The sequence below is a fragment of the Eumetopias jubatus genome, unplaced genomic scaffold (assembly GCF_037043125.1).
Source record: "Eumetopias jubatus isolate StellerSeaLion01/CBP00866 unplaced genomic scaffold, mEumJub1_p1.0 scaffold_12, whole genome shotgun sequence".
In the NCBI taxonomy this organism is placed as follows: Eukaryota; Metazoa; Chordata; class Mammalia; order Carnivora; family Otariidae; genus Eumetopias; species Eumetopias jubatus.
In genome coordinates this window covers 2,708,108-2,837,003 of record NW_028274818.1, presented here as the reverse complement: position 1 = coordinate 2,837,003, position 128,896 = coordinate 2,708,108, and the positions used below count along the sequence as shown (strand labels likewise).

General features: G+C 48.8%; 3 protein-coding genes across 7 annotated transcripts; all 3 read left to right on the top strand.

Annotated features, from left to right (window-relative positions):
• The first annotated feature begins 14,994 nt into the window (after nucleotides 1-14,994).
• On the top strand, nucleotides 14,995-37,056 carry FCRL4 (Fc receptor like 4). Its single transcript, XM_088016831.1, has 12 exons — nucleotides 14,995-15,067; nucleotides 16,862-16,882; nucleotides 19,580-19,834; nucleotides 20,903-21,160; nucleotides 21,460-21,744; nucleotides 22,750-23,037; nucleotides 28,735-28,848; nucleotides 29,920-29,947; nucleotides 30,968-31,065; nucleotides 31,293-31,361; nucleotides 35,522-35,553; nucleotides 35,653-37,056. Exons 1-12 carry the CDS (start codon nucleotides 15,037-15,039, stop codon nucleotides 35,767-35,769), a joined length of 1,596 nt encoding a protein of 531 aa, XP_087872957.1. The 5' UTR covers nucleotides 14,995-15,036; the 3' UTR covers nucleotides 35,770-37,056.
• Nucleotides 37,057-51,628: 14,572 nt separating this feature from the next.
• FCRL5 (Fc receptor like 5) lies at nucleotides 51,629-85,175 on the top strand. The gene is made up of 14 exons (XM_028090197.2): nucleotides 51,629-51,783; nucleotides 62,333-62,353; nucleotides 63,577-63,831; nucleotides 66,101-66,364; nucleotides 66,642-66,929; nucleotides 68,282-68,560; nucleotides 70,993-71,271; nucleotides 76,389-76,667; nucleotides 79,394-79,672; nucleotides 80,106-80,222; nucleotides 80,826-80,853; nucleotides 81,773-81,855; nucleotides 82,020-82,088; nucleotides 83,927-85,175. The coding sequence occupies exons 1-14, from the start codon at nucleotides 51,753-51,755 to the stop codon at nucleotides 84,082-84,084; spliced, it is 2,430 nt and encodes an 809-aa protein (XP_027945998.1). The 5' UTR covers nucleotides 51,629-51,752; the 3' UTR covers nucleotides 84,085-85,175.
• A 25,591-nt stretch (nucleotides 85,176-110,766) lies between these two features.
• On the top strand, nucleotides 110,767-122,222 carry LOC114198703 (SLAM family member 9-like). Of its 5 annotated transcripts, none has more exons than XM_028090315.2 (8): nucleotides 110,767-111,011; nucleotides 112,273-112,402; nucleotides 112,762-112,875; nucleotides 117,061-117,453; nucleotides 119,019-119,315; nucleotides 120,848-120,988; nucleotides 121,187-121,278; nucleotides 121,546-122,222. In XM_028090315.2, exons 3-8 carry the CDS (start codon nucleotides 112,803-112,805, stop codon nucleotides 121,636-121,638), a joined length of 1,089 nt encoding a protein of 362 aa, XP_027946116.1. In that variant the 5' UTR covers nucleotides 110,767-111,011; nucleotides 112,273-112,402; nucleotides 112,762-112,802; the 3' UTR covers nucleotides 121,639-122,222. The 5 variants fall into 5 exon arrangements, with proteins under 5 accessions (XP_027946116.1, XP_027946115.1, XP_027946118.1 ...); XM_028090314.2 differs by having other exon boundaries at nucleotides 112,246-112,402; XM_028090317.2 differs by lacking the exons at nucleotides 110,767-111,011; nucleotides 112,273-112,402; nucleotides 112,762-112,875 and adding exons at nucleotides 115,191-115,326; nucleotides 116,132-116,257.
• Nucleotides 122,223-128,896: the final 6,674 nt, after the last annotated feature.

The window sequence follows — 128,896 nt, the reverse complement described above, 5'->3', positions numbered from 1 at the left end:
CTCAGGACCCCTCTGTTCTCTGCTCCACAGTGAAGAGAGGGCAGCCTCGGCCGAGCAGCCCAGGCATGGAGGGAGCCCCAGAGGCAGCTACAGTAAATGAAGAATGTCCTGCAGGTGTGTCTTGATCTTGACACAATCATCAGGGTCTTCAGGTGCCAACCACGATGCCTGTGTGCATCCCTCCCTGGAGTCCTCAGCCACTGCTTCCAAGAAAAGGAGAAATATTCACAGGGAGCTGGCAGGATGGCCAGTGGCTCAGAAGTGCCCCATGAGGATGCTGGAGAAGGTTCTGAGACTGTCCAGTCCCTGACCTGCTCATTACCCAGACCCAGACACTCAGGGACCAGGGCTTGCGTGGCCAAGCTGCCCTCCCAGTTCTTTCCATCCCGTCGCTCATGGCTACCCCTCCAGCACCCTGAGGTGAAGCCAGCCCCGCCCCAGCCGGAACATCCAGGGCACAGAGGGGGCACAGGCCGAGGGGCCCCGGGTGAGTAGGAGCTGCCCACAAGCCCCTGAGGGCCAGCCGTGCAGAGTCCACTCCCGCACGCGGTGAGCAGGGGCCCGGGCCAGGCCACAGTTGGCATAGCAGAGCCCCTGAGGGACATGTTGCCACGGTCCTTGGGTTTGGTGGTGACAGAGGGCCTCAACCGGGTAAGCAGTGGGAAGAGACGTGGACTCCGCCACTCGGGGCAAAACCGGCGTTCCTGTCAGGAATGATGAGTCACTGAGCCAGAATGAGACTCGGCAACAGCTCTTCGCTTTGGTCACAGGAAAACCAAACCCTGAGCTTTCAGCCACTTGAACGCATGGGCAGGACCTTCCGGTATGATTTAAATCTTGACATTTGAATCTTGATTGTCATACATAGTTCCATCATCCACCTCATGAGACCCATGTAAATGAATAAACTAAACATAAGAACGTAGTGTCAATAGTTCTGGTTGCAGTGAGAAAACCAGTTGTGAAAGCAGACTCTTGCAACACCCCCCTGCACCGATGGCCGACTTCTAGTCCTACCACAATGGTGGAACACACAGACTACATCATACTGCATTAATTTAATTATGTGAAAAACTACCTTCTAGCCAGTAAGTTCCTGGCTAACGGACTCCCTTCCTCACTATGCACCCTCTACTTCCCACTCTTAGGAAACAAATTAATTCTTAATACAGTTTTTAGATTAATTTCACATCAATTTAAAAGAAAAAAAAACGCTTGACTTTCCTAGGCAATTTGAGCATAAATATTCTTTCTAGAACTTTTTTACATGCAATCAGCCTTAATATCACACATCAATTCAATGCAGAGTCCTAGAAATTTCAAACAGGTGTGAAGTAAGGCTTTCATAACAAGGAATACAAATAATTCAGACAAATATGAATCTGCCTTTACAGGCTAGTTCACTGCAACTGTTCCTAAAGCAGAGAACTGCTTCTCTTTTTCTTTTATGCCAAATTTCACAGAGTCCTTGGTTCTCCAAACAGCACAGACTGTCTCTCCTCTTACCTCCACCCCACTTCCCACCATATACCACCATCAGCCTCCTGGATTGCAGGAAAAATTAAAATCTTTGAGATGTTTCCAGAAACTTGAAGCCAAGTAGACAAGACATATAATTCTGAATTAAAAGCAAGGGAAAATAAATCCTAAAAAGGAAGAACAATGCGACCCATTAGCTCCTGGGTGCTGCAGAAATAATAAAAAATATGATTGACAGGCAAGATGGGAAAAAAATGAATAGAAGAAGGAAGGAAAACCTGACAAAGTAGCTGGGGTGAAATCGAGGCATGGTAGTGAATTTTACGTGTCAACATAACTGGGCTCAGGGGTGCACAGAGAGCTGGGAAGACATTCATTCTGGGCATGTCTTTGAGGCATCTCTGAAGACATCAGCATGGGACCAGTAGGCCGGGCAGAGAAGGTCACCCTCACCAGTGTGGGCAGGCACCATCCATGCTGCCGAGAACAGATAGAACAAGAAGTTGAAGAAAGGGCTTGAGGTGGTACATCCACACTCTGGGTTCTCAAGTCTTGGACGTGAACCTGAACTCACATCATGGGCCCTGTGGTTCTCGGGCCCACAGGTTTGGACTGGAACTCCACCAGTGGCTTCCCTGGGCCCCCAGCTTGTAGATGGCAGACGGGGGGACGTCTCCATACAAAGAAGTACATAGTATGGGTTATGCTTCCATAATTGCATGAGACAATCCTCCATAATAAAACTTTTTCCTCTGGAGAAGCCTGACTGATACAAAGTACAAAGAACTATCTTGTTCAACAAAAAACAGGACATGTTTGGAACAAAAGCAGCATGGCCTCTGTGCTTTAGAGCTGGTGATCCTGGCAGGTGCCCATGAGTAAGTTACAAACCTGTAAGATCTGAAAACAAGATGAGGTATGAGACTATCTGGTTGACACATGGATAGTAAAGATCACTGCAGAGACTCAAGAATAACAACATCGGTTCACAGGGCACATTTGGGAATAATCTCTTCCCCACTCTGTTTTTGGAAGACGGGTGACTCGGCAGAACAAGAAGACACCATTTGGGCTGGGCAGGAGTGCTGACCGCCAGGCATGCTGTCTGCTCTTGAGAGCTCATTGTCCTCTCTGAGCCTCCGGCATCTTCTCTACAAATGGGAGCGATTGCCCCCATCTAGTAGGGTTGTTGGAAGACCAAATGAGACCTTCTAAGCAATGCCTGTTGCAAAGAAGGCATATAATCAATGGCAAATTTAATGTTGGATCATTGCTACCATGTTTATGATGGGAAGTAATGTCTCTTTTAGATATTCCAAAAACTACTCATCAGGAGGTCTCCGGTGAATCCTACTCATGTTGTTGCCATGATATTCTCCATCCTGGGTGTCCAAACCCAGGCACATACATTGGATCCTGCATGCATTCTTCTAGGCTCATCCAGTCTTCAGACAGTATTTCAGTCAGAACTCTTGGTTCTGGCAACAGAACGTCTCTGGATCTCTTTTTTCAAAAGGGGGAAACTTTACTGGAAGTATATCAAGAACTCAGAAAATGGGAGAATGAGACTTAGAAATGAGTGAGAACAAATGGGAACTGGAAGCCCAAGCATTAGGGGGCCACAGCAAGTGTCCTGCTATAGAAACGTGACCCACACACTGCCCCATCCACAGTCTTGGCTGCACAGCTCCATGCCACCAGCACAGTCCCAGGTAGAGGTCTGACTGGCTGAGCCCAGGTCGCAAGCTCAACCCAAGGCAGCTCAGGCAATGGGGGATGAAGAGTTTTCTTCCATGGGCTTTTCAAATAAGAGGCTATCCTGCCCCCCACCGTGCCCATACTTCAGGTGAGTCCATCTAAAGGGAAATCAAAGAACCAGTGGGAAGGGTGTGTGGTACTCAAGACATCAGATAAATAATTAAGTAACAAGAATCTGCTGAAGACAGTAACTTGATCATCTGAGAATTTGACTGCCTGACCCACAACCCTACTTCCCTTCTTAAATTTTAGAGAATGCCCTTGGCAATAAGATTCTTTGAACTTCCACTTTCTGAATTTCTTCATCCTGACCTCATGGGAACCTCCATTACCACAACTCTGACACCAGTTTCAGGACGTCAAGATTCTCCAAGTCAGTGGTACCATGTGTATTACCATCTCTATCCCTGGACATCTGTGTGAAAGTGCCAAGGTCCAGCGAGTCCCAGCCCCACAGGGAACTGTGACTATCTGCCGACGGCCTGCCTGCCCCAGTGCTCTACCCCTCACCCTCTACAAGCACACACAGCCCCCCAAACTCAGTTCTTTCCCTGCCTGGAAAACTTGGACATTAAAAGAACATGAGTCTGAGAAGTTCTAGATTCTATGTGTTCCAATTACAGATTTATTTCATTAACCAGTTCAAATATTTTCAAAATATTTTCTTGACTCTACTTTCTACTCTGAAATGGGAGATTTTTTTATTAGATGTGTTTAGTGATCTTTATAAAATCAATACACTAGCTGGTGTGACTTACCTCAATACAGGAGATTCAATTTCTTCTTGCTTCTTTCTTAAGAAACCATCATTAACTTCCACAGACCAACAATGACATCAATCTAGCTCTTGCTCAACACATATGGTGAGATTCCGTGGGGTTTTTTTTTTTTTGGTTTTTTTTTTTTTTAATTCTAGAGTTCTTCAAGGTAGGAACTCCACCCAATTGCCAAGAATTAGATGCGGAGGAGTTTAGGAAATCCTCCAACTACCTGAACCTAAGTAGACTTTTCATGGACTCACAAGAGCTGTGTATTCAGAAGTCACTGGATGGATGGGAAGGGAGAAGAAAAAGAGCCCTTGGACCCCTGCGCCTATCTCTGCCTTGAAAAATAGACGGTTTGCGGTTCTTCATCTCTTTGGTGTAACTGACTTTTTTTTCCAACCATAAGCCATTCCATAATCGAGAGAGGATGCAAGAGGGCTTACCACAAAAAGAGTTCACAACTATTGAGATCCATAAGGAAGAGCTTCTCTGTCAAAGAGAAGAGTGGCTCACCACTCTAAGCATGAGGAGCTACAGGATAGTGAGCTTCTTTTCTTTCTCCTTGAGACCAGTCTCCTTCACAAAGCCTCCCTCATTGGCCTCCTGCCACTTCTGTCTTCTCTTTTCCTCCCTGACTTACTCTACCACATCCTGCAGCAGAACCAAGGGCAGGACAGTGAAAGCATTGTTCTTCCCTATTTTGTGCCCTTTTGAAGAATACTGTTCTGTCATCCACTCATGCATTCACTTACCTGGTCTGTGTTTAGGCCACTTTGCTCAATAATATGTGTTGACTCTAGGGGAACATAAAATCCTGCTGCACACATGTTCGTTTGGTATACATTGTTGACTCACACAGTATTTAAGGGTATCGTGTAAATTAGTTGCAGTTAGGAAATCAGGAGATTTCACATAAAAATCTGTACTTGGAGCTTCTCTTAAAAAATTAGAAAATCAGATCACATCAGGTCTTCAGACTTGATAACGATACTGTAGTTGAATATCTGGCTGCTTGCAAAAGCAGCGTGTACTTCCAATTAACCACAGTCTCTACTAGTCCCTGTCATCTCCCTGAATCTGAAGCCAGATGACACGCTGCCATGTATTCTATCAAATATCCAGTTATTTTATTTACAGTAGATTTAAGAAAAGAGCGACTTTTTACCCACATCTCTACCAAAAGTGGGAAAACAAAAGAATGAGAACTTGTAGTTTCAAGAAAAAAGAGATCGTTTCTTTGTGAAAAGTAAAAAATAGTCCTAGATAAGTATGCAAATAAAGTGTGCCTTTGTCAATTATGGACACATAAAGATACTATTATGAAATTAATTATAGTAAGAATTATGGCAGCCTCAAGAAAGATGCATGCTAGAGAACGTGATGAACTAAAAAACAGAACTGAACTTTAAACAGGGCTTCTTTTTCATGTTCCTAAATTAAATGTTGTCACTGGAGAATGCAGCTCTGTGTTTAATAAGAACCAAAAGGTTTTCCAAGCACAAACACTTTCATAGAGGGCAAATCTATAAAAGAATGTCTATTGAGGGCAAAAATATGTTTCCTGAAGAGAATCAAGCATTGGTGGATGTTCAAGAAGTTGAAACTATCACTTAGAACTGAAAGGCTAAGTCTATGAAAATTTTAATTAATTCATGTCATTTTTCTATGGCAACTTATAAGATTATAAGTATAAATAATACCACTTGGAGTAACTGTATTCATTTCAATATCATTAAGAATTAAGATGGGACTTTGGTCATGGTGTCAACAGCATACTGAGATAGTCATGTCAGATATTAATTCTATATAACAAACCACCTAAAACTTTTTTAAAAAGGTCTTACTGATTTGAGAGAGAGAAAGAGTGAGCACAAGCAGAGGGAGCGGCAGGCAGAGGGAGAAGCAGGCTCCCCGCTGAGTAAGGAGCCCGACACACAGGACTCAATCCCAGGACTCTGGGATCATGACCTGAGCTGAAGGCAGACGCTTAATCGTCTGAGCCACCCAGGTGTCCCATCCACCCTAAAACTTAATGGCTTAAGTCAACAGCCAGTTATTTATCTTAGGGTTCTGCAGTTTGGCAGCATGAGCTGGATCCAGCTAGACAGTTCTTATCACCTGGGCGGTGCTGGTCTGATTCGTCTGGACTCTTTTATGAGTTTCTGTTGTCAGTGGAAGACGGTTTGGGCTGCCCGGTTTGTGATGGCCTCACTTGGTGTGGCTGGGATGATGGGGTCCTCTCCCCCATGGTCTTTCATCCTCAGCATCTAGCCCGGGCTGGTCACATGGCAGTTATCGTCTGCCAAACAGTGAAGGCAGATGCATACAAAGCCTCTTGAGACAAATACCCAGAACTTGCACAACATTGCTCCTACCCCTTCTAATGGCCAAAACAAGTCACAAGGCCAGACCATATTCAAGACATACAGAAACAGATATTCTCTTTATGATGGGAGTCACAATATGAGGTCATTCATGCAGGGAAGGGAAGCATTTGTGGGGTGCTGTACATGGTGAAAAGTTGAATATAGCCTGGACAAACTTAGTAAACAGAACGTAGATAGACCCCTGCAGTGGTCACGGCCAACACTGCACTCACGAGAAATTTAAGCTCAGGAGCGCCTGGTGGCTCAGTCTTGATTTCAGCTCAGGGTTGTGAGCTCGAGCCCTGCATCATGCTCGCACTGGGTGTAGAGTCTGCTTAGGATTCTCCCTCTCCCTCTGCCCCCACCATTCTCTCTTTCTCTCAAAAAAAAAAAAAAAGAAAGAAAGAAAGAAAAAAGAAATTTAAGCTCAATTTGGCAATGTTTTGCGATGATAGGAACTTAAATCCCACATTACATCATTGACTAGGAATCAGTCCACACTAAAAAGTTAGAAATGGAACACATCTCAAACTCAGTAATTAAAACCATGAACTAGACATGCCCCTGAGATGAGCAGGTCAGAGAGGTCAGAGTTTAGCTCTTCACCCAAGAGCAAGACACAGGGCACAGTGGTCATCGAGGAGTCTTGCTTGTCACACAGCACCAAAGGGAACAGGAAAAAAACAACTTGCTCCCATCATCTGAGGAGCAGTCTGGCCTCAGCTTCCCACCAGAGATGAGATCAAATACATGGCCCTTTTAGCAGATGAAACAATCCATTTAAACACTAACCATTTCTCTGAGAAGTGCTCATTAGGAATTGCCCTAAATTAGGGATTTTAGTCACTGAAGTTAGTTCCTAGAAATAAAACAGTGGATTGCAATGCATAGTCCCAAATTGTGGAACCGAAAAGTGAATGTGGAAAATGTAAATCTGGACTCATCAACCAGCATGGTTAAACTGGCCTTTCCCGGTGAATGTGATCACTGAAGGGTAAAGCGATCTCACACTGAACAACAAACCCGGCCACGTGGGAACGGCAGAACTCTACACACCTCAGCAGCTCTCCTAAATACAAGGACTGTGGTGCAAAGTTTCTACCCATGATTGGGAGCACTTGTAAACTTGTACAGTGATAAAACAAGAAAACTAAAGATTGTCACTATTTAACGTTTACAGAACCGAATTTTATGTTGCACACACACCATGAAATGCCAATTCTGGTCTTGATTTCTTGATTTCTTGATGCAGAAGAAAAGACGTCAGGTTTCCAGTTCCCAATTTAAACGTAATGAACAATGAAAGAAAAAGTAATAATTTAATTACGTCTACATTCCAATTTGTTTTTTCAAAAATTTGGATTTAGAATGTAATCTCCAACTTTCCGTGTTTATATTACGAGGCACACATATCCAATAGTTCGGTAAAAACAATTACACTTTTGTTGCATTCTGGCAGTTGATTTTTCTCACACCTTGCTTTCTTGACTCCACACTGCCTGCCAGCATCCCAAGCCTTTGAATTCACACCCCTTAAAATAGGTTGAGTCAGATTAAAACAGATGCTTGGGGCGCCAATCCATGAAAAGCAATTAAAACAGAGTAAATCAGTAAAATGTAAATCTGCCCCACTCCCATCAAGTAGACAGCACCAGTGCAGTTTTTGAAATTATGCCTCTCTAAAACCTTCTTTCTGGTGAGGTTTTTGTAATGTGCACGCAGTTCCAGCCAAAAATCGGTAGCCGCAGATGAAATTCGGAAGCCAAATACATAGTTTAATGTTGTTTGCTGGTGGATGGGTGATTTTACTTTGGTGCTGTCAGGGAGCAAGAATTCCTGTCCCTTTCATGGTCCTTCTAGCCAGACTGAGTCCAACTGACATGAGACAGATTAACAGGAAAAAAATCAAATTTGATAGCATATATGTGGGGAATCCACACAGACATGGAAATTTCAAAGACCATCAGGCAAAACAAGTTATCTATGTCAACCCAAACTAAGGAGAAGGGGGCAGGGGTCTGGGACTTTAGAGGGAGGGAGTCTGGTTCACAGGGCAATGTGGAGAAGAGCAGATGTTTGGTAATTAGATGTTTGCCCTGCTATGTAGATGGGTCACGCAGATAAAATTCATCTCTGCTAGTAACCCTTATTCTGGGAAAGACCCCCAATTTAGATTCTTCTGTGTGATTAAGGGAGGAGCAAAAGTTTCTCTTGAGCCCCTCGATTGCCTTCAGCTCAGAATAATCTTCATGCTAGAGTGGCCCCTTTTCGGGTAGTCTGCCCTCAGCCCCTACAGTATCCAAATTTTATTTTTTATTTTATTTATTTATGTATTCATTCATTCATTTAATTTGAATATAGTTGACACACAATGTTATACTAGTTGCAGGTGTACAACAGAGGTATCTAAGTTTTACATTTTTTAATATACAGACCTCCAGTGAGTTGCCAGGTTTGGAAAAACCACAAAAATTGAACTAAAAAATTACAGTTTAAAACAATTTTTATTTTGCTGATTTTTTTTTCAAAATGTTTTAACCAATGGTGGTGAAATAATAATAATAAAGTTAGTTTCTACTGTTGGAGAGGAAAAACTCTTATCTAACCTTCAAGACTCTCCTGACTGGTGTAAGAATTAAACTGACGTGATACAGATTACCAGGAGAAAATAAAATTTAATTACATCTGCATGGGGAATTTACATAAGCATGAGATTCCGAAGCTGTTGGGCAAAATGAGGTACTTATGTCATTCTGAACTAAGGAGAACTAAGGATCTAGGACTTAGAGGGAAGGAAAACACATAGGAAGATGGAAAAGTAAATTTTCGGTAGACAAATGTCTGCTGATCCCTACAGCAACAATGGGACACAGAAATTCTCACAACAGACTTGGCTAAGTTCTCTCTGTCTCCCACCCCTGGTTCATATTGTACCGTAGTTATCTATGGCGAGAGCTCCCTTCCTGGAGCAGGTCGTCAGTCCAAATTCTTTTAGGCAGTCAGGGGGGAAGGTCAAAGTTTCTTTCTGAATCTTGACTGTTTTCAGCTCAAAATAAGCTGCACGCCAAATTGGCACATTTTGAGGTTACTCATTCTAATCCCCACACTACATATAGGTGAAATCAGGGGAAAGCCGTATGTCCTCTCCCCTTCCAAATAAGTGTTAGGTGTCCCCCCCACCCCACATCTGGCCCAGGACTATGGTCAGATGGAGGCCTCCACACTATACATCTAGAGGTTTAAAAGTTAGAGCTCAATCTAGTAAACTAACAACATAGATTTTATCCCCCTGCCTTGACAAATATAGCTTTCTTATGACCTGGTAGTCTAGGTTCAAATAGAAAATTCTTGGATCCTTGGGATTCCCTGCAGAACATGGCAGTGTAAGGAAAGTAAGCTTCTGGCTGCTGGCCCCAAGCCTGCAGTGCCGTCCTTCTCTCCCCGGGCCCAGCTCCATCCCACAGCAGACAAGCCAGCCTGCACACACCCGCTGCTTACACATCCTGCAAACAGCGTTGTCTTGGCCATCCCTCAGAAAAAGATTAGCAAATGTGACAACATGCTAACAATTGATGAATCTAGGTAAAGAACATGCCAGTATTCATTGTGTTATTCTTGCCATTTTTCTTTTTTCTTTTTTTTGGGGGGGGGAACTGCAATTTATTTTTTTATTTTTTATTGTTATGTTAATCACCATACATTACATCATTAGTTTTTGATGTAGTGTTCCATGATTCATTGTTTGTGCATAACACCCAGTGCTCCACGCAGAACGTGCCCTTTTTAATACCCATCACCAGGCTAACCCATCCCCCCACCCCCCTCCCCTCTAGAACCCTCAGTTTGTTTGTCAGAGTCCATCATCTCTCCTGGTTCGTCTCCCCCTCCGATTTCCTCCCCTTCGTTCTTCCCCTCCTGCTATCTTCTTCTTCTTCTTCTTTTTTTCTTAACATATGTTGCATTATTTGTTTCAGAGGTGCAGATCTGTGACTCAACAGTCTTGCACAATTCACAGCGCTCACCATAGCACATACCCTCCCCAATGTCTGTCACCCAGCCACCCCATCCCTCCCACCCCCCACCGCTCCAGCAACCCTCAGTTTGTTTCCTGAGATTAAGAATTCCTCATATCAGTGAGGTCATATGATACATGTCTTTCTCTGATTGACTTATTTCACTCAGCATAACACCCTCCAGTTCCATCCATGTCGTTGCAAATGGCAAGATCTCATTCCTTTTGATGGCTGCATAATATTCCATTGTGTATATATACCACATCTTCTTTATCCATTCATCTGTCGATGGACATCTTGGCTCTTTCCACAGTTTTCTTGCCATTTTTCTAAAGGTTTTAAATTTTAAAAAATGTAGGGGAAAATTAGCGTTTTGTTTAAAAAAGATAATAAATCTCAAAGTGGTGAAGTGCATTGACTTTGACCTATATAGCTCACGAGTGACAGAGCAAATCCACCTCCAGGGCTGAGGCTGCAAATCTAGTTCCACACCCTCTACCACATCAATGTGGGTCGCGAGTCTGGGCACTAAAGAGCTGTGATTCAGTTCTCAACTGGCCCATTGTTTTAAAGATTTATTTATTTGAGAGAGAGAGCATAGAGGAGTGCAGAGGGAGAGGGAGAGAGTCTCAAGCAGACTCGGAGCTGAGCGCGGAGCCTGATGTGGGGCTCGATCTCACAACCCTAAGATCATGACCCGAGCCGAAACCAAGAGATGGACACTTAACCAACTCCACCACCCAGGCGCCTCTCAATTGGTCCAGTTTGTGAGCAGAAAGATCTGTATGTTCATGAACGTGAAGGAGTCTAGACTTAGAACAAGTGACCATCTTGGAAAATTTTCTAATACCAAAGAGGAGTGTCTTTTGCCATTGGAGGTTAGAACCATCCGTATCTGTGTGTGGGAAAAGTGAAAGAGGTCTTGCAGATAGCACTGGCCTCCAAAGACATGTAACGGAGCGGACGCACTGCCTTTTCTCCGAGGGTCAAAGTGGACGATTCTAAGGACTTACTCTTCCGTCACTTGCAAGTCAGCCTCGGGACAATGGTTACAGAAACCACAGCTGCTGGTTTGGGAGCAGAGCCTGTTGATAACAAGATTTATAACAGATTTATCTGTTCAGTATTTTTCCACTCATAAAGTACTCTCAAGGATGACAGATTTCCTGTCCCTTACTTAAAAATGTATAACATTCCCCTAGTAGTGAGGAACATACCCAGCACCCAGATCTTAGTTTCTAAGTGCCATTTTCTACAGAAAAAGACAGAGATCCTTGGAGGAATGGCTGATTCTAGAGCAGGGGCAGGAAAACACAAGACAAGCCCAGAATATCTTGTAGTGCCAGAAAGTTCCAGAAGTGCTCAGAGAAATGCAAAAGAATGAGGGCATGTCAAAGGGACACAGGAGCTAATCTGAAAGAGCCCCAAGTGGCCAAAGCGGGAAACGTTTGAGCAATGAAATAGAGTAGCCTAGCCTCGGAATATTACCTAACGTACAAAACAAATATACATGAGTCTGTGGTGATAGAAACAAATGATTGATGGAACGAATGAATGAGTGAATGAACACACACACAAACAAATAAATAAATGAAGGAGAAGAGACAAGTCTCCCTTACAGAGCTGGAACTTAAGCCCTTCCTTGTCCCACCCCCCGAGGGACGGGACCTCGTGGCTTGTTTCCAAACAACCAAGTGTGGAAAGGGACAAACAGCATCTTCACGCTGAAGAAACCTGGTGAGACCCCCAGAACCACATGCTCACGATGAGCAGCACCCGGCGATAATTATGCCGCTATCACGGTTTCCCTGATAGGACATGACAAGAAGTACACGTGACTCCTGTGTCATTCTTTCTGAAAGCCCGTACCTCCAGTCTCAGGTTTTCATGAGAAAAACACCAGACAAACCCAAACCCAGAAGACATTACCAAATATTTGACCGATGTTCTTCAATACCATCAAGGTCACACACACACACACACACACACACAGAAAACTGAGAAACGGTCACAAATCAGGGGCATCTAAGGAGAGGTAAACAAATGCAGTGTGGTATTTTGGATGGGATACTGGAAGAGGAAAGGGATATTAATGGAAAAGCTGATGAAATATGAATAGAGTGGAGCTAATCCTATGGTACTCGTCCTGGTTTCTTAGTATTGACAAATGAACTGGGGTAGTGTGAGATGACCACGTTCAGGGAAACGGGAACGGGGTGTGCGATATATGGGCACTTTCTCTCCTGTCTTTGCAACTTTTCTGTGAGTCTAAACTCATTCCAAAATTTAAAGCTTAGTCTTAAGAACTATAGGATTTTAAATGCTTTTTTCTTAATATGAAAAAATCAGGATTTTCACAGTTTCTAACAGTCACTGACTCCAAGTATTACTGGCTTCCCTTCATGTAAAATCTAAACACTGTCCCCGATTAATCAAGCCACGGCCTAGTAAATTGTGGTCTATGCAATGCACAGCTGATATTTGGAAATGAAACCACAGTTTTGGGGCCGTAACTGAGACATTCATCTCAGTGACTCAAACACTACCCAAAAAACAGTACTTGACTTACTTAAACGATTTAAGTCTTTGGAAGTTGACTGTAAACATGACTTGTGTGTTTGGACATCTTATATCATGTCATGAATGCAAAATTTTATTTGCTAATTGAAAACCCCTCTTTCAAGAAAATTAATGCCAGAAACAAGAGAACAGAGGATACGACTTCAACTTCCCCTCAAGCCTTCGTCAATCAATAATATTCGAGTTTTCCACTTCTGTAAGCCACTCTTGTTGGTTGAAAACTGTATGAGTCGTGAAGCATGTCCCAGTTCATGGCCGTAGAATAGTCATAGTGACATTGAGCGTCCAAGGTGCGCCGGGCTCTGGGCTGCAGACTCTACAGCGTCGTTGCTCTCATACAGACATCGATACCAACATCCCCCTTAAGTGGATATTATTTTTACCTCCTTTGTACCAGTACCGAGAGTGGGGCCGGAGGATGCTAACTAGGCACTTGACCAAAGGTCACGTAACTAATAAGAGGCAGAGGCAGGATCTCATCTCAGCCCTCCTGAGATAAATGAAGGCAGCGGAGACAGGGCACAGAGGTCAGAGGCCTAGGTGACGAAGGACCGAATGCCACTTGACCCCCTTTATGTCCCCAGAGGGCCTGATGTCTATGGCTGCTATGGCTCGTACCACATTTTATAAGTTTTTGAAAGAGATACATTTCATTCATCTTATTATACTTCTAAGGTCCTGGACATTGCATGGAATATGACTGATGTTCAATACAAGCGCTCGTTAGAGAAAGAAGCTGTCGTAGGCGCATGGACACACGTCGTTACATTAGAACAATAGCAAACATTCATAATTCATCCTCTGTCTGATGTCTTCTGCTCACAGAAAGATCAAGGGTCATTTACTCATGGATACCTTGAGGGTGAGGATGATGGTGATGGTGACCATCTACTACCCTTGTCCATGCTCATCACTCAGTCCCGGAATGATGCCTTCTCAACTTGGGTGTTTCTTCCACTGAGAAACCTCTCCTGGGTCTCCAGAATTGGGTTAGATTTCCCTCCTACTGGACAATCAGAGCACTTTCCATTCTGTGTTTAACTCCTTGCTGGCTCTTCTGCCTGCCCCACTAGAAGTAAGTAAACCTTATTGAGTCTTGCTTACCACTGTACTCCCAGCCCCCGGCCCCATGCATAACATACCGTTACAGAATCCTGATGGATTTGTCAAGACGTTCCTGTAACAGATTTTCGATTCTAGAACACTAAGTAAAAAATGTTACAGTCCATTCTCCAGGAAGAGCGAGATGAGGCTATCATTTATTCTGCAGTCTATGTCCTAATCAGATCAAAGTCTGTCACTTCCTCTGAGACAAATGACTCAAGATATTTTCATATGTGTCAGACAGGGTATGAGTTGTCTTATGATTCAGATGCTTCACCATATATGAATGGTCAGTTGGGAGTGGTCCAGCAGAGGCCTCGGGGTTCAGAGGAGTGTCTTTCTGCATTGAAAGAGGACCTCTTGGGGCTCCTGGGTGGCTCAGTCAGTTGGGCGTCTGCCTTCAGCTCAGATCACAGTCTCAAGGTCCTGGGATCAAGTCCCTGCATCGGGCTCCCTGCTCAGCGGGGAGTTCACTTCTCCCTCCTCTCTGCCCCTCCCCCCGCTGCTTGTACACGCCCTCTCAAGTAAGTAAATAAAAGCTTTTTTAAAAAAAGAAAAAGAAAGAGAACTTCTCCAGCTCTGGAGTGATTCAGGTACATCCTTGGATTATGTGAATCTCAGCAGGATTGCAGTCTTGTCTGGTATCTGGTAGCAGAGAGAATGTGTTGCCTTGTCCTTGGAAGACAGTGGCTGGAAGTTTCTGAAAACATGGTAACTAAAGCTTTGAGGAGCTTTTCACACCAAGAAGTCAGAGTACTACGTCAGGCATTCTGTTAAATAGTGACTTTCATCCTCAGGAGTCTCTGACACCAGGTAACATGCTGCTGGTATTTTAAGAAAGATTCCTCTACTTCCCCTTTTCGCTTTATGACTGCATGAGCTGTTCTCAGAAGCACCTTGCTGCCTCACTGCCGGGCGCTGGGCCTGCCCCTTGTTTGAGCTGTTGCTCGGGATCCCAGGGCATATGCTCCCATGCTCCCGTGGGCGTCTCTGCTGTTCCTCGGTAAGTGCTGGTGGGGAAAAGCCTCCGCTCGAGGAGGAGCCAGGGCCTCTCCACGAGCAAAAGGCTTCCTCTGTGGGCTTTGGGACAAGTGGATTATTTATGCTCCTATTTCAGAGCCACAGAGAATGAACAAAGGGGAAGATACTGAGGGGGTTAGGGGGCATTGATTTCCAAAAGTGCGTCCATCGCTTGCGCTTAATTGCCTACAAAGAATTCCTCCTATTCGAGAAGTGGGCTAATTTTTCCATATTAAAAAAATCTACAGTTAGGGGCTGCCCGGCTGGCTCAGTCGGTAGAGCGCTTGACTCTTGATCTCAGGGTTGTGAGTGTGAGCCCCACGTTGGGTGTAGAGATTACTTTAAAAAAAAAAAAAAAAAACTTAAAAAAGATCTACAGTTAGATTCAGTGACCTCCCCAGTCACAGACCATGAAGACCCAGGCTGAAAGATGAACTGAGTCTGTGTGAATGTCCTGATTGCGAGCTGATGTAGAAAGAGCTTCTGCTGGGAATAGTTATTTCCTTCTCGGCATCCTACGATCATGCCTGCTCTGATAATTGCAAAAAGCATGAAAGGAGCAGAAATAAGATGGTTTCCCTTCGATTATTTCCCCCTGCTTCTCTACTATTTTCAATATTTGTCCAAGCGAGGCACTGATTTCCTAGTAGCTCAAACTAGGGAAACGAAGACCAGTCAGTCATACAGTAAATATTTATGAAGCGTGTTTGCCTTATTCCCAGCTGCATGTCCAGACCCTAACTAAAGGAACAGTTATTAGTGTGGCTGGCACATCATGGGAACTCGGTAAGAAGTGAATGAAGGAGGACACCGGGCACAGCGCAGCGCCAGGCAGCAGGAGGACACAGGGATGTGGGGGACAGTCCCTGCCTCCAAGAGCTGACCCTCTAATGAGGAAATCAAGGTACAAATGCAAGAGCATTTGACTTGAAAATATAGACAAAAATATTACACAGTGGGTTATAAGATAATGTGTGATAATTTTTCACTCTTGCTGATAGTAATTAATAATTAATTGCTGAGCCCTGACTATGCCAGACACTCTTCAAAGAGTATCCCATGTATTGATCTATCCAGTCTTCTAACAATCAATGAGCTGGACCTGCTATAAATCCCATTTTACAGATAAGGGAGCCAAGGCACAGAGACAGTCTCTTGCCTTAAGCTCCGTGCAGTGGCAGAGTCGGGAGGGAAACCCACCCATGGCATCGGAACCACGCTGTTAGCCACCCTCCCGCGCTGCGTGTCCGATTTCCAGCCCCAGGGAGCTGTGACTGCAGTGTTCTGAGCCTAGAGCAGCGTGAGGGCACTGCAGCCCAGAGGCATCCAAGAAGGCTTCATGGAGGAGGTGGCTTTGCTCAGGGTGTCCGGGCTTGGGTGTGACTTGACTTTCCTTGGTGCTGAAGGAGACTAACGATCCGGGCAAGGAGACGGTGAAGCCCGGTAGGATTGGCAGCCACAGCACAGTCGTGTCTGACGAAGAGTGACAGTGGCCATTCATGGAAGACTTACTAATTCAACTCACTGAAATAAGATTACGAGCCCACTTTTATGGTCCCCATGTGACCGATGAAGAGAGGGAGGCTTGGGAGCTTGCCGTAGCTTGCCCAGCACCGCACGGCTCAGCTTCAGGCCTCCGTGGCCCTGGCTTCTCCGGGTGGTGGAGCTGGGCGCTCCTCTCCCGCCCTCGGATGGGCTGGGGCGGGCAGTGGGCTCTCTGGGTGGGAGGGCTCGGCTCCATGCCTCTTGCTGACCTTGGCCCTCACCTCTCTTGCAGCCGCAGTTGGTGGACAGCTCGGTAAGTAGGTCCCCTTTTCCTTTTTTCTTTTATGTTTCTAGATATTCTAGTGACCATCTCTGCACAGAATGCTGGTAAGAGGGGCGTGGTACCCGTCCTGAGGACTTCAGGCAGGGCAGTGTCACCCCATCCTACGACCCCGACCCTAGGAGCTGGGAGTCACACTTTTGGGCCAAACCCACCATTGTGTCGGGTGAGCCTAGGGGGCCTGGGACACAGGACATGGAGGTCAAGGAGGGGTGTGTGGGGTGCTGGCTAACCTGACAGAGTGCACAGCCCCTGGAAGGACACTAGGAAGAGGCTGAGACCGCAGTGGGGTTGGGGGGCGGCCCAGGGTGCAAACAGCTCTGCTTCTCCACCCTCCCTGGCCAGACCCAGCACAGCCACAACCACTTGCAACCACTGCACCCCAAACGCCAGCACGCTGTGAATAGCTCAGATCACGATGCCTCTGAGCACCCATCCTCTGGTCAGCAGGAAGGCCCCCTTTCTGGGGGAGCCGTCTCCAGGTGTTGTAGTAACCCCTGAAAATCCCTTCAAGAGCACCGGGTTCATCCTGGGGGCTGCTCGCTGTCATCCAGCCCCAGCCAGCTGGTGTGCACCTTCTCCCCTGCGGCTCCTGGCTCCGCAGTCCTTCTGCTCAGTGCTGTGGACACAGACCATCTCCCACAAATCGCTGCCCAACTGGGAAGAGACTGTAACTTGACAGGACTTTGTTAAACGCTCCGGGATGGAGAAATAAAATACAGAAAGTGTCTTAGATCAGCTGCTAGACGTGGTTAAGCTAGAGCTCACTGACTCAGTCCCAGCCTCACGAGGCCCTGACAAGATGTGTCTTCTTGCAGCACATGGCGGGGGCGGGTACGGGACCGGTGAGGAATCTGGCTGCACCCCCCCCCAGCCGGAGCTTCCCCTCCTTGGGGCACGAGACCTGCTGCCCAGTCCCCACTTCCCACCCCAGAGGCTTCCCAGGAACACACAGTGGGGATTTCTATTCTCTCCTGGAGAAACACGACTCACTGGAAACACGGGACATTCTATGTGATCCTCTAAAGAGAGAAAGAAAAAGTCTGCAGAGACACATGAACGTTTGCATTACCAAACAGAATATTGAGCTGCTTCATCTAAAACAAGCGTTCAGGTTACTCTATGATCTCTGCCCCCAAACAGGGAGGGTATCTCCTTTACATTTGGGTGTAACTAAGAGATCTATTTGGGCACCCTTGCAGACAAAGGTAAGAATACTTCAAGTCTCAAGCTTTAGAAAAGCAGCCATTTGTAGGTCCTTAAAGGTAGATCGTCCCCCTAATCTGAGTGTCAAGGTACTAAAGAAAAAACACACCTCAAGGGATTCCACTTAAAATTTTATGGTAAATTACATACCCCCATAATTGAGATTTTTAGTTTTGAAAAATAAAAATAATGCAAATGGAAATAATCTGGCTTATGTTCTGCTTCACAGAATTTAGATTACCACAGGCAATTTGCAGAACAAATTGAATCGAATATTGATTTTTTAAATGTGGTAGCTGTCACAACTTCAGGCGTCCTGATGGCTCAGGGCGGGAAGCTGGGGGAGGAGGGAGGCACCTAAACTGTAAGAGAGCCCCCCCCACCCCGCCCCAACCTTGACCTTGCTTTGCTCCTTTACTGCAGGGGTGAAACCTCCCACAGCACCCCCACCTCCAGCCCCCGCCTGGCTCTGTTCCCCTGACAGCCCCTCACCCAGAACTCCATCCTGTGGCCGCTAACTATTCCCAGCATCCTGAATTCCTGCCTCTCCGCCAGAATCCGAGGGGGCACCTTCCAATCCCGTTCCCTGGTGCAGCCGCACGCGTGCGGTCAGCCCATCAGCCCACGGATCTTCCAGCGGGCTGGACAGCAGCAAGACAGGGGAAGGTGTGCGAGAGCGTGTTTCCAATAGGGAGTAACATCTCAGGGAAGAACAACGTCTCTTTCCTCTTAAGTTTATCACTGGGGCCGGCCAGTTAGACAGACAAAAGATAGGTGAGCAGGGGAAAGATGTGTATTCCCTTTTCAGAGGGGCGTGCAGAAACTGCGAGCCAGGGAGACAGTCGGGACTTGGGGCTGGGACACCGTCTGAGCAGGGAAAGGGCTGGGAGCAGGGCACCTGCGGAAAAACAAACGACGTTCAGGAAAGACAAGCCAGCCCTGTGGAGAACAGAGAGATGGCAGCTGAAGTTTGTGACAGTATCTGTTGAGTCCCTGGTGATCCGGGTCAGGGCTTCGTGGCAGCTCCTAGGGAGGCGATTTATAACAGTATTCTTTGGCGAGGCTCTGCTGTTAGGCAGGTATGGGTGTTCAGGATAAAATATGAAACCGATTCTGGAATACTGTCAGCTCAAGATACTTTTTAGGCCGCGGTGGTGTGTTCTGGATGCCTTCGGTGACCCCAAGCACGGGCGGGCAGGAGGGCGTCCCGAGGGACTTCCCTGAGGGCCAGCCCGAGTCTCTGCCCTCCCACAGTGCCTGGGGCCTGCTGGGGTTCTCCCCTCAAGGCCAGCCTGCTCCTACAGACCGCCGAGTGGCCGCTACACTCCCAGGAAAGGCGGACACAGCTGGAGAACCCACAGTCCTCCCGGGGGGGTTCCGGGTCCTCGGCTCCGTCCCACACAGAAGATTGAGCTGCGGACCACAGGGGTCTCCATCACAGACTCTTGTCTCTTCCTTCCTCAGCACCTGCACCCAAATCCGTGATTTCCCTCCATCCTCCATGGACCACCTTCTTCAAAGGAGAGGCAGTGACTCTGACTTGCGATGCACCTCGCGTCCACGCAGCAGAGAACATAAAATGGTACCGGTGGTACCTCGGGACAGAAATGCTACCTGAGACCCCAGGAAACACCCTCGAGGCCCGTGTCTCTGGAAGGTACAAGTGCCAGACCCAGGGCTCGCTCCTAAGTGACGGTGTGAGCTTGATCTTTTCTTCAGGTGAGCAAGAGGGTGAGTTAGTGCAAACGTTAGAAGTGGCTCCGGTGCACCTAGTCCCCGGGAGCTGGCAAGACCGAGGCTCCTTCCTGCTGCTCTAACCCCCGACCTCCTCCAGCCTCATGTCCCTAGTGCTCCCCGTGTCTACAGGTGTTTTTCACACTACTCTTGACATTAGAGTTTCACCATCTAACGGTAATCAGTAGACCTCCCTACACGTTTACACAGTGGAGGAAGGAGTTCATTTTAGGGGATTCAAAACAGAAGCCGCCTTAGCCCCGGCCCTCCGGGCATGCACAGCCGCCACCCGCAGGAGAAACGACACAGACAAGAATGCACTGAGCACCAAGCAGGTGCAAAAAGTGGCCTCCAACAAGAGTTTGGAGGAGGGGAGTCTCCGCCCCAGGCCTGTGTCCCCACCTGTCCTGACACCTGTCCCTTCTCTACTCCTGCTTTCCCGCCGCGGGGGCACCACTCTTCCTGTCCCGATTTGCCTGCTTTGCAGAGAATGATTTGGACCACTGCACGGCCCTGCGCTGGGGGAGAGGCCATCCCTCAGTCGCCTTAGACAGAGGGGAGAGAACTGACCTCTCACGAGGATCTGAAGAGCAGGAGCATGTCCGCATGGGACCCATTCCCCATCCCTCACCCCTGGGTCTGTGTCTGACCACAAGCCTGCTGCAGAACGAACCCCAGCACACGGTGACACTTTTTAGTCTGTTGCCTCCACGGTGACTCTGGCTCTGGGACCCGGGGAGCAGGCTGGTGGCGATTTTTAACCGTGTTCAACAATGTCTGAGCGTCGCTCACCTCCCACTCGGCTCTCCGTCCCCACGTTAGAATCCTCATACTAGGAATCTGTCCGTGAGTGTGAAACAGGTGTCGGGTTGGTGTGTTTGGGACTTATTTACAAAACAGGTCATGAGGATTTGGAAGGAAATGAGTGAGCCTGGGGCAGGAACCTAAATCCTGTGGAAGAGAAAAGAGAACCAGTCGAGCCTCGTGAGCCAAGCTGCACGGAGGAAAGGGGTGTCCCTGAGTGACAGGCTCTCGTCTCTGTGTGTTTTCCAGAATGGCTCATCCTTCAGGCTCCACACTCCATGTTTGAAGGTGACACGCTCGTTCTGAGATGCCAGGCGAAGGGGAGAGAGAAACTGGGCGCTGTGAAATACACCTGGAACGGGAAAGTTATCTCTACCTCTGATAAAGGCCAGGATCTTTTGATACCACAAGCCAGTTTGAACAACAGTGGCTATTACCAATGCATTGGATTTCTGGAGAGAAATCATTACACCTATAGGTCAAATAAGAGAATTATTAAAATTCAAGGTAAGCTCTTCATTTCATATAGATTGCTGAGTAATGTCAGGGTGGGGAGCTGGGTGTGATGGGGGATCCATACGTTGATGCCCCAACTCTGGATAATGAGAGGCGTAGGTCCTCCAGCAAACACAGTGAGCGGGGTCATTGTACTGGGAGCTGGGGAAGGACGATGGGATTGTGGGGTCGATGAGTCTCTGTCTTGCTGTGTGTCTATCTGAAGTTCCCTGGGACCAAGAAGCCAAGCCTGCCCATCCCGGGGCTCTAAGTACCGCATTCTGAGAACTCGGTTTACCTCTTCTCTCCAGAACTATTTCCACGTCCAAAGCTGGAAGTCACACCCCCCCAGCCTACAGAGGGCGGCTCTGTAAACCTGAGCTGTCAGACACGGCTGCCCCTCGAGCGGTCGGATGCTCTGCTGTCCTTCATCTTCTTCAGGGACCACAGGGTCTTGCTATCCAACTGGAGCAGGTCCCCGGAACTCCAGATCACAGCCATCTGGAGAGAGGACTCGGGGTCGTATTGGTGTGCAGCCGCAGCTGGGGTCCCCAGCATCCGCAAACACAGCCTCCCGATGCAGGTCCGTGTGCAAGGTGAGTGTCAGAGAGCCGCTGGAGAGCTGGGGCTGTGGCACCCTCCCCGACAACTCCCCGTGGCCTGTGCAGGGACAGACTGCCCAGCACTGATGGATTTAGTCATCCTGATGGATGCAGGCTGGCACTGAGAAGTCAGGTACTATAATAAAAGAAATACAGGGCTCATTTCTACCACTATCTTCCTAAAAACTCAGACTTCCTTTGGAACTCTAGCACCTCGAAATAATAGAGTGGTTCATGAAGTTAGATACAAGAGTTAGGGAAAACAAACAAAAAGCAAGTTGTCCTGAGCTGACACATTCTAGAAGGCCAGATCTTGGGGCAGACTATTAAGGAGATCAGCCTCAGCCTCTTCCTAATCAATAGCAGCAAATAATGGGAATGCCCACCACATGCGACGCACAAGAGGACACACAGGTAAAGATAAATATGGTAAGTATCGTCTGGTCTCAGGTACAAAAGTAGGACTCCTGGAAATGGGAGTGGTCCAGCCCGGTTCGGGGGCCACTCTCTCTGCCACCTGTCCCTGCAGACAATCCAGACTGCCAGCTAGGACATCAGACAAAACTCACAGGCTTCTTCAGGGATAACCAGTTTTTCTCTCCCGGGGCTCCATGTGTCAGGATTGAACTCTTACATTTGGCGATTTTCTAGGTCCAAACTCCACAGTCTACAGGCTACAAAGCCAGCCCCTGCTGGAGTATATCTTCAAGGCACATAAAGAGTGTCCCCATCCAACGTACCAGCCCTGCCCTCCCCACACCTCACCTGCCCTCACCTGCCCTCTTGTGTTCACGCAGGCATCCCGGGGGCCCTCACTTGCCCTCACCTGGCCTCACCTGGCCTCACCTGGCCTCACCTGCCCTCAGCTGGCCTCACATGCCCTCACCTGCCCTCTTGTGTTCACGCAGGCATCCCGGGGGCCCTCACCTGCCCTCACCTGGCCTCACCTGGCCTCACCTGCCCTCACCTGCCCTCACCTGCCCTGTCTCATTCACGCAGGTGTCCCGGTGTCAGCAGTGCTCCTGGAGACCCAGCCCCAGGGGGGACAGGTGCTTGCAGGGGAGCGTCTGGTCCTTGTCTGCTCCGTGGCTGAAGGCACAGGGAACACCACATTCTTCTGGCACAGAGAGGACACAGGGGAGAGTGTGGGGAGCAAGCGTCAGCGTTCCCAGAGAGCAGAGCTGGAGATCCCTGCCGTCGGGGGGAGCCATGCAGGGCGCTACTACTGCACAGCGGACAATGGCCACGGCCTGGCCCGCAGCAGGGCCCTGAACGTCACCGTCACAGGTGAGATTGAGTCTCCAGGGACCTTGTTCATGCTCAGTGTTCTCAGGTTAGGGGTGGACATGGCCAGCCCTCCTGGTGATTCTCCTCTTTCTGGCTCCATGTGGCCGCCTTCCATGGCGATACGCAGTTTCTTCACACAGATATTAATACTCAGGTTACGGTGAGGTTCTCCAGTGAGGGGGTGCCGGCCGGGAGCCTTTTCACGCCCCGGAGACGGTTGTGTGCGTCTGTCCTCTGCTCCATCATGTGTTGACGTCAAAGAGCAACGTTAGGCGGTTAACCGCGCTGCAGGGTCCTCGCCTCTCCGTGAGTCTTCACGGCTTGGAGCACCCCTGGGTAAATGTAAAACCCCACTCTCCTACTTGCCTATAGGCCAAAACCCGGGGCTTCATTCTTCACTCTTCTTCTTATTTTGTCTTCCACATTGAATCCACCTGCCAGTCCTGCTGGCTCTACCTCCAGGACATAGCGAGGATGTGACTCATTCCCCCCACTTCCACTGCCACCCCCTGGCCCAAGCCTCCAGGGCTCCTTCCCTGGGTTACTGCGTGACATCTTCACTGGCCTTCAGCAGAAGGTGAAGGTGAAGCATCACCATTGCTGCCCACAGTCTATTCCCAGTGCAGCATCAGAAGGAAACTCTAAGTCATGTTGCTCTTCTACACAAAATCCTCCCTTGGCTTCCCACCTCCTTCAGAGTGACAGCCATCATCCTCACTGGCCCCCACGGCCCTGCTGCTCTGACCTGATCTCCCCACTGCCTCCCCTCCCCTCCTCCACTCTAACCACCATGACCCCCCGTCTCTTCCTCAAGCCTTCTAGTCATGATCCCACCTCAGGGCCTTTGCACTGCTCTTCTGTGATATCCTCATGCTCACCTCTCACCTGCCCCAAGAGTCTACTCCCCTCTTTCGGGAGACCTTCCCAAAGCACCTGTGTAACACAGGAGCCCTTCACCCTGGCACCCCATCTCCAGACTCCCCTGGATTCTTCCTCAAAGCACTAATCCCACCTGCCCTGCCCTGTCTCTGTCCCTCCATTTCCCCCATACTTGCCTCATGAAGGCAGCTCTTTATTCTGACCACTATTGTATCCCCGGTGCCTGGACTAGGGCTTAGCCCATGTTAGGCACTCAGTAAATATCTACAGACTAAGTGAATTTTACACACGTTATTTTACTGACCATAGTAACAATCCCAGAAGACCAAGATATCAGTATCTCCATTCTACAGAAAAGGAGTATGAAGCTCAGAAAGGTTTGGTAATGTGCACAAGGCCACAAAGTGTATACCTCCACACAATCACTTAGCTCAGAGACACAGAGGGCACGGTCAGTCCTCCGAAGAAGGAGCCCACAGGCCAGCGCCTGCTGTCCTCCTGCGATGCTAAGCAGGAAGAGAACCGTGCAGTCTCTGTGAGCGCTGAGCCCTGACGGAGCTGTGACCCTGAACCGTTGGGGCAGCAGCTGTGGGAAGGGGCCGCTACAGGGACGGCCCAGCTGCTCTACAGTTTTCCCCTCAGCTGCCTCGAGGCGGGTCCTGTGACCAAGGGGCCCTCCCCAGGCAGGTCTTCCCACCAGCGGATGCCACGGGGCTGTGTGCCTCTCACTCTGGAAATTTCTCAGTGAAGAGTAAGAGTGGGTGCAATCCCCAGCACAGATGGGCAGAGACTGAGCCTGGTAGTCGTGTGGATGGCATTTCAAGAGGGAGAAGAGGTCAGCAGAGCAACAAGCTGCCAAGGGGCACCCTCCCCCCACCCCCCAAAGACCTGCCGGCCCGGAAACCCAGAGGGGCTCTGCAGGCTGGAGGGCTGCTTATCCAGGAAGACTCTTGTACTGAACAGTGTCCTTGGGGAGCCCAAGGCTACACTCCCTGAAGAGGGCAGTGAGGAGTCTGTTGGGGGAATGCACACCTGGGTGAAGGTGTTCATCCTCCCCTTGGAATTAAGGTCAGTAGAATGCGTCCACCTCCTGAGCTCCGGGCAGCCACCTGGCTGCTCACACATGGCACTGGGCTGGCTTGCATGAGTCTGCAGGGCAGACATCGTCCTCTGTTAAGGAAACAGGTGATCTCAGAGAGTAAGCAGATGTCAAGGATTCAGGTGACATATGGCAGAGCAGGAATTTCTTACTAGACCTTTTCTTTCGTGGACCATATGCAAAATCTCTGGGCTCAGAAATGGGAGAATTTCTAGCAGCAGAGAAACTCTGCAGTAGCCCGGAGCACCAGGCTAACGAGGGCTGTCTTAGCTCATGCAGTTTTAACAACAGAAATTCATTTCTCACAGCCCTGGAGGCCGGAAGTCTGAGCTCAGGGTACCAGTGTGGTCAGGTTCTGGGGGAGAGCCCTCTTTCTTGCAGACAGCTGCCTTCTTGGAGCAGGGGTGTCCTCACACAGCAAAGGGGGTGAGAGAGAGAGAGGTATCTCTGGTGTCTCTTCTTGTAAGGACACTAATCCCATCAGGAGGGCCCACCCCCCCAACCTCATCTAAACCTGACCTCCCAAAGGCTCCGTCCTCAAAACCAGCACCCTGGGGGTTAGAGCTGCGTCAGCACATGAATTTGGAAGTAGACACAATTCGGTCCATAGAATGGGTCAACGTTGGCCAGGGTGGTGCTGTGCGGGTGCAGGCTAACGTGTGGGGGTGTCCCCTGGCTGATTGGAGGGGAGCATGAAGTTCCCGAGAGCCTAGGCGCAGTGTGAGGGGCACCAGAGAAGAACCAATACATAGAAACAGCACGCACCACGAGCCAGGGACGTTTCACAGCACTTGACATCCATTAACTCATTGAATCCAACACCCACGGTGATACTTGGTTACCATCCTCCCCATGTTACAGATAAGAAAACTGAGGCACAGGGGGATTAAATACTTTTCCCTGGCCACACAGCTAGGACGTGGAGGAGCCGGGATTTTAACCTGCCAAACTAGTTACAGAGTCTACACTATTCTCTTATCTCCCACCTTCGTTGAGATATAATTGACATATAACATTGTATAAATTCAGGGTATACAACTTAGTAATTTGCTCCACGTATATTGTGAGAAATGATTACAGCAATAGGGTTATTTAACCCCTCTGTCACCGCAGATAATTATCGTGCGTGGTTGTGTGCATGCATGTGTGCATGTGCATGTAGTGAGGATGTAGGTGGTATGATACAGTGTTGTTAACTAGTCACCACATTGTGCATTATGTCCCCAGAACTTACTCCTCTTATAACTGGAAGTTTATGACCTTTGACAAACGTCCCCCCATTTCCCTCACCCCCCAAAGCCCCTGGCAATCACCAGTCGTTCTGTTTCTATGACTTCGGTGTTTTTAGGTTCCACATCTAAGTGAACTCTTACAGTATTTGTCTTTCTGTCTGACTGATTTCACTGAGCATGATGTTCTCAAGTTTCGTTCATGTCGTTGCAAATGACAGGCTATCGTTGTCACAGCTGGGTAATATCCCATTGTATATATACAGGATGATGTGTACCGTATTTTCCTGATCCATTTGTCCATTAATGGACACTTAGATTGTTTCTGTGTCTTGGCTACTGTGAATAGTGCTGCGGTGAACATGGGGAGGCAGATGTCTCTTCCAGATAGTGATTTCGTGTTCTTCAAATACATCTCCAGAAGTGAGATTGCTGGATCATATAGAAGTTCTATTTCTATATGTGTGAGGAGCCTCTAACTTGTTTTCCACAGTGGCTGCACCAGCTTACGTTCTCACCAACAGTGCACGAGCGGCTCCTTTTCTCCAAGTCCTCACTAACACTTGTTACCCCTTGTCATTTTGATAATGGCCATTCTAACAGGTGTGAGCTGATATCTCACTGTGGTTTTGATTTGAATTTCCCTGATGATCAGTGATGTTGAGCCCCTGGTCATGTGCCCATTGGCTACTCATATATCTTCTTTGGAAATCTTTGCTTCTATATTCATCAGCCATATTGGTCTGTACTTTTCTCATTGTGTCCTTATCTGACTTTGGTGTCAGGGTGATGCCGGCCTCGTAAAATGAGTTTGGAAATGTTCACACCTCTTCGGTTTTGTGGAAGACTTTGAGGGGTTTGGAGTTAACTCTTCTTTAAGTGTTTGGTAGAACCCACCAGTGACACCATCTGGCCTGGGCTTTCTTTGGTGGGAGGGTTTATTACTGAGTCAATCTCCTACTCATCACTGGTCTGTCTGATCTTCATGATTCAGTCCTGGCTGGTTGTGTGCTTTTAGGAATGTACCCATTTCCTCTAGACTCTCTTATGTGTTGGTGCATAATTGTTCTGTGCCTTTCGAACTAAGACAAATTTCACCTCCTCCCAGAGTAGACATTTCTTCTAGGAGATAGAGTTACCAGGAAGGGGAAAGATTTGCCCTCTGCTCATTAGGTCTGGAACCCCAGGTACCCAGCAGATGGCTGACTCTGTTTTTGCACAGGTGGTTGCCCCAGCAGGCAATCGGGAAGATTCACTCTAGGACACAGCAGCCAACCTGCTCTGTCCGTGGATCTCTCCCCGGCACTCCACTCCTCTGGTTTAGCTGTCATGGTGGGGAGGCTGGCCTCATGACCCCCATGAACTGCTATCTGCCAGCAGAACCACTCATAGGTCAGACATCGGGTTTGTTGATTTTGTCAGGAAGGGAAAGCATGGAGAAAAATATCACCAATGGCCAGTGGCCATGTGTACCGAGTGTCTGCTTTGTGGCAGGAATCATAGATGCAGAACACCATGCCATAACCAGGAATTACCGTCCGTGGTGCTGTCGTTCTGATATGTGAATGTTCTCTGTGTAGTTCTGGGGTACTGGTATCCAAAGTCTGACCTTGGTTTACCTGGGGACCAAGGAGCTGCATGCAAAGCACCTCTACCCCCCCCCCCCACTCTTTGCCCCTCTTATTCCACATTTGCTTTTTCACAAATGTATCTATGTGTTATTGTCTGCCTCCCCTCCCTGGGCTATAAACTCCTGGAGGGCAGGGACCTCACTGTCCTGTTCACTGCTCTGTCCTCAAGGCCTGGCACATGGCAGGACTCAGTAAATGTCTGCTCAGTGAATGAACGAATCTGCCCGATGAAGTCTCTTGAATGAGAAGATAGAATGAACCCAACGGAAAAATCAGAAACCCCAACAGCTGAGCGTTCTGCTCCCACCAACTTCTCTCCTCCCCTTTGGGGCTTCTGTGAGGATGGAGACGGTGCTGTTTCCCTGCGGTGTCCCACTGTGGTTTTGTAGTGGTGTTCCTGGTCCACGAGTGCCCATTGGGGAGTGCTGGTCCTACTGAAGGGCTGACACAGCAGTGTCAGGTCATATCTTCCCAGGTGGCCTGGGGAAATTCCCACGGCCAGATTTCTAGAAGATGGGACCTACAGAGAAAGAGAGAGATTCCCCTCAAATGCTAATTTTTGAACGAATGTCGATGGGTCGGTGGAGAGAGCTGGCTGCATTCTCCTCTTCTGCCACGGCCCCCCCCAGCCCTCAGCCTGCACCTCCTACCAGAGCACAGAGTCCCGTCCTGCTGCTCAGGCTCAGGCCAGCCGCCCAGAGTGGAAGTCGGCCTCCTGTGTGCACCAGCCCTGGCCTCGCCCTTGTCTGTTAGATTCCTCCCTCCCCCGCCAGGGCTCAGGACCCCAGCCCCCACTGAGGAAAGGTGCCAGGGCATCATGGCCCTCGCCCCGGGGCTCACGCAGGCTCTTCCCCCTCAGGCACTCCGGGGAACAGAAGCGGCCTTGTTGCAGCAGGAGCCACTGGGGGGCTGCTCAGCATTCTTCTCCTGGCGGTGGCCCTGTGGATTTGCCACCGGCACCAGAGGAAGTCAGGTTTGTGCTGTCTCCTACCCTCTGCTAGAGGCCATGCCCTGTCCCTGCCAAGCACCTCGGGCACCAGCACACCCACCATTCTCCCTCTCACCAGCCCAACACCCACAGACCTACACCCCTCACGGAGGGGAGCTGAACAGATACTGTGGTTGAGGGTTGCTTGTACTAGTTGGGTTCACTAAGGAAGGAAGTACAATTTTTTATGTAAAGTTTCAAAAACTTAATCCAAACTGTTTCTCTGGGCAGTTTTTTTGGCTCATACAGACTCGTCAACTACACACTTCAGCCCATCCTAAATCCCCCATAAACGGGCAGTCACAATATGTCACAGGCCTCTGAGAATGGGAGCTGGTTAATCCGCATCCTTCCTCCTCCTCGGAGACTTCCCTGTGCCAAAGCCTGAACCCTCCATCCTGCGCTCCAAGAGCAGGGGTCCCCGCAGGCCAGGCCACCAGCTCCTCCCTTACCTAGGGGAGAGTCGCTCTTCCAGAGGCTTCTTGCCTTGGCCCAGCTCAGACTAGTTTCAGGTGCTAGAGAGCCTCGTGTAGGAGATGGGCACAGACGCTGTTCTGGCTCTAGAATAATTACCCACACCCTCCAACTCTGTCTCTTGGTTTAAATCAGTTCTGTTCAACCCATCACGTTGTTCTCAGCACCATCCCTGTGCCCTGCATGGGCTGCTTTGGATGACAAGCCTTCTCGGCGAGCTGGAGCTGGAGTGGGAGCCCAAGGCTCCTCCGGGCATGACCATGGATGCTCCTCAAAGTCCGCCTGCAGCCCCTCACTGCTCTGCCTGCCAGACTATTTGGTCCTATTTAGTGTTTCTTGAGGTGTATCCTCACAGCCTTCGACCTTAATCAAGTCTCAAGTAATTGCATGTTTGACCCAGGAATATGCAGCCCTGTTCCCAGCAAGTTATGCACTTTGTTCCATCCTTTTCCAGATCATTTCCCTCAAAATCGAGGACAGGGTGCATGTTTGAATTAACTTTTCCTGATGACCTCTCTAAGGCAGTTTGTGTGTGTGAACTGTTTGAGAATGACACGAACGTGCCTTTGCTTTGTTTTGCAGGAGATGGTCTTCTGAGAAACACAGCCAGGTGAGGCCTCAGCCTTCGGGTCTTCCAAGAACAGAATATGCAGAACTGTGGGTTCACACAATTAGGTCAAGTCCTGCCTCTCTGTCCCTGTGGCTAGGTGCCCGCATTTTCACATCCCTTGAAATGACCCAAATCACAACTTCTAGAACCTTCTAATAGTTCCTATCGTGGATTTTGCAGGTATTTGGATCCATTTGTGTGAAATTTATCCACTCATCCAAATGGGTGATACCAAAGATGACAGATCTTCTAGGGGGGCACACAATATTTCTGGCGCAGATGACACCCTAGTCAGACGATGCGTGGCTGTAAATACGTGCCCAGTGACTGTGCCAGATTTTCCAGGGAAGTCTTGGTTTCGAATCATTTTCTCTTGTCCCACACATGCACATATGCTCCTCAGACTCTGTATCTTTAACTTTGGTTTGGAAAACATGGTCCTGCATGTCTCAGGCTTGGGTGGTAGCCAGTGACTTGGGGCACAGACTGTGTCCAGTTCCTTCCTGACTTGTCCAGGCGGGACAGTGTGAAGACATGGAGTCACCACCTCTGGGGCTAAGGCGAGGATTTTAGCCAATTGAGAGTGGTCGCTCTGTCTCTGAGGTGGTTGTTAATAAGCTGTCAGAGAGTGGTCAGCCTGTTCCCAGCAGCCCGCCATACCGGTCCTCCGGTTGCTCTCAAAAGAACAATCGGGCTCTATATGGACCTACTGAACGTCCAGTTAAACCATTCCCGGTCCCGGTCCCCTGCCCACTGCTGACCCCTCCCCTCCAGCTCTCCCAACCCCGCTATGCCCCTCCCTCTCTGGGTCCCAGGTCCCCTGCTTTCCGCTGGCGCCCCCCCCGTGCCCCTCCCTCTCTGGGTCCCGGGTCCCCTGCTTTCCGCTGGCGCCCCCCCCGTTCCCCTCCCTCTCTGGGTCCCGGGTCCCCTGCTTTCCGCTGGCTACCCCCCTCCGTGCCCCTCCCTCTCTGGCCATCCCGCTGCCGTGCCTCGTATGACGTTCCAGGGATGATCATGCGGTTACGTGTCTCGCAGGAGCCCTCCCGCCGCAGGCCGAGGAAAGGCACCCCGTGCAGGGTGCCCTGCTCCTGTGGACCTGCAGCGGTTATATGACAACGGTGAGGAGTCCCGCGGGGAAGCCGCTCCCGCTGGAGCCAGGGAGAGATGATGTGCTTGAGGCCTGGGGGAGGCCTGGTCTCCTTACGGTGTCCCAAACCCAGACCCGCAGGAAAGCACCGCCTCATCCTACATCCAAGAAGCGTGGGGACGAGCTTTAGAAGAGGCCTGTGTAGCGCATACTTCTGGGGTGGGGGGCAGCCTAGAAAGCGCTGTTTCTCCTTTGCAGGGCACTCCGGACAGGGAGGCTTGGTGTATTCTGAGATCCAGTTTATTCAGCTGCGACAAGAAGCGGCTGGTAAGTCCCTGGGGAAGATTCTGGCTGCAAACTATATTCCTTCGTTCAACATAAGCTAGGTGCTAGGTAGTGCGGAATGTACAAGGAGTCAGTGAGCAAACAAGGCAGATAAAAACCCCTACACTGGTGCTTAGATTCTAAAGAAAGAAAAAAGACACTTAAAAATGCATCATATATCTTTGCTGATGATCAGAACAGAAATTGAACATCCTTCTTCTAATCGATATCATGATCGTGAAGGTGTATGTTTGAAATTTTTTAAGATTTATTTATTTATTTAACAGAGAGAACACACATGAGCGGAAGCGGGGAGGGGCAGAGGGACAAGCAGACTCCCCGCCGAGCAGGGAGCCGGATGCGGGGTTTGATCCCGGGACCCTGGGATCATAACCTGAGCTGAAGGCAGACGCTTAACCAACTGAGCCACCCAGGTGCCCCAGAAAATTTCTTTTAAGTAATGAATTAAGTAGTCAAGTGATGAGGTTTACAAGCCACCTACTATGTGGTGAGAACATTTATAGATACATGTTCACATAATGTATATATATATATATATACACACATAGAGAAATGCTCAGTCCATATAAACAACCCTGTGTGACCGATACACTGAACAAGTTAAGACCTGTGACTTCATTACAAAAATTGTGTTTCCCACTGTTTCTTGAAACTTTACTTTGTGGGAGATCTGCCCAGGCCCTCCGGATGAACATTTTGGCAGCACAGGCTTTTCAACACATTCTCCAGTCTCTTAGGTAACAGACAGCAGGTGGACACTGTCAGTCTCAGTTCAGCAACTAGAACACTTAGCCCTCCACTCGTTCAGGCAATTTCAGGCTGGGAGCTTGCAGGGGCAGGAGGGTAGGATGGAGCTGGCTTCTCTGTTTCTGTGGCTGGCCGCCCCTCAGTGGCCTGGAGGGCGCTGGGGACCTGAGCGTGAAGGACGCACCCAGCTGGTGCTTGGGAGCTGGCGTCCACCTGTCTGGCTGGCCGGTGCAGAAGTGGGCCCTGTGTGAGGTGCGCGCACGCTCTCTTCTGAGGCTCCCTGTCAGATGTTCCTTCCTACAGCCCCTTCGGTGCCTCATTCCCCCATCACTCACATCCAGCTTCCTGCTGCTGGCCGTCCCCTGGTACCCGTCGGCCCTGCTAGACAGGGCCCCCTTGGCTATACTCTTGTCCTCTGTCCAAGCGGGATCACATCTGTCCCTGGACACATGCTGCCTCAGCAATGTGTTGGTAATACCACCAGCTGCAAGTCGGCGCTCTCAACCCTCTAGACTGGTGGCTCTCAAACATTTTTATTGTAATCCACAGGAAGAGATACAGATTGTATTGTTAGCTGGTGTGAACATGCACACACACAAACACTAACGCATAAGTGCAACACAAGTTTTATAATTGTACTTAGTGTGATGCCCTCGAGTTTCTATTCCACTCAGATTTATGGTTTTAATCAGATTTATTGAGGTATAACCTACATACGGTATAATTCACTAATTTAAAATGCACAATTTAATTAATGTTAACAAATGTATCCAGTCCCAGACCCACCACCACCTTCAAGACGTGGAACGTTTCCAACACCCAGAAAGTCCCTTCCTGCCCCTTTGCAGATAACTTTTCCAACTCTACCCTGACCACCACTGACCCACTTTCTGTCCCTAGAGCTTTGTTTTTCTACAAGTTCAAGTAAATGGGAACCTATGGAAGGTAGTCTCTTTGTCTGGCTTCTGTCCCTTAACATAATAACGTTCTGCAACTCATCCATGTTCTAGCATATTCTAAGTAGCTCACTACTTTTTTTGACATGGAAAAAAGCTGTACATATTTAATGTATACAAGTGGATGATGTGAAACCATCAGCATATGTATCATCTCCTGATGATAATTCCTAAAGTTACCTTCCACCCCCATTATTACTCTTAATCTGTGTGCCCGGTTAGAACATTTAAGGTAAGATCTACCCTCTTAGCTAATTTTAAGTATACAGTACAGTACCATTAGCTGTAGGCATGATGCTCTCTAGTGGATCTATAGAACTTGTTCACCCCGCATAGCTCAAACTTTGTATCCTTTGACCTTTACTTCCGTTCCCCCTCCCCACAGCCCTTGGTTACCACTGTTCTATTGTCTGTTTCTATGAGCCTATTTTAGATTCCAAACATAAAGGGAGGATATATAGTATTTTCCTTTCTGTGTCCAGCTTATTTTACTTAGCATAGCATCTTCCAGGTCCATCATGTTGTCAAAATGTCAGGATTTCCTTCTTTTTTAAGGCTCAATAATACTCCACTCTGTGTGTGTCTGTGTGTGTGTGTGTGTGTGTGTGTGTGTCACATATTCTCTCTCTATTCATCAGTCAATGGACACTTAGGCTGTTCCCATGTCTTGGCTACTGTGAATAATGCCGCAGCAAACACAGGGTGCACATATCTCTTCAAGATCTTGACTTTAATTCCTTGGGGTATATACCCAGAAGTGGGGTTGCTGGATCATGCAGTAGTTCTATTTTTAATTTTTTGAGGGTTCTCCATATTGGTTTTCCACAGTGGCCGCACTGCCTTACGCCCCCACCGACAGTACAGGAGGGCTTCCTCTTCTCCACATCCTTACCAACACTTGTCATCTTGTCTTTGTAATGACAGCCATCTTAACAGGTGTGAGTGAACGTCTCATGGTCGCTTTTGTTTGTATTCCCCAATGACAAGTGACGTTGAGGACCTTTTCAATACCCGTTGGCCATTAGTAAGTCTTTGGAGAAATGTCTATTCTTTGCCCATTTTTTAATTAAGCTGGTAGTAATAGTATTTTGGCTGTTTCGTTGCATGAGCTCCTCATATATTTTGGATATTAAGCCCTTATCCGATATGTAGTTTGCAAACATGTTCTCCCATTTCATAGGTTGCTTTTCCAATTTTGGCACCTCACTTGGGAACTTAAAATCCCCAATATCTTTGTGCCTCTTAGAAATTTCAATTGTAACCTGATCTTGAACTTCTTTTACAAATGATGGCAAACATCATTGCTCCCAGTGATCCCGAAGTCTGCAAAAGACAGAGCTAGGACCAAGTCTTCTGTCTTTGCCGTATTTGCTGATTATAGAGCCCGTCACTATATTTGGCCAACCCGGATCACCTGCTTTGTTAGTCACTTTGCTTTCTCAGCCATCCCCACTAAGCAGGACCCTTTGAATGGTAGAATTAGAACTGCCTCCAAGTTGTTTGGGTTAACTGAAAGCATCATATAGACTTAGCTTGATCATTTGCTGTTCTTTGCACTCTTTCTTTGATGTACTTGTCAAAACACCATTGAAGCTGAGCACTCTGTTGGTGGACTAGTTCTGTTTCAGGTACTTCATGTATTAATGATCTGTAGCAAGACTTCTTCCCCAGTTCCTTGAGGTTTGCATGAAGCCCCTAAAATTGTATGCAAAGTTCCATGTACATGATTAACATTCTGGGAAAAGAGTACATAGTTCCTACCACGTCGTTAAAAAGATCTATAACCCTGAAAAGTCAACGGTAAGAATACGGTGATAAAGAGAGAAGCCCCAATTATCCCGGAGGCACCTTTTTTTTGGTCTCTGTCTCCATAAGGGCTCTGATGCTTCCATCCTGTTCTCCGAGACCCTTAATTTCTAACATGTAGGATCTGGCGAATCCCACCTGCTAACCCTCACTGCGGCTCCATCTCTAGAAAACCATGGAAATAAACTAAGAACTAGAACACACTAATGTGAGGGAGGGTTTTCCCATGGGCACACACCTGAAGCATTCTCATGGGAACTTGCTGAGCAATCATGGGGGTGCTCTGAGGTTAGAGTGAGATGGAGGAGCTCTAAGTTAAGAGAGGCAGAAGTTAAAACAGAGAGATGTTATGTGTTGATATCTGGTAAAGGAAGGGAGCAAGGTTTCTTGGTGTGGTAGTAAGGAGGGACCTTACAGATCAACGGAGCTTATAAAGAACTTGCAGAGGATTGGGCTAAGAAACGGTAAAAGAGAAAATCCCATGTGCCATAGGACACATTGGGGGTCGGGGTGTGGGAAACATAACCACGGGTGGAAAAGGTTCAGTGGCTCCCATCCTCTGAGGAAAAGCTTGCAGCCTGTTCTAAACGGGTCGTGTTGCCTGTACTTCAGTGAGACCCTTTCCCTCCACAGCCAGCACGTCCAGAACATCTCTAGAGGACAAGGTGAGTGTCAGTCCCTGACTGTTTTCTCTCCCACCACTACCTCCAGCCCCATCCTCCCTCTCTCTTTCCAGTTCTTCTTCTATCTCCTTTCCACCCCAGCACACCTCAGTTGTCTACTCTTCGGTGAAGACACAGCTCCCAGAGGACTCAGCTGGAGAGGTCAGGTCTCAGGATGAAGACGCCGTGGAAAGTTATGAGAATGTCCAATTCGCATGACTTGTCCCTGATCCAAAACCCCCAGCTCAGCGCCGCCTTCGGGGTCCTTGGAGTGACCAACTGGTTCCAATGTACCAGTTCTTCTTGCCCATGTTCATTCACATCCGGGACTACTAATTCACCTGCTCTGAAATGGTGATGGGGCGGCCACTGAGAGACTTGCTCAAGTGACCAGAGTGCACGGGTGAGACAAGACCCTGCGCACCTGCTCTGAGCCTAACCTGATGTGTTCCCCAGGGTCTGATTTAGGGGAAAGGAAAAATGGGGAAGAAGTACTCCTGTTGAAAGCAGAAGCACAAATTTTGGTTAATTGGAATTTGCACATAGACACGACTGAGTGACTCGGGTCTCTGCTCAACGAGTCTCCAACAACTGTCCCACTGAGGATCAGCTGCATCAGTTGGCTTAGCCATGAGTAGTGCCTAGGTCCTTCCCAGACGATACCCAGAGCCACCCCTCCAGCTTATACTGCTTACACCGTCAGGATTCAGTTGCAGACAAAATAATCCACTCCAGTGGTTTACAGAGAAAAGAATTTAAACAGGATATTAGGTACTTTACAAAATCATCTGAAGAGCTAGAGAAGCAGGCTCGAGGCTGAGCTTCCAAAAGCAAAAGGCAAATATGTTAATGTTATTTCAGACAAAGATTTTTAACAGTAGAGAAAAGAAATTTTAAAAATCGAATTAAAAAGTTGACTGATAGCCATACAAATCTAAATTTGAGTTGGAAGTTATCAGCATAAGCTGATGTCAAACCTTGTTTTTTTTAAAAAAAAGATATTTATTTCCTAGGTCTGTCCACTGAAAAGGCCTAGAAATAATTAGCAATCCGACAGCAGTGAGCACATTTCCACGGGTTGTATTCTCCAAATGCTATTTCCCCACCACCAAATAGTTGATGTGGGAATAAATAATTCTTCCAATAAATGAAGAAAGAACGAAAGAAACAGCAAACCACTATTTTGACCAGATATTTCATGGGACACCTACTGATTAGGCTCTATCAAAAACCAAATTATATTATGTGCCTCCTGATGGAAGTATTCAATGTTACCTACAAAGTATTCATGCCCAAAATATCAAAACTGAATCCAATCAAGCTTCTAGATGCAACCACCAGTTTACAGGAAATACACGGAACTACAACATAACACCATGAGATGGCACCACAGGGCTACAATCAACAAAATCCACACAGTGGAAAAGTCTACAGGACAAATGACTGGGTTTCTTCACCAAACCAATGACAGAAGGAAGGAAGGAAGGAAGGAAGGAAGGAAGGAAGGAAGGGCAGAGGGAGGGAAGGAGGGGGGAGGGAGGAAGGGAAGGAAGGCAGAGGGAAGCCCTACAAACTCAGTGAGCCTTGACACACATAAACCAAAGGGATGGCCAGCCTTGTTCGGATCCTGACTCAAACCAAGTTAAGAAAAATACCACTTAGGAAATTCTAAAGGAAATTTGTACACTAATGTTAAGAAATTATTGTATGTTTTGGATATAAGTGATAGTGTTATGGTTATGTTTTATTTTAAAGATACAGTATTCATCTTTAAGAACTCCTACTGAGGTATTTGTGGATTAAATGATATAACCTTGTTTGAAATAACCCAGTAAGAGCAGGGTGGGTGCGATGAAATGGGGCTGGTTGTGTGTGCACCATCTCTGAAGCTGGGTGGCAGGCACATTGTGGGAGGAAGGGGGTTTTGCACTCGTTTCTGCTTTTGTATGTTTTTAGTTTTCCACAATAAAATACTAAAATGTCCATACCCAGACACCGTTGCATTCTGTGACCACCAGCACCCCACCCTCGTGGAGGCCCCCTTGCTGGTGTCTTTCCTCCGTGCCCCCCACTCTTAACACCATGGTCACGTGCTCAGACCCTGGCAGTGAGTTCTCTCCTCCGCTTACGTGCCCACGTCGCCCTACCGACCTCCCCGCCGGGCCTCCAGGGCCTCATCTCCTGCTTCTCTCCCCTCATCACTGAGCTCCAGACGATGCACGCACCAGGCACACGCCCCCCGAAAGCCTGCCTGGAGAGCTCTTCCTCCCAGGTGTCCGTCAAGGCCTTGGGGCCCACCCTCAATCACATGTATCTTGGAAACCGTTATCCCCCATCTCCAGCACTGCTAGTCTCCTTATCTACACCACTTGACTTTTTTCCCCATAGCACATCACTGCAAAACATACTACAAAATTTACTTATTTATTATACTTCTTGTAACAGAAAGTAAGTTTCATAGGGACAACACTTTCTGTCTTTTTTGCTCACTGATAGATCCCGATCACCTACAATGGTGCCTGGCACACAGTAGGTGCTTAATAAATACTTTTAGAGAATAAACGATCATTGAAAAAAATCCTGTCCTCCCTGTGATGGAAGAGATCTGATGTAAACAGTCTACCACCACATAGCAAGCTGGCCTCACGGGGGTCTTCCACTCCATCAAAAGCTCAGGTTTGGCCCCTTTGTCTGCCAGGGGCCAGTCTGGCTTTGGCGAGCAGGCGTTTGTAGAACGTCTGCATCCCCCATCAATGTCACTTCATACGCGGTGCACCCTCAAGCAAGCACAGGGGCGCGGCGAAGAGACCGACACCCCCGGCAGGATAGAGACCCCCGCCTGCAGCAAGGCTTGGTGAGCGCTCACACAGGACACAAATGGTCTCCTACTCTGGGCCCATTCCCACAGGCCCGCCCATGCAGCTTGTCCCTGATCATCCTGTTGTGTTCTTTTCTGACCTGCGACCACACGGCTCACAGGCTAGAGCAGACCGGCCTCTGGGTAAGTCATCTTGCAGGCAAAGCATGCTGAGGGTGTGCGGCCGGAAGCCCTCCCACTGGCAGAGTTCTCCTTCAGCCTCCTTCCAGGACTCCCTGGAGGCTGGCATATTTAAACCACGAGAGACGTCTTTTCCTCCTTTGTCAACTGGTCACAGGGAACCCGCCTGTAACAGTAAGAGTAGTTACTTGCCAAGGCCATAGGTTTGCTTCAAAATCCTCAAGTCATCGACGGCTCTTCCCCGTCAAGGCTTGCTGCACGCGTCTGCACCCTTCGGGCACCCTGCGTCGTAAAATCCAGGGACACACTGATCGTGCTGTAGCCGGAATAAGCGAGAGGCATCTTGCTTGCCCAGGGCCCACTCAGAGACGCAGCTTTATGGCTTATCCGGTTATGCAGTCAGAGCAGGGCAGCCCAACGTGACATACGTTGCCGCCGATGTCCAGTGGCCTGTCCAGGGTTGGGCTTCTCTCCGAAGAGAATGGGAGCAGCCACCAGTCTGCGTGTGAAAGGATGTGCTCAACATGTCACGGGGGACCAGTTACACTCGAAACCCTGAAGGGGAGGGATTGCATGTCCCAAGAATTAAAAGACTTCGCTAATGTATGACAGCCCAAACCTGGATATTTTGCCAAGGCTAGGAAACCAGGGAGAAGAAGGGTAATTTAGTCTGCGGCTCGGGCACTGGGATTTGGCGCACTTGCCAGGGTCTGGGTTCCCACTCCGTGCATGGTGGTCCTCATTAGCTGCTCTCTTGGAGGGGCAGACTTTGACTGTTACTCCGTGGCGGCCCGGGATCCGTGCAGTTCGGGTAACAGCGATCCCTTGGTGTCGTGTAGTACGAGGATTCAGGATTTATGCAGATGAGGCTGTGGAAGTGGGTTTATCGTGTTCGACCCCCTCACGTACACCCTGACTGCGTCTCCCAGGAGGGCCCAGGGGACAGGGCTTTGCGCACATGGTGCTGAAAAATGCGCGTGAGGAAAATCCAAGCCTCTCTGAAAAGCATCACAGAAAGAGGCCCAGGACAGAGGTGAAGATATTACTTCGGAAGTGGGCCCCCTGATTCCGACGGGTCCGGGGAGGCTGAGCCCCGGGAGGGCACGACACCTACGAGAGCAAACAAGGCCAGAACGGTCATCAGAATACCACAGCTGAGCAGGACTTTGGATCACGGGATGGGAAGAGATAGGCAGGCCATATCTGTGTCACTGAAAACGTCTGGAAGCCTGGCCTGAATCGGACAAGTGAGTCTTCGCCACCCCATATTTTGTGCTCATTGCTACATCAGCCAGGGTTCGGCGGCAGACAACAGAATCCACTGCAGCTGATTTGTGAGGAGAGGGATTTAAATATCGGGCATTAGGGGAAGGCAGGAGAGTGCGCCTCTAGGGCCGAGCCTCCAGGAGCAATGGCCAGCAGGTGGGCAGGAGAGCAGCCCCCCTCCCTGACAGCTGACTCCCCCATCCAGGGGCCTCTGTGGCTCCCAGAGAGCTGCTGCAACCAGGGGAGCCAGGGGCAACCATGCCACTGGTGGGTCAGCCTGCTCTGCACACCAGCCTCCCTGGTTCCCCTCCATGTTGCACTTCATGGGCCAGGATTTAATGTTCCCCCCCCAAAACTTCTAGAAACTTTGAGATTCACATCGGTTTTCTCTCCCCCTAGCCTATTTTTTTTTAAGAATTTTGAGTGCTTTTGACAATTCTTTGCCTTTCCACTTGAGTCTAGGTAGAAAGTTGGCCTAGATGATCTCTATGCCCCTTCCAGCCACGTATCTGATGACCCCGCAGGGCACACCATCGGCCTTCAGCTCATGTGAGCTCCATCCCCGTTTCTTGCTTATTACATTTAATAAAATCCAAAAGGCTGAGTGTGAACTGGAGATAAAATATAAAACAGCCCCCAGCCAAATGTCAGTTCAAGAGTTTCAGAAAGAGGAACCCGAAGATAAATATATCATTTATGTTTATGCAAAAGTGTGTTGGGTCTTTGGACTTCCCAGAGGCATGGAAAAATAACACCTGAAAAATTTACATAAGCTGGAGGGCGGGGGAAGGCCTTGAACCGGTTGGCTTCTGTTATTGTCTGGTTTAAAAAATGAGAGTTTTCATTAGGAAAGGAAGTTAGCTCACTGGCATGGGGCCCTCCTTCCCCGAGAGCACAAGAAGCCAGTGCTCCCCTCAGGGGCTGCTCAGGACCACAGATGAGAGAGCAGGGTGTGGGGCAGGGATGTGTATACCTGTAGGGGCCAGTGAAAAAGGGAAATGCAAGACCCCTTGCTCAAAAGGCAAGGGAAAGATTGTTGTTCAAAGTACAGAAATATAAGCTTCTTTCTTTTTCCCATGGTCTCTGCCTCCACTTGTCATGATGTTTTTGGTATTGAATTCTTAGTTGCGTTCTAAGAAGAGGAAAAATACAATTTTAAGTCATTACTGTGAATCTTATTGTTCATCTTTATATTTGAACACCAAATACAAGAGCATTTCCTGCATCTGTGGAATCACTGAGGTTAGACAACTCACATCGCAGAGCTGATGCATGCATATGCATTTTGTTCTTATGAGAGGGTAGAAATGCGGAAAAACAGCCTCTTGGCTTTTGCACTCATCTCTTCATATGTGCGCCCCCTGCCCACACTCTGCGCCCTTGGGAAGCTGGGAAGGAAGGAGGTCTGGGAGGTAAAGGGCTGCACACAGGCTGGTCTGACTTCCTCTGTCCTTCCTGCTCTTTCCAGCCTGAGTGAGAAGCCAACGCAGGGCAGCGGCGTAAGGAGGGATAAAGCAGGTTTCCTTGTTGTCCAAGTTTCTCACTGCATTCGAAGCCAAGTTCTGGTTCAAATGGAAAGCGTGGCTTCTCGGGGCTGTTAGTCATCAATGTTATGATACGCTTGCTCTTCAATCCCTTTGAGCCTTGATGACTCACACACCCTGTGGGTCCACCTGGACTTGTGTGTTCACGGGCCCTGGGAACATAAAGTTCGCGGATGGGCAGCAAGGAAGGCGGGCACGCGTGTGGCAGGGATTTCCAGGGATTTGACTCCACGGTCCGATCAGACTTCATTTACAAAACACAGGTCCGGGGCCCCTGGGTGGCACAGTCAGTTGAGCATCTGATTCTTGATTTCGGCTCAGGTCATGAGATCAAGCCCCGTGTCAGGCTCCATGCTCAGAGTGGACTCTGCTTCTCTCTCCCCGCTCCCTCCCTTTCAGCTCCTCCCCACTCCTCTCCCTCTCTTAAAAAAAATAAAATAACAAAATTAAAAAAGAAAACACAGGTTCAAAAAGAAAATTATCAGAAATTTCAAGACGGCAACCAAGCTCAGGGCCTTCCTGAGCGCAGGGCCCTGCATGACGGTGCAGCTCCTAGCCAGCCAGACCAGCTACAGTTCCACGCTTCACGTCGTGAGGCGCTGGTCAGCAGCCGGCTCTAACTGGGAACCGACCTCCTAGGATCAAACAGGCCCCAAACAAATTCTAGCTCTCTCTTTCTAAATTCTTCATAACTCCATGAACCACTGTTGGCTTTATAACTGGGTTAGTCCTGGGGTTAGAAAGCACTTGCACACGCGAGCCCAGGGCTGAGAGCAGCCTGGTGACACAGCTACCGCGTAAGTGGAAAGGTCGGAGGCCAGAGGTCAGGGTGGGGGGGCTCGTGAACTCCCTAACTGCCTTTTGTTCAGCCTCTTCTCTGTGCTGACAGCACAGACTTTCAAACATCTGATCCAGCCCCGACGACTAGGCTGCAAGGATAACTAACACCTGCTTTATAAATGAGGAAATTGGGGCTCAAACTCTTGAGGTTTGGCTTCGTGTCTGCCCAATGCGAGCACCCATAGGCCTACCACACAGCAGTCTTCCTCCCTGGCCAGCCACCCGAGTCCAAACAGACGAGACAGATGGGGTGTGGAGACGGCTAAGCTGGGAAAGAGGCATGCAGAGCAGAGGGTCTCTGTGCGGAGGGTTTAGGTGAGGCTCACCTTGGCACACCCCCAAGGTGGGGGGGGATTTGCTTGGCAAATCTCATGATGGCTGCCTGTCTCCATTAGTTTTTCTAACTATAACCAGGCAAATTAGGTAATTAAGGAGAAATAAAAATCCACGTAAACAGACTAATAGAGGGCATTCGGAGGTTGAATTAGTGAGAGATCCGGGCGTGACTGGAGGACCAGCCACAAGCTGGAAGAATGGGGACGATAGTGCCCCGGAGCCCCATGCAAGGTGACCGAGCCCCTGAGTAGAGAAGGGGCAGCATGCAAGGACGACGCTGAGGGCCCGCCTAGCTTGACCTAATATCCCCTCTGGACGTGGTCAGAACGGTAGTAGCAAGGGTGCAAGTGACCCAAGGGCATGGGAGGTTCGCCCTCCAGCCCCAGAAAGTCTGATGGCAGATGGCAGGCGTGTCCTTTCTTCATTATTTCTGGCTCTCGCTCTCGTTTATCAGACTCAGGTTGCTGTAGGCACTACCCTAAAGGAAACGGTGAAATCCTCCAGGAGACTCTTAAATCTTGTTATCCCAGCCAAGAACACTCAAACCTCAAAACATCCATTCGCCAAACACTGATGCTGACACGGGGATGAGCCTCAGAAACGTGTACTAAGTGAAAGCAGCAAGACCCAGGAGAGCACCTATCACATGAATCCCTGTGTTTGGTCAGAAAGACAAACCTACAGAGAAAGAAAATAAATTAGTCATCTGCCGCCTGGGGTTGTGGGTGAGAATGGAAAGTGCAAATGGGCGCCCGGTTTCTATTTAGGGTAGTGGAAATTTTTACAACTTAGGTGGTGGTGATAAGACAAGAGAATTTTATCATTGAAAATTGCACTTCACTGGAGTTATTCAATATATACATATTGGCCCAGTGATTTTTCATAAGTGTTCATGCCCACACATGAGGGCAGTTAGGTAGAATCACTGAGGTGTAGAAAGCTGGAGAGAGCAAGAGGCTTCGGCACAAGCTGGCTGGGTTTTGAATTCGCCGAGGATGAAGTTTTCACACCAACCCCGGGGCATGGGTGTTGTTGCCCTCGTCTGTAAAGACAAAGCAACTTGGGATCAAGTTTAATAATTTGTTTAAGGCCATGTAGCTGGTAAGAGGCAGAGCCCCGAGTCTCTCCGGGGACAGGGCCTGTTCCCCACCCTCTGTCTGTCCCGACAGAACAGTCTGTTAGATTTTCCCTCAGGAAAATGACCTCGTGGTACCATTTAAAGAAATTAAACTCTCCTTTCGTCCAGATTTGTTTACGCTGCGAAGGCTTCTTCCTCATCTGTGTGCCCTCCCTTCCCACTACGTTCCATGAGACCTTTCCCTGTGGTTTCCCCGATGATGGAGGACCGTCTGGGAGGTGCTGCCCCTTTCCCCGATGGACTCACAGAGCCCTGAAAGGATCAGATGGGGCTAACCCCCCCTTCCTACTAATCTGTCTCTCCGGTCCTCCACAAGCATTTACTCTGGTCCGCAGAGACCTAGTGCGATGGTACGCATACATATAAATAGTCCAGTGTGTATTTATAAGTTCAGAAACGGGGTTTCAGGGTTTCCATTTCCTGCCACCAGGGACTCAGAATAGGCCCTTAATTGCTCTTGAGAATCATTTAACCACAGAAACTGCTGCGTTAGCCGTGTCATATCTAGATCCCTGCTCAAATGTCAATGGCCATGGACTCTCTTCACTGGATTTGCTTGGCTCCCGCTCAGACAGATGTGGGTTCCAGTCCTGGTTCCACCACTTACTGGCTGCGAGGCTCTGGGTTCACAGGGTCCTTGAAGTTAAGGTACCTAATGTTTTTGAGCCTCAGTTTTCCTCATCTATAAAATTAGGAGAGTAATGCCTGCCTGAGAGAACATTGCCTGTCTTACCCCCCGTTCAACATGCTTCAGCTTTGATGCATAGATTAAATCAGGGAAGAGAGACAAAGTGCCTGGTGTGACGCTGTATTACAGTAAGCGTCCACATAGGGGGCTCTGGATAAGGATCTCGTCCGGTTCAGAATAAAAGCTTATCTACCGCATTTCACTTTCTAAAACCAAGCACACATGACAAAAAGAATGAAAAATTCTATCTTCAATGAAACTTTTGGAAAAGTCTGCATTCTCTCTCACAAATTAGGAGGAACGGCTTTTAACCCCGGTGACATTCAAATTTAAAACCACACTAAGGGAAGAAAGAAGGTGACCGTAACCCTACACACACCTCTAGGAAGACCTCCAGCTCCTCCAAAAGTTGGTGGCAAAACCCCCGAGGTCCAAAGCTTCAGTACGCGACTCCTTACCCAAAAGGCAAGATTTGGGGAGTTTGGGGGCTGGGAGACTGGACAGTAGGGCTGAACAAAACACCACACAGACACAGGCAGGGATGGTGGGTGGTATTGGCTCTGCAGGTGCAAACGCCGTCAGCTGGGGAGAGGTATGTGCCAACCCCATCACACAGAAATGCCGCGAAATACTTCAAGCCAGGACCAACTGCCCCCATGACAGAGGCCGTGGCAGAGACGGTGAGGAAATGCCCTGAAGCGACATGAGTAGGCGGGAGCTGTCTGCTGCCCGGCTCACATCCCTGATCTTCCCCCACAGCCCGAACCTCATTCAGAGAGAAGCTGCCCTACAGTGTTACTGGCATGGGGTTCACCTTATGGACAAGAGTAATTCTGAAAAAGAGCACGGCCAGAAGTAGAGCCATACCACTAAGTCAAAGGGGGGAAATCAGATACTGTCTTCCCCACGTTATCAAAGGAATTCTTTTAAAATTTCTCTTTTTTATATAAAAGACATTTTGGGAGTGAAAAACAAAAGAAAAGAAACAAGGTTGGAGGTAAATGAGTAACGTTTGAAAATGGAGGATGGAAATCAGCCATATTTAAATCAGAAAACAGAAAAAGAACGAACACTGCTACAATGTACCAAGTGATGAAAGATAGGTTTGAGAAAAGTAAGCAAACCGAAATCGGAAAGAATCAGAAGGTTAAAATTTTTAGGGGAAAATAACTGAAACAACTGACAGATGGAAGAGCCAGCACACCCATTCATGGCACGCTGAGCGAAGCCAACAGAATAAACAAAAATGGAAAATATCTAAAGATGTAATAGAAGAGAACATCCGGAACCCCGGAACAGGATTGCCAACGAGACACATTCTGCTGAAGGGAAGAGTCCAGCAGGGTGAACAGGAAGGAGTCGAGCGGCGGGAATCCAGCGGGGAGGCAGTGTTCCGACCCACACCACAAGAGGACAGGCCGAATCTGCAAGAGAAACATGTTTAACCCAAGAATTTTAAACCCAGATATCTTAAGAATAAAGACAAAGACAGACTCTTTCTAACATGCGAGAGCATAGGGACTACAGTACAGTGAGCCCTGAGGACAAAATACAAACTAGAGTTGGAGGTGAGTCTTCAACCCATGTAAACATGGCACCAGTGCTATGCAATCGTGAAAATTATGGTTGTAGCACTCGGCACAAACGCTGTAACTTTGGAAAATGTGGAAATTAAATTATTACTAACCAGGAGGTGAAAGAGAGGAAAACATGGGTAGAGGTACAGTGGGCTGATTTCTTTCTTTTTTTCTCAGGAAATAGAGTCCAATTAAGAAAAAGAGTTTTAAGAACACTAAAGTCGTAGAGTTAAACCACTAAGAGAACTAAAGAGAAGCTATAACCTCTTCAAGGTATGAGCAACGTTAATACAACCTTAAAAGAAAATGCAAACCAGGGACTAGAAAGAAAATAAAACAACTAGAAGAGAAAGTTTGATAACACAAAATTAAATGACAGAATGAAGACCAACATAGTTGTCATATGAATATACATGTGATAAACAAATGTTATAAAAACAATAGACACATTTGGGATCTAAAAATAAAACCCAACAGGTTTTTGCATATACTATATGCAAGAAATAATTCTAAAACAAAGTGACCTAAAAGGTAAAGTAAATTGATGCTGAAAGCATACCCAAGAGACACACAAAGAGGAAGAGGAATCTTGCAATTAATACAAAACAAATCTAATTCAAGCTAAAAAGAAAAAAATTTTTAAATTGTACCAAAAGAAGGGTACTATATGATGATAAGGAACCTGAGATTGATCATGAGTTTCCAACTATCAGATCACATAATTTTACAATTTATAAATCAACCAAAAGTAAGTATTACATGAGAATACTAAAGTTTTACTTAACATATTTAATCAGATGGTTCTCCTAAATAAATGTAGGACTTTCTTTCTTGTCTTGTTTTTTGTTTTAAAGATTTTATTTATTTATTTGAGAGAGAGAGAATGAGAGACAGAGAGCACGAGAGGGAAGAGGGTCAGAGGGAGAAGCAGACTCCCCGCTGAGCAGGGAGACCGATGTGGGACTCGATCCCAGGACTCCAGGATCATGACCTGAGCCGAAGGCAGTCACTTAACCAACTGAGCCACCCAGGCGCCCTAGAACTTTCTTTCTTTAAGATAAAGAATACACACTCCTTTTAATGGAATATTTAAGAACAACAACAAAGACCACTTTAAGGTCACAGAAACTCCCAGTAAATTCCAGAAACTAGGATAGGTACACACCATATTCTTTGATTAAAATGGAATGGTTAACAAAACATCATTATTAATATCAAAAAATAGAAAAAGAAAAATCTACCATGTAGATATTTGAAAACTAAAAATTCCTGTTTCAAAGAGAAAATCAAAACTGAAATTGTAAACTATCTAGGACATGCTGTAATAAAGACTGTATCAGAACTTACAAAATATAGCTAAAGCACAGAAAAAAAATCCATAGCCTTAAGTATTCATACTGTTCAACAGGAAAAAAATTAAAATAGGTTAACATTTTACTGAATAATTTGAAGAAAACAGTACATCTAAGAGAAGCAGAAATGTATAAATTACAAAACAGGAAAAAGAACTGTAATAAAATTCAAGAGCTGGTTATTTTGAGATAAGGAAGAAAGTCTGAAATAGATAAATTATCATGGCAGAAATTTAGACCATTACCAAGGAATAACCTTATTAAAAAACCATCAGTTCAAGATAGTTTCACAGCTAGATTTTTTGTAACACCACTGACTATATTCCCTACTGTACCCTAAGAGTTAAAGTTTTTATTTCAAGTTACATATCCAATATGAGTTGGGAGCTCCCCCCAAAAGGGAAGATGACCCGGGTTTCACTTTGTACTTGCGGTCTCTGGAACACACGGGCTGTTGGGACACGCACACCTGCTCTTGTCTATTTTAGGCTGGAAGTAGCAGGGACTGCTTTCACTCACAGCCCACCAGACAGGTCTATGGTCCTCTGCTATTTGGAAGCTGGGACATGGGGAGCATGTGGCTATCTAGTGAGCGGTAAATGTCTAGCCAATGATTAAAGGCCAAGAGAAATAAAATATAAAAATTAGAAAGAATAAGGTAAAATTAAAACATACATGCATAAAAAAAAGCAGAAGCTGAGGCAGACTAAAAGTAGGAAGAGTGCAGATTTGAATGACATGATTAACAAGCTTGATCTAATTAGAAAAATAAACTTGAAGACAAAGGCATTATTAGGGATAAATGAATTATTACTTAATGATGAAAAAGTATTCCTAAGGAAGACATAATAAGCCAATCTCAGTTACCTACTGCTGCATATAAAACCACCCCAAAACCTTGTGGCTTAAAACAACAATGATGCTGTTGGTTGTCCATGCACCTGGATCAGCTAGGGTCCCTCAGGTAGCTGCATTCTCCTAGGAATGTAGCCGGGTGGGAACACGCGAGATGGCTTCATTCACACGTCTGGTGCCTTGTCTGGGGAGGCTGGGGCAGCTGCAGTTGGTAAGACTCTCCAGTAGGGCACTCCGACTTCGCAAGAGGTAGTATCTGGCTCCAAGATAATAAATATGAACATTGCCAGGACTTTGAAGGGCCAGGCTCCAACGTGCTCAGCTTTACTTCTGTCATGTTCTATTGGCAAGTCACAGGTCAGCTAGATTCAAGCGTAAAGGATATACCATGAACTTTCTGATGGGAAGAGCAGAATGCACATACAGTTGTGAGAAGAGTTGTCTCTTTGGAGACAGTGCATCCTCTGGCCACAAATATTCACATCCTTCTTATATGAAAAATAAGCCCACCACCTCCAGAGACCCCCAAAGACTTATCCAATCACAGCATCAGATTCAGATTCAGATTCAATCCTCTAAATCAGGTCCAAAGGTAGATGAGCCCCCTCCAATGTGGTTCTCAGGTTAGAAACATCTAGAGAAACTGAGGTTTGCTGGAGGGGGGGGAGGATGGAGGGATGGGGAAACTGGGTGATGGGCATTAAGGAGGGCACTTGAAGTGATGAGCACTGGGTGTTATGTGCAACTGATGAACCACTAAATTCTACCTCTGAAACTAATAATACAGTATTTGTTAATTAAATTGAATTTAAATTTAAAAAATTTTAAAAGAAACATATAGAGATAAGACAGACATTTAATACGGTGTGTTAAACCACTAGGAAGAAATAATAATTCTAAATGTATATTCACCCTATGAAACTTCAAAATATAAAATGAAAACATGGATAGAAATGAAAGAAGTAGACAAATTCAAAATTATAATGGGAAGCTTTAACATAATTCTTTTGGTAATTGACAGAAAATCAGAAAAAAAATGTAGCTATATATATCCAACAATAAATATTTAGAAAAAACCTTTAATGATGTCATTTAAAATGACATCAAAAATACATATCAACATATTTTAGGAATAAGCCTAATGAAAGATGTAACTTCTACAAGACAGTTACAGAAAATTCTTGAGAGAAGTTCAAGCTGACCTATATAAATGGAGAGATATTCCATAATTATGGATTGGAAGAGTCACTCCATGTTAATTTATATAAATTGACTTACCAAGTTAGCACAATTCCAAGTATTAAAAATCCAGTGGGTTTCTGGTTTTGTTCTGTTTTTTTGAGAAGGTAACAGTAGGAATTCATAAGTCGATTTTTAAATGCACAGAAAAATATAAAGAGACCAAAACAGCCACAGATTTGTTGAGGAAGAATAATATTGCATGAAAAATTATTAGATAATAAGGCTTGCTAAAAAATTAAGCGCACCCGGGTGGCTCAGTCAGTTAGGTGTCTGCCTTCGGCTCAGGTCATGATCCTGGATTCGAGTCCCACATCGGGCTCCCTGCTCAGCGGGGAGCCTGCTTCTCCCTCTCCCTCTGCCCCTCCCCCTCTGTTAGTGCACTCACACTCTTTCTTGCACTCTCTCGCGCGCGCTCTTTCCCTCTCTCTCTCTCTCAAAATAAATAAATAAAATCTTTTAAAAAACAAAAATAAAAAAGCAATATTAATTAGGACAGTGTGGTGTTGGCATGAAAACAGACAGCTGACCAGAAGAGAACAGTTTCCAGAAGCAGACCACATGGGTGTTGGTTTTATGACAAAGGGGAAATTCCACAGTGCTGTGGGAAGCCTGAATTTTCAACAAATATGAGAACCAGGCAAAGTGGCCATTTGTAGGTGAATATAAACCCTTACTTATAGGCAAAAGTCAATTCCAATGACACTGTAGATAAAATAAAAGTAAGATAAATATTTCTAGAAAGTAACAGGAGAACAGCTGCAAGAGCTTGGAGTAGATAAAACTTCCTGGAAGGGACGGAAAAAGCTCTAACCATAAAGGAAAAGATTGATAAAGGGCACATCAGAGTTAGAGTGGTGGTTTGTCAAAGGCTCTTATCACAGAGGGAACAGGCAAACCACAGACCAGGGAAGACATTGCAATAAGTATCTGAAAAAGGACAGACATCCAGCTTTAAAAGCCCCACAGTACAGAATGAGAAAGACTGAAAAACCAATAGAAAAATGGGAAAGGATTTGAGCAGATGTTTCACATTAAAAAAGAATATCTAAATTGCCAACTAAAATATGAAAGTTGCTCAACTGCAAAATTCACCAGGGACACAACAATTGAAACCATATTGAGATCATCCCAGCAGAAGGGCTAAAATTTACAAGCCTACATATAATACCAATATCATCAAGGATTTTAGAGCAACGAGAACTCGCACACCTTGGTTGATGGGGTGTGCATTAGCACAACCACTTTGGAAAATAATTTAATGGTACCTTCTAAAAATATATGCAAGCCTTACAAGCCATGGATTCCGCTCCCAGGTGTGTGCCCAGTAGAAATGCGTGCACACACGCACCGGGAGAACTATTCAAGAATATTCACAACAGCACTGTTTGTATCCAAAAGCATGTAAAGCCTCTTTGCTGAACTAAGATGGATTAATCTCTATTTACCCTTACATACTTTTCTTGTCTCTGAGCACAGTAGGTGGGAGGTAGCATTATATATGTAAGGTGATGTGCATTTGTAGATGTGAAATGTCCCCTTAGGAGAGCAAGGCATGAACCTTGAAAAAAGGGGTAAGAAACATTATTGGAAAGGAAGAAATTGGCATTCCTCATGGTACTAATGTCTTCAGGCTCTTTGTTGACCAGGATGGAAACTTGAGTTAAAAACTTATAAAAGCAATACACATACATATAGAAAGACATAAAACAAATATCCTTCCCATCCACAGTTCTTTAAATGCAACTACTATTTTAAGTATACTTTTCAGGAAAAAAAAAAAGTGTATTTCTCTCAGTTGATGCACAACATGGATTCCGTTTCTCACATGTACCCCCCTGGGACCACACTACATGTAACAATCTCCTCCTTACTTTCTCCTCTTCCCCCTGGCCAGGGTGGTGTTGCCTGCTGATCTGTGCGGGTTGGCCTCCTCCTTAATAGCTGCATTGTGTATTGTTGTAAAGATGTATCAGAATATTTATAAACAGTCCCACCTTCGTGATCTTTCGTGTGCCTGTAGTGTTTTGGCAGTCATGAATGACGCTACTATACACGTTCTCTTAGACTGTCTGTGCATATTTTCCTTGAGGTAATTTCTCGACATTAGAAATGTGAGGACAAGGATATGTGCTTTTTAAAAACCCTAGCATTATTTTCTCACTTTGATCACAGGGCAGGACATTTTGATGAAGAGTTAAAATGGGGACTTTCACTTCCTGTTTTCTAATTCACTAATGCTTCTTGCTCTTTGAAAAAGAAGTTTTTCGGATGTGCTCCTTGGGGCTGCCGGGCAACATACTACTCTAAGATCAAAACTCCTGAGAAAACTTCTCTTTTGGTCTCAGCCCTAGGCAGGCCAGGTCTTCATGCTGCTGTGGGTGTCCGTGCTGGTCCTGGGTGAGTAGAACTGCTCAGTGGGGTCCCCAGGTGGGGCACGGACAGCCTCTCCCTCCCCCTGGGCTCTCTCCCCCTTCTTGGGGCTCAGACATTCTTTCCTGTGTGGGGAGATTACATTCTCAGGATTCACCACCCAGCTCAGGGGCTTCTCCCTCAGGGCTGAAGGAATGGTCAGAGCTGGGATAAACCTTCAATCCTACAGGCGAGGGAACCCAGTGACCCCAACAGTTAAGGATCTATTCACTGTTTTCCTACAAGAAATATTACTTCAAGAAGTCCAGAAAATGTATGATATTTGCTGTTCCTACTGCCTTATTCACAGAAGACCTTCCTTTTCTCTCTGCAAAGGACATATACTTATTGCTTGCATGACAAGCCCAGGTCCTGGTCCTGGGCCGGGGAGGGCATGGTCTCTAACACAAAAGAGATCTCCTTCCCCTATACTCGAATGCGAACCACAGCAGAGATGGGTAGATAAAGAACACAGGGGCAGGGAGGGACCCAGATGGGAGGTGAGTAAGGCACAGGGAAAACCTAAGGCACACTGCGTTCTTTTTCCCCAGGCTTATTGAAGTATAATTGACAAATAAAAATTGTGCATATTTAAGATATAAAAGGTGACGTTTTGATATACATATATTATTAAAATAAGTACCAGAATGGAGCTAATTAACATTTCTATCTTTTCACTTACCTTTTGTGTGAGTGTTTGGTAAGAACTCTCAGAACCTACTCTCCTAGCAAACTTCAAGTATACATTACTATTAACTATAGTCACCATGCTGTGCATTAGATCTCCAGAACTTATTTATCTTATAAATTAAAGTTTCCTTTGACCAGCATCTCCAGTTCCCCCACCGCCTGGAAAACATCAGTTTATTCTCTGCTTCAGTGAGTTCAACTTTTTTAGGTTCCACATGAAAGTGAGGTCATGCAGTATTCACCTGAGTCTGGCTAATTTCACTTAGCGTAATGTCCTCCAGGTTCATCCACGTTGTCACAACGGCAGGATTTCCTTCTTTTTTGAGGGTGAATAATACTCCATTGTGTATCTGTGCCTTGTTGTCTTTATTTATTCATTGGCTGGTAGACATTTAGATTGTTTCCATATACTGACTATTGTGAAGAATGGGGCAGTGAAAGATGTCCATCGACAGATGAATGGATAAAGAAGATGTGGTATATATACCCAATGGAATATTATGCAGCCATCAAAAGGAATGAGATCTTGCCATTTGCAACGACGTGGATGGAACTGGAGGGTGTTATGCTGAGTGAAATAAGTCAATCAGAGAAAGACATGTATCATATGACCTCACTGATAGGAGGAATTCTTAATCTCAGGAAACAAACTGAGGGTTGCTGGAGTGGTGGGGGGTGGGAGGGACGGGGTGGCTGGGTGACAGACACTGGGGAGGGTGTGTGCTATGGTGAGCGCTGTGAATTGTGCAAGACTGTTGAATCACAGGTCTGTACTTCTGAAACAAATAAGGCAATATATGTTAAGAAGAAAAAAAGAAGATAGCAGGAGGGGAAGAATGAAGGGGGGGAATCGGAGGGGGAGACGAACCATGAGAGACGATGGACTCTGAAAAACAAACTGAGGGTTCTAGAGGGGAGGGGGGTGGGGGGATGGATTAGCCTGGTGATGGGTATTAAAGAGGGCACATTCTGCATGGAGCACTGGGTGTTATGCACAAACAATGAATCATGGAACACTACATCAAAAACTAATGATGTAATGTATGGTGATTAACATAACAATAAAAAATTTAAAAGAAAAGAAAAAGAAAAAGAATGGGGCAGTGAACGTGGGAGTGCAGGTGTCTCTGGAAGATACTAGTATCATTTCCTTTGGACAGATATCCAGAAGTGGGATTGCTGGATCCTATGGTAGTTTTATTTTTAATTGTTTGAGGAATCTTCATAATAACTACTCCAAGTACATTCCAACCAATAGCACACACAGGGTTTCTTTTCTCCACTTCCTAGACAGTGCTTGTTATCTTTGTGATAATAATCAATCTGACAGGTGTGAGGTGATGTCTCATTGTGGTTTTTGCTTTGCATTCTCCTGATGATGAGTGATGTTGAGCATCTTTTCATGTACTTATTGGCCATTTGTACATCTTCTATTGAGAATATCAGTTCAGGTCCTTACCTGTTTTTTAATGAGGTTATTTGTTTTCTTGTTGATTTGTTAGAGTTCCTTATACATGTTAGATATTAACCCCCCTTATCAGATATAAGGCTTACAAATATTTTCTCCCATTCTGCAAGTTACCTCTTCATGCTTTCGATTGTTTCCTTTGCTGTGCATCAGCTTTTTATTTTGATGCAATCCCATTTGCTTATTTTTCTTTTGTTCCCTGTGCTTTTGGGGTCATAACCAAAAAATCATGTCCAAGACCAATGCCACGAAGTTTTCTACCTATGTTTCCTTCTGATAATTTTATAGTTTTGGGTCTTATATGTAAGTCATCAATATATTTTAAGTTTATTTTTCTACATGGTGAGATATAAGGGCCCAATTTTATTTTTCTTCATGTGGACATTCAGTTTTCCCAGCACATTATACAGAAAAGACTATTCTTTCCCCATTGTGTGTTCTTAGCACTCTTGTTGAAGACCAGTTGACTGTAAATGTGTGGATTTATTTCTGGGTCCTTGATTCTGTTTCATTATTCTATATGTCTTCTTTTACGCCAGTTTTGGATTAGTATAGTTTTGTAATATAGTTTGAAGTCAAGAAGTATGATGTCTTGGGCCCTGGGTGGCTCAGTCGTTAAGCATCTGCCTTCGGCTCAGGCCATGGTCCCAGGGTCCTGGGATTGAGTCCCACATCAGGCTCCCTGCTCGGCAGGAAGCCTGCTTCTCCCTCTCCCACTCCCCCCTGCTTGTGTTCCCTGTCTCACTGTGTCTCTCTCTGTCAAATAAATAAATAAAATCTTTAAAAAAAAAAAAAAAGAAGTATGGTGTCTTCAGCTTTGTTTTTGTTCAGTATTGCTTTGACTGTCAGGATCTTTTGCGGCTCCATATAAATTTTAGGATTCTTTTTTCTAGTTCTGTGAAAAAAAATGCCATTGGAATTTTAATAGGGATTACATTGAATCTGTAGATTGCTTTGTATAATATGAACATTTTAACATATTAATTGTTCCAAGCCATAAACACAGGATGTTTTTATATTTATTTGTGTTTTCTTTAATTTCTTTCAATGTTTTGTAGTTTTCAGTATAGAGACTGTTCACTTCCCTGGTTAAATTTATTCCTCAATATTTTATTCTTGTTGATGTTACTGTAAGTAGGATTGTTTCTCTCTTTCTTTTTTCAAATAATTTCTTGCTAGTGTATGGAAATGTAACTCATTTTTCCTTCAACTGTACTGAATGTGTTTATTAGTTCCAACAGTTTTTTGGCAGAATCTTTAGGGTTTTCTTTTTATAAGATAATACCATCTGCAAACAGAAACTTTTACTTCTTCCTTTCTGATTTGGATGTCTTTTATTTCTTGTTCTTGCCTATTTACTCTGGCTAGGACTTCCAGCACTATATTGAATAGAAGTGGCAAGAGTAAGCATTCTTGCCTTGTTCCTGGTCTGAAAGGAAAAGCTTTTAGCTTTTCACTGTTGACTATGATGTTAGTTGTGGATTTGTCATATACGGGAGATAATTTCCTTCTAGACATAATTTGTTGATTTTTTTTATCATGAAAGTATGTTGAATTTTGTGAAATGCTTTTTATGCATCTATTGAGATGATCCTTAGATTTTAATCCTTCATTCTGTTAATTTAGTGTATCACATTTATTGTCTTGCACAAATTGGGTCATCCCAGGGGTAAATTCCACATAATCCTCTTAATATACTGTTGAATTCAGTTGGCTAACATTTCATTTTAGGATTTTTTTAATCTATGCTTATCAGAGATATTGGCCTGCAATTTTGTTTCTTGTAGTGTACTTGTTTGGCTGACCTCATAAAGTGTGTTTAGAAGTGTTCTTGCCTCTTCATTTCTTTGGAAGAGTTTGAGAGGGTTGGAGTTAATTCTTTAAGTGTTTGATAGAATTCACCAGTGAAGTCATCTGATTCTGGGCTTTAGTTGTTGTTTTTTTTTTTAAGATTTATTTATTTGAGATACAGAGAGGGAGAGAGAGAGAATGTGAGTTGGGGGAGAGGCAGAAGGAGAGGGAGAGAATCTCAAGCAGACTCCCCATTGAGTGCAGAGCCTAGCACAGGGCTCAATCTCATGACCTTGAGATCATGACCTGAGCAGAAATCAAGAGTCAGATGCTTAACCCACTGAGCCACCCAGGCACCCGTTTGTTGGGAGGTTTTTGATTAACAAGTAAATCTCCTTGCTTGTTATCAGTCTGTTCAGATTTTCTATTTCTTCATGATCCAATATTGGTAGCTTGTACGTTTCTAGAAATTTATTGATTTCTTCTAAGTTTTTCAATTTGTTGATATATACTGTTTATAATAGTCTTTGTTTATAATTCTGTGGTATCGGTTTTAATGCCTCCTCTTTCATTTCTGATTTTATTTGAGTCTTCTCTCTTTTTTTCTTGGTCTATCTAAAGATTTGTCAATTTACCTTATCTTTTTTATTTTTTTACCATTTCTCTCACTAATATCTGTTTATTTAAATACAGAATAAATTTGACAATTTGCCATTATTTTTTATTGTGTTATGTTAGTTTATCTTTTTTAAAATATAGCTCTAGTTTTGTTGTTCTTTTCTATTATTTTTTATTTTCTATTTGACTTATTTCTGCTCTAATTTTTATTATTTCCATTCTTCCGCCAACTTTGGGCTTCTTGAGGTGTAAAGTTAGGTTTTTTACTTGGGAGCTTTATCTTTTTCTTAAAGTAGGCCTTAATCACTATTAACTTTTCTCTTAGAATTGCTTTGCTATAGTCTATAAGTTTTACTATGTTGTGTTTCCATTTTTGTTTCTCTCAAGATATTTTCTGATTTCCCTTTCAATTTCTTCTTTGACCCATTGATTGTTCAGGAGCTTGTTGCTTCACTTCCATTATTTGTGAATTTTCCAGTTTTATCCTGTTAATGATTTCTAGTTTCATACCATTATGGTCAGAAAATTCAATCTTCTTAAATTTGAGACTTGTTTTGTGACCTAATATGTAGTCTATGCTGGAGAATGTTTCATGTCCACTTGAGAATGTGTATTCTGCTACCGTAGGATAAAATGTTCTATATATGTCCATTAGGTTTACAAATAGATACATAGATTCTCTGGTCTAGAGTTTTGTACAAGTCTGCCATTTCTTTATTGATTTTCTGTCTGAATGATGTACCCACTGTTGAAAGTGGGTTATTAAAGTCCCCTAATATTATTGTATTGTTACCTATTTCTTATTTCAAATTTGCTATTTGTTTTATATATTTAAGTGCTTTCATATAGGGTGCATATATATATTTATGGTTGTATATCCTCTTGATGAATTGTCTATTTTATCATTGTATAATACCTTTCTTTGTCTCTTGTTACAATTTTTTTAATCTTTATTTTTGTACTTTTATTTATTTATTTGAGAGAGAGACAGAGAGAGTGAGAGAAAGTGAGAGAGAGAGAACATGAGCGGGGTGAGGGGCAGAGGAAGAAGCGGACTCCCTGAACAAGGAGCCCGATGTGGGGCTCGATCTCAGGACCCTGGGATCGTGACCTAAACCAAAGGCAGATGATTAACTGACTGAGCCACCCAGGCACCCCTCTTGTTACAATTTTTGACTTAAAATCTATTTTGTCTGATAAAAGTAGAGTCACTCTTGCTCTCTTTTGGTTACCATATGCATGGAACATATTTTCCATCCTTTTACTCTGAGCCTATGTGTGCCCTTAAATCTAAAATGAAACTCTTGTAGGCAGCATATAGTTGTATTATTTTTATTTATTCAGCTATTCTGTGTTTTTTCTTGGAAAATTTAATCCTTTTAAATTAAAAGTAGTTATTTATAAGTAAGGATTACTCTTGTCATTTTTTCATTGTTTTCTGACTGTTTTGCAGTTCTTTTTTTTTCTTTCTTCCTGTCCCATTGTCTCCCTCTGTGATTTGATGATTTTCTGTAGTGCTGTACTTTGATTGCTCTCTTTTTATCTGTTTTGTATCTACTATAGTTTTTTTTTCCCTTTGTGATTACCATGAGGCTTGTATAAAACATCTTATGGTTATAACAGTCAATTTGAGCTAAGAAATTTATTTCAATCATGTATGAAAACGCTACACTTTTACTTCTCCTTCCCCACATTTTGTTATTAATGTCACAATCTACATATTTTTATATTGTGTATACATTAACAAATTATTGTAGCTATAGTTATTTTTAATGGTTTTGTCTTTTTTAACTTATACAACAGTTAAAAGTGATTATATATCACCATACAGTATGCTATGGTCTGTGTCCCCCAAAATTCATACGTTAAAATTATGACCTGTCAGGTGGTAGTATTAGGAGATGGTGGGGCTTCAGAAAGTGAGTAAGTCTTTAGGGCAAAGCCCTCATCAATGAGATTAGTGCCCTTATAAAAGAGGCCAGAGAGAGCTCTCTCACCCTTCTGCCTTGTCACATCAGAAGATGGCTGTCTATGATGAAATGGGCCCTCACCAGAAAGGAATCGGGCTGGTGCCTTAATATTGGAGTTTCCAGCTTCCGGAACTGTGAGAAATAAATTTCTGTTGTTCATAAGCCACTCACTATGGTATTTTTGTCATAGCAGAATGAATGGACTAAGATACTATATTTAGAGTATTCTGAATTTGACAACATGTTTACCTTCACCAGGGAGTTTTTTACTTCTGTGTGTTCTTATGCTCCTAATAATGTCCTTTCTTTGGTGTTCTTGAAGAACTCCTTTTTGCTTTTCTTGTAAGGCAGGTCTAGTGGTGGTTAACTCCCTCAGCTTTTGTTTGTCTTGGAAAGTATTTATCTCTCCTTCATTTTTGAAGGACAGTTTTGCTGGGTATAGTATTTTGATTGTCAGGGTTTTTTTTTTTTTTCTTTCGGTGTTTTGAATATATCATCTCACTCTACCCTGGCCTACAATATTGCTAAAGAAATCCACTATAAGTCTTATGGGGGTTTCTTTGTATGAGACTCCTTAATGAGTCAGTTTTCTCTTACTAATTTCAAAACTCTCCATGTCTTTGACTTTTGAGAATTTGAATATGATGTGTCTTGGTTTAGACCTTTGACGTTCAGCCTATTGGGGTTCTTTGGGGATCATGAACCTGGATACACATTTCCCTCCCCAGATTTGGGAAGTTTTCTGTCATTATTTCTTCAAATAATCTTTCTGCCTTTGTTCTCTGCTTCTTCTGGGACTTCAATAATATGTATATTGATTCACTTATTGTTATTCCATAAGTCACTCAAGCGTTTTTCACTTCTTGTCATTCTTTCTTTTCTTTTTGTTCTTCTAACTGGATAATTTCCAATGTTCTGTCTTCAAGTTTGCTTATCCTTTCTCCTGATCAATTATGCTATTGAAGGTCTCTATTGAACTTTCCAGTTTGGTTATTTTATTCTTTAGACCCAAGATTTCTGCTTGAGTCTTTTTTGTTTTCTATTTCTTTGTTAAACTTCACATTTTGTTTAGGTATTATTTTCCTGATTTCATTTAGTTGTGTCCACTTATAGCTCACTGAGCTTCTTTAAGACTATTATTTTGAATTATTTGTCAAGCAGTATACGGATCCCCTTTTCTTTAGAGTCAGTTGCTGGAGCTTTATTAATTTCCATTGATGTTGTCATATTTTCCTGACTCTTCATGATCTGTGTAACTTTGCATGGGTGTCTGTTTATTTAGAAGAACAGATAATTTTACAGACTGGTTTTGGCACGTAAATACCATCTGCTGCTTCCCTGGACTTATGGGACTGCCTTTAGGACTATGGTTGAGCAGGGCTGGAGCTGGATCTCATGGCCGTTGCTAGGTCTGCAGTTGGGTCCACAGTTGGCAAACCTGTTACCAGGGGCATGAATGGGTGTGATTTTTCCTGGGTCCCTGAGTATTCTCCCAATGGGTTGTTAGGCTGATTCCTGGATGGCCAAGACTACCTCTAGACTGCAGTAAAGTGGGACCGGAGCTGGGTCACAGGACTGCTTCAGCAACAGTAGTCAGGTCTGAGATCAGTGGGCCTGCTATTGGGGCATGGATGTGGATGGTTCCTCTTGGGTCCCTTGGCCATGGGATCTAGAGGCAAGACCATGGATAAATTGGACTAGAGTTGAGTCCACAGGAAGATGAGGTAGCTCTAGGTCTGCAGATGGGCTCATAGTCAGTGAGTTTTCTACAGGGCATGTGCCTGCCTTCTCAAAGTGATCCTCCTTGGTCTTTGGTTCCGGTGGGATTTTGCAATCTCCTACCTGGGTCTTACACCTCCCCACTTTTATCTGTGGATGGCTGCCAAATATGTGTTTCTGTGGGAGACACAGGTTTTAGACCTCCTATTCCATCATCTTGTTCCTGTCACTTCTGGTACTTGACATTGTAATTGCACCTGTTGATGCGTCTCAATTTCTTTTAATTCATACATATAAATGGGTTTGTTTTTACCAAAGTTTAAATTATTAGAATAAAATATATTTATTCATTTATTTAACAAAAATTTTAGTAACATTTATGTACAGCATTGTACTTGGTGTTGAGAATGATGGGAAAGCATAGGAGGCAGCATTTCTGTGCTTAGGAAGCTCATGATATAAAAGGGCCTCCAGCCAGTCCAGTGTACAAGAAACATCCACCTAACCAAGATCCCCGTTAAATAATTGTCCAAAAGTACCAATTATAGTGCAAGTAAATAATAAACTATATGCCAAGTAGCTGGTAATGACTTCATGAAACAGAGGGAGAGTGGGAGCTGGAGGGGGCAGGGATGGAGTGGGGCACAATATAAGAAAAAAGGCTCCATGGAAGCTGCATGAAACATTCCAGAAATAGGAAGCACATCCCAGTGTGGTACCAACACAAAAGGGCAGGATCGGCCAGGAGCACATGCTTTGGGACCAAACAGGATGTGTTCAAACAAACGGTTCAAAATTCCACTCTGCTGCCTACTAGCTACTTAGACCAGTTTATGGCCTGTAAATGGGGAAAATCATAGAACTTACTTCATAGAGGTATTAACAAGATTACATGAAATAATATATGTGAAAGTCTACCACATCAGAAACACTCAGAAAAGTTTTAGCTACGTTTAAAACAACACAAATTCCATGGTGACCAAGATATTTGGGTAATGGCAAATAATCCATTGTTCTCTATAGAACACTTAGGTTTGGATTACTTCTCCATTATCCTCATGTGGAGAGGGACAATATCTCTCTTGCTTACTGATGGATTTCCTTTGTCTTATCCAATCCCTGGCATACAGCTGACATTTCAAAAATTTCTGTTGAGTAAACCAAATCTGTCCCTCATCTGAAATGCCTACGCAATTTATAAACTTGCCAATTTTTCCTCCTTTGTCTTTCTATGACCTGTTTCTCAAGGCTGTATCCTCCTATCTCTACTAGTTACTTAATTGTTATTCAATAAATAAATATTCAATAAATATTTATGGAATATCTCTTATATGCCAGGCACTGTTATAGGTACGGGGAGGGGGGCATATGATGAATTTAAGAAGTTCCTGCTCTCACAGAACTTCTATTCCAGAGAAGGGAAAGTAAGCAAAGTAAACAAGCAAATAATTTTGGATAAACACTCCAAAGAAAATTAAATATTATCATCTCTTGTCCTGCCTTCTAATTAGTCTCTGCTTCACATTTGGTCTCACTGACGTTTACCCACTGTCATAACGCTCCATCTAAGTTTCAAATTCTAACTTTGTCACTCTCTACTTGAAGACTTTCCATGTCTCTTGGTTATAATAATAAAACTGTAGCTTTTATAATAAAACCATAGCTACCTACCACCCATGACATGAGCCCTACATGCCTCTCTCACCTGATTCCCCTTCATTCCCTACCTTTCAGAACTTCATCTTAACCCCTGAACATCAATGCTATTTCTTCACTTCTGTGCCCTTTATGCCTCTATTACCCTCTCCATCACCTCTTGCCATGTACAGACACCTTTGCCTGGCTGACTCCTATGCGTTCACTCAGTTTTCTCAAGCATCCCTCCCTCAGGTACCTGTCATAGCCCACCCTCCTCCACCACACACTCACACACACCTCACACACTGGCAGGGGTGGTCCTTCTGCCCACAAAGTGCCCTATGTGTACTTCCATTGCACTTACATTCTGTATTATAATTATATAATTTTGCTTCATATTTCTGCTTCCACCTTCTGTCAACTTCTTACCAGCAGGCACCATTTTTTGTTCATCTTAGAAGTCCAAGCACAATGACTAGTATATACAGAGACATTTGACAAACGTCAATTAAATTTTTTAAAAATGAATTTCTAATGAAAGAAATAATAAATGGATAGAAAAAAACAGGCATTACTTTTGAAAAGCCAAAGAATCCTTGCTCTGTATTCATCTCTGGCTCTTTTTTTTTTTTTTTTTTTGCAGCTCCTGTCAGTGGACAATTTGGTGAGTTCTCCTTTCTTTTGCTCTTCAGTGTCTCTGGATAAGAGTGTCTCCCTAATAAATATGAGGCATTTGCAATGGCTATCAGAGGATCTCTAATATCTCCTGTTCTTGCTGAGGCCAGAAGGGATGTGAAAGTGTTACGTGGTCTATTGGCATCACCCAATGGCTAAGATAGCCAAGTGGCCACCCTCTGACTCTCCCTGGAAGAACGGACAAATGCACAAGGAGCTCCTGGCCTTTGGTAGGCCCTGCACTTACCTCTATCACCAATGGACCCCACTTGACCAGGCAGGACATCTTCAACTCCATGGCAAACACGCAGGACTTGGGACAGGGTTTTCTCCAATCAGCAAGCCAGAAAAACTTCTCTGGTAACATCACACGGTGAAGATATCAGCAGGAATATTACATCCTCTATAGTATTAGAAGTAAAATCCTCCAGGAAATGTGTGGAGAATGGAAAAACATACAAAAATTGGGGCCTTTAAAGGAAGAAATGCAAAAAAGAAGAGATCAGGGGAGAAGATGTATTATCTGTATCACACATGTTCTTAGTTCTGACTCTTATTGCCATTCTCCTGGGTCAGAGAGGGGCCCATGAATAGCAAGGAAGATCTAAATCCTCTCTCCTTGTCCAGAATCAGCTGACCTGGGATTTCTTCCTTGTCTGGGTCACCTCTGGATTCCAGCAAATGACTTGTCCATTCCTTGCTCTGCCACAATTAGCTATGATGAGAGGTTCTGGGCATCTGAATCATCTATGAAATGAAGGTGTTAAAAAAGTTAATCTCTCAAGCTTTACTCAGTGCCAAAATCTTCAGAAAATATGATTTATCCTTTTAGGAAAGTACAAACCTGTGATTTACACAATTCCTTTGGAGGTTCTTATGAGTTCGTGAACACAATGAACCAATATCCCATGTGGGGCAGGGATGGTTTTCCCTAGGATCCACACCAGACTAACTAGCTATTTCTCCCACTGGCATTTGGCAGTGGATCCTGCTGGTGTTGCCTTCTTGAAATCATTTAGCTCATTGCCATCCCTGAGCAACCATTCTCCCCTGGGGGCTCCGGTCCACAATTGGCCTTAAGCAATCACTGACCTTCCCAGATGGCTTCCTTGGGAATTCTCCAAAGCCTGCTCCTTGGGTCTCTCCCACACAGACAACTGTGGTGGGGACCACAGGGTTCTCTATCTCAGACTCTGTCTCTTCCTTCCTCAGCACCTGCACCCAAACCCGTGATTTCCCTCCATCCTCCATGGACCATCGTCTTCAAAGGAGAAGCAGTGACTCTGACTTGCCACGTATCTCACTTCCTTGCAGTAGAGAACAAAAAATGGTACCAGTGGTACCTTGGGAGAGAAATAATACGTGAAATCCCAGGAAACACCCTCCAGGTCCGTGATTCTGGAGAGTACAGATGCCAAACCCAAGGCTCGCCCCTAAGTGATGGTGTGAGCTTGACTTTTTCTTCAGGTGAGAAAAAAAGTGAAAGAAATAAAAACTTTAGGAACCATACAGTTACACAGAACCTGCCCTATAGTTAGTGAATCAAAATCTCTATAGATAGGACCAGGTAAAAAGAAATTTTTTAAAATTTTTTATTTAAATTCAATTTAGTTAACATATACTGTATTATTAGTTTCAGGTGTAGAATTTAGTGATTCATCAGTTGCATTTGACACCAGTGATCATTATATTAAGTGCCCTCTTTAATGCCCATCACCCAGTTACTCCTTCCCTGCCCAGCAACCCTCAATTTGTTTCCTAGAGTTCAGTGTCTCTTATGGTTTGCCTCCCTCTCTATTTTCTATTTTATTTTTTCTTCCCTTCCCCTATGTTCATCTGTTTTGTTTCTTAATTTCCACATATGAGGGAAATCATATGGTATTTGTCTTCCTCTGACTGACTTATTTCACTCAGCATAATACCCTCTAGTTCCATCCACATCATTGCAAATGGCAAGATTTCATTATTTTTGATGGCTGAGTACTATTCCATTGTGTATCTATATACCACATCTTCTTTAATCATTCATCTGTCCATGGACATCTGGGCTCTTCCCATATTTTTGCTATTGTGGACATTGCTGCTATAAACATCGGTGTGCTTGTGACTTAGGTAAAAAGGAATTTGAGAAGTAATTTATTTGAATGGTTTCTGAATCTATGTATAACTTTAACCTAATAAGATTAACTTGGAAGGGCACCTGGATGGCTCCATCAGTGAAGCATCTGACTTCAGCTCAGGTTATGATCGCAGAGTCCTGGGATCGAACCCAATGTTGGACTCCCTGCTCAGCTGGGAGTTTGTTTCTCCCTCTCCCTCTGCAGCTCCCCCCCTCCCCTACTCGTGCTCTCTCTCTCTCAGATAAATAATAAAATCTTTTTTAAAAAAAGATTTACTTGGGGTAATAAGCAGCATGAGAATTTTTCAGCTAGGTAGACAGGCAAACAGATAGAGGTACAGGTACAGCTGACCCATGCAAACATGGGTGTGAATTGCACAGATCCACTTACATGCAGTTTTTTTTTTTTTTACAGGACAGAGCTATAAATGTATTTTCTCTTCCTTATGAATTTCTTAATAACATTTCCCTCTAGTTTACTTTGTTATAAGATTATAGCCTATGATACAGAGAACATACAAAATACGTGTCAGTTGACTGTTCATGTCATCAGTAAGTCTTCTAGTACAGCTGGCTATTAGTAGTTAGGTTTTGGGAGAGTCAAAACTTATACTCTGATTTTCCACTGCGTGGAGGATCCATGCCTCACGCCCAATTGTGCAAGAGTCAACTGTATACAAAAAGCAAGAGAGAAGGAAGAAACATTTCTCTTTTTTTCTGTGCCCTAAAGCCACCTGTTTTGAATTTGAAGCAGTTATAATGCTGTTTGCTTTCACGAACAAGGAAACAGTATAGTAACAGGGAGAAAATAAGATGCTTATCCTCTTTGAACTGGCAATTCCTCTCCTAAGAATTTGCCTACTGAAATCATAGATATGCAGCCCCCAAACTGAAGGAAATTGAATGGTCAAGAAAAGGAAACTCACTAAGTAAATTATATCATGTCACATTGAAGGAAAACTTGGAGGCCATTAGAAGTCAGGTTCACTAATGATATTGATGGCAAAGAAAAGTGTTCATAGTACAGCAAGTGAAAGAGCAAGTTATCAAATATGTACATACTACTCCGATTTCATAAAGAGAACACAGTACACACAGACTCTCATGAACTTGCACATGGAAAAGAGCACCAGAAAAGTGCACACCTGAGAAGAGATTTTTATTTACCCTTCTGTTTTCCAAGTTTTCTCAGGGCATATGTGTTCATCTTAAAATCAGAAAAAAGGGAATTGTAATTATTATTTTTTAATTTTTTATTGTTATGTTAATCACCATACATTACATCATTAGTTTTGGATGTCGTGTTCCATGATTCAGTGTTTGTGCATAACACCCAGTGCTCCATGCAGAACGTGCCCTCTTTAACACCCATCACCAGGCTAACCCATCCCCCCACCCCCCTCCCCTCTAGAACCCTCAGTTTGTTTTTCAGAGTCCATCGTCTCTCATGGTTCGTCTCCCCCTCCGACTTATTCCCCTTCATTCTTCCCCAAGGAATTGTAATTATTTTATGCATTTTTCCCCCATCCCTTATCCTATAAAATCTTTTCAATATACTAATGACAAGAAGGGAGAATCAGTGGAGGGCACCAAATGACCGCCTTGCATTTCTTGCAGCTAAACTGATCCTGCAGGCTCCCCCTTCCGTGTTTGAAGGTGACTCTGTGACTCTGATGTGCCGAGCAAAGGTAGAAAAAGTAGACACAGCCTGGAAGACCAGGACCCTGTATAAGGATGACAATGTGCTGATGGACCTTGGTGAAAACTCCAGCTTCCACATTGAACACGCAAGGCTGAAAGATAATGGAGAATATCACTGTACTGAATCTGTGACCTATTGTTGCTCTGTTTCTTCAAACACAATCAAAATCCAAGTCCAAGGTAAACCCTTCATTATTTGTGAGAAGGGTTCATGGGAAGGAAGTTCCCTGAGGTGGTTGAGAGAGAGAATGGTGGGCTGGGATATCACCGAACCCCAGGGCTCATTCCTGCAAGAATCAGAGAAAGTGCGAGAGTGCTTTGAGCTGAAGAGTGTTGGGCTCGTAAGTGCACCCCTCTTTGCCTGCTCTGCTCACGGCAACTGCAGAAGAGCTGTGCTTCTCTCCAGAGTAGCTCCAGGCCTCACTGCTCTGGGGCCTGTTGTGATTCTTCTCTCTAGAGTTGTTTCCACGTCCCGTGCTGAGGGCTAACCCCTCCTTGGCCACCCCCGGGAACCCAGTGATCCTGACGTGTGAGACCCAGCTCTCCCCTCAGAAGTCAGACGTCCAACTCTGGTTCCGCTTCTTCAGAGATGGCCAGAGCTTGGGGTCAGGCTCGAAGAGCTTTCTGAAAATCTCAATCCCCTCCGTCATGGGGAGCGAAGACCCACCGTATTACTGGTGCGAGGCATGGGCAAGCATTCCCGGTGTCTACAAACAGAGCCAGAAATTCCAGATACCCGTGCAGAGTAAGTGTGGGCCGGTGTTGAGATGCGCTGGGAAGAGCTGGGCAGAGCCGCACAGCAGCCCTCGATTGTCCCGTCAGTCAGTGAACAAAGGCCCTGCCACTCCTGGTCCCAGTCCTCTTCCTGCTACCCAACCCACCGCCCCCCTCACCTGCTTCCTGCTTCTTCCCCGAGGCGCCTGCCCTCGTCTGCTCAGCTGCCTGACCTAAACACCACAGGCTGCATGGCTTACACAACAGAACTGCATTCTCTCAGGGTTCTGGGGGCTACAAGTCCAAGACCAAGGTGCCAGCAGATTGGTGTCTATGGAGAGGCCGTCTGTCCTGCAGGTGGCCGCCTTCCCACTGTGTCCTTATCCAGCCTCGTTCCTCTGTCTCCTCCTCCTCTCCGAGGATTCCAGTCTTATCTGATTAGGGCCCCTTTAGCCTTCATGATCCCCTCAAAGACCCCATCTCCAAATAAGCCACACTGGGGGTTTGGGCTTCGACATATGCAATTCCAGGGAATAGAGTTCAGCTGATAACACATCTTGATGTCTCTGCTGGCTCGCAGATCTTTGAACATGTGTCTGTCTCTTGTGGGCTTCAGGCTTTATCCAGCCTGGGACCATCACACCACTCAGTGTGTCTGTAGCATCTCTCCCTCTCCCTCTCTCTCCCTCTCCTTTTCTCTCTCTCTCCTTCCCTCCCTCCACCAGTGCACTCAAGGCCATAAGGACAGTCGTGGCCGTGAGAGGTCACAGCTTCTACAGAGGCGTCCCTGCACTCAGGGCCAATGCCAGCCCACTCCCAAGAAGACATGGGATTCAGCACTAGGACCAGGACTCAGGAAGGAGACAGATCAAGGTCCTGGCTGGCTCTGGAAACAGCCTGCTGCGTGGCTGCCAACTAGTCTTTGAGCTTCTTCCTGCGTTCTCTATCTGGAAACAGAGGGGGTCAGGCTGGGTACAGGGAGAGTGTAGGAACAGACAAGAGGGTCCTGGAAGAGTGTGTGAATCTGGAAGGAAGAAGGGTGAAGGGATCCCTGAGTCCAGCCCCAGTGAGCGGAGAAGTGGAAAACAGGGACAGAGGAAGCCTTCTTGACTTGGGGGGGAGGGGCAGCTCTTCCAGGGTCACAGGCAGGAGGAAGGAACAGGTAAGGGTGGGGCCTGGCAGCCGCAAAAGAAGGAACTTCTTCCCCAAGAGCGTCATTTACACTGGGAAACCGGACTGAGGTCACCTAACAAGGCGCGCGGGTGGGGAGAAGGGGCCACGGGTGGCGGGAAAGGGAAAGGCCAGCCTGGAGGGCAGGGGCTGAGACTGGCCAGTGATGGAAATGCGCAGGAGCCCCTGCTGACTGATGTTTCTCTCCCTCAGTCCCCGTGTCTCGCCCTGTCCTCACCCTCAGCACTCCTGGGGCCCGAGCTGTTGAGGGAGATTTGCTGACGCTTTCCTGTGGAGCCAAGACAGGCTCTTACCCCATCGTGTACCAGTTCCTTCGTGAAGAAGTAGTTCTCAGGAAGATGAAGGCCACTTTTGGGGGCACGGTGACCTTCCACATCTCTCTGACTGCAGAGCACTCTGGGACCTACTCCTGCACTGCAGGCAACAGCTTGGGTGTCCAGCGCAGCCAGCCGGTGTCCCTGTCTGTCACCGGTGAGCCTGGGGCGGTCAGCCCCCCCATCCCTGTCGGGAAGCGTGTCCCCGCCTTCCAGGGCCTCTGCCTCTTCCTCCCCGCCTGATGTCCTGGCTCACGGGTCGGCTGTCCGCCTCTTTGCGGATCGCTGCTGGTTCCCTCCCACCCCGACCCCCGAGGAGCCAGCTGTTTTCCTCTTTCTCACCACTTGTCCTGTGAATATTCAGAAGCACGGTGTTCTCGGAAACTACAAAATAAGTCCCCAGGGGCCCACAGGTGTTTCTTGTCCCTTTAATATTGCATATTGATCACAGCGGGTACAGAGCCACGAAAGACACACGTGGGTCCTGGAAGAGTGTGTGAATCTGGACCCGAGGTCCTCCACAGACGCCCAGGCACGTCTGGACTGAAAGGCTGTGGGGCCAGGTGGGCGCCGGCGGGCAGGGGGGAGGCAGCGCAGGGGGCCCGGGGAGCAGAGATGGTTCTGCCTGCCGACTGGGCTTCAGACCCTGAGGCCACAAAGGTGGGTGTCCAAGTTATGAAGGGCAAGTGTCTTCCGTGGAGCCTTGAGTCCCAGTGTTGTGCGGTCTACGGAGAACAAATTCCGGGCACAGTTTTGGGGGGCGGGGACTGGAGGGTGTGGGCCGGTACTGGTGCGGAGTCTAGTCCTGGCTCAGGCCCGGAGCCGACTTGGGTTCCTCGTCTATAGAAAAAACACAACTAGGCAGGAGACAAGCCAGGATCCAGTCTTACAAGGAAATGGACCCGGGAGTCCTGTGGGAGGCATCAGATGAAAGACACAGAGAAACAGGCTCTGACACCCAGAGGCCCGAGGACATCGGGCAGTGGCATCACCATGAGCGCCCTCCACTGCGGAAGGTTCTGCATGACGGCGCCTCTGTTCACCTAAGGAAGAAGGGCATTGCGCGCCCTGCGTGCGGACTGCACTCTGTCTCCGGATGCCTCGGACTAGCCTGCATGGCCTGTGCACACAGTTCTGAGGTCGAGCGGCGGGTGTGGACCGCAATAGGGCAAGCACCAGTCCAGGGGCTATGAGTACCTGGAGGCTGTGGGTGTAAAGGGGCACCCCAATCTCTGCTGTGCCGTAAGAGGATTCTAGGGGAGTCTGTGCGTGAGCTGCCGGCTGGATGGCGTGTCATGGGAAGCGGGGGAGGGCAGGGAGAGGCTGTGGTCCAGGCAGGGGCAAATGCCGAAGGCCTGCGGGAAGGAGGGGAATGGTCCAGGACCAGGACCTGGGGACACCCCAGACCCACGCCAAGGACTTGGGCCTCATCCTAAAGGGAGCTCTGGGGTCTAAGAACAGTTTTACACTGGGAGGATCACTCTGGCTGCAGGGGAGGATGGATGGCAGAAAAGCCCGTCTGGAGAGCAGCCAGGAGCAGAGCAGAGGCCCCAGAAGAGAGACCAGTCAGGACCCCAGGCCAGGCGCGCGCGGAGGGGGAAGGCCCCCGCCAGGGACGGTGGCTGGCAGAGGAGACGCCATGTGCTCGTTTCCCACAGAAACCAAGGGAAGAGACTGAGCAGAAGACAGGGACCAGTTCGGACAAAACAGAGCCGAGAGCTGGTGAGAGGCGAGAACCGAGTCACCTCCCCCGAGTTCAGCCACAAAGCGCTGAAAGCAGAAGCAGAATGCAAACGAGAACGGAGTCTCTGGACGTGCCCGCTGCCTCGTCACCTACACCGTGAGGCCTCGGCTTCCTCGTCTCTAAGACAGGGTCAATAATAGCACCTGCCCCACAGGGTTGTTTGGTAATTCAGTTAAGTGTCCGCATGCCTATGTTTACCATTTTATACGACAAACACACATACACCTGGCACAGGCATGGAAGCGTTATATTATATTATAATCACAAACACGGACAATCAACTTTATAGATTGCTGGGGATAAAAAGCAGGTCTCAATGCACACACACAAAAAATAAGTGAGAGGCAAAGAAGTGGAGACAGTAAATGTAGCCCCTTCTTTCAGAAATCTGTCCTTAGAACCAGGGAGAAAGGCGTGATGGGGAAGAGTAAACACAGCTCTGGTAGTTTTGTTTTGTTGATTTTCTCACCTGGAGAGGATGAAACACATCTAAATGGAAATGGGAAGAAGCCAGTACAGCCAGCGCTGGACAGAGGCAGGTGGGCTCCTGGGGCGAAGGAGGAGGACCCTCCTTGGGGGGGGGGAAGGGCAGCTCTTCCAGGGTCACAGGCAGGAGGAAGGAACAGGTAAGGGTGGGGCCTGGCAGCCGCAAAAGAAGGAACTTCTTCCCCAAGAGCGTCATTTACACTGGGAAACCGGACTGAGGTCACCTAACAAGGCACGCGGGTGGGGAGAAGGGGCCACGGGTGGCGGGAAAGGGAAAGGCCAGCCTGGAGGGCAGGGGCTGACTGGCCAGTGATGGAAATGCGCAGGAGCCCCTGCTGACTGATGTTTCTCTCCCTCAGTCCCCGTGTCTCGCCCTGTCCTCACCCTCAGCACTCCTGAGGCCCGAGCTGTTGAGGGACACAGGGTGACACTTCACTGTCAAGCCCGGAGAGGCTCACCCCGCATCCTGTACCAGTTTTATCACGGAGATGTCCCCCTGGGGAGCAGTTCGGCCACCTCTGCAGGAGGGGCGTCCTTCAGTGTCACTCTGACCGCAGAGCACTCTGGGACCTACTCCTGCACCGCGGACAATGGTTTCGGCCCCCAGCGCAGTGACACCAAGAGCCTGTTTGTCACAGGTAAGCCCTGGATTCCTGCCGGTCACTCATCTCTGACTCTTTTGTCCCTATTTTACAGAAGAGGAAACTGAGGCCCCACGCGGTAAGTGACGAGGCAGCAGGCACACCCAGGGATTCTGTTCTCATTCGCATTCTTCTGCTTCTGCATTCAGTGCTTTGTAGCTGATCTCAGGGGAGGTGACTCAGTTCTCGTCTCTCACACTGAGCCTTTCAGAAGTCTGCATGTACCTTCCAGTCCCTGCCTCCCCCTCCCCGCCAACACACAGCTGGTGCCCCTGGCGGCCCCTTCCCATAGAACCAGCTCCCTGTGGCCTCAGCCCTCACCCAGCCCTGGCTCAGCCAGACCCCTAGATAGCTCAGCATACTCCCCAGCTTTTGCCAGATGAATTCAGTCCCTCAGAATATTTTCTCATGCCCTGTAGGTTCAGTCCCCAAGGCAATTTTTTTTAACCCAATGCAGAGAAGCATCCCCTGCTTTCCCCACTAACATGTACGCTCATGTAGCCGCAAGCACAGTCACACGGACAAGTCACAGGCGAGCCCTCAATCTCTCCGGAGTTCCCTCCTTGAAGAGGTTCAAGCCCTCACAGTAGGGTCGACGAGGAAAGGAGGAATGGCTTTCTGGAGTTTCCATGATGCTTTGTCCTAATTCATTAAAATAAGTCTCATTTTACTGTATTACGTTTTTAAAGCTTTTGTTGAAGTATGACACACATTCAGAAAAGTATACAAATCAGGGGTGTACCAGCTCATGGTGACTCATGTAACCACCAAAACGGTGTCGTCTTTGGAGTGAAGTTGCTTCTATTTACACTGGTATCTTTGCTTATTAGAGAGCAAAAGTCCAGTTGTTCATTGGTTTGTCTGCTTTTATGAGAAGCAGAAGTATGACCAAAAGATCTTGAGTGGTCCATTCCACATCACAGGGAAACGGAGACCCGGGGTGTCCCCAGAGGGGGAGGGCCTGTATGGACATCCAGGGAATGAGAAAAACAAGAAAGACAACACTTGCAGACCCATGGAAGAGCTGAGAGATGTCTCAGAATAGAACTTATTTCTCAAAAGCAGGTTATATTGATAGGCGACGAGCTAGAAGCTCCCATCGCTCAACTCGCAGGCCACCAGCTATTTTCCTCGTATCCCTGCACACCATCCCTGCAGCTCCTGAGCATCCTCCACTCCATTCCCTCTCTCTCATGACTTCTCTTGACTCACAGCTTCTGCAACACCCAACATCGACTGCTCAGCTTCTGGGTGTGACGCCTTTCTCTGTATTCCACCCTCTACCGTGTCTGCCAATGCTGGGTGGCTCGCTGCCAAAGCAGTGGCTCTACCTGGTCCAGCGGGGCGTGGGGGGGCAGCTTCGCCTCCAAGCTACGCCCTAGGCCACAGCCAGTGCACTGCCCACTTCTAGCCCAACAAAGTATGGAAACGACAGGACACATAATGAAGTCTGTTTCAGAAAATACTTGTTTTAGGGAACTATATGCACAGCAGACTCTGAAGTTTCCTAGAAAGAGCCAGTGTACCTGAAAAACACTTGGGTCATCGGATCTAAGTATGAATCAGAAAACCTGAATTCTAGCTCTGGCTATGAACATAACTGGTTCGTGATTTGGGCAAAACGTTTAAACTTTCTTTGTCGCACTGTTTTCACCTAAATTGGAAGTTAGATAAGACAATAATTAGTGTTCCTCGCAGCCCCAGAGTTCTGTGATTTGAGTTGGAACAGGAACCCTAAGGCCAGGAATTCGTGAAGCTCTGGAAGAAATGAAGTGAGGGAGAGTGTGAGAGGCACCAGTCAAAGCCCCAGAGAAGAGAGCCAGGGAAAACCGTGCATGCTGCCAAGCTGGGCTCCTTTACCTATCCCAGCAAGAGAGAGCACCACCATGACGGAGCCTCATCATCGCTCAGGGCAGAGCTGGGGGAGGCACCTTGAGGGTTGTGGGAGCGGGTGGTAGTCAGAGTGTGAGTGCAGCTGGAGGTGGGGCCTGCTGAGTGCACAAACTGGCGATGTGCTGGTCTTAGGGACACATGAGTCTGGGTACAGATGGTCTTACCTTTGAGCGTATGGATCTAAAGGATCTCTAGCTCCTTGATAACCCTTGTTTTAGATCACAGAAATCAAGAATGACCAACAGAAGATATTCCCCCAATATAAAATGTGGGGTAAAGAGATGATTTAAGAAATTTAAGTGTTCTGAGACCCAGATTCCAAAGGCAGAACTTAATCTATCTAGGAACGCCCCCAGCCCTAAGGCATCCTCCATCCGATTATGAAGTTTTATTTTCTTCTCAAACTTAGCAGTACCTGAAACCTCTTTATCTCCTGTTTCTTGTCTGCTTCCCTCTGTACCATGATATAAGCTTCATGAGAATGGAACCTGATCACTCGGGGTTTCCACGACACCCCTGTACCTATTCGGTGTCTGGCGCAGTATAGGTCCTCAGTCAGCATTTACGATTCAATGAACAAGAAGTCTTTGAGGTAAAATGAGGAAGAGAAGAGCAGGAAGAGAAAACTGATCTTTGCATCTGCTTATATAAGTGAGCAGAAAATAATAAGCCCTAGGTTAGCGAACAAGTTATCTGTGAGCTGAGTGAGAAGCTTCACTGTGAGTCAGGCAGATATTCTGACAAAGCAATCTACTCTTTTGAGGGAACGTACCCCAAAGAAAAGGCAAAGAGATATCGTGGGGATGTGCTCTGATCTATATCACCAGCTCTGAGTCACCGAAACACACACACATACACACATGGACACACACAGAGGCGCGCGCGCGCACACACACGCACACACACACAGCATTCTCAAGCAAATACAAGACTCTGAATACAACTTCATTCACTGGAGAATAAGTTATGAGCAAAAACGAAGCACAATATGGGAGTCTTTGCATTGCTGCTTTTAAACTTAAAATATAACACATAATATCTTCAAAAAGAAAAATTACTATAGGAAACAAAAAATCCTACAAATTCTTCTAAATATTCTCAAAACAATTAAAGAAAATACAGACTTCAGGAAAAAAAACTACAAAAAGGAATAAACAGGTTAAAGAAGAGTTGATAAGATAACACAAGAGATTTTAAAAATTGTCTAGCAGGGCTCAAAAGAAACACCAAAAAAAAAAAAAAAAACCCTACAAAGCTATTTTGGAAATGAAATCCAAATTTGAAGCAGTAAGGCTAGAATGTATGCTTCTAGAAACCATTAATAAAATGAAGAACTGGTTTGAGAAAATAATACAGAATGCGAAGTAGAAAGAGAGACAGATACAAAGGCGAGAAGACAAAAACGTACAGCACAGAGGTCCGACGGTGAAGACCACTGAGTGGAGTGTCTCTAAGTTAGGGAACCAAACTGAGGAGAGAGACGAAACTCAAAGATGTAATAAAAATTGTTCCTGAAGTGAAGAAAACTTGAATACATAGATGGAAAGACTTACCCTGAGGAGGTTACTGAATGTCGAGGTTAAACATCTGTCTGTGTGTGTGTGTGTGCGCGCGCGCGTGTGATCGGCAATAAGTAAATGAGTAAATAAATGCAGTCATCTCAGAAAGAAGACTGGTCTTAGACTTTCCACAGAAATCATTGCTAAGAGAGAGGAGTCATGTCCAGACGTACTTTCAAGGGAGGAAAGAGAACCGAGAATTTTATACCAAATCCGAAAGTCCTGCTCAGACATGCAAGGACTCAGGGAACTTAGTATCCATTAAACTTTCTTTAAAAATTACTTGACGACAAAATGCAGCCAGCAAAAATAGGAATTGATACAAAGGACTCAAAATGACTTCACTGAGATATAAAACGTATACACTGAATATCTCTCAGTGGTGGCTGCCGTGAGAATCACTTAGGAACTCTGAAACAGGCTCATTACTAAGCCTCTCTCCAGACCAATTAAACTTAGAATCTCTCAGATGTGGCCTCAGAATCAATATTTTTTAACACATCCTTAGGTGAGACTATCGTACAAATAGGGCTGAAAACCACTGATTCAGAAATGAAAACAAAGGCTACTCAACTGTGAGAATCATGGTTACAGAAAGTGCCCAAAATGTAAAAAATAAATGTAACAAAGAAAAGTCAGTTGGTCTAAGGGAGACGAAGAAATAAAAGAACAACAATTCTCTCATGATTATTATTCTTATTTCATGGTGGAGAACAAAATAGAATTGACTGGATACATTTTGAAAAATTAACCACAGCTTTCAAATTTTCCATTTTGTCAATAATGTCTGAATCCTTTACAGGCAGTAACTTCTCATTAATGGATTGTAGTTCACCAGCAGCACCTGAAACACCCACGAGTAGACCGCAGGGTCACATAGGATGCAGTGGGTGAGTTGTTCAGAGACAACAACTGTAGAATTTAGGATTAGGAACAGAGAAGAAATAATAAGCTTCTGCACCTTCTATGACTCTCACTGATGAGAGTGTGGGAACTGGAATTCTTATATTCCCTTAGTGCAAGTGCAAACAGGTCCAAAGTTTTTGAAGAACAGTCTAGCATAATATATGTTTATTTGAAATGTTCATATTTCTCATCCCAGAAATTCCACTTCTAAGAATTTATCCTAAGAAGTGCGTACACAAACGTGCCACGAGGGATGTGCAGGACTGTTGGCCGTGACATTATCCGCAGGAGGAGAGCAAGGACATTCCCAGTCGTGGGGAATTCCTTCAGTGCACTATGGTGAATCCATACACTGGAAGGCTTTGCGCTTGTTAAAATAATTGAGCAGTATTCACCCCAAATCATCAAACTGTAAATTTAAAAGAGTTGCATTTTGTTATGTACAAATTATACCTCAATAAAGTTGGTCTCTAAAGGTGGAGGAGATAGACCTTTAAGAATGATGTAGAAAGAGGCTCATGATGTGCTGCTGAAGGGAAAACCAGGGTGTAGACCAGGATGTGTATTGTGATCCCGTGCATGTGTGTGCATGTATGTTTTTACGTGTTTATTTACGTTTTGGTGTGAATGGGTGTTCATATACATAGAAAAGATCTAGAAAGTGTCACAAATACTCTACAGAGGTAATCTCTGAAAAATGAAAATAAAGGAAATGTGAAAAGATACTGGTGTCAACTAATCTATTTTTGCCCTCAGTCCCAGCGTCCTGCCCCGTCCTCACCCTCAGGACTCCCGGGATCCGGGCCGTGGTGGGGGACATGGTGGAGCTTCGCTGTGAGGCCCAGAGCGGCTCTCCCCCGATCCTGTACCGGTTTTATCACAAGAAAGTCACCCTGTGGAGCAGCTCGTCCCCCTCTGGAGGAGGAGTGTCCTTCAACCTCTCTCTGACCGCAGAACATTCTGGAAACTATGCCTGTGAGGCTGATAATGGCCTGGGGGCCCAGCGCAGCGAATCGTTGACACTCAGCGTCACAGGTGGGTTGGTCCTACCCTCAAGCAGCACAGCCAAGCCTGGCATGCCTTCTCTACCCGGCGGCCAGACTGGAGCTCCAACACCCCCACTGCTGCTGTGACAGCCCAGCCGGGGACTTCCTGCCGGCAGAAACCCATCTGCAAGTCCAGGTCCTTTCCTGCAGTTATGGCTGTAGGAACCTGGACCGTCCAAGCAGCACAGTCTTCCTATATGGGATCAAAACTCCTCACTAAAAATGCAAAAGCTTTTTAGACCATAGTCGATATACTGATCTATAAGTATGATTACTGAAAGGGAAATTAAATTTTGAGTATGTGTCTCTCTGCTCCAAAAAAAGATTTGGCCATTCCTTGTCTGGATTTTTCTCCCTTTGACCCCCACAAGCCTCTACTCTTGTGCTTCTTTTATTACCAGGAATATAAATGTGCCTCAAACTTCTTTATTAAAAAGTCTGTCTTAACATTAACTCCGTGCATAGCCTTTCAGGAGACACAACCAATCCTGTTTACAAAGTGATTCTTAAAGCAATGGTGGCACAGGAAACACAGAGAGGTGAAAGCAGGATGGCATGAATGGAATCGGCCAGCCCTCCACCAAATTCCTCCATTCTCTATGCTGCACTCTGACCTCTTGCCATTAAGTATTAGATCCAAAGGAAAGCTGCTTCTTGTGAGCTCTGAACCTGTTGTGATGGCCCTCCTGGCTGGCCAAACCTCCAGACTCCTGTTTAGGTAGAACTGGGGTATAGCAAAAGTATGCTAAGGACAGTTGAGAAGAATGTTCTGGTCATCACCATTATCACCACCACCATCACCATCACCACCATCACCATCACCATCACCATCACCATCATCACCACCACCATCACCACCATCGTCACCACCACCATCACCGTCATCACCACCACCATCACCACCACCATCACCGTCATCACCACCACCATCACCACCACCATCACCACCACCATCACCATCATTACCACCAGCATCACCATCATCATCATCACCACCATCACCATCATCACCACCATCACCACCACCACCATCACCACCATCATTTCCACCAGCATCACCATCATCATCACCACTCAGTCCTTGCATGTGCTAGGCCCTGTGCTTAGTACTTAGCATGTAATATCTCATTTCATCTTTAAGATAAACCAGTGAAACCACTTTTATCCCCAATTTACAGGAAAGGAAGGTGAGGCTCAGAGGTAGAAAGTAGCCAGTTTACACACAGCTGGGAATGGGACAGCCAGGTTGAGGCATGGGCCTACCCAGGGCCCCACCTAAGTCTACATCGTGACGTTCCTTCATTCCTTGTGGCCATGTTTTAACACAACTTTTGAGTTTTTAGTAATTCATTATTCTGAAGGAATGCATAAATCTTCATGATTAGAAAAGCGCATGGTACAAAAGGGACAATATGAAAAGTGAAGGTCTCATTCTACCTGCAGGCACACACTTTCATGTCCACATACTTCCAAGATATAACCACTGTTAATAGTTTCATGGGAGAAAAGAAAAAAAGGAAAGGAAAGGAAAGGAAAGGAAAGGGAAGGAAAATAGTTTCATGGGTATTTTTCTTTCTTTTTAAAAAATGTTTATTTAAGTTTAATTTAGTTACCATATGTAGTATTAGTTTCAGGGGTAGAATTTAGTAATTCATCAGTTGCATATAACACCCAGTGCTCACTACATCAAGTGCCCTCCTTAATGCCCATCACCCAGTTACCCCATCGCCCCACCTCACCTCCCCTCCAGCAACCCTCAGTTTATTTCCTAGGGTTAAGAGTCTCTTATGGTTTGTCTCCCTCTCTGTTTTTATCTTATTTTATTTTTCCTCCCCTTCCCCTATATTCATCTGTTTTGTTTCTTAAATTCGACGTATGAGTGAGATCATATGGTATTTGTCTTTTTCTGACTGACTTATTTCTTTTAGCATAATACCCTTTAAGAACTCCTAGCCTCAGCAATCAGACAACTAAAAGAAATAAAAGGCATCCAAATTGACAAAGAAGAAGTCACATTTTCACTCTTCACAGATGACATTATAGTCTATGTAGAAAACTCAACATACTCCACCCCAAAATTGCTAGAACTCATGGATATTTTTCTAGAAATATTCAAATATATTATAAACATAAAGGTGTAAAATTTTTTCACAGAAGTAGAATCAGGTTATACATAATTATGCAACTTGCATTTTCACTTAAAAAATACATCTTGGATGTCTTTTGTATTTCATCAGTCAGTTAACTGTCCCTAAAGGAAGCAGTCTTAGAGGTAGATTTGCAGGGTCAAATTTGATGTGCATTTTAAATTTGGCAATTTAAGTTTGCCAAATTTGAGAAAGTGTTTCAAATCCGCAATCCCACCTAGAGCATGTTGAGGTGCCCGTTTGTCCACAAGTCCAAGAGTATGATCTGTCTTTTTAGGCTTTGTCCTTCTGATGGGTGTTTTTATTTGTATGTATATAATTAGTAACGGAGATAATAATCTATTTATTTATTGGCTACTTGAAGTTTTTAGCGATTCATACCCTTTCCACACTTTTCTGTTCGGTATTTTTGTGCATCTGTAGATTAAGGTCAGTAGCTTTGTCTGTCATATGAGTTTCAGTCTAGTTTCCAAGACTGAGATCTGACCTCTGCCCTTTGTTTATAATTTCTGCTCATTTACGAATATGTTAGAAGTAGGGACTTGTATTAACTTTTTCTCTCCCTCAGTCCCAGCGTCCCGCCCGGTCCTCACCCTCAGGACGCCCGGGGCCCAGGCCTTCCCTGGGGACGTGGTGGAGCTTCGCTGTGAGGCCCAGAGCGGCTCTCCCCCGATCCTGTACCGGTTTTATCACGAGGATGTCACCCTGGGGAGCAGCTCGGCCCCCTCTGGAGGAGGAGTGTCCTTCAACCTCTCTCTGACCACAGAACATTCTGGAAACTACTCCTGTGAGGCCAACAATGGCCTGGGGGCCCAGCGCAGCGAGGCGGTGCCACTCTCCATCTCAGGTAAGTTTCCTGTGCCCAGGCCATCGATGTGGACAGATATCCCCTCCAAGGATATTCTGATAATCCTCATGATGTGTGAGCAGGGTACTTCTTCTCAAGGATAGGGACACGAAGCTGAGAGTTCTCTACGTGGTCCTCCTCTGAGGTGTTTCTGAAAGGATGGTACTAGAGTAGGAGCAGGGGGCCAAGGAGGACCACCGACTCTGATGCTCGCTGGTGGGCCCTGTCCGTCCCGGCCCTCCAGCCTGGCCTCAGCCGCAGACATGAGCTTCCTCCCCAAGAGCAGAGCCATTTCCCGGGTTGCTGCCCAGCCTCCCAGTCCTGGTGCCTGGACTCTTCCTCCCTCCCAGGCCCAGGCATCAGCTGCAGGGGTCAGAGCAGTTCAAGACCACGAGCCTCTCCCTCCAGCTCACGCGTGGGATCTCCCCTCCAGGGCTGACAGGGAGCAGAAGTGGCCCTATTGCCAGCGGTGTGGCTGGGGGCCTGCTCGGCATGGTGGGCCTCGCGGTCTTAGCACAGCTGCTGTATTGTCGGCTCCCCAGGAGAGCAGGTGGGTACCTTCCGCTTGAGGGCCTGCCCTCCCTGCCCCCTCCGCTCGGGCTCAGGCTGTCGTTGTAAGCACCCCTGAGCTCTCCACAGCTCCCCACCTTCCCTGCCTGCTCCCCTAGAATTCATCTTTATGAACACAGGGTTCCCAAAATGGCCCTAGTGCACGAAGATGCCTCAATGAGACAGAGTTGATCCAACATCATAAACCTCAGTGTGTCTCCCTCTCCACCCTCACGAGCCCCCAAGGAAGGGGAGGAAGAGGAGAAAGACCAAGGAATAGGAAAGAGAGCAGAAACCCAATGGGATCTGATGACCTCCTGATCGTTTAATGTGCAGTATTTCCACAGCTGACCAGACCTGTTTCCCGCCGGCAGCTATGGAGCATTGCTCTTGACAAAATCCTCTTTCATGGTATAACTATGCCCCGCCGCAAGCCAGGGTCAGCAGTTTCCGCCCCATCTGCCACCTCCCTTGGGCAGAGTGGAGCCGGGTCCACCTAATGCTGGCGCCCCGTGCGGCAGGTTCTCATGAGCCTCCTAGCAGCTGTGCTCCTTGTGACGGCCTCCTTCCCCTGGCTCCAGCAACCCTCTGCTTTCCCTTGCAGGAGGAAGGCCGACCTCTGACCCTTCCAGGTAAGACCCGGGCTGTGCTGCTTGTGGTTCATGAGATGCCCACAGGGGATAAAAATGAACCAGGTCTGGTCACTGCTGGGGACACAGATAGGTTGTGCCACCTTCATGTTGCTGTTTCGCTTGGCACACGTCAAGGCAATTGCCAGGACCTTCTCACCACCACCTTGGCTACACACACCTTCTTGCATCAAGAGTTAAGTGCTTTTTATTTAGTAACCTACGTTCTCTACCACTGCTTGTCTGAGTGACCACTATAAGACTGAATACATCCATGTCCTAAGCTAGTCCCAGCTTGGCCGCTGCAAAGCTCTGGACATGACCAACCTAATACCTGCTCCGGGGACCCCCGAAAAGATGGAGTCACATGATCGGCCACCCAGAGAGACCACTCTTCCCACCGGAGGCTGTGCCTGTAAGAAGGGGCTGCCATCTTGGATCCCAGAGACTCACCTTGGGAGCCCCACCATGGCTCACAAACCATCTCTGGGCAAGCGCATGGCCGCTGCATCCAAACCATGCAGAGTTCCTGTGAGCCCTCATCATGACTGATTTCTTTGAGATCCTGATCTAAGAGTTCTAATCCTGGCTCTTGTCCTTTGTAGTCACGTGGTCTTGAGCAAGTCACTTCGCCTCTTAGAGCCATCACCTTCTCCATCTATAAAAGAGGGATAATGATAGAATCAGCTTCATATTGTTAAAAGCATTAGCGCAGTGCCTGGTGTGTATCAGGTGCCCACGAAGCCTGGAAACATCGAGATTTGTAATGTGGTTGTTCACACTAGCAGACCGTTGGGTATGTGCTCATCTATGCGTCCAGGCTTGGCAGCCAGCCGCTGGTATAAAGACCTGCAAGCAGGGAGTGATGATTACAACTGCTTCGTCAGGGTTGCTGGGAAACATGGCTATTTCTGTCTCACAGGAGCCCTTCAGACTTGGACCCCCAGGAGCCCACCTACTACAATGTTCCAGGCTGGATGGAGCTGCAACCGGTGTACAGCAATGGTGAGGACCAAGGGCCCCCCACTAGGGCAGGGACCCCAGGGTTGGTCCAGGTGGGGGTGGGGCAGGAGAGGACCATGGGGCTGTGCAGAAGACAAGCTCTGGCTGGGGGAAGTAGGTCGGACAAGAGGCAAGGACCTTATAGCTCTCTGCCCCTTCTTTCCAAGTCAACCCTAAAGGAGGAGACGTGGTGTACTCAGAAGTGCGGATGATTCAGGAGGGGAACAGACATGCAGGTAAGACCCGTGGACTCTCGACTTCGAAGGCACCAGCCGCACGCAGCTCGGCCTCCACCCCTTCTGCAGGTCTGGGCTGACCGGACACAGAGCCGCCCTCGCGCGGGGTCGCTGGGTTTCTTCACTTATGCCCGCCTGCCCTGCTGGGCTCCCCGGCCCCACCGTGCCGGCCGCACTCTCCATCCCCCGCCGACGGCCTCCGGAGAGCCTGGGGGAACACCTGCCCTGTCTGGGCTTCGGCATTCCCCACTGTGATGGGAAACGGGCTGGCATTCCTCTTCTCCCTCCATCAGCTTTCTGTTGCGGCCGTGACGCATGTCACCGACGCATTATCTTACCGTGCTGGAGGTCAGAGGCCAGACACAGGTCTCCCGGGCTCACGTCGAGGTGCTGCCTGGGCTGCGCTCCTCTCTGGAGGCTCCAGGGGAGAAAGTACTTCCTCGCCCTTTCTGGCTTCTCAAGGACACCCCTCCCCACGGCTCACGGCCCCTTCCTCCGTCTTCAAAGGGGACAGTGCTATGCTGCATCCCTCTGATCACTCGTCCAAAGCCGGGTCTCCCTCTGAGCACAGCTGGGAAAGTTCTCTGATTTAAAGTTCTCCCTAAAATCTCACCTGAATAATCCAGGATAATCTCCCATTGCAAGGTGCTTAATCTGAATCACATCTGCAAAGTCCCTTCTTGCGAGGTCACACACTCACAGGCTCCAGGGATTGGGACACAGACATCTCGGGGGCATGACTCTTCCTCCCACTCTAACCCACAGGGTTGAGAAAGCAGACATGGGGATGCCATCCCCGCAGCTTGAGGATGACTCGCTGCTGCTGGGCTGGCTCTGCCCGTCCTCCCCGGTGGGTGCTCAGCCATGACCAGCCCCAGCCCGGCTCCCTCCTGCACAAGGGAGACCTGCCTCTGGGGCAGACTCCCTTTCACCTGTGCTCTGTAAGGAGCGCTGTGTGATTTTACCCATTCTGGTTTTCCGATCCTCTTGTATAAAGTCAAATGAACTGTGTTTGTGCTCATGCTTGGTTCAATGGCTCACCTGTCACACACAGGAACTCGCTCATACCCACAACTTCCTTTGAGGTGAGTATTGTTATTATCCCAATCTTATAAATGAGGGAACTAAGGCCAAGGACCTTAAGTGAGACCGCCCTGAAGTCACAAAGCCTAGATGGTCCCTCCAAGCCAACAGGAGAGAGCCGCCTGCCAGATGTCACATTCCACATTCCAGATTTAGGATAGTATATAAAAGTCATAACAACACCTAACGTCCCATCAGCATGTGTTGAGATCCTGTGTGCCAAGTACAGTTCCAGGTGCTACAAATATATACGCTATGTGCGCTTATATATTTAATGCTTGTTTATGTGTTTATTCATAGCAGTCAGGACTGTACTGGCACACGTGACGGACACTGGAAAATACATACATACACACACACACAAACTCATATCAATTTACAGTAACCCCAGAGGGGGATGATGTTATTACTCCCACCACATGGAGGAGACCACCAGGGCCGGAGAGGTGGCCGTGACCTGCCTGAGGCCACACAGGTGACCTGGCCGGGCTCTCCACAGTGCATGTGAGGAGTCTGAGCTCAAAGCACTAACAAGAGAAGGGGTGGTCTCAGGGAGCCTGGGGAACTGGGAGGGATGCTGAGGAGGGCCGGGCCCCGCCGGAGGCCGAGGCCTCAGGCCAGGGCCCTGGCAGGACAGGGAGGCTGCCGTCCGGGCAGAGAGAGGACCCGGGTTGGGACGGGGCCAGTGGGGATGTGCGGCCGGGCAAGAGTGCTGGGTCATCTTTGCCAGCTGAGTGCTGCTCTTCTTCCCATAGTGGCTTCAAACTCCGCATTAAGGCTCCTCCGGACCTACCTGCCCTCCTACGGCCCGGCCACCAGCCAGCAGCGGCTTTGCAGACCCCAGGGCTCCTCTGTCATCTACTCGCAGGTGAAGGTAGCATCCCTCCCGGCCTCCGCAGCTCCTCGCAGCTGAGTTCACACACCGGCCCTGCACCCTAAGCCATCCTTCCTGGGGGCAGGGACATGGAAGTGGGAAGAACTGAATGGCTCCAGGCCCCATCCTGTGGCCTCTGCCAGCAGTGTGACCCGAGCACGGGACCTGCAGGACAGTGCTGTTTCCCAAGCGACAGTCTGGAGCTTGTGGGTTTTTTGTCCAGTGACATGTGTCTCCCACCCAGGACCGTCTTGTGCCCTGGCCTCCTCAGCAGGCTTCAGGCATGGTCTCTGCTCTGAGTCTCACTCCCACACACACCCCAAACTCTACCCAGTGGGGCCTGCTCCTGGACATCTGTGGACATCTGTGCCCTGTGGATGCCTGTCCTCCCCACAGACATCTGCCCCCACCCCCCATCGATGCCCCTTCTCCCCGAGGACCCCTGTCCTTCTCCCGATGGACACCTGCCCTCCCACGGACACCTGCCCCCCGTGGACACCTGTCCTCCCCATAGACACCTGTCCTCCCCCGATGGGCACCTGCCCCCCACGGTGGCTTTCCTCAATGGTCATCAGCCTGGCGGCACTACTGCAGCACTCAGCCAGGTGGGACAGCATGTGGCCCTGGGAACAGGCACGGGCAGTCTGCAGACCTTCTCACCACCATGGGGCTGTGTTCCATGCCCCCATCTGCCTCAGACACTAAGGTCAGCCCCTGACACCAGGACAGCTTCTCCCCTGCATACGGGCTGATGCCCCTGCCCAAGTCATTGGGTGCACAGCCCCTCCCCGTGCACCCCCCGGTGCGGGCACAGAGACGTCCTCGCACCCGTCACGGGAGGGGACACACATTCCAAGCATGGGCTGTTCTGACAGAGCCGCCTCTGAATGTCGTAAAGACAGAGAAGGGCAGCAAGGACGGGGCTTGGAGGAGGTCTGACAGTCCAGTGGGGACCGCGATCTTATGCCAGGTCAAGAAGAAGCCGCGGGAGAGATTCTGGAGACAGGGAAAATAGAATATCAACTATATAGTATTGATACTATTGAATCAATAATCTGATATTACTTTAAGAATATTTTTGAAAATATTTGAAATACCTTGAACTGATTCAGTAAAAATGTCTAAATGTGTGTGTTTGTGTGTGTGTTAGTGCACGTTTCTTTGTGTTTGTGTGTGTGTGTGTCCAGTATTCGGCCCCTGAGCAGCCTCCTGGGAGCACCCCCGGGCAGTGAGGTTGGTCCCTGCACACTCCGACATGAGTCAGAAGGTTGATTGCATCAGGGGCCACTCCAGGCCATGCCACACCTGAAGCCAAGACCCCCTCTCCGGCCTGTCACCCTCCCCAGATTATGTCATCTGAACTGTCTGGCCGTCCTTCGGGGCTAGCATGCCAAGCACAGCGCACCGCACATACTCCCAAGACAGTTAAGTTCTATCGGGGAGTGAAAGGCTCTGGGGCCATAACCGTGGACTACTGGGGGGTGTAGGGAAAATGTAGGACTTGGGTGAACAGAAAAAACCCAAGCTGACCTCCACACAGCAGGTTAGAAGGCAGTCTGGAGACAGGCAGGGGTCTCTGTGAAGACTGTGTGCAGAGAACAAGTCACTTGGACGATACACCAGTTAGAACTCAAAGATCCTAACCTGGTCTTAGTGCCTGATGATGCGGTGGAGACCTCTGATCCCCCAGGAGCAGCAACAATAAACATAACAGCAACTAGGAAGCCCCGGAGAAACCAGGCAGATAAGGGAGTCCTGGTTCAAACCTGACACAGGCTCAATGCAAGGTGGTGGTGGGCAGATGACCGAGTGGAAGGAAGACACCATCCCCCGTGGACCCTTGTCCTCCAAGCGCCCAAGGTTTCCCTACATAGCCTTTTATTTCCCTCCGCAGGGGCCTCATCCCAGTGCTTGCTTCTGCGCAGGTAACGCTCACGGCATCGTGATGCCTTCACGCTGTGTCAGTGCATTTTCAGAATCAACCCAAAGCACAGGACACTTAACGACAGCTGCTTCGGTCTTTTTTTTTTTTTTTTTAGAATTTTTTTTATTTATTCATTTGAGACAGAAAGATACAGAGCGAGAGAGAGAGAGAGCAAGAGCAGTGGGGAGCAGCAGAGGAAGAGGGAGAAGCAGACTCCCTGCTGAGCAGGGAGCCTGACATGGAGCTCAATCCCAGGACCTGGAGATCATGACCTGAGCTGAAGGCAGTCGCTTAAACCATCTGAGCCACCCAGGCGCCCCTGCTTCGGTCTTTATAAATGATAAAAACGATAACCTGACAGAAATCTGAGGCGGCGAGCCCAGGCCCATCCACGCACACTATTTCCTCATTTCCTATAGTTGAGAACCAGCAGATTTTTGTCTTGAGATGATACATCGAGAAATAGATTCAAGCCACTCTTTTTAAGCATAAATCGAACCCTGGAAAAATCTTGTAATTTTACAAGTCAAAGCCAAGAAGTAGAGGGACAGGAAGAAAGGAAGGTCATAAAACACTAAATTCTTTCTCTTCCCTACAGTGGAGTTAATAGATACTCTCTAAAGTTGATAAATCAAGAATTTGCATATGGTATCATGACATTCATATTTGTGAGCCAATAACCAGATGACTAAAAACAGAAATTGTTAATTGCAGCAGCAAACCTCAAGTAAAAGGAGGAGAAACTTCCCTTTCGTTGTCTGCTCTGATCTACTGTTTGAATTTTTAAGCACAAGCATGTGTCCTTTGCAGGAGAACGTGTCTCTGGGGAGGGGTGTCAGAGGGGTTGTTGCTGCACAGTGAAAACTCAAGGTAAAGCTGACCACTAGTGACCACTGGATGCCACTGGGTCCCCGGGCTGGTGCCAGGCCTGGGAGAAGAGTAGCCAGGAACAAGCTGGGGGAGCTGCCTCCCGTCTCCTGGGGGCCACCCTGCTGGAGACTGGTGGCCTTGACAGGTGCCAGCAGCAGGAGAAGCATCCTGCTCCCAGACGCGGCAGCCCCAGGCTGCGCAGGGGTGAGCACCCTGCCTGGAGAGCCCGCATGGCGTCACCTCTGGAGAAAATGCGCTGATGGACAGGTGCTGCAGGAAGGCAGGGCAGGGCCAGGAGGTGTGAGGAGGGGCAGAGACGGGAAAGCTGAAGGCAGCATGGGATGGGACAGAAGCCCATGGGCCAAGAAGCCATCGCATCAGGCAAGAGGGTGGAGGCCAGACTCCTGAGATCTGCCCTGTCGCAGCCTCGTGCCCCAGGTCAGCTGCCTAACCAGACGGCAGCTTAGTGCGCTCACCTGCAGGGTGGGGTGAGGGCAGGACCTACCCCAAGCAGCTGTGGTGAAGACTAAGATTTAAACATTTAAAAAACTTTTCTCAGCTTGGTAGTCTCCCATAAAGCTACACCCACACTTACAGCAGCCAGCAAGCCCTCCCCCCATCTCTGACCCCAGGGAAGTGAAAACCACCATTTACACCAAAACCTGCGCATGAATGTTTTTAGCAGTTTGATGACAAGTCTCCAAAAACTGGAAACAACACAAATATCCCCAAACTGGTAAACAGATCAATCAAATGGACAAATCCCATACAATGGAATCCCACTGGGCACTAAAGAGAAAGACCGAGCTACTGGTTTCTGCGACCGCAGGGCTGAAGCTCACCTGCATCGCACTGAGTGAAAGAACCATCTTCAGAAACTACAGACTGGGACGCCTGAAGTGGCTCAGTCGGTTAAGCAGCTGCCTTCGGCTCAGGTCATGATCCCAGTGCTCTGGGATGGAGTCCCGCATTGGGCTCCTTGCTCAGCGGGGAGCCTGCTTCTCCCTCTGCCTGCAGCTCCCCCTGCTTGTGCTCTCGCTCACTCTCTCTCGCCCGTGCTCTCTCTCTCTAACAAATAAATAAAATCTTTAAAAAAGAAAAAAAGAAACTACAGACTGCACACATCCATTTTTACGATACTCCTACAAGGAGGAACCACAGGGACAGCTAGCCTGACAGTGGCTGGAGCGTGAGAAGGGCTGGGCTGCAGGGCTCACCACAAAGGGGTCAGGGAAGTTCTTGGCGGTAATGGAATGTCCCGTCTTGACTGTGCTGCTGGTGGTTACATGAGCGCCTATATTTGCCAAGACTCAGACTATGCACTAAAAAGAGTACATGTTTAAGTGGAAGAAGGCCTGTCTCTCGGGAAGCCTTTGCCCTTGCTGCGCCCCTGCTGGCTCCTCCTTCCCCAGAGCTTTGCAAGGCTCCTTCCTGTGCTGCGTTCAAATTTCTGTCCAGAAGGCCCTTCCGGAGAGAGGCTAGCTCCGACCCCCAGCCCCACGCCCGGCATCTCTCACTGGCCCTTCGCGCGGCTTCCAGGCTCTTCACGGTCTTATTGCGGTGGGACCTCCTGTCACAGCGGCTCGTTTCCTCACCCTCTCCTCCCGCTAAGGCTCAGAGACCCCACAGCCCCCTTGGGTAATGCGTAGACAGTGCCCAGCAGGGTCTCGTTAAGTATGTTGTGAACGATGAAGGAATGATGCTTAGAGCAGAGCCGGGCGTGTGGACAGTAGTCCTTACGCGGTAGCTCTACCACCATCATGTCTATTGGTCACTCGTAGTGCTGGTGGTGATGCCAGGCCATGCATCACCTTTATTAGAATGACACACGGCCCGGCGGTCACGTAAGTAGGTCTTCCTTCTCTTCCAGCGGAAGGACCGCACACATCAGAAAGGCTCAGCCAAAGCCAGGTCAAGCTGTGCCGAGTGTCCAGGCCCAGAAGAGTTGCTAGGAAGCCCCGGGAGGGACGGGGCTGGTGCGGGGGAGGCCAGCATGCTGCTGTGGCCAACCCCCCTGCGATGGGGGGGCCTGTCCTGGCCTCTGGGAGCTCAACCCGGCCGAGGGGACGGGGCTGCTGGGGACCGTGGGGTCTCAGGATTGGTTGTCACCCCACCTGGCGGCAGCTCGGAACCCCACACCTCCGCGCACGCCCCGCCCCGCCCGCGTCGGGGACGCCTTCAGTGTCCTGCCCCCACCCCGCACGCATCAGGGACGCCTTCAGTGACAGATAGGAGCCAGAAGGTTGACAGCCTGCACTTGAGGTAGCTTTGGTCCCAGGCTGGGGGTGTCTGTGTTGGGAGACGGACGGTGGGATCCAGCGCTCCGACTCACCCCCAGGACGCCCCGTGCGCCTGCGTGGACACACCGAGACTTTAGCCCGAAACGTAATACTCCGGGGGTCTATTTGTTTACATTTTTTTCTGGTTTATTGTCTGTGGTTAAGGTTAAGATCAACTGGTTAAATAAAGTCGTATGTTGAGAAATACAGGGGAGCTGAATGGCTGTGACTCCGGAGGCCCAGATGAAGGCCCGCCAACTCCGCCAGGTATTTTGGGAAGAAGCCAGAGCCCCTGTCCCCACAGCGTGCGTGTAGTTTAAACCCCCGGCCTGCTGGCAACCGTATGGTTACCTTCACCTGTTAGCTAAGCGAGGCGCGGGCAGCTGGTAAAACAGTATTCCCAGGTGTGTCTGGGAGGGCGTTTCCAGAAGAAATCAGCACTTGGATTGGGAGACTGTGTAAAAACCACCCTCACCACTGCAGGTGGCTTCAGCCAAATGGGCTGAGGCCCCAGTAGACCCAACAGAACAAAATGGTGGAGGGAAGGCAGATCCACCCCCTGCCTGAGCTGCGCGGCCGCCTTCTCCCGGGCGGGGGGGAGCCAGCAGCGCCCGGCTTCTTGGGTCCTTGGGCCGAGACCCGGACTCACCTGCTGGCTTCCGCGGCCCCAGTCCCGCCCGCAGGGGCTCCTCAGCCGCCGGGATCCGGTCAGCCACCCTCGCCACGTCTCTTCCCTCTGTCCCTTACTCTCTGTCCGTGGGTCTGTCTGGCCTGCTGGTTCTCTTCCTCCCGAGAACCCCGGCTGCCACAGCAGCCCCAGGGTGACCAAGACCGCTTGTCGTCAGGGAAGTTCTTGCTCTCGAGATTTAAAGAAAAAGTTTCAAGGCCAAAATCTTTTGTTGCCGTTTGGGTTTGGGTTAGGGTCTTGCTCCTACCAAACTCCCGGCTCCGAGGGAAGAGAAGACCCCGCCCCCAATCCAATGAAGCCTGCAGACTGGTTTTCACCGAAGACACATTAAAACCTTGATGTTTCAATAGTTTAAAGGATGAAATGTTTAGATACATTATTCAAGTCATAAGAAGACAATTAGGTAAATGTTAAAGCTGATTTGGAACGTTACTCTGGTGGACGCAAATGATCCAGCAGCTAGCTGCTCAAACCGTTTGGCGCGTGGTGCTACGGGACTTTTCCATGCTGGAAAGATCATTGTGTCAAGGGAACGAGCTCGCCGTCCTCTTCCAACAAAACAAACATTTTAAAGGATTTCTGAATTTTTTATGAAAACCTAAGCCCAGCATAGTGCTTTTGTTGCGGTAATTCCCGTCTTTCACATCTGAACAGGCACTGCCCCATTCCCAGCCCTCACCAGCAGTGGAAAAGTACAGCCGGGGCTGGCTGCCTGTCAGGTTTTCGCAAAAACCCTGAGCTGCTTGTAACCTCAAGTTACACCTGCAGTTCTTGAATTTTGTCACATGCCTGTTTTGTGCCCCAATCTATATCCCCAGATCAAAACCCAGTAAAATCCTGAAAGAGGCCCAGAAATAGGCAAGCACAGGGGAGCTAGATCCGAAGTCAGGGTCAAGGGAGGAGGAACCCCAGGTTTAAGTGGCTGGTGAAAGCTTCCTTTAGGGAAAAGAGAGTTAGCTGGACCCTGTGGGAGGGAAGGGAGGGCCGGAGATTGTTCTCCGGAAGTTTGGTGGGACCACCAGACACTCTTCAGACTCTCGGTCCACCCTAGGGCTGGGGTCCACACTCATGGGGTCACCAGCTTCAAAAGGAAAGGGCCCTCCAGTTTCTGTCCTTCACACAGGCCCTTGAGAGCTAGTAACCCTGTGTGGTGGGGACAGATTGCACCGGCCACCAACACCAGGACGCAGAAACACAACAGGTGCAAGGCTCATGTGACCAACAGCAGGACGCATGGCGGCCGCGTGGCCAGTATGTGAGGCAGGCCGTCAGGGCCCCCAGAGGCAGGCTCCATCGCCAACAAGGTTTTCTATGTGTTTCCGACAATAATAAGCACACGATGGAGCACCGGCCCAAGAATCTCCTCACAACAAGTGCTAAATGAAAGAGATGTGGCTTGAGAAAGGTGCAGGCCAAACAAATGCATAACAGTTGAAACGGCCCATTTCAAAGCCTGGCTCTGGGTCACCGAGCCCCTGACAGACGTGGACAGTGTCTCTCTCATAAGCACCTGCCAGCCCGGGGTCCTCGCCACCCCGCCCGCCTCTGCCTGTTTTGGAGACAGGCTACTTGCAAAAGATAAACCAAAAACCCAAACCAAAGCACTAAGACCTAATCATCAAATCCTGCCACGCGGACTTGGAGACCACCAGCGCCCTAGCCCTCGGCACCCTCCAGGGCCCATCGTGGGTGAGCCTGCTTCTCTCATGTGGGGGTAATAACCATTTTCCCGAAGGCAATGTCGACCTTTTGATACTTTATGTCACAGCGTCTGAAGCCTCGCAAGCTCCCCACTTGAAGGCAGAAGACTTTCACAACGTATTTCTAGAGTAATTCTACATTTTATTCTTTGTGAAAAGCTGTTTTCACAGGACTGCCGACCTAAGTAATACAGTGAGTTCTCTCAAACAAAAAACTCTCCAGACAAATGAGAGGGAGTGGCCTCAGCCTGACAAATGAATTTGGGGGGGCCTCAGTCCATAGAGAATGGATTCCTTCGGTCCCCCACAGCCAGACTGCCGCCCCAGGCTGGCCAGCTACACGTGATTGCAGAAGAGCCCTTGGGGACGCGAAGGAAAGACAGGAAGATGCTGGACTGGGACACGGTATCATGTGTCAGCGTCTGTAGGAGCATCAGCTCGCCTCGGCACACAGAGAGGACGCTGTCGCCCCAGCGGGTGGATGATCTACCCCCTGGGGCTGTTTCCAATCTGTCTGTGAGCACTCAGCAGGGAGCATGCCCATGTTAGCAGGAAAGGAGGGGTGTAACAGGACTGAGCAGCAAGGGCTCACTGTCAAAGCCCAGAAGCAGCCAGAAAGAAAGCCACTGGGTAGGGTGGAGGCAGGAAGGCTCTGCGCTCCTCATCTTGGCCTCCCCCTGGTCTTCAGGACAACCATCCAGATGGTGACAAGCTTGCCCCGTTTGTGCCCCCCATGGAGAAGCTGGGTCCAGAGCCCTCCAGGAGGAGATGCGTTGTTTCCTTCCAGCCAGGGGTTCAGGAGTTCAGGAGACAACATCCCTTCATGAAGACACCTGTTTTGTCAGCCATGATGGTGGAAAGGGGACGTGGTTGTAACAGGTTTGAGCTCCCTTAAAGCAGAGGCACCCATTCATTTCTTTACCTCATTTTGGTCAGAGTGCCGGCGCCCAGGCTGAAGATCTCCTTATAAGAAAGGTCGCCAGAGTGTGAGTACAAGTTCCAGATGTGTCACCACATGCTCTCACCCCCTGACATCACTGGACATTGCCACCCCCTGGGAGACCCCAAGCCCCGTTCACCCTAGGGCCAACTTCTGATGGTGGCTGGGAACCTGGGCCCGTCCCTGCCTCACCAGCACCTGAGAGTCTGCTCGGATGCTGGTTAAACATTTCTGGTGGCAGGGCGCTTATTACCCAAAACATCGGACCAGAGAGTGTCTAGCCGAGCTGTCTACATTGCGGGACCGCTACAATCCTTAGCAGTGCCTTCCTGGAAACGTCCCCTCATAGGCACATGATGCCTACTGCTCTCATAATTGCAGGCAGTAGCTGGAAAGCCACAGTGTGGCACGGACGGAACAGGGGACAGGCGGGACGCAGCACTGCTGACCCCATCCCAAGATGGCTGATGGTATCCAGGAGACCAAGGTTTCAAGGGACCGCTCCGTGGGGCTGCAGTTCCACCTCTGGCCACTGGGTGTCGCTGGCGGTAGGGGCACAGACCGCCCCGCCAGGCTCTCAGCCGCTCTCAAAACTCCCCGTGCCCACCGTGAATTCAGTTTTGATTTATAATAACTTTATTACCACATTACTCAAAGGTGTGCAAATACAAAATCCATACACCTTATGCTTCTCGAATAACAACAAAAATTTAAAGTATAAAACTGGAAACAGAGCAGTACAATTCAAGTTAATGTTAATTTAATGTGGTGGGTGATGTTACTCTGCTGGAACTAAATTGTTGATTTGGAATTTAATGGGACTAATGTGCATTCACGTTTTTTGGTCCACTGGTTATAGTCTTGAGTCCATTTACTATAAACATGATCAACTATAAGTTAAGTCATTTTTTTAATTTATAAGTTGACTCATTTTAAACCATCTACCCATTCTTTGATGACCCACTAAATCAAGGAATGCAAGCTCAGTAACAGTTCATTCCTCTCCCATTTACATTCGCTCGCAGTACAGATTCATTATGATGCTGATTAGCTTTGAGGTATTCTCCAAAGAGAGTTACATAAATACTATGAATACCTTCTTTGTACTCTGCAGCCAGTGAGATCTGGTCAGATCTTGGCAAGCAGGAACTGCCAGGTCCCCTCCATCCTTCCTGCACCCCCTCGAGGTGTGGCCTGGGCCCAGACATGCAGCTGCTTTCCCCCTGCCTTGGCGGCCCTTGTGGTCTCAGGGCCCCACCACAGCCACCTCCACCAACTGTTGCTGCAGAGACCACTGACCCCACAACCATGAGCCACTGCAGCCGGTGTCACCTGTGAGGCCAAGCATCTGGGTTCCGCTCCCAGCTGGGCTCAGCTCAGCTCTGCAGCCTCAGCTCTGGACCTCCTGATGCAGGGTCTAAAAGGGGCCTTCACAGAAGACCATCGAATGCCGGACAACAACTGGGAAGCTGGGGGTTCATGTGGGCGCCACCCATCCCCTAGCCTCTGAAGTTAAGGTAGAAGGAGAGGTGCCCCATCAGCTCACCTGAGCAACCAGTTCCTTCCCGTGGTGCTAGTGTATATGACAAGACTTGTGAGGATGTGGATAAGCATCTGCTGAGAACAACCCCCAAATATTCCATTGTGATTTCAACATTCCCGCCAGTGTTCTGCAGTGGTTGCTGCTCTCCCCAGATACCAACAAGCATCTCAAGTGAGGGGAATTCTTGATTCTAAATGAACACAACTCTTAGCCCTATGGCAGCCTAGATACCCTGCTATGATTTTGTTCCAGTAAAAAGTAAATAAGTGAACTTTGTAACTTCTGCAAAGCTCTTCATCTTCACCCAACAATGTCTTCCAGAAGGGTTTGCAAAAAGCCGTGTTTGCCAGCATGCTGTTTTCTCCAGGCTCGGCTCCTAGAGATAATTCCGGTGGTGCTGGTACCCAGTGCCACACAAAAATGAAAATGCACACACAAATCCAAGGGGGCACTGCTGTAACCATGGGACAAAGCCAGCTCAGAAGCCCAGGCCACTGGCCCTGAGGGGTAGGTGTTTCTAGCAAATTCAGAGCAAATACACAGAGACAAGCTCACATTGTTTCCTATCTAAACCCACTTGTTGCAACAACTGAGTGGCCACACAGACATCCACATCTGACCCTACTCCGTGATTCTAAAAGGAAGATCCGAACAGAAAGGGGAGGCACAGCTTCACTCATAATATCCAGAGGCAAACGGCAGACCAAACTGTCCCCACTCCAACCCAAGAAGTTAAAAACCTAAATGAGTCTGATACAGAGTTGTAGGAAAGTTAACTTTTTTCTCTGGGGAACACAAGAAAATCTTGTTTACACTTAAAATTGGTGACTTCTACTGTATGTATTTTATATCTTGATAAAAAAAAATCACCGATGAGAAATGAACCCTGCTCTCCCCTGCCTCAGCGCCCTTCCCATGCCATTCTGGAGTCCTCTGCTTTGTTTCAGGAGCATTTGCTCTTTGTAATGAAGGATGATGAGTGCTTCTGTTTCTTTAATGTGTGGGTCTCTCTTTAGACAAGGGCTCCGTGAGAGGCTGTCAGCTCATCACCAGATGAGGCCCAGTGCTATTGCTTAGCAGAGGATGGCTGGCATCTGGATGGTCCTGGAGCCTCCGGGCTTCTGAGCCTGTCTCAGGGACCCACAAAGTTCTGTTTGCCTTGAAGGACGTGTATGTTCACACAGTTACTCAAATGTACACAGTTGAGGCGGTCACCATCACAGTCAAGATGGGGGACATTTCCATCACTTCAAAAAGAGCGCCTTTTTCAATCAATCCCCTTCCCTCGGGATCCACCTGGATTCAGGCAACACAGATCTGCTTTTTGACACTATAATTTTGTCTTTCCTAGACATTTATGTAAATGCAGTCACTTGGTCTGACTCCTCTCACTGAGCACGGTGCCTGGGAGAGCCCCCCGCTTCTGTGTGTATTTGTAACTCTTGGATTCTTGAAGCTCAGTAACACCTCATCCTGTGGATGCACCAGGGCGAGATTATCCACTCACCAATGGATAGACCTTTGGGTTGTTTCCAGATTGGGGCTATTACAAATACAGACACTAGGAACACACAGGTCCTTGTGTGGGCACATCTGTTCAGGGCTGGGACGAGGGTGAGGCAAAGAGAGCATTGGGTACAAAGTTTAAGGAGGCGCTCACTCTCGGGGTGCTGCAAGAGCAGCCCAGGGCGTGAATTTCCCTCCCTGGGCACCTGTCTCGTCTCATATAGTCTCACCCTTGGTTTTCATTTCTTTTGGAGCGGGACTGTGACATCCACAACCAAGAGTGGGATGCCGGGTCATACAGTCAATGTTCATTTAAAATTATAAGAAACTGCCAGACCAGTCCCCAGAGTGGACCCACCACTTCCAGAACCTTCTGCAATGCATGGGAGTTCTGGTTGTTGCACCTGCTCAACCACACCTGGGGCTTTTCCAGTCTTCCCATGCTGGCCCTCGGGTAGGTCTGTGCAGTAGTATCTCGCTGTGACTTTAATTCACGTTTCCCTAATGATTCATGATGCTAAGCATTTTTCCACATTTCATGTAATTTGTCTACCACCTCTGGTGAAGTGTCTGTTCACATCATTTGCTCATTTTTGAGAGGCTCTTCATCCTACTGCATCTTTCTTTTTAAATAGTTGTTGTTGTTGTTGTTTAAGATTTTATTTATTTGTCAGAGACAGAGCACAACAGGGGGAGTGGCAGGGGGAGAGGGAGCGACGTGGGGCTCGATCCTAGAACCCTGGGATCATAACCTGAGCCAAAGGCAGACGTTTAACCCACTGAGCCACCCAGGCATCCCCCTATTGCATCTTATCCTAAGAGTTCTATCGTAGGTTCTCAGTAGAAGTCATGCATCAGATATATGTTTTGCAAATATTTTAAGAGCCTGTAATGCTCTGTTTTAGCTATATCCCAAAATTTTTAATATTAAAGTTAAAATTTAATATGCTGTGTTTTTATTGTTACTTACTTCAAAAATATTTTTTTTAATTTTTTTTTAATTTTTTTATTGTTATGTTAATCACCATATATTACATCATTAGTTTTTGGTGCAGTGTTCCATGATTCATTGTTTGTTCATAACACCCAGTGCTCCATGCAGAACGTGCCCTCCTCAATACCCATCACCAGGCTAACCCATCCCCCTACCCCCCTCCCCCAAAAATATTTTTTAACTTCCTCGGTGATTTCTTCTTTGACCCATAAGTCATCTTAAAGTATGTTGTTTAATTTCCAGATATTTGGGGGCTTGTAAAAAGATGTTTTGTATTTTTTTACTTCTAACAATTTTGTTGCAGTCAAAAACATTTCTGTAATGTTTCAATATTTCAGAAACTATTGCAGTTTGTTTTATGGCTGAGAATATGGTCTATCTTGATAAGCATTTTACATGTGCCCTTGGAAGGTTGTGTTGCAGTTGGATGTCATGTTCTATAAATGTCAGTTAGGTTAAAGAAGTTGGCTATGCCAATCAGATCACCTGTATTCTTACTGATTTTTTAGTGTCTAATTGTTCTATTCATTTCTGGGAAAGATGTATCAGAGTCTCCAAGATAATGCTATGATTTTTGCTTTAAACAATCATGCCTTTCTTAAAAATCCAAGAGAAGAAAACCAAAATTATGTTTAGTCTTTTGTATTTATTTACATTTTTACCATTTCCAGTGTCTTTGGTTCTTCCTGCTGATCTGAATTGTCCTCTTGAGTCATTTCCCCTCAGACTGATGGGGTCTCTGGAATTACTTGCGAAGATATATTTCTCTGTTCTTGTTTATCTGAAAATGTCTTTAGCTCTTTGTTTTTGAAGGAGTTCTTCATTAGATAGCAAATTTATTAGATTTCAATTGACAATTTTTTCCCTTCAGTACTTCAAATAATCATTCCAATGTCTTTATGTGTGTATAATTTCTGATGAAAAGTCAGCCATTATCACTGACCCCTTGTAAGTACCATGTTATTTTCCTGTGGCTGCTAGCCACATTTTCTCTTTACTCTGGTTTTCAGCAGTTCGACTCTAATTTAACTAGGGACCATCTTCTTGGAGCTGCCTGGATTTGAAAATTAATGTTTTCCACCAAATTTTGGACAAGTTTGAGTCTTTTCTTTATTTCTTCAAATATATTTGCTGCCTTTTTGTCCCTCTTTTTCTGGTATTCCAATTACACTATGTTGAACTTATTCATACTGTGCCATAGGTCTTTGAAGTTCTGTTCAGTTTTATTCAGTGTTCATTCTCACTTTCATTTAAGATGAGCAATCTCTATTGATCTATCTTTTAGTTAATTAATTCTCTCTCCTGTACCTAATACGCTTATAAACAAATCAAACAAATATTTTAATTTCAGTTATTATACTTTTGAATTCCAGAATTTCTACCCTAAACCTTTTTTTTTACAATTTCTATTTTTCCATTGAGATACTCTGTGTGTTCATTCATTGATAGCATATTTTCCTTCCACTCTTTGAATATATTTATAATACCTCATTTAAAATTTTTCTCTGCTACATCCAACATCTGAGCCCTTTTGAAAACTCTTTTTATAGATTGCCTTTTTTCACTGAATGTGTGTCACACTTTCCTGTTTCTTTGCATGTGTTGTATTTTTGGGGGAAAAAATCCAGTCATTGTAAATAATATGTCATAGCATTTCTGGATTCTGTCCTGTTCTTCTGAAGATGATTGCTCTTCTAATAGGCAGTTAATTTGCTTAAACTGGGACTGGAAGTGTTGTCTCCCATGCAGTATGCAGCTGCCCAATATCTGTTCTTATGACTTTTCACTGCTGCTTTTTTAGCCTATAGGACTTACTTGAGTCTGCAAAATTGGCAGCCAGTCAGGATTTGAGCAGAGACAGCTTTGCCCTCTCAAAGGTCTCCTTGCTTCTAGGTATCTCCCTATTTTTGCCAGGGCTCTGCCAGATTTGGACTCTGTTCTTTAACATTTCAAGCCTGTCTGGCTTCAGCTTTTTGCCATCAAGCTGCACACCATTAGGGAATAAATTCAGTAAACAAACAAACAAACAAAACACCTCTCAGGTCTGGTTATGCATGGCTCTATCTGTCCATAATTGGTCTCTCTCTGCTGAGTACTTGCTTTTTCCCCAGGTCCCTAGGGTCTCCCTCTCATGTGTATTCTTGAGCTGCCAACCAGGGATTTTAGAGACTTTACTTTCTGAATTTGGATCTCAATCCCTCTAGATTCTTACATGTCCAGATTTTTCCTTTAAACTTGGAAACACTGAACTCTGGTCTCTGGTACCTTTGGCTGACAAGACTGTGTTTTCTCTCGATGTTTTGCTCCACAGCCAGAGCTGGGGAAGAGGTGGCAAGGGGGAGGGCCTGACAACGCTATTGGCTGGAGTCTTCCCTTCCAATCTTTCACAACTCCACCAGCCCAGCCAAAGATCCTGGTCTGGGCTCTGAAGAGACAGAAACACAGAGAATCCAGGTAAATCTGCTGCCAATACACAAGAGGAAACTCCCTTGCTCTTCCTCCTGCTGCTGCACCTGATGCCCTTTCCCTCCGTGAGTGACCCTGTGAGGTGGTGACCTCCTCTCCTCACCCCAGTTTGGAGCCCTCTGTGTGCCCTGTTCTCGAAGCTGAGCTGAGATAGGGGCAGGAGAGGAGCTTCTGGTAGCTGTGACTACTGAGTAACCTGTCTTTTCTCCCAAACTTGAGCCTTCTAGAAAATTAAGTTCTGGGCTAGGTGGGCCCCTTTTTGAATAGACTCAGGTTTAAGTTTGGATCTGTAGGGAACTAGCTGTAAGACCTTGGGCATTATTTAATCTTTTGATCTTCAATTTTCTCATAATATCTTACAATAGCATTTGCCTAATTAGAATAGTGTTAAAGATTAAATGGAAGAAAAGCAATCAGCATAGAGTCTGGCACATAGTAATGCTCAAAAAATATGATCTACTACTACAATTCTGTTGAAGATAAAGTTGAATGCATTGGACTATGAAGCACTGTCTTACATCAAACCCAGGCGTCATCCAGGTTGGCGAGGCTAGCTTGGTCAATATACATAACCTGCCACAACTTCAATTTTTCTGAAAATAAGAATGATGTCACCTACCCCATAGAAGGTGCAAGGATAAAATGACACAATACATATAAAACACTTAAAACAGGATTTGGTACATAACGAGACCTAATAAATGTTACCTATTGTTAAGGCTAGTCCTCCCAAAACGCTGCAAGGCTTTATCATCCCATATTGTTGCTGAGGAAACAAAGGTCTAAAAATTGAGAAACTTGTCCAGGGCCACGCGGGCACTCACTGGTGAGCCAGGACTTCGTCCCTTCCATGACGAGCAAACACACCGGTCCAGCCTGCCTTCCTCGGGCCGCAGGTGGACACCCAGCTGTCGGATTCCACAGCTCTCCGTGCTTCCGGGATAATACTTCGCACAGTCGGACCTGCCCTGCGGTGACTCCCTCCAGGGCGACTGGCCCAGTCTCACTCCTGCGTGCACCAGCGCCTGACATCAGCCAGCCCCTGGAAGGTGCCGTTGACCTGAAATGAAACGAGGTGCCCCGGGTTGGAGCCCCAGAGCAGGGAGGGCTTGCTGTGAGCCTGCATCCCGAGGCAAAGACGACTCCACTCCCAGGACCGAGTCTGGACCAGGAGGAGGGGGGCGGGGCTGATGGCACAGAAGGGAAGTTGGGAGAAGCTGCTGGCTTCGGTCAGAGAGGAGAGCGGGGGAAGGGGACACGCGCAGGGTAGGTGGTGATGGAGAGACAAGGGCCGTTCACTCAGGATTCTGGGCTCTGAAAATCCACTGATGGCTCCTTACCCCGAACCCGAGGACTGGCTTGTGAGCTGGCCTCACGGTCCCTGCCCGGGACTTGGTCCTACAGGAGAGACCTGAGACACACCCAGGAAACCACAGGACTTCGAACACATGCACAGCCACCTGCCAAGGCCCAGAAAAGGAAAGCGAGTGCAGTCGCTGTGAGGATGGCGGGTGGGGAGGGGTCCGTCTAGGAGCGCTTCCTGGAGAAGGAGGGGCAGGAGGGGGGTGGGGAGGGAGAAGGACGCTCAGCTTTGGCCAGGAGGGAGGACAGAGCTCTCGTGATGCCAGGAGGGAGGAGCTAGCTGCAGAGGAGGAGGGGAGGATCGGGGGTGATAGTCTTTGCGGGAAGATGAGGCTTCCTGCCTGTGGCTGGGATGCTGGGCGTGGTCCCCTAGCCCATCCACGGGAGTTGCTGGAGGAAGAGACCATCACAGGTGTCTGGAGGGGGCCCAGAACGAGATCTCCAGGGAAACGGAACGAGGATAACCATTGTAATGCACCCTTCCAGCTCAGCTGCCTTCCCTCCCCGCGGGGGCTTTGCTTTCCGCCTTGAGGACACCCTGCACGCCCACGGCCTCCGTCCTCCGTTCCCCAACTCTCCCCCCGGGGAAGACTGCCGGGAGGAGGGACCACCACCTCCCAGCGAGGGAGGCCGGCGGGTCTTGCCAGCTGTCTGCGCCCTCACCTTGGCCCATCACGATCCCTCCCTCCTCTCTCTCCCGGGGCTGGCAGCACCAGCTCTGGTCCTGACGGACAAGTCGTGCATCCCTGCCTGTGTCCCCCACCCCCTCCCCACCCTCCCAGCTCTGACCCTCTGCCCTCAGCTGGCTGAGAGCCATATCACCCTGATGTCCGTGGAGTGAAGGCCTGGATGAGGCCGCCTCTCTCTCCCTCTTGGGTTGCTGGCCCTGGCCTGTCCCCAGGTACCTATCTCCCAGGACGTTCTCCATCCTCCTACCCCACCCTCCTCCCCTGTACACCTCAGCCCTACCCTCTGCCCCCAACCCCTCTGCTCTGCTGTCAGGGGACACCCTCTGCCCCCAGCCCCTCTGCTCTGTTGTCAGGGGACACCTTCTGCCCCCAGCCCCTCTGCTCTGCTGTCAGGGGCACCCTCTGCCCCCAAACCTGTGCTCTGCCATCAGGGGACAGCTTCTGCCAAGAACCCATCTGTTCTTCCGTCAGGGGCACCTTCTGCCCCAACCCCTCTGCTCTGTTGTCAGGGGGCACCTTCTGCCCCCAACCCCTCTGCTCTGCCATCAGAGGGCACCCTCTGCCCCCAACCCCTCTGCTCTGCCATCAGGGGGCACCCTCTGCCCCCAGCCCCTCTGCTCTGCCATCAGGGGGCACCCTCTGCCCCCAGCCCCTCTGCTCTGCGTCAGGGGACACCTTCTGCCCCCAGCCCCTCTGCTCTGTTGTCAGGGGCACCCTCTGCCCCCAAACCTCTGCTCTGCCATCAGGGGGCAGCTTCTGCCAAGAACCCATCTGTTCTTCTGTCAGGGGCACCTTCTGCCCCAACCCCTCTGCTCTGCCGTCAGGGGGCACCTTCTGCCCCCAACCCCTCTGCTCTGTTGTCAAGGGACACCCTCTGCCCCCAACCCCTCTGCTCTGCCATCAGAGGGCACCCTCTGCCCCCAGCCCCTCTGCTCTGCCATCAGGGGGCACCCTCTGCCCCCAACCCCTCTGCTCTGTTGTCAAGGGACACCCTCTGCCCCCAGCCCCTCTGCTCTGCCATCAGGGGGCACCCTCTGCCCCCAACCCCTCTGCTCTGTTGTCAAGGGACACCCTCTGCCCCCAGCCCCTCTGCTCTGCCGTCAGGGGGCACCCTCTGCCCCCAGCCCCTCTGCTCTGCCGTCAGGGGGGCACAGCAGTTCCCTGCCCTGGTCTGGGCCAGCTGTGAGTCCCTGGGGGACTGGGGCAGTTCTGCTTCTGGGATTTCCCCAGCCTGCACCAGCCGGAAGTCTGCATGGAGAGGGAAACCTTATTCTTGACATCAGGCCAGCTACTTAACCAGACCAAAGGTCAGGCCAGAAGCCTGTTGCCCTGGTCAGCTGGGGAGTCCCACTGACCTCTACTCTTCAGATCTGGGTGGGGAGGCCTCAGAGGCCCAGAGAGCAGGGTCAGGTGTGGGGCAGGAGAGAGAAGGAAGCATCGGAGGGCCTGGGACCCCATGCTGAGCCCCGCCCCATCACCCTCTCCTGTCTGTCCCTGCCCTTGGCTATCCAGCAGTGGGGTGTGCTCTGTGAGCTGCCTTTACCCTGCCAGCAGGCTCTGGGTGACAGGCAGGCGTGGCCTGAGCCCAGAGTGTTCATAAAGGGTGTGTGGCACCACCACCCTCCCCCACCCTCATGGGAACCCCAGTGTGTCCCTAGAGCAGAGCGGGTAGGTGGGCATCCTCCACTCGGGTCTCATCCTGAGGCACCCAGGAATTAGGGGCAGGAGAGGACGGTATCTGGCAGCCAGACCCCATTTCATCTGGTCCCCTGAATTTAGCTGGATATCTACCAAACCGTTTTGAACACCCATGAAATCAGCCTGAGATGTAAGAATATATATCTGGATCTCTACAAGCAGAAAAATGACCGCTCTTTGCAAGGTAGGACATGTGGAGTTGTGAATCTGCAGGGAGATATTGGAAGATAAACAGAAGGGGAGGGAGCCTCCATAAGCTGGCTCCTAGAAAGTGATAGGACACAGGGGCACAGAACAAGAACCCTCAGAAAACTGCTCTCGTGAGAGACATCCCTCTCTGAAAGGGGCTCTGGAAATGAAAAAGCAGAATTCTAGGTAGAGCACTGTGGTCTCAGGTTACCAGGCACCACAGAGCAAAAGGAGATTCCTGAACCAGTAGAGAGCCCAAGCAGTGGAGCCAGGAAGCAGGTTATGGTCAGTGAGCCCAGGAAGGCACTCTCCGCTCTGATTGCCTTAAACCACGAGCCGGGCAGCTCGATAACTGCTTTTTCCTTGAACAGCCTGAAAAAATCTGGAACCTGTGCCTACGACCGGGCAAAAACTTGCCTAGGGGTTGCAGACCACAAAGGGCTCCTGATCCAGGAGCTTCGGGTGCACGCGAGCCTGCGGCTGCTCCAGGCTTTAGAATCACAAAGGGCAGTAGCACTCCTGGGCCCCATGATGACCTCTGAGATCGGAGTTGCTGCGGGGGGGGGGGGGGGGGGGGGCGGTGCACACCACGGAAGGCTGCACTTGTCAGCGGTGCATGCGGAAGTGGAGACTGTTTGTCCCGGGGGGTTTATTAAAAAGCAGGCTGTGAATTTTCTCTCTGGGCCAGAGGTTTGGCAGTGGCCATTTTTGCTCCCATCCTGTGAAGAGGAGCAGAAAGCGTCCAGGGAACAAAAGCCACACAGAAGACCAGCTCCCACTGAGCCAATCCCCCTCACAGGGGACGGAGCAACTCCGCACAGGCAGGGTTACCTGACAAACTGTGCAGCAGGCCTCTCCCCCAGAAGACAGGGGGGAAGAACAGCGGGAGCTTATGGATCCCATAAGACTGTAAAATCTCAGTGCCGGGGAAAATTATATATTGAGCTCCAGGTGTGGCCTCACAACTTGTTTATTTTTTGGATAAAATTTTTTTCTTTTTTTCTTTTTTTTTCTTCTTATGCTTTTTCTCCATTTTTTTCCTTTTTACCTTCTTATTTCAACTAGATGTTTATTATATCAACTTACATTCCATAGTAGCTTTTTAGCTTGTATTTTTTCACACCTATATTTGTTATAGATATATGCGTTATTGTAGTCTTTTTCTCACTATTCAATTATACCTTTATATATACAAGTTTTACTTTCCTTATAATTTTGGGACATAGTGTCCTCTAACACACAGACCAAAATACACCCAGGAACAACTGAAACACCCTGCTTTGTCCACACTGAGAGATTATAGCCCCCTTTTTACTCCCCTCCTTTTTTAATTTTTTAAATTTTATACCTGTGTTTCATTTTGGCTTTGTTTTTTCGGTGGTGGCTTCTGACCACTCCAGATTTTGCTAGGGTGCATCTTGCTTGGGTTGTGGTTGATATTTTGGACTCTGTTTATTCACTCGACCATCCCTCGACAGAATGACTAGGAGGAGGAACTCTCCACAAAGAAAAGAAACAGAGACAATGTCCTCTGCCACAGAACTAATGGATATGAATATAAGCAAGATGTCAGAGATAGAATTCAGGATAGCAATCATAAAGTCAATAGCTAGGCATGAAAAAAATATTAAGAAAAATGTAGAATCTCTAAGGGCAGAAATTAGATTTAATTAGGCCAAACTAAAAAATGCTATGAGTGAGATGCAGTCTAAACTGGATACTCTAACAGCCAGGGTAAATGAGGCAGAAGATAGAATTAGTGATCGAAAAGATAACCTGATAGAAAGGAAGGAAGTTGAGGAAAACAGAGAAAGCCTGCTAGTAGCACGTGAGAAAAGGATTGGAGAGATTAATGATACCATTAAACGTTCCAATATCAGAATTATTGGGATCCCGAGGGGCTGGAGAGAGAGGGCTACAAGGTATATTTTAGCAGATCAGAGCTCAAAACTTCTCTAATCTGGGGAAGGAAACAAGCGTTTGGGTCCAAGAGGCAGAGAGGACCCCTCCCAAAATTAATAAAAATAGATCAACTCCCTTACATATAATAGTGAAGCTTGCAAATTTTACAACCAAAGAAGGTACCCTGAGAATTTCCAGGGAGAGGAGGTTCCTGGTCCCATGGAGGGAGGAACATCAGAATAACATCAGACCTGTCCACAGAAACCTGGCAAGCCAGAAAGGGCTGGCAAGACATATTCAGGTTGCTAAATGAAAAGAGCATGCAGCCAAGAATACTTTATCCAACAAGGCTGTCATTCAGAATGGATGGAGAGAAAAAGAGCTTTCAAGATAGGCAGAAACTGAAAGAATATGCAACCTCCAGGACTGCCTGCAAGAAATATTAAGGGAAATTCTGTAAGCGAAGAGAGACCCCCAAGAGTCACATAGATCAGAAAGAACCCAAGAAAATCTATAGAAGCAGGAACATTATAGGCAATACAATGGCACTAAATTCATATCTTTGAATAGTTATCCTGAATGTAAGTGGGCTGAATGCTCCCGTGAAAAGACACGGGGTTTCAGACTGGATAAAAAAAAGCAGGACCCATCCATATGCTGTCTGCAAGAGACTCGTTTTGAATCTAAAGACACTTCCAGATTGAAAGTGAGAACGATTTACCATGCTAATGGATCTCCCAAGAAAGCTGGGGTAGCAATCCTCATATTAGACAAATTAGATTTCAAACCAAAGACCATAGTAATAGATGTAGAAGGACACTATGTCATACTGAAAGGGTCTATCCAACAAGAAGATCTAACAATTGTAAATATCTATGCCCCCAACATGGGATCAGCAAATTATATAAACCAATTAATAACCAAAATAAAGAAACATATTGATAATAATACATTGATAGTAGGAGACCTCAACACTCCACTCACAGCACTGGACAGATCAGCTAAGCAGACATCAACAAAGGAACAAGAGCTTTGAATGACACACTGGACCAGATGGACTTCGTAGATATACATATATAACATTCCTTCCTAAAACAACAGAATACTCATTCTTCTCGAGTGCACACAGAACTTTCTCCAGAATAGACTACATACTGGGTCACAAATCAGGTCTCAACCAATACCAAAAGACTGAGATTATCCCCTGCATATTTTCAGACCAAAATGCTGTGAAACTGGAACTCAACCACAAGAAGAAATTTGGAAGGAACTCAAACACTTGGAAGTTAAAGAGCATCCTGCTAAAGAATGATTGGGTCAAACAGGAAATCAAAGAAGAACTTAAACAATTTATGGAAACTAATGAGAATGAAAACACATCAGTTCAAAACCTATGGGATACTGCAAAGGTGGTCCTAAGAGGGAAATACATAGCTATCCAAGCCTCTCTCAAAAAATTAGAAAAATCCCAAATGCACAAGCTAACCTTACACCTAAAGAACCTGGAGAAAGAACACCAAATAAAGCCTAAACTAAGCAGGAGAAGAGAAATAATAAAGATTAGAGCAGAAATCAATGAAATGGAAACCAGAAAAACAGTAGAACAGATCAACGAAACTAGAAGCTGGTTATTTGAAAGAATTAATAAGATCAATAAACCACTGGCTAGACTTACCAAAAAGAAAAGGGAAAGGACCCAAATCAATAAAATCATGAATGAAAGGGGAGAGATCATGACTAACACCAAGGAAATAGAAACAATAATCAGAAATTATTACCAGCAACTATATGCCAACAAATTAAGCAGTCTGGAAGAAATGGATGTATTCCTGGAAACTTATAAACTACCAAAACTGAAACAGGAAGAAATAGACAATCTGAATAGACCAATAACCAGTAAGGAAATTGAAACAGTAATCAAAAACCTCCCCCAAAAAAAAGAGCCCAGAGCCAGATGCTTCCCAAGGGAATTTTACCAAACACTTAAAGAAGAAATAAAACCTATTCTACTGAAGCTGTTTCAATAAATAGAAATAGAAGGAAAACTTCCAAACTCATTCTATGAGGCCAGCACTACACTGAACCCAAAACCAAAGACCCCATCAAAAAGGAGAATTACAGACCCATATCCCCAGTGAACATGGATGCCAAAATACTCACCAAGATTCTAGCCAGTGGTATCCAACAGTACATTAAAAACAGTAAAACAGTACATTACACCATGAACAGGTGGGATTTATTCCTGGGATGCAAGTTGGTTCCACATTTGGAAGTCAATCAACATGATAAAGCACATTAATAAAGGAAAGGACAAGAACCATATGATCCTCTCAATCAATGCAGAAATAGCATTTGACAAAATATAACATCCTTTCCTAATTAAAACTCTTCAAAGTATAGGGATAGAGGAAACATACCTCAATATCATAAAAGCCATCTATGAAAAACCCAAGGTAAATATCATTCTCAATGGGGAAAAACTGAGAGCTTTTCCCCTAAGGTCAGGAACAAGACAGGGATGCCCACTCTCACCACTATTTTTCAACCAGTACTAAAAGTCCTAGCTTCAGCAATCAGACAACAAAAAGAAATAAAAGTCATTCAGATTGGCAAAGAAGAAGTCAAATTCTCTCTCTTCACAGATGAAATAATACTTTATGTGGAAAACCCAAAAGACTCCACCCCCAAATTACTAGAATTCATAAAGCAGTTCGACAACATGGCGGGATACAAAATCAATGCACAGAAATCAATTGCATTTCTATACACTAACAATGTAACTGAAGAAAGAGAAATTAAGGAATCCATTCCATTTACAAGAGCATCAAAAATCATAAGACACCTAGGAATAAACCTAACCAAAGACATAAAGGACCTATACTCTAGAAACTACAGAACACTCATAAAAGAAATTGAAGAAGACACAAAGAGATGGAAAAACATTCCATGCTCATGGATTGGAAGAATAAAAATTGTTAAAATGTCTATGCTGCCCAGAGCAATCTACACTTTCAATGCAAACCCTATCAAAATACTATGGACATTTTTCAGAGAACTGGAACAAACAACCCTTAATTTGTATGGAACTACAAAAGACCCTGAGTCACCAGGGGAATGTTGAAAAAGGAAATCAAAGCTGGAGGCATCTCAATACCTGACTTCAAGCTTTATTACAAAGCTGTAGTCATCAAGACAGCATGGTATTGGCCCAAAACAGACAGATAGATCAATGGAACAGAATAGAGTAGCCAGAAATGGACGCTCAACTCTATGGTCAAGTAATATTTGACAAAGCAGGAACGAATATCCGATGGAAAAAAGACAGTCTCTTCAGTAAATGGTGCTGGGAAAATTGGACAGCCACAAGCAGAAAAATGAAGCTGGGCCATTCTCTTACACCATACACAAAGATAAACTCAAAATGGATGAAAGACCTAAATGTGAGGCAGAAATCCACCAAAATCCTAGAGGAGAACATAGGCAATAACCTCTTCGACATTGGCCACAGCAATTTCTTTCAAGACACGTCTCCAAAGGCAAGGGAAACAAAAGCAAAAATGAACTTTTGGGACTTCGTCAAGATAAAAAGTTCTGAACAACAAAGGAAACAGTCAACAAAACTAAGAGGCAACCCACAGAATGGGAGAAGATATTTGCAAATGACATTTCAGATAAAGGGCTAGTATTCAAGATATATAAAGAACTTCTCAAACTCAACACCCAAAAAACAAATAATCAAGTCAAAAAATGGGCAGAAGACATGAACAGACACTTCTCCAAAGAAGACATACAAATGGCTAACGGACACATGAAAAACTGTTCAACATCACTAGGTATCAGGGAAATACAAATCAAAACCACAATGAAATAGAAAAAAATAGAGCCACCCTACAACCCCACAATTGCACTACTGGGTATTTACCCTAAAGATGCAGATGTAGTGAAAAGAAGGGGTACATGAACCCCAAAGTTCATAGCAGCAATGTCCACGATAGCCAAACTGTGGAAGGAGCCGAGATGCCCTTCAACAGATGAATGGATAAAGAAGATGTGGTCCATATACGCAATGGACTATTACTCAGCCCTCAGAAAGGATGAATACCCACCATCTGCATAGACATGGATGGAACTAGAGGGGATTATGCTAAGTGAAATAAGTCAGTCAGAGAAAAATAGTTATCATATGGTTTCACTCCTATGTGGAACATAAGAAATAGGTGGAGGACCACAGGGGAATGGAGGGACAACGAAATGGGAGGAAATCAGAGAGAAAGACCATGAGAGACTCTGGACTCTGGGAAACAATCTGAAGGTTACAGAAGGGCAGTGGGTGAGGGATAGGACAGCCGGCTACTGCGTATTGAGGAGGGCGCGTGTTGGGATGAGCCCTGGGTGTTATATGCAACTAAAGAATCATTGAACATTATGTAAAAACTAATGATGTCCTCTAAGGTGGCTAACTGAACATATTTAAAAAATAATTTAAAAATAACCCAAAGATATTGGGATATTACTAAGTGGACTAAAAATGATCCAAATATTGTATAATGAATAAGCTTTCCTATGCATTTTTAAATATTTCTCGGTATAATTGACACTTGATAGTAATATACTAATATAGAGTGGTTCATTCACACTCCTTTTTACCCCCTTGGAAGTTGTTAAAAATACATTTAAAGAAATAAAATATGACCCAAGTCAAAAAGAAGGAAGCCACAGATGGGCAGCATCCCGTGTGGGGTCCCGTGGCTCTGAGGGCCACAGGGAGGAGGCCATGGGGCCGGGACGGAGCCGGTGTCCAAACGGTGACAGTAGCAAGGGCCGGGCTCTTCTCCCACGACAACACCAGGTGGGCCGCCTCCTTCCTGGTCCGGTTGTCCTGGGCTTGCTGTGCCCGCTGCCAGGCCAGTGGGGAGCCCAGGGGCGCTGGGCCGCCCGCCCAAGCAGCTGCAAGCTCGGGGCACACGTCCCGCAGTTGTCCCATATTTGTTCCGGTGCCCGAGGGACGTGCACGTCCTGTTCCTCACCCGTCCCTTCCCATCCGACAGCCACACCCAGATCATGATTCCCCCAGTTTCAGGTGTTGCTCTTTGGTGGGGGAAGAATCCAGCTTCCACGTCCAGAAGGACGTTCTGATTCACACCGACGCTTCCTCACTGCACGGGGGCTTCAGGCTCCTGTGTGGAAAAGCAGACGGGCACAGGCTGAGGGAGGGAGCTTCTACCCTCAGGGGCTGCCTGTCCCCAGGTCAGTCCTGTTTCTCTGAAAGGAGATGAAAGGAAAGGAGAGGCAGGAGGCGTGCTCCTGGGAACCTGGTCTAGTAGGAAAGCCAGCACGGTCCTGATGCACGAGGTCTCTCCTGCAAGGCCATTCTGGAGCAAACAGGAGGCCCCTGCAGCCTGGGTGAGCTCACTGGCCCCGCACAGAGCCGGGCACTCGCCCAGCGACTCCTGCAGCAGCTGCCCATCTCCACTGTGCTGAGAGCTCGGGGGCTCAGGGCCGTCCAGCCCTGTGTCCAGGGACACGCAGGGAAGGCAGGAGGAAGAGGGGACTCAGCCTCACTGTGGCTGGTCCGAGAGCCCGCGCTCCCCCAGCCACGGACGGAGTCCCTGCGTCTCCAGGAGGGTGTATAGCCCGAAGCCCAATGTCAGCACAGAAGCCACACTGCCCAGTGCGTGTCCTCGGGCTCAGGGTCATGAGCTCTCTGCCGGCCAGGCAGCTGTGTCCAAGCTGGAAGGAAGTTTCTGGAAAGGCCCAAGTATGGGAGAAGCCACCCCCAAACCTGAGCTGGGCTGGAAGTGCTGACCCGAGTGCGACAGCCAGTGCAGGGGGGCGGCTGTGGTCGGCAAAGGGCTGCTGTGAACCTCGGAGGTTGCAAGATACCACCACAGGCTTGTTTCCTCTGCCTCGGGGTGTGAGACAGGAGAGAGGCTGCCCTGGGTCAGGCCTGGCCTCCCTCCCCTCAGTGTGGCTTCTCAAGGTCTGCCAGGGACTTGGGTCTAGAAAGACCAGTGGCCTCGGAGGCCTGAGACCTGGGCCTGGCTCCGCCCCATCCAGGTGTCCAGACCGTGGGCTCCAGATCCCCTAAATGTCCCTGACTTTGCTCATCTGTAACATGGACGGTGACCCTGAGCTTGTGAACCGCAGAGACCTAGACTCACGGAGGACTGGTGACCTTAGCTCTCGTGCTGCCCAGGACGGCGGGAGGGGACCGAGGTTAGTATCTGCAGGTGTAGAAAGTCCCAGGGGCTGCCCCAGAATGGCACGTGGGCTGGCTGACCGTCCGGGGTCCCCGGCCTGCAGCTGCTGGGGGCTCCCTCCTGGGCCCTGCGCCCCACCCCAAGCTGTGGTTTCCACAAGCAAACGGTTCTCACCCTGGGAGGGCTCGCCCAGGGCTGTGGGGACAGGGACAGGGGCATAGCTGACTTGGTCCCCATCACCCTGGAGGGACCGGGGCATGAGCTGCCCAGATCAGAACTCCGTCTGAGGAGTTTCTCCCCAAGAGGCTCAGGGACGGCCCGTGGAAGGGATCCCCCATCACTGGGTGGGAGCAGGGGAACAAGGCAGTGCCGAGTGCTCTCTGGTCTGAGGGGCGCAGAGCAGTTCGGGGGGAGCCCAGACGGGGTGCGGTGACCGGATGGAGGCCGCACAGTGGGACGGGACGGCGGCGGCGATGCTGGATTTCTCAGAGCTCCTGGTGAGGGGTCCAGACCCCGACTCTTGCTCTGCTGGGTGACCTCTGGCAGGTGGTCCAAACCCTCAGGACTCGGGTCTCACATCCGTAAAGTGGGTTGAACAGCCAACAGGCTGACCACCTTGAGTGCGGGGCCGCGGGCCAGTCCTGGGATCCAGCCTTAGGATCTGAGGGTCTGAGCAGCTGAGGGGGAGCCCAGGGGGCGGGGAAAGGGGCACCGGCTGTGGTTAGTGATGGAGCTGCTCCCCTGGGGTCCACGGGAGGCCACGGTTCTCAGAGGTTGTGGGGACCCATCTGGGAAGAAGAGGCCGGCCTGACCGTCCGTAGGTGCCGTGAGTCTGAGGCCGCCGAGCCTGTGGCCAGAGCCGCATGTCACTCTCCACCCCTGCCTGTGTGTGAGCGTGTGCAGGTCCCTCTCCACCCCTGCCTGTGTGTGAGCGTGTGCAGGTCCCTCTCCACCCCTGCCTGTGTGTGAGCGTGTGCAGGTCCCTCTCCACCCCTGCCTGTGTGTGAGCGTGTACAGGTCCCTCTCCACCCCTGCCTGTGTGTGAGCAGGGGCCCAGGGCTGGCGGGGCCTCACAGGAAAGGGGGCCTGTGGTGCTGCTCCTGGGCGGGGGGGCTTGTCCTGTGTGTGGGGGCAGGGCCGGCCCTCGGCTGCAGACAGAGCCCTGGGGACCTGCAGTAGGGACATGCCCACGTGTGCATTGGGGTGTGGGGTGCACACTTCCCAGGAGGGCTTTGTTCTCGGGCTCCCAGTTCTCACTTACACACCTGACACTGAAGTGCCTAGAACATCGGAAAGGAAATGTGACTCGTGAAACGGTGTAAAGACAGAGGACAGGCCCAAAGCAGGAGAGACCCCGCGTCCTTGGCTCTAAGATGTGACCTTGTGCCTGGCCATCGGCTGGTCCTGGTGAGCAGGGGTCCTGGGCTGAGTGGGAACCCAGGGACACAGGTCGGGGGCCCTAGGGGTGCAGGCTGGGGAGGGGAGACCACCAAGCTGGTTGTGAGCACAGGGACGGGGCCTCTCCAGCACCAGACCTCCTGGGGGGGGCGGGGAGTGGGGGCTGTTCCTACATTTATTCTGTAATTATATCCTGAGGCCCCACTGCAGGTGCTGAAATAACATGAGAAAGGAATGGCTTACTCTACCTGGACATTGAGGTCCCCAAAATAACGGCCCTGCCCTTGGGGTGGGGAGGAGCTAAGGGCTCTTCTCAGTGAAGGTTTTCCTCCTTTCTTGCTTCTCATTTCTGGATGTTTCCTCTATAGCCTTGTTGGCCCAGGCTGAGCCTGCAGGGAGACAGCCGGCCATGGGCACCTGCTCAGAAGACCCCGACCTGTGCAGGGCCTCCTGGCTCCTAGGATTCACCAGCCTCCTCCTCAGTGAGTGGCCCGGGCTCCCTGGGAGGGGGGCCGCTGGGTGGGCAGGGAGGCAGGAGCTCCTGGGCTGCCTGAGGGCTTTGCTGAAGAACCAGAGAACTCAGCTCCGTGATGATTGAGCACACGCAGTGCATTCGGTTTAGAGCCCCAGGGTGAACGGAAGGAACACAGGGAGCTTTTGGCTGAGGCCAGGCTGGGAGCCCTGAGCCCTGGCTGCCCCGCTGCATGAAGGGAACCCCTCCCAGGGGGGTGAGGCCAGGAGAGCCCGGAGTCTCCTGTGGAGAGGGATGGAGGAGACATAGGAGGGGCTGCGTGGGACCCAGCGTTGGGGATGGGCACCCCCGCCTGCCATGCCCAGGGGCTCGGGCAGCCTCTGCAGCTGCTGTGTGCAGGAGGGCCGACCCAGAGCCCCCGTCTGAGCTGAGGAAGCCACTCTAGTCCGGCTCCTTGGGCAAGATGAGGGCCTGAATGCCGTGACATTCTGTTTGCAAAGGAAAGAAAGGAACCTCTAGAATTCAAGGGTCTGCGCCCACCTGCGTGTGTAAGGGTGAGCCCGGAACAGGAGACCGCTGATGGGGCTCTGGGTGGGGGTGACCTGGGCGGGACCGGAGGCAAGCAGAGGGGCCCCAAAGAGGGAACTGAATGATTGTTTTAACACTAGCCCCATTTTCCAGTTCTTACTTCATCTTAGACCAGCTGCTTATGTGTAACAAGTTAAATAAGAACAAAGAAGAAAATACTGTGATCTCCAGAATCGTGAATTCTGCAGACACGTTGGAAAGCTTTTATTGTCTGTAATGTTTGGTGTCAGTGCACCAGTCCCTCCGTGAGCTGCAAGGATTCTAGGAAATTTCTGGAATCACAGGACATTTGTAAACAGGGAGATAAGTCATTAGATAATGAGCTTTGCAAGACCCTTTTAATGAGGTAACTCCTTGTCAGCAACATGTGGTCTTTCTCTTTTCAGTTTTATTGAACGAGAGAAATATGAGAAAGTACATTGAATTTCCTCCATAATTGTCTGGTTGTAAGACTGAGAACGAGAGAAAAGAAAGAAACGAAGGAAGGAAGGAAGGAAGAAAGGAAGGAAGGAAGGAAGGAAAAGAGAAAGGAATGGACAAAATGTTATGTTGATGGTTGAAAATTTCATCTTATTTAAATAATCTGTGACTCTCTTGCTCACTGCCGCCCTGCCCCTGACCCGCTGTCCCTCTTTGGGGGCAGCACCTTCTGCAGATCTGAGAGCTCTCGGGTCTTCCTCCCGTCCTGAGTGGGCGTCCAGCTTCCTCAAGCTCATGCTCTCGTCCAGCTTCTGGGCAGTTCCTCCCCAGCAGCCTGAGGGCTGAGCCTCCTCTCTCCCGGGTTCCCCCCTTTCCAGCAGGTGCTGGTTAACCCTCAGCTACCCCACGTCCCTGCCCTGCCAAAGCCCGCCGAGTACTGCAGTCCCCTCTCCCAGGACAAATGCTGGGGGGTGAGACCCAGAACTGCTCAGACCCCAGGGACCAGACAGCAGTGCTGGGAGGGAGGAGCCCTGCGCAGGGGGAGGGCAGGGGGAGGGCAGGGGAGGGCTGCAGGGCAGCTCCCTGCAGGGGAGGCACTGGGCTGGGGGAGAGGGAAGCGGGCTCCAGGTCCGGCTCTGCCCAGTGTGACCCGGGACAAGTTCCCCCCCGAGGGAGCCCGTCCGCTGTGAAAGGTCCCCTCGAAGGCCCTCCAGCTGTGACATCCTGGGACTGGGGGTCTCCCCCAGACGAGACTGTCCGGCCGCTTCCCCGAGGCCTCTGCTCCGTGTCTTCCTCCCGTCCCGTCCTTGTCCTGCGTCCTGACAGGGACTGACAGCTGGGGGCCTGCTTGGGGCCCCTTCAGAACCCAGAGCCCAGGCCTTTCTGTGCTCACGGCCTCAGGCCTCCAAGGAGGGAGGGGATGCTGTCTTCGAGGCCCCCCTTCGATGCAATCCTCTGGCCTCTGCCGTCTCTGTCTCTGCCCCTGAGCGGGGTCTGCAGAGCACCTGCTGCAGGACCCCGGCTCCCACCCCGGTGGGTGGACCCCGGTCGGCACGGCCCGCTCAGGAAAGCGAGGTGCAGCGGGAGCCGCTGAGAAGCGGGGCACACACCGTGTGGCCGGAGCCGCGCAGGTCACTCTCGGGATGACGATGAGCAAGGTCTGTCAGGGGCTGAGGCGGACCTGCCTTTGGTCTATTAGACCCACCCAGGGGTTATCCCAGTGTTCACACACCCGTGTGTGTTGTCTACACACTCACAGTTGACCTATATACACTCAGGTGTGGTGTGTATGAACCAGCGTGTGATGTATATGCCCGTGTGTGTGACGCATGAACACCCGAGAGTGACGTGTGTGCCGCCGTGTGTGAGGCAGAATACGCTCCCGCCTGCTGTGTGTCCATCAGCATGAGATAGACGTGCCCTGTGAGTGACACCCATGCCCCGTGTACAACAGGTACGCCCCCATGGGTGAGGCATGTGCACCTGTGTGACTTCTGTGCACCGAGTGTGACGGATGTGCCCCCGCGTGTGACGTGCGGACATCCGTGCGTGCAGAGGCTCCAATCCCAGGCTGCTCAGTGGGACCAGGTTTGCGGGGACAAGAGCACCCTGAGTGCCCGGCACCCGTGGGGGGAACTAGAGCCCACGTGGGGGCGTGGGCAGCTGATCACGAGACTCTTGCCCGCGTGCAGACGCAGGTGCAGCCCTGCCCGAGCCGTGCAGAGAAGAGGGGGGAGCAGAGCAGCGGGTGGCGTGGGGTCGGGCACGGGGAGACACAGGTAGGCACCTGTCAGTGCAGAGACCCCCTCCGGAGGGATACACACGAACCTGGAACAGCACCGGCCTGTGGGAAGGGCAACTGGGCAGTGGGGCTCAGAGGTCGGGGAGAGGATGCATTTCCATCTCCAGCGCCCCTCCTTTACTGGAATGCAGAATCTGCTTAACATTTAACACAATTTAAAAGCCGCTGAGTGTGGCTGAAATACAACCTTCTCATCCTTGGAACGGGGACAACACTCTGCAACCCGCCACCTTCAGTGGGTTGTCCTGGGCTCCTTAGATGCCCAGCATCTGACGGAGCAGCTGAAATGTAGGGAATGGGAATCACGTTCATGGCGAACGTCTGGTCTCGGGTGAGCAAGCGGCAGGTGTCCCCCGCTACCTGTCAGTTCCCCCCAGGCCCTAATACAGTGAGGACGGTGACAAGGAAACGCTTACTGTGGGTGATTTTCCTGTGTCGTCACATTTAATCCTTGCAGGAGCCCCGTGGACACGCTCAGCTCTCGTCCCCGTGCTTCCCATGCGGGACCTCGAGGCTTAGACAGTTCAGGAAATCGCCCAAGGCCGCTCAGCCAGAAAAGGGCGGATCTGGAACATGAACCCAGGTCTGTCTCACCCCCGAGCCCACGCCTCGGGCACCAGCTGGCCAAGAGCCCAGGCCTGGGTCCCCAGGAGCCCTCAGCCGGTCCACATGGGGTGCGGACCATGCCAGCTGGGCTCCTGCCTCAGTTACCTGGGGCTGTCAAAAGAAGACAGCATTCACCCTCCCACCTTTGTGGAGCTTGTGGGGGGCAGTGTTCGGGCCTCACCCCTCCCTCCCTGTTGGCCAAGGGTTGCCCTCCGACCCTCCACATGGGGGTCTCTCCACTGACTGCCCACAACACTGTGGCAGGCTTCGTCAGAGCGAGCAGGAGACAGGGTGACAGCCAGACCCTGTCACACCCTTGTAGGACCTGCTGTCCCTGAGAGCCATCCATCATGTTGGAGGCACTCGGCTCCATAGAGCGAGTCCCTGGGGGCGGCCCCCCGTCCAGGGACAGAACTTGCACGGCCTGTGGGCAGGAGGGGTCTCTGCAGCCCCGTGAGAAGCTGCCTCCTGCAGAGATGCACTCGGTGTGGACCGAAAATGTGCTCGTGCTTTGGATCCCAGACCTCCTGACATTCATGCTCTCACTGTTAGGGGTCAGGACACTGCAGGGGAGCAAGTTCACGTGACGCGGTCAAGGGATGCTCCCCGGGGACCAGGAGGGATTCCAGCCTCGCCTCAGGTTCATGGCACTGTCCTGCCTTCCAAGACTCAAGGGGAGCACATGGGATGGATTTCATGAAGAAGATGAAAGATGGGTTCTAGGGTTTTCTCCTTTCTTCCTAATGAAACCACTCACATTTTCTGTGTCCTATGCCCTAGGCGTCTGCAGCTCTGTGACCCAGAGTGCTGGAGCCCATGGTTCTGGAGTTGAGGATTCTGGAATCCCTGTTTCTCTGAAGGGGGCTCAAGGAGGTTCTGTGTGGTTTCATGTGATCAGAAATCCAGAATTACCTCCAGAGGTCGAGCTGGAGAAGATTTCTTGGGGCAATGTATCCAGGGCCAACTACATAGTCATGCTGCACGTGTTTCCTGGGAGAGATGTTCCAGAATGGGTCAACTTCCAGGACAAGTTTGAGAAGAGGGTCCATGTGCTCAACATAACGACCCTGAGGATTGACAACCTGACCCTTGAGGACAGTGGGCGGTACCGGGCTCGAGTCGGCTACAGGCGAGGAAGACAATATGACCAGGATTTCCGCCTGAGGGTCTATGGTATGTGGCGGCCCCGCCCCCAGTCCCACAGCTGACCTCCTTCCTCGGTCCCTGGGAGTGTCCGTGCGCCCCACTTGCAGGATTCCTTCCAGACCCCAGCCTTCAGACTTGATCTTCTCCCCTCAAATTAGATGTCATGTGTCCATCACAAATGCAGGCAGAGCTGAGACTCACACCAGGGATAAGTCACTTCGGTGCTTCTGGAGTGGAACACGGAATGGGGGGGAAATGCAGATTTTGCCATAACTCTCACTGTGCCCACAGGACTCAGGCTACTCAGTGTGACTATTCGCTGTCCAGTGCTGCTATAGCAGATGACTCACCCTCAGTGGCTGACCACACCACCACCTGCGTGTCCTCCTGGGCTGTAGGGCAGGAGTCAGACCCCAGAGCCTCTGCCATGAGGTCCAGGTGTCGGCAGCGCTGTGCTCCTCTCTGGAGGCTCCGGGGAGAACCCATTTCTGTTCCTGTCCCCCCTTCTAGTGGCGCCCCCTCCCCCTGGCTCGTGGCCCCTTCCTCCCCCTTCCCAGCCGGCACTGGTGGGGTGAGTCCCTCTGACGCTGCGTCCCTCCCACCTCTTCTCCTGCCTCTTTCCACTTGCGAGGACCCTGTGATCACATGGGGCCCGTCTAGTTAGTGTCAGCTAGTTCGCAGCCTCAGTTTCCCTTTGCCATGGCACCTAAGGCACCTGCAGGCTCTGAGGGTCAGCACGTGGCCACGGTTGGGGACACTGGTCACGAAGCAGGATCCGGAATCCCAACGTGCTTCTCCCCGATTCGGCCCCTCGTCCTTCTCAGCACCAGCCCGAGGCCAGCTGACTCTCAGTCTCCACGGGTCCAGCTCTGAACCTCCACAGATGTAGGAGAAGGTCACAGGACAACCCTCCCTCAGACGCTCAGGGAGCAGCTCTCTCTCCCTGCACCCCTCCCCCGCCCCCGCACAGGGGGACGTCCTGCTCCCGAGAGAGTGGCCTTGCAGCCTGAGGCCGGGGGGATTCCCAAGACTGACTGTCAGTCTGTTCCTTGTCGTCCTGTGGGGACCCAAGTTCAGGACATGTTCCAACCACACTAGAGAGGTCATTCCTAGGAACCACCACTGTGTCCCCCACCATGGGCTCTCCTGGTAGAGCCTGAGGCTGATCTGGGCTCCCAGAACTGGCCAGTGGCCTCTGCACCTCGTGTCGTGCAGTCCTGAGCACCATCTGAGCAGGAGAAGCAGGGTTGTAGCCTAGACCAGGAACATCCTGTCCCAGCTTCACCTTCTTCTAGGGGACATCCCATTTCTTAGAATTAATGGGGTTTGGGTAGGCGGGTTCCACATGGTTTTCTCAGGGAAGCTTTTAAACACTTGCTCAGTCTAGTGAAATCATGTAGAGCTGAACTCAGTGGCTCCCATCCTTATGGTCACCTGCTGTGTATTTGGGTCATTTCTGAGCTATCTGTAAAAGACTTCACCATCCTTAGGGGGAGGAAGCCAGAGCTTCGGGGAGATACCGCAGGAGAAAGCGTGAGCTTGGATGTCCTCCACTCACGTGATGCTCTGCCCTCTTGTCCCTCCCGCCACAGAGCCCGTGCCCCTTCCCCAGATCCGGGGCACCGTTCTGTCCCTCACACCAGCCTGGTGCAACGTCACTGTGGAGTGTGACGCCAACGGAACCAGGGAGGACCTGACCGTGACCTGGGAGAGCGAGGGTCTCTCCAGGGAGCTGGAGCAGAGACCCGCCCCAGGACCAGCCCCCAATCCCTGGACCATGGCTGTGAACCTGCCCCCGAGCCAGCCCAACACCAGCCTCACCTGTGTGGTCAGCAACCAGGTGGACCAGAAAACTGCCACCCGGGACCTTGGGGACGTTTGTGGCCACGGTGAGTGCATCCTGCCAGAGGGGAGGGGCTCTCCGGGAGCTCAGGCAGCCCTGGCTGAGGGTTCTGTCTTCTGTCCCCCATGTTTATGTCACCCCCGGCCACCTGGTCACTCCATCCAAGACTCTGGCTGTCACATCCAACATACTCCTGCCTTTCTCAGTGTCCCTCCCCTGTTCCTCCCCACCCCTCACCCCTGCTGGTCCAGGCAGCACCCAGCAGGTACCTCTCCCCACCCTCATCCATCATTCCTTGTCTAGGGTGGTTTTCAGAAGGGAGTTGGTGGTGTCAGTGGTCTGTGCCATCTGAGGGGTCTGAGCCAGCGACTCCCTGCAGGATTCAGGGCTCCGGGCTCCTCTGCCCGTTTCTGGTCTCACGGACACACTTCACACCCACCTGCTTGCCTGCATTCCCGGCTGGGTCCTCTGTCCTCAGCTTCCAGCCTCGGCTCAGGCCCCTCCCTCTGCCCTCAGCCCTTCCAAGTCAGGAGACCTCCACTCCCCCACTTATTCCCATCCAGGGACCCCTTCCCTACAGCTGGCTCTGGGGGTCTGTGTCCCGAGCAGTCCCACAGGGCCGCACGCTGGGTGCAGTTCCAGCACAAAGAGAGTTTGCACAGGGGCTCCTCAGCCTGGATGACTCAGGGCCCTGCAGGAGCTGCTGCTGTCCTGCCCTCACGCCTCTTCTCCTCTAAGGAGCAGTCAGTGACCTCACACTGCGAGCTGATGCTCTGGCCCAGATTTAGTCTCCTCTGCAGCCTGAACCCCTGGAGGGCAGGGGCCATGTCTGCTTCTACTTTGAATGCCTGTCCCACTCTCGGCCTCGGGCGGTTTGCTCACAGTCAGTGTGTCCCTGAATGTATGAATGAATGAATGAATGAATGAATGACCTGGCTCGTCGTGTGCCCCCTCGCCCCTCCACCCCCTCCTCCACCAGCTGCTGGGGGACCTGCTGCCTCAGCATCCCTGATCCCAGAGGAAGCTCAGGGCTCAGTGACCCACTGGACCCTCTGGAAAGAGGCTCCTGCCTCCCTCTCATCCTCCTACCCGGCTCCTCCCTGCCTGGTCCCTCTCCCGCCTGCCCCAGGGGGTGCAGGCTGCTCCCAGGGCTGGAGAGTTGACCCGGACATTCCTGTTCATGGCTCTCTTTCCTGGAAGGCCGCACCCACCCCGAATATCGGGGAATCTCCTACTCCTCCCTCGAGACAAGGTTTCCCCATCACCTCCTCCAGGAGGCCCTCCCTGAGGAGCCGGGTACAAGCTGTGAGCTCTCGTGCCCTGGCATGGCTCTGGCTGGCTGCCTCTGGCATGTTCCCGGCCCTCCCCCGGCCGAGGAGCTCCTCAAGGGCGGGCACCATGTTCTGTTCCTCTCAGCACCTCGGCCCCAGGCAGGGGCTCGGGACCTGGTTGAGGGAAAGGACCTGCCATGCTCCTCCCTCTGCGGCTTCTGACCAGGTCCCTTCAGACGTCTGCATGTCCTTGGCAATGGGCGTCCTCAGTCCTCTGTGCCTTAACCTTCTTCACTCTGTGTGACAGAAACAGATCCACCAGGACAGACTGGTGCTGCCCTCCTAGGAGGCATCCTGGGGGCCGTCGTGGTCGTGCTGCTGATCCTCGGAGCTGGACTGGTCCTTTGGAAGAGACTTGGGAAGAAGAGGAAGTTGGGGCCTAGGAGAGGCAGGTTGCACTTCTCCTTCTCGTGTCCAGACACCTCTCTCGCCTGCTGGACACCAGGCTCCCTTTCTCCTGCCTTTTGCTGCTCAGGGCATGTCCCTGCCAGAGGCTGGGGAATGGGGCCATGGCCGTGGTGTCGTGGAGTGGGGGAGGGTCCAGGTGGCCAGGCTCAGACTCGAGCTCCACCTGTGTATGACGCAGGTGCAGGATCGCAGAAGGAGCATGGGGACCCAGATGGCGGCATCCACTATGCAGAGCTGAGCCAGCAGGAGGCTGGAGACAACAGGGACAAGGTGAGGCTGGGAGAGAGGGCAGCCTGGGGTCTCCCAAGTCCCTCCATGCCTGGGTGTGCCTGTCAATCCCAGTCATCTGCGCGTTCTGGCCTGGATGCCTCTGTAACCCTTTCCAGACAAGGCAGTGTTAACTAAGGTAATTCTCCTGGAGTGCCATGCAGTGCTGGGCGCCGGGGCAGGTCATGTCAGCAGAACTGGGTCTGTGTGGGTTGCTCTGTGGCCTCTTTGTTCCTCAGCTGTTCCAGGAACCCTCTGTCTGCATTCCAGGGTAAGGGTGCACCTCATCTAGAAGAGGAGAAGCTTCTCATTACTATCTACAGTGAGATCCGCAAACCAGGCCAGGCCTTGAGCATCATTTAACGGGAAGAAGCAGGAGAATCCCGCCCTCCGGGGACACCTGCTTGTGAGCCTGATGCCCACAGCTCAGGTCCTGCCTCCTCCTCCTCTCACTGCTCTGAGCAGGGACTACATGGATCCAACCATCAGTTATTTCTATGCTAAATCGTTCTGCATAAGTTCGCCATGAGACACACACAGTGGTAGATCAGGGGGAAACTGAAAAAATAAATTGGTACAAACCTGTTCCAGGACCGCTTAGCCTCAGCTACCTCAGCAACCCTAGACGGCCCCGGCTCTATCCCTCGTCTGTATGACGTCAAACTGCCTTTCAGACCCTCACCCTTTGGGACAAACCATGGTGAATTCACAACACCCGCCTCGACCAGTTTGAATACCACCCAGCGTCAGTTATGTGCTGAGAGACATATGTTCACAGACAATACGAGGGTCGCCTGGGTGGCTCAGTCGTTAAGGGTCTGCCTTCGGGTCAGGTCATGACCCTGGGGTGTTGGGCTCGAGCCCCACTCAGGCTCCCTGTTCAGCCTGGAGCCTGCTTCCCCCTCTCCCTCTACCTGCCACTCCCCCTGCTTCTGCTCTCTCTCTGAGTGTGCAATAAATAAATAAAATCTTAAAAAATGATAATGACACTGTGAATTGGTAATCGTCAGTGCTGACTGAGTGCTGGCTCAGTGACACACACTCTCTGACCATTCTGCTCGCTCCTAACTCACTGGGTCCTCATGGACACTCTGAGGTGGGGACCATTGTGCCCACTTCACAGATCAGTAGAAGGAGCCAGAAAGGCTGACTCTCCGGGCCGCACAGCCAGGAGCCCCGGAGCCAGGACTCAGCCCATAAGTCTCTCAGTGGATCTCGTTCCTTCTACTGCGTCCCCATCCAGCTGGAGTGGAGAGGGACCCAGGTGTCTCCGGTCCCTCTAGTCTCTCTGCCATCTCGCTCCCGTCCAAACTTCCACATTCGGGGCCATTAGTGGGATAGGCCAGACCCTGGGTCCTGGTCGACTCTCCTCCAGGGGAGACTCTCCAAGACTGCAGGGTTCCTGCTTTCCTGATTTCTTTGGCAAAAGTGAGCAGATAGAGCTTGTGAGAGGAATGGTCTCTCCTCGTCTTGCTTCCCTTTCTCAGCTGCTCCCTGTGCGGCTCACAAATGCTGTTCGTGCTCACGGGCGTCCTTAGTTTCAGTGTCATTTCTCCCTCACTAGCCTGCGGGCAGCCTGAGGGCAGAAGCTTCACCTTGTTCTCTGCCCCATCTCCCGTGACTCGGACAGAGTTGCTTCCTGGTAGCTGTTCAGTAGTTGTTGGTGGGAGATGAGAAGCATTTGCTCAGAAATCATTTGTCCCTCGTCTGGGCTGCTAGGGGAGCCCACCCAAGCCCCCACCTCAGATCACGTGAAGTTGAATGTCATTGTCTCTGCAGACGACCTACCCAGCACTGCCCACGTGGTTCTGCCCAGAGAAGCTCCAGGGTCTCCTGTGTCGGACCCGCTCAGTGTGCATCCAGCCCCGGAACTCAGCGGTGCTGTGATCCTAGCTGCTAGGATCATGTCTCACTCTGTCTGCCCTCATGCTGATCTCCCATGGCAATTCCATCATGTTGATGTGACCAAGTGAGAAGGAAGTAGCAGGTACACCAGATGTCCCCGCACACAGAGAAGCACCAGAAATGGATTATAAATCCCACGAAAATCAAGGGTCCTTACATCATAATGAAGTTTGTAGTTGTCCAGTCATTTGGGGAAACATCAGCATATCCCTTCAAAGCTAGCTAAGTTTCTGGTTATCTAAAGTTCTAGTTTTAGATATTTATTCTTCTGTATTATTTTCTGTTCCACATTTATATAATGAAGTTGGATTATTCTCATCAGAGAAAAACTCTTATTTTTCAAATCTGTATGCCTGTAGTTCATCAGGCAGTGAGTCCAGTGGGGTGTCCAAGGATTCAAGGGAAGGAGGAGCCCTGGGGGGCACATATTGACCTCATCGCAGTGCCTGGGATGGAGTAGGGAGGAACAAGTGTGACCAGGGTCTGGGTCCCATGGTTATGGACTCCCTCCAAGGCAGCCAGTTCCGCTCCCAGACCCTGATGTTCCAGGTCCGCCTCCTCCTGGGGGGGGGGGGCAGATCAGTGTGGCAGCTCCGGTGTGGGTGTGGCTGAGGCCCTGGAGGCAGGTGTGAAGGAGGCAGGTGGGCAGCGAGGGGCTTGCTGGTACCAACATCATGATGTCTCCAGAGTTGTGAAGGGTTGAGGGAGAGAAAGGGGTACTAGGGCCTGTCTGGGATGCCCTCAGGTTCCCCAGGACGGGGAAAGCACCCTCAACCCTCTCTTAGGAAAGGCAGTTCTTTGCCCTGCTGTGGGGGCCGAGGCTGAGATCATCAGTAGCTGAGTCTCACTTTCCAGAGTCCTGCTTTGTCCCCGGAGCTGTGCCTACAATCTCAGACCCTTGTGTGCACCCCCTCCCCACCCCGCAGCCTGCTTGTGTCCCCAGCTCCCAGGCTGAGGAGGGCGTGTGTGAGTGAGGGGCCAGGACAGCCTCCCACGGCCCCCGCAGTAGGGACAGCTGAGCTGTGGCACCGTCGGCAGAGGGCGGTGGGGCCGGGTAAGGGGACCTTCCCTTCTTATCTGCCTGTGACCTTTCCGTGTGGTTAGAGCTGTTTTTCGTCTCCTGTGCGGGTATGCCACAGTCAGCCTCGAGTGTCAAACAGACTCCGACTTTGTGGCCTTGTCCCCAGAGCTCCTCACGGGGCAGAGGGGCTGAACTCTGCAGTCAGACCCACGGGGTGTCTCATTCTGCTTCTGCCACATACCGGCGCTAAGATTCTGCTCATGGCAGCAGAGAGATGACACACCTCCTGTGCTCCCCCCGCCCGCCACACGGACGTGGACGCTGAGCGAACCTTTATAAAAGCTCAGGCCCCCTCGCCCATCAGTGAGCGAAGTCGCGCCACCATCGTCGCTACACAAGCAACGGGCGTGAGCACCGGACGCGCAGAGAAGGGACGGGTCAGGCGCCCGAGCCCGAGAGATGGTCGTCCTCACAGCTCAACACACGAATGCAAACTGACCGTTCTGCTCACCCTATCTGCCTGTCAAATGAACACACTTGTGTCTGTGGTGTTGAGAGTCCTGAGTGTGGTGACGGGGAGGGGACAGGCTCTCTCCTGTCTCCCCGGCAGCTGATGAAGGAGGAAGAGCTCCTGGCGGTCGCTGTGGCGTGTCGGAGACCCTGAACCATTTCACACGCTGACCCCCCAGGGTCCTCCTCCCGTCGGAATCTCTTTCCTCTTCTACCCACAAAGGCTGGGGTTCCTGATTGGGGTCCCGGAGCCTGGGGGGTGGGTGAGCCGGCAGGGAGCCCTGCTGGGTTCTTCTTGGAGACGCAGGTGCATCCAGGCTGCTCCTCTGTGTCCCCAGAGCTCTGCCACTGTTGAGCCCGCACAGCGTCTGTCCCCAACCTCAGAGAGCTGTGAGCCTGGCAGCGTGAGGTCGGCCCCGGAAGCCATCTGTCTGTGTGTGTGTGTGTGTGTGCTCACGCTCTGGGCTGCCCAGCAACCACAGGGGCCGGACGTGCCCCAGAGAAGGGGGACAGGTGTCCCTGCCTCACCCACAGGGACATCACCTCATCTGCCGCCGCAGCCCGGCTGCCCAGCGTCCCCCGTGCTGGGAGAGGACAGGGGCATGGCTGGGGCCCACGGATGACCGTTCTGTCCTTCAAACAGACAGATAAGACTCTTTCCTGGGAACACAACTTGAAGTCAAGCAGATTTGGGCAGTGCTGGCTTCATGATGAACATTTTTATTAAGACTTGAAGTTGGTGGAACTAACCGATCTGCTGTCCATTATTTCAAGGGATAATTTTTGGGCTTCTAGGGGCTCAGTTGGTAGAACATCTGACTATTGTTAATCAGATCTTGATCTCATGGTGTGGAGCCTACTTAAAAGAATAAATAAATAAATAAAAGGATACTTTTTAAAACAGTCAAGGAATATGGCATCACATCATCACATTTAAGTGCAGGTCTCTGTCAGTCCGTGAGGGAAACTTCGTGGACGTATATTTGCACGTGTCCTCGAGGCAGGACACAGGATCGTTGGCAGAAACCACCAGAATGCAGAGCTCTTCCCTGCCTCTCCTGGGATTAGATTTGGCCCTTTTCCTGTGTGTTTTGTGTTCCAAGGGCACTTGGAGCATGAACTCCAGGAACCTGGACCTTACAATTGTGGCACCAACGTCTCTCCAGTGGTTTTTCTCACTTTTCCTGTAATTGGAACTCCATCTCCCTGTTCATAGTAAAGAGACTCTTCCCTAGTCTGTGAGAAATCCCTTCACAAATTGCTTCAACATCAGACAGACAGACAGACAGGAGGGGGGCGGCTCGCAGACCCACAGGTAGACACGTCACCTGTCCTGCTGGGTGAGCTCCTGCGTCCATCTTCACTACACGGTTGGTCTCTGGAAACTCCCTCCGTCCCAGCTTTTCCTGAAGCCTGGTCACTTGCCTTCTCCTGCATCATGCAGTTCCCTGTTCAAAACCCAGCATCGCTGTGGGGGAACCTGTTGTCTCCTACTGCCAGGTGTTCTGTGTGAAGACAAAGTCCTGACTCCGTGGGACCCGGGTACACACAGGATCCCGTCTCTACAATCTTTCACCCCCTGCTTCCCTGAAAAGCTACGTGCCCAAAAGATGAAATTAAAGTCAGAAATAGCCATAGATACAAAGGAACTGAAACAAAAAATGACTTTGCTGAACTTAATACAAATATACTGAAAACTTACGTGAAATGAGTAATTTTCTAGGAAGTGCAATCTACCGCTAGGACTCCAGAGGAGAAAGACCATCTGAGCAGCTAAGCGTCTGCTTTGTGAACAACCCACTGCTGTGTCTTCATCGCCCCCAGACCCCGCGACAGCGCGGCTGGCCCTGGATGGGGGTTCTTCTCCCCATACCAGGTGCCTTTGTGATTTTTCGGGTCCCCAGCTGGGTGTCCTAGAATCTCAGGCAGCCCGGATGCTGTGTCCCTGCGGCTCAGGTCAGACCCCACAGGGTAGGGTTCAAGGCCACAGCACCTGCGCCTCCACTCGGACGCCAGGCAAGCTGTGGGCTGTGCCTCTTGAGCACCTGCTCTCACTTGCAGGTTCCCATGAGCTGCTTGTCCGGTTGGTTATTTATGGAGCAGCTCACAGAACAATGAGGACGCAGCCCCTTCCTAGCTTACTGGTTGGTTATACAGGGTATAACTCAGAACAGCCAGGTGGCAGAGGGGCCGAGGACAAGGCATGTGGGGAGGGGTGCGGAGCTGCCATCCCTCCAGGTGAGCCCCCTCCCCCCACAGCGCCTGTGTGTTCTCCCACCCGGAAGCCCTCCTAACCCTGTCCTTTCAGGTTTTCCGGAGACATTATTACAATGGGCACCGCTGATTAAATCCTTGACGACTGGGGACTGGGGAACTCACACTCCAACCTTTCTCCCTCCCAGATGGTCAGTGGGTGGGTCCCTAAGTTCCCACCTGCTAACATGGTTGATACCCTGGCAGCCAGCCCCTGTCTTTAGCAATTTTCCCAAAGTTATGTCCTTACCACAAGTTCAGGTGTGGTGGTAGGGACTTGTTATGAGCAACCCAACACCCATTCCACCTTCACTGCTCTGGCCGGATTTTAAGAACTGGGAACAATCCTAAATATAATAAGAAATGCCCCCCAGGAGCTGAGGGATAGTGCCTGAAAATAAGTATCTGCTTCTTACTATAAATCTCAAGAGAGGATTACCTTATTTTCATAACAGATTACATCATCTAAGACCTACTCTGGCTTTTTTTCCTAAGATTTTATTTATTTATTTGTCAGAAAGAAAGAGCAAGAACAAGCAGGGAGTGGCGGGCAGAAGGAGAAACAGGCTCCCTGCTGAGCAAGGAGCCCAACACAGAGCTCCATCCCAGAACCCTAAGATCATGACCTGAGCCCTAGGCAGACACTTTACCAACTTAGCCACCCAGGTATCATCTACTCTGGCTTTTTAATTGTAGTTGTAATTAATTCTTTTTTTACTCTGGCTTCTGTGACCGTGCACCCAGCAGGTGCCCCCCCGGCAGCTCCCTCTCCATCTCTCCTACTGGACCCCATCCTCTGCTGGTCAGAGCCAGGCCCTCTGTTCTCCCCTCACAGTATGTCCCCCCTCGTTATTTTAGGGACCCCCAGGGCTCTCAGTACCCCGGCTGTGCTGAGGCCGCAGCTCCAGCCCTGACCGGACCCCCACCTCCGACTGCCGATGAACCTCTGCTCTTCGAAGCCAAGGTGACCATGTGCAGCACCGAGTCCCGTCTCAAGCCTCCCCTCCCCCCACACCTGCTCCTCCCTACCCTTTTCTGATACTTACAGCTCAGGAAAGTCACACCATCCCCAGCTGTTTCAGCCAAACATCTGGAAGTCACCTTGGGTTCTCTTTGCCTCCACCCTGGGGTCCAAGTCACCAGTGAGCCCTGGTTCTCGCGTCCCTCCCCTTCTCTCCGGCACCCATTCTTATCTCCCTGCACCTCTGCCAGGACCTCCTCCCTGGGCTCCCTCGTCCTGCGCTGGTCCGTGTTATTTCACCTGCATTTGGAAATTTATTAATGTGTCTTTGTACATAGTGTTTCCCCATAATTTTCAGTGTTGGTTCTTAACTGTATTTATGCCTTGACGCTCATTCCTAACGACAATTAGGTAGAACTTCAACATTTTGGTTGGACCACAGTATTTTGCACTTCATTGGTCTTTTTTTTTAAATCACCTTTTGATGTTGCTGATTAAATCTCCATCGTTATTGTCATCCGTGCATAGAAGTCAAGAATAGGTCTGACTGCAGTGAGCATCCAGCTTGGCTCTCAAAGCCTGAAGCAGGTGGGTTACTGTTCTCTACAACAGGAAGTCAGGCGGTGGCAGTCGCTGCGGTCAGGCCATCTGCTCAGCACGGTCCCCGGGCTCCCAGGCTCCCCATCTTTCTGCTCCTCCATCCTGGGCATGGGGTCTTGTCCTCCTGCTTCTTCCTCACGGTCCAGGATGGCTATGGCTGCAGATACCAACCCACAAGGAAGATGGCCAACGAGAGAAGATGAAGGGCAAAGTCTCTGTTGTCGTGAGGCTCTGTCTTTCCAGGACTAAAGACCCTTCCTCCCATCCAGCACAGGTGCCCTACCTCAGTGCTGAGCCCCGGGGCAGCTGTAGGAAGACTGGACCCCACCCCTGAACTCTCTAGGGTGTGAGCAGACGAGGCCAGGACAGAC

Bases quoted from the DNA above. Each gene is read 5' to 3' on its own strand.
- FCRL4 (XM_088016831.1), top strand. From the start codon at position 15,037: ATGCTCCCGTGGGCGTCTCTGCTGTTCCTCG. The intron at 21,161-21,459 runs GTAAGCTCTTCA...TCTTCTCTCCAG, and splicing joins GAGAATTATTAAAATTCAAG to AACTATTTCCACGTCCAAAG. The intron at 28,849-29,919 runs GTTTGTGCTGTC...TTTGTTTTGCAG, and splicing joins CCGGCACCAGAGGAAGTCAG to GAGATGGTCTTCTGAGAAAC.
- FCRL5 (XM_028090197.2), top strand. From the start codon at position 51,753: ATGCTGCTGTGGGTGTCCGTGCTGGTCCTGG. The intron at 62,354-63,576 runs GTGAGTTCTCCT...TTCCTTCCTCAG, and splicing joins TCCTGTCAGTGGACAATTTG to CACCTGCACCCAAACCCGTG. The intron at 71,272-76,388 runs GTAAGCCCTGGA...TTTTGCCCTCAG, and splicing joins CAAGAGCCTGTTTGTCACAG to TCCCAGCGTCCTGCCCCGTC.
- LOC114198703 (XM_028090315.2), top strand. From the start codon at position 112,803: ATGGGCACCTGCTCAGAAGACCCCGACCTGTGCAGGGCCTCCTGGCTC. The intron at 120,989-121,186 runs GCAGGTTGCACT...TGTATGACGCAG, and splicing joins GAAGTTGGGGCCTAGGAGAG to GTGCAGGATCGCAGAAGGAG. The intron at 121,279-121,545 runs GTGAGGCTGGGA...TCTGCATTCCAG, and splicing joins CTGGAGACAACAGGGACAAG to GGTAAGGGTGCACCTCATCT.